We start from the raw sequence: 144,179 nt of genomic DNA, 5'->3' as shown, positions 1-144,179 counted from the left end.
ATTCATTTAATATTTTAATAATAATAATATTTTAATTATGTCCTCTGCCTCCATATAAAAGATTTCCTTTAGGGTTCTAATTTAGCCAGGTCTTTCCACTTTACCTGATATAAAGTGTTTTCCATTTCAATTTAATGTTGCCTACTAATCTTTTCCCAAAGCTTGTTCTTGCCTCTTGCATTAACTTATTCAATGCCCTCCTGCACTCTTTATAATCTTCCCAGTTATTAACTGAACCTTGCACCTGATGTTTGTCCTAACCATCCCTTTGCTGTTCTATTTTAACTTCATTACCATTGTCATCCAGTGTACATGGAAACCATGCTGTTGCAAAGTAGGAAGCAGTGGTAATCTGAGGTGTAATACACCTTTAAGAGAATGTGAGAAGATTGAGCACACATCATGTTAGTGCTCTGTTGTTTGTGTAAATAAATAGCATGTGATTCATTTCATATTTGTCTCAGCATCTGTGGTATATTGTAATTGACTTACCTGCCGACAGATAAGTGCGCAACCCGTTCATGAGCAAAGCGACCCCGAAGTAGAACGTAACAACTGGCGACGAGGCAAAACACGACCAGCCGACAACACCAAGGAAAGCCACGAAAACTCAACTGAAGTGAATCAGCCGTGCCTTGCAGGTCGATTGTAAGTACAGCCTTCACCACAGTCGTCGAAGTTATCTCCCTCCAGTATGCCACAATTTGGCCGCATTGACGCGTTTGATCAAACCACCGAAGGCTGGTCAGGTTATATTGAACACCTCACGTTTTTCTTTTTGGCCAACAACGTATCAAGACAGGAGAAGAGGTGAGTGATCCTCTACTGACATGTGGCAGTAAAACATATGGCCTAATTCACAGTCTAATGGCACCCAATGCCCCAGATTCCAAGAGCTTTAATGAGCTGGTGAATCTAGTGGAAAGCCACATTCAGCTGAAATCCTCGGTAACAACGTAACATTTTAAATTCACTTCAAGGTGTCATACCCCTGAGGAGATGCTTGCTTGCTATGTAGCAGCCTTAAAACAACTGACAGAGCACTCTGAGTTTGGGATGTCGACTGATGACATGTTAAGAGACCAATTCGTGTGTGGGGTTAACAAAGACACCACTCAGAAACCGTTGTTGTCAGAAACAAATTTAGACTTCAGCAAGACGTTGGAGTTGGTGCTCACAATGGAGAGCGCAGTCAGGGATTCAGAAACAATCATGGGAGCACAAAATGATGCCATTCTTCACGTCAGGAGGGAGGCACCAGCTAGAAATGGCACGGAAGCGCAGGGCTCCAGGGAAAGGTGGGACAGAACAATAAAAAACAATGGCTTAGTGAATAAAAACCACATTAATAATAGCAGAATTGGAAGCAGAGAGCCTACAAGCAAACAACTACTTAGAAAAACCAAGTGTTTTTACTGTGTATAAAATTATGAGGGGAATAGATAGAGTGGACAGGATAGAATTGTTTTCCTTGATGAAGAATTCTAGAACTAGGGGACATAGATTCAAGATAAGTGGCAGAAGGTGTAGGGGGGACATGAGGAAGAACTTTTTTTATGCAGAGGGTAGTGGGTGTCTGGAATTTGCTGCCCAAGTTGGTGGATGAGGCAGAAACTTTAAACTCTTTTAAAAAGTAACTGGATCTGCACCTAAACTGCTGTAAGCTGCAGGGCTATGGGCCAGCTGCAGGAAGGTGGGATTAGAAAGGGCACCTGGGTGTCCTCAGGCTGGCATAGACAAGATAGGCCGAATGGCCTCCTTCTGTGCTGTAACTTTTCTATGGTTCTATGTTTCATCGCAATGGGCGCATTATGTGATTTTGTTACGAGAGATTGAGGCAAAATTGTAAACACAAAGATAGAAGATGTGAAATTTATATAATGGGAGAACCAGGAGAAACAGGGTCAGATGTTTACTTGCTACACAACTTAAAAATAGGTACAAAAATAGTATTTGAATGGAGGAGGCCACTCACTAAAGCTGGAAAACTCAGATGCCAGATTAAAGACATATACTGGTGAAGACATACGAGTAAGAGGTATATGCAAGGTCCCAGTACAATATGGAAGCCAGTCTGTTAAATTTACACCTAATGGTGATAGCAGACAGAGGACTGAGTCTCCTCGGAAGAAACTGGTTAAGAGAGATCAATCTTGAGAGATTACTGAGATCTCAATCAGATAGAGGAAATGTTGCTGTTTGGAAAAAGGTGTACATAAAGACTCAACAAAAGGAACTCGTAGATCTAATGCTTCAGGATACAGTTCGAATTGAAGTCAGTAACTTCCAAAAAGAAAAAGGAAACCTGCTGAAGGATTTTCATACGTTGCACGATTCCCTCAGGTCTCAATTCGTACCACTAAAAAGGTATTAGGAAGAACAGGAAGAATTCAGCATTTCTCTGGCCGAGATGAAGATTCAATTAGTCAAGAAAGCACAATACTCAATTCCCCAGGAAACAACGAATAAATATAAAAAAGAAATGGAAGAGATGAAGAACCAGCTACATGGAAGCCAAGAAACTTTAAAAATAGAGAACCCTGAGTTTTCAAAGGAGCTGACAGATGAGGAAATGCTGGAAGACTCAACCACTGAGTTCACTCAAATTGAGCTCATACCTGAGCCTAGTCTGGCCAATGGGGAAGCTGAAGAGGAAGCCGAGATTAAAGTCAGCGCTGCCAAAAAGAAAACCTATCAAAAGAAGACATGTAGGAAGAGAAAGTGAAATTACTAAGAAGGCCTCAAATGTTTTTTTTACACAGCAGGAAGCTGATCATTTCGTGTTGCATTTAGCCTTACCCAGCATCCTGATTCTCAGAAACTGCCTGACGGTTGCCTTTCATATTTTGAACTTGGAGGGGAGGGGCAGCAGGAGTGCAAGCAATGGGGCCCGAAAGAGAGTGCTAACATTCCTGTTGGAGTCTACATCACAGGTAGAAGAAACTCCTCTAGGTTTGGAGGTACCTGTAGGATCCATACAGCCTGGGAGAGTTGAAGAGGCAAACTTACAGGTTGCTACTGAGGAGCCTAGTGGACACATAACTCCTGAGAGGGAGGCCTCAGATAAACCATCCAAAGTCGTAGAACTACAACGGTCGACATGTTTGAAGAGACCTCCTGAGAGACTGAATTTGTAAGTAGTTTATTTATGTAAATAGTTAATATATTGTAAAATGTACTTTCAAGTAAAGGGGGAGGGATGTGTTAATCTGAGGTGTAATATACCTTTAAGAGAATGTGAGCAGATTGGCCACGTGACTGTAAGACCCAATAGCTGTGTAGCACAGGCTACCATGTTCATGTTAGTCTACAGTAGGGTCTGGTTGGAGAAGCACACGTCTTGTTAGTGCTCTGTTGTCTGTGTAAATAAATAGCATGTGCTTCATTTCATATTGGTCTCTGCGCCTGCCGTATATTGTAATCAATTCACCTGCCAATAGATAAGTTTACGACTTGTTCTTGAGCAAAGCAACCCTGTAGTAGAACATAACAGGAACATTTATTGGCTATTTACAAAGACAGGCTTTAGCAGGGGTTCCATTAGAACCTTCTTCCCTCAGGTTCCAGTCACATGTGATCTGACATCACTGATGATGCACACTAGCTATTAGCATAACAGCAATTAATCCTTTATACTACAGAAAGGATGGGGTGAGGTGATATTAACGTGCAGTTGGGGATGTGAAGAAAGTTTTCCTGCTTTCAGGTCCAGGCTATACAATAAGCGGATAATTAATCAATTTTCCAGTGCTGATATTCGACTGCTGTTGACATAAACAGACATTGTTCCCTGTATAAGCTCCATGTATAATCGATATTGGTTTTAGTACATATAATCCAATGTTCTTACCCCCACACTGCAAGTTCCTTACATTAGCAGACTAGAACACTGAAGCTGATATTAATTCCATTACATAGAATGTACAGCACAGAAAGAGACCATTCAGCCCAACCAGTGTTTGTGCTTATTATGAGCTTCGTCCCACCAATTTTAATCTCACCCTGTCAGCATATCCTTCCGTTCCTTTCTCCCTAATGTGCTTATCCAGCTGTCCCTTCTATTGCTTCTATACTCTACACCTCAACTACTCCCTGGGGCAGTGATTTTCACAATCTCACAACAAAGACTGCTTCCTATAAGCTGGTTAAGATAATGGTTGTGGTAATCAAATCAGTAAATGCTGGAAACACTCGGCATCTGTGGAGATCGAGAGAAACAGAGTTAACAATTCAGATTGATGACCTTTCATCACAGATGATAGGAATTAAGTTTTTAAGGGAAAAGGGGAGGAGGTAAGTCTGTGATAGGTTAGGGAAAAGAGTTTGGTCATTGTGATAGAATTCATGTTTCAAATAAAAAGTAGCCTTGAAACTGAGAAAGATCCATGTAGATTTGGGCAACTTTCATTTTCAGGATAAACTAGAGTCACAGAATTATACAGCACAGAGGGAGGTCATCTGGCCACTCACACCTGTGCTCCTTGCTATCAAACTAGTCCTGCCCCCACTGTTTCCCATAAACCTATAAATCTTTCCCCTCAGAGAGTTCAGCCCAGCAGCCTTTTTCTGTGGTGGCCAAAGTGGGGGTTCTCACTTTTATAGGCCCTCTGGGCTCCCACTGCCCCACCCCCTCAACCTCCTCACTGGCAATTACCAGCCTAGCCCCAGTGAGACCCCTGACTTACCTTGCACCCCAGCTCTCACGCATCTTACCTTCCTGCAGGCTTTGCTGCAGTCCCGGCAGTGGCCACCACTCCCAGTGGAGCTGCCAATACTGGAGGGATGCCAGCCAATCTGTCCTGTTGTTGAGGGGCAGAAGTCCCACCTCAAGCCGATTAATGGCTAATTAGCCATTAAATGGCTGTCGGGCAGCCGTTCAGAGCAAAAATGGGCTCCTCTCTGACTTTTTAGGCAGAGGGTGGGGTCAGGAGCCATGGCACCCTGTTAATCTAGTCCATTCTTTTGAATCTTCTTCCACCACGCTTTGAGTTAGTGCATTCCAGATTGCAACTCATTGTGTAAAAGAATTATTCCTCATTTGAGGAGCTGATGGAATAATGGTAATGTCACTGGAATAGTAATCCAAGGGCCCTTGGCAGCTGGTGGAATTTAAATTCACTTAGTAAATCTGGAATTAAAAGCTCGTCTAATGGTGACCATGAATCCATTGTTGATTGTTGGTAAAACCTTAATTAATGTCCTTTAGGGAAGGAAATTTGCTGTCTTTACCTTGTCTGACCTACTTGTGACTCTGGGCCCATAGCACTGGGTCTGAAATGGCCTAGCAAGCCACTCAGTTGTGCCAAACCGCGACAAAATCTAAAAGGAATGAAATCCTGGCGGACCACTGTTACAGCCGGTCCCCAGGCAAGGTTCCCACAATTTGTTATGATCCCAGACGAGGTACCAAAAATAGTTATGTTCCCAGGTGAGGAGGGGTAAACTGGCTCCCCTTCTTTATTCAACCCCCTTGGTTGGTCGCAACAAGGTTAATTTAAAAAGGATCCCTTCCCTCATGGATATCTTTTCCCAGTCCAAATGTATTTATGTTTTAAAGGGAGCCAAATTAATAATTCTTTCTTTGACTCAAGAAAGGCTCGTGAAATTGGCTCCTTTTAAAACATAAATACATATGGGCAGGGAAAAAGTATCCATGAGGGAAGGGATCCTTTTCAAATTAAACTTGTTGGGTCCAAACGAGGGGGTTGAATAAAGAAGGGGAGCCAGTTCACCCATCCTCACCTAGGAGCATGAGTGAGGCTATTAGTTACTAAACTGTGAGAAAAAAAATAATAAAAATGCAATACACATACACTCAGATTAGAAATGAGAAGTGAGTCCAGAAGTAAAAGTTTTAAAAGCTATACGAATCAGTCTTTGGCTTGTCTATGAAGAGTAGATGGCGAAATGTTGCGGCTGTTAAGTTGGGTGATTCCAGTAGAGCTGACTTTGGCAGTTGAGCAGTTAGAGATTCTTGGTTCTGTAGGTTAGCTGAAAGGATTTGTCCTATTTCCCTTACGACATTGGATTTGTTGACTTGTGACGGGCTTCCAAAGACAGACTTTTTATCTGCAAGCACAGGGATGCCTAGTTGATATTCTTCAGCTATAACTTTCACAGCACTCGCTTGCACACCAGGCCTGGGACACCAAAATTAGTACACAGAGACCAGGGTTGCAGTTGGCTTTTAACCTCTTTTCTTGTGTATTCCTGGAAGGGAAAAACAAATGTTTTTCGCCCAGAAACTGCTTTCTTTTCAACTCAGTTCATGTCCACAGTCTGGGATATCACTCAACAGGAGATGATTTCCGCTGAGATGGTAATCAGCTTTCATTGTCTCTGCCACCACAGGAGATTACAGTTCAGTTTTTGCATTGCATCTTTCCCTTTGAAGCGGCTTTGTCTGAAGTAGGCCTTGACACCTTTTTAGATGCGACATCCTGTTCTGTCTAGACTAGTTGGTCAAGTGTAATCCACATAGACATTTTACAGCAAGTTACTTTACACTCTCAGCTAGCTTTTGCTTGCATGTCCTTCTTTAAAAGTTCAATATGTCCGTAAGTAATCGGGCTATGATCCATGGTCATGACACCACCCAGCATTGATCCAAGCACTGGAAAATCCAACTTCACTGTCACTGGGTCAAAACCCTGGAACTCCCTCCCTAACAGCACTGCGGGTGTACCTACAGCACATGGACTACAACAGTTCAAGAAGGCAGCTCACCACCACCTTCTCAAGGGCAATTAGGGATGGGCAATAAATGCTGGCCTAGCCAGTTACGTTCACATCCCATGAATGATTAAAAAGAAGTCACCCCCCAATTCCTTTGCCAATTCCCTTAAATCTATGTCCTTTGGTAATGCACCCTCCTGCCAGAATCATTTTTCCTTCTTTACTCTTTCAAAACCCCCTCATGAATGGCATAGTGGAACTCTTACTGGGCTGGTGTTCCAGAGGCCTGGATTAATGCTCCAGAGACATAAGTTCAAATTCCATCACAGCAGCTGGGGAATTTAAATTCAATTAATTTAAAAATCTGGAATTAAAAAGCTAGCATCATTAATGAAGACCATGAAACTGTCAGATGGCCATACATAAAAAAAAACATCTGGTTCACTGACAATCTTTAGGGAAAGAAATCTGCCAGTCTGGCTCATATCTAATTCCAAAGCCACAGGATTGTGATTGACTCTTAACTGTCCTCTGAAATGACCTGGCAAGCCAGTCAGTTGTATCAAACCACTACAAAATGATTGGATAAAACAATAAGAATAAAGCCTGGTGGACTACACTGAATCGACCTTTGCATCGGACAGAACAAATGCACACCCATCCCAGCCAATTTTTCCTTAATTTTCCTTACTAACATCTAAGGGCTTGTGCCAAAATTGTGAGATCTGTCGCACAGACTAGTCAAGCCACAGCTGGGCATAGTCATACTCACCAAAACATACGTTACAGTCAATGTCCCAGACACCACTATCACCATTGCTGACCCACTGGCAGGACAAACCCACCAGAGGTAGCAGCAGAGTGGTATATAGTCAGCAGGGAGTTGCCCTGGATGTCCTCAGCTTTGACTGTAGACCCTCCTGAAGCTTCAAGACATCTGGTAAAACATGGGCAAGGAAACCTCCTGCTAATTATCATGTACTGCCCTCTCTGAGCTGATAAATCAGTACTCCTCCAAGTTGAACACGACTTGGAAAAAGCAATGATGATTGCAAGGGCACACAATATACTTTGGGTGGGGGACTTCAATGCCCGTCATCAACAATTGCTCAAATAGCACGACTACTTATTGAGCTGGCTGAGTGCTGAGCAGCACATCTATCAGTGTGGGCCTGCAGCAGTTGAGTGAATCAACATGAAGGCAAAACCTACTTGGCCTCATCCTCACCAATCTGCCTGTCACAGATGCATCTGTCCATGACAGTATTAGTCGGAACAACCGCTGCACAGTCCTCATGGAGAAGAAGTCCCATCTTCACACCGAGGATACTGTCCACCATTTGTCTGAGATTGCCGCTGTGCTAAATGAGATAGATTCAGGTTAGATATAGCAGCTCAAAACTTGGCATGCATTAACTTTGTCCCCAACACTAGCATTAGAGCGCCATTAGTGGGTTTATCCCTCTCCCTTTTCAAACACACCGTATGTAAAGAAAACTGATCATTACAGTCGCTGTGGTGATAGCAATAACAATCAGATGCTCCTGAAAGTCTCTCTGATGAGATTGTCTCACAGCTTTCTCCCAACATCTGTCTCCTTACTGTGTCCTCCTCATGTCTGAGCTGCTGTGTTACAGGAGGTTCAGCTTTTGTCCGTCTCCTTCTCAACAAGCTCAATAACCGTAACAAGTCAATGAAGTAACACTGGGAGCATGCTGAATGGAGTCTCCAGACTCATCTGGGTATTTGGATTTTCACTTCAATATGGCGATGGTCTGTTCAGTTTTAATTCGAATGTGGCTGTGAGCCTCACTGTAAGATTCCTTTATTTTATTGGCAGTACTTCTCAGTGACATTATAAGGCATAGTAATATAAAAATAAGTAATTTCCAAAAAGCCAGCCAACACCTTGCCCTCACTTTGGAGAGTGCCAGGAAAATGAACCGTTGAAGGATGAATGAATCATAGTAGCTCCTTGTGTACTGGGTATTGTCATGCAGAAATCTGTAGTGCACAATGATTGGAATTCAGGGAAATTAAATCCTTTTCATAATGGTGCGGGCTAATTCTTTTGTGGCCACAAATACAATCATTAGCTCCAAGCATACACGGAAACCAAGCAATTTGATGAAAATGATTGACCTGCTGGTACAGTTGTCATGCTCCAGCGTCAAATGCCATGAATAGGACTACTTTGGAATACAAAATTATTCAAGGAATGACAGCAAAGTGACTGACCCAGCAGAAGTTTCCTCAAGTCTTTTGAAATGAGCCAATGGCCAAGCACAATGGGTTCTATCTTGTTTCTCGAGGAAGTTTGCAAATCTCCCTCTAGAGGGTTTCTCAAGTGGACCACACAGTCCTAACACTTAACTCCAGGGACAATTTCAATTAAGATCTTCTGGGTTTTTCATACTCCGGTGTGCAGGAGGGTATGGATCTCCTATGGTCCTGTACGAAAAGCCAGCATGTGTAATGTTCACCATGAAACGGCCTATTGTTGTAAAAACACATCTGGTTCATTATTGCCTTTTAGCGAATTAAATCTGCCATCCATACCCGGTCTGGCCTACATGTGACTCCAGATTCACAGCAATCTGATCGACTATTACCTGCATTCTGAAATGGCTCAGCAAGCCAACCAGTTCTATTTAAGAAAGTGGCTCAGCACCACCTTCTCAAGGGCAATTAGGGATGGGCAACAAATGCTGGCTTTGCCAAAAACGCACATAACCCACGAACGAATATATGAATCATGTTGTGTAATTTGTTCAATTATGTATCTGACTGACAGTTTCTTTTGAATTTAGTTTCAGTAACTATTTCAGGATTTTTTTTCCTGAGCTGTTCAAATATTCAGTTTGGAATTTTTGAAGGGACTGTTATAATTCAGATATAGGAAGCTCCCATTGTCAGTCAGTGTGTAAGATAATGAGAAAAACAAAGAGCTGTAACTTCCAGTGGAGTGGCAATTAAGTCAGATTGCCACTCTGCTCGTAGTTACTTACCTGGAAATCCAGCTGCTCCTATTTCACCCTACCTTGCAACTCAGGCCTTATGTCCAGGGCTGTGGTGTTGGAAGGAAGGACGACACACCAATTTTTTTTTTACAGCACTAGCTGTCGTAAAGCAGGTAAGCATAAAGGTCCAGCGACATAAGGCAGGGAGAGGGCAATGGGGGGATGGGGTGGGCAGTCGGGGGGGTGGGGGTGTAGTCAATAGGTCCATGGAGGGTCTGGGGGTCCTTTGGGGCTGTCAGGGTTTGGGGGTGTACTTGGTGGGGGGTGGAGGCTGGTTACTCAGGTGGTCGGGGGTTTCCCAGGGGAGGTCGGGGAGGATCAGTGTAGTATGTGGTGGGGCGGGGGGGGGGGGGGGGTGGGGGGGGTTGTCTGGGGCTAGTGGTGGGGTGGGATATAGTGTGGGAAGTCCCATGGCCCTTGAGGGAGTCCAGGGGGGTTAAGTCCTGTAGGGGTGAGGGGGTGAGTCATTGCGAGAGTTAGCCAGAAACTAGAAGTGGTTTTAATTCTTCTAACTTTTTCTGGGCAACTGTTAGTGTAACACAATCAGAACCTATAGTGATTGTAGGTAAAACGTTTCCTACTACTTTTAGGGGTCATGTGATTGTATTGACAAATCAGCCCTATGCGCAGGTAACCTTAGGGGTGGAGAGATATTCTGACAACTAGCTATTCCACCTGTAATTGGTGTTGAACCTTTAATCCCTAAGATGACAGATTGACCTTTAATAGAATTCTTGATGTCTCCAATTAATTACATAATCCTGAACAGCCATTGTCTAAGGATGCTGCAGTTCCTGATCATGTCGATCCAGTGGGAAAATTGCAAGCTGTAGAGCTATGCCGCTCTAACTGAATCAGAAAACCACCTCAGAGACATAATCTATCGCATGACCTGTGTATCAGAGCTTCATTGGGTCAGTCATGTTTCTCAAATCTTGCTTCAGCCAGGCGATGGTTGATTTTGTCATCCAGCATAGTGTTGATTGAAGAGCACAATCCCAAGATAGGAAAACCTCTGTACTGAAAGGAGGGGTGTGCTGTTGATAGCACCTGTAGCATCTTGAATTACGTGGCCAGGGCAGATTGATGCAAGATCTCTATCTTCTTCAGACTTATTGTCAAGCCGAAGTGTTCTGAGGCTAGGGCAGAGCGATCAACGAGTAGTTGAATGTCCCCCAGAGTATGTGGTATGAGACCGCAGTCGTTGTGAACACAGTCACTGTTCAGTCGCTCTTCAGTAACTTTTATGCAAAGCTTGAGCCTTTACAAGTTTGCCATCTGTCTAGTAGTGTTCTGACATTCCATGAATTGAGTTTCATACGATGATCAGTATTTTTCTTTCTCACATTTCAACCATGTGAATGGATGACTCACCAGGAGTGGTAACCTGGCAGGTGCAGGGAAAGCAGGCTGTGTTTACGGTTCCATTTTTTTCCCTTCCCTGGAAAGGGGAGAACTGCACTGAAAAGGTCTGCTCTTTCACCTCAGGAGGATATGAACATTACATCTGCTCTGGTCTGTGGAGAGAGACCATCACCCTGAGGCACTTGTGTGCAGGGTGATGACTGAGGACTTCCAGTAGCATCCTCTGCCTGTTCCTGTCATCCCTTCCCCATCAGCACAGAGCTTAGTATGGCTAATGTTTTGGTTGATGACGACTTGCTGAACAATCTACATGTTGAGTATATTTAAGTGGATGGGGTTATGCAGAGCCTCTCCCAAACCCTTGTTCCAGGCAGCTAATACTTCACCGGTGCAATGTGCGCCACAAGCATAGCAGCGGAAAGGTTGCACGTTTGATTTTGGAGTTGTCCCTCTAGTTGAGCTGCTGAGCTGAAGAGCCTTATCAACCCTTGACATCGATGTCCAGTCCACTGGCACTGTTTGTGATCTTCTGCACTGTCAGCCATAGTATACATTACTGGTTAACCCATAACTGGGGGTCTTAAAATCAGAGTTACCTTGTCCTAGGTAGACTGCCAATTACGGCTGATGAGCCCTACTAACCCAGAGCTATCTGGTTTAGAGGTGCCAAAAACCTGCCTTCACACCTCTGCCCACAGTTCTAAACAGTAGAAGTTTGATTAGGAGTGGCTGTTTGAGATACTGACCATCTGGGACTTTTAGTGGGTGAAGAGCATCCCAACTTTCTTCACCATCCCGGTCCTCCTTAATCCTTTGACCCCTAGTTAAAGCTAAAAAGAAGGTAATAATCTGCTGTTGGAACACCCAGCCTCACCTCAAAGTCATGAGGATAATATTTGTCGATGCACATCTAGCAGATAAAGCTCCAGAAAGAAAGGTATTCTGTCTGTTATTCCTCACTGCTTATCAATGTTACATAGATATAAATGCTCAAAGATGTGTCAAGCAAGACAAGTATGGTCTGAGACACAGAGAGCAAAAAATATATGTGGAGAAAAAAAGGCCAGAAGGTGCACAAATGTAACAACCTGCCGATCTCTTCATCCAACCTTTTACGCTCATTATTCTGCTCTGAGTTCATCAACTACCATTAAGGACCCCTGACCCAATGCTTACAAATTCCAGCTCTCGGTGCACTGGCCGAATCATAATGCTTTTATCTTTCTTTTATCAAAATTCTTGAGTTCATATCTTGGTATAAAATGGAATTCCTGAAACTCCCATGGTAAAAGTTGGCTTCAAGCAATTTTTTATTTTTTTAAGCCAAATGTCTTTCTAGTCCTCAATAATGTTCAACTCATTATAAAAGCTGAAGTCTTCCAAGACTTGAATATTATTCTCATATCTGGCGTCTGGACAGAAAAAGTTTCTTCTGATAGCTAATTCCTCTCTCACTTCAACTTTTTTCATTGTCACAGCCCTTCAAATGTGTGTGTCCATTTTATTGATATTGTCTTCACTGTTCCTCTGAATCTTCAAGTCTCAATGCTCCTCTCTAAATGCTTCTCTTGCCTTTTTGTATTAAAGGCAGCAGTCATCATGCAGTCTTCTTTTCTAATTCAATCTTTTCCAAGTCCTCAAAATTCCTGGTCTTCTTTATTTTCTTTGCTTCCTGCTGTTGCAATATGCCTTTAATGGATAACAGCATGCCATCACTAGAAGGAAAGTGTGTCATGTAATCCAGTCTCAGTTTCACTTTTGCCCGTGAGCAGAACACAACACACACAGCTCTGCTGCTGATGTCTTCAACTTTCTATCTATGTATATCTGTTCTCATGTGTCCAGTTTTAAAACAAATTAACCCACAACATGTTTACACAATCCCATATGATTGATTTGTGCCTTTATATCATTATAAAAACACAACATAACATTCAGCGGTGATCTAACAGCATGGCAGCAAGATTAAGTACAGGTATGACATGATGAACAGCCTTAGATCGTGCTACATGGCATGAGATGACCCTCAATGTGTTGGTCAGGCCTCAATGAGCTCGCAGCATCTTAGAATGTTGAAGTCACAGCATGGTGACTGCACAGAAAATCTTTGAAGGCATAGTGCTCAAATAAAGAACGGATAAGAAGAAGGATCCCTCGTGGTGAGATGGCAGGACATAGCCTGTCAGTTCAATGAGTGGGACAGCACTTCAAGAGGACCAGCACTGAGTTAGCTTAGTCGGGAAAGCAGTGTGCCCAGGAAGTAGGCCGGATAGATAGCAAGAGAGGGAGATTCAGACAGAAAAAGAACAAAACAAAGCCATGATAAAAATCAGGCCACAAAAGGTAGTGATTATAACTGGTGGCTTCAGGAGTTGCTGAACAATAAATCGCATAAAACAAGGAGGAGGATCAAAAGGATATTGTAAAAATGTCCACAAAATTCCCCAGTTTGAATTGGGATGCAGCTGACCTATGATTCAAATTCAAAATGTTTAAACAACATACAGAGCTATGGTTTCTTGATTCTTATGTATCTGAACCAGACAAGCAAGCCATAAAAATTTGCCAATCAATTGGGAATGAAGGCCTACACAGGCTGAACACATCAGGATTAACAGTCGAAGAGCTAAAGGATCCCCAAAAGATATGAGCTATATTGGAAGACCAGTTCAGAATCAGGTTAAACTTCTGTTTTCATCGACTAGAGTTCATGTCATTTAGACAACAGTCTACAGGATCCATAGACTACTTCATCAGCAGATGCAGAGAAAAGGGTACCTAATGTGATTTTTCAAAGACAGCAAATAGACAGAATTGTTAAATTGGTGGTCATCTTTACTCCCACGGAAGCATTTGAGCAAGATTTGCTAGACAAGCCAAAAACATATAGCATAGAAGAACTACTCAAGGATGGACATGAGTACAAAGTGATCCTCACAGGTTGATGAAGCTTACAGGTTCTAATTACCACCCCAATTGTTGACACACCCACTAGAACACCCAAACCTAGCAAGACATGTGGAAGGTGTGACCTTTTGCATGCACCATGGAAACGCCCAGCTTTCCATCAAGGTATGTGGCAGAAAAGGCCATTGGCAGCAGCAATGCACTAGAGCAAAGGCTGATGCGGCTGCAAAGAACCATGCACTGACTCAAACAGACCATACACAATGGATACCTTCAAGCAATAAGAATGACCACCTGTATCCTGTCAGAGACGACATACATGAGGGGGTTGAGAAACCAGAAAATTATGATGATGTGCATGATGAGACGAAGAGCGGTGAACATGTTTCACACCGTCAATCTTGTGGAAGACCTAGATGCCATTACATCATCCGAAGTATTTGCCAAGATTCAAATTATCTTCCCTAAGAAAGTTAGCAAATATTCATTATTGACCAAGTTTGACACAGGAGCAAGTATCAATATACAACCCCAGCAGATTCTAAAAGACACATATCCACAGACATGGAAGGCCAGGGCGAAACCTACTGCTGTGAAACTTTCAGCATGCAATGGTTCACTAATTCCTTGTGCAGGATCTATAGTCCTGGAGTGCAAGTGCAATCAATCCTCCTGGGTGTCATAGATGTTCTACATTATTTTTATTCATTCATGGGACATAGGCATAGCTGGCTAGGCCAGCATTTTAATTACCTATCCCTAACTGCCCTTGAGAAGATGGTTGGGAGCTGCCTTCTTGAACCACTGCAGTTCATGTGGTGTAGGCATACCCACAGTGCTATTAGGAAGGGAGTTCCAGGATTTTGACCCAGCAACAGTGAAGGAACAGCAATATATTCCCAAGTCAGGATGGTGAGTGGCTTGAGGGGAACTCCCAGGTGGTGGTGTTCCCATCTATCTGCTGCCCTTGTCCTTCTAGATGGTAGAGGTCGCGGGTTTGGAAGGTGCTATCAAAGGAGCCTTGGTGAGTTGCTGCAGTGCATCTTGTAGATGGTACACATAGCTGCCACTGTGCGTCGGTGGTGGAGGAAGCGAATGTTGGAGGTGGTGGATGGGGTGCCAATCAAGCGGGCTGCTTTGTCTTGGATGGTGTCAAGCTTCTTGAGTGTTGTGGGAGCTGCACTCATCCAGGCAAGTGGACAGTACTCCATCACACTTCTGACCTGTGCCTTGCAGATGGTGGACAGGCTCTGGGGAGTCAGGAGATGAGTTACTCGCTGCAGATTTCCGAGCCTTTGACCTGCTCTTGTAGCAGATAATATTTATGTGGTTAGTCCAGTTCAGTCTCTGGTCAATGCTAACATCCAGGGTGTTGATAGTGGGGGATTCAGCGATGTTATTGCCATTGAATGTCAAGAGGAGATTGTTGGATTCTCTCTTATTGGAGGTGGTCATTGCCTGGCACTTGTGTGACGTGAATCTTCCATGCCACTTATCAGCCCAAGCTTCCACATTATGTAGACAAAAAGCCCAGTGATCATAGGTCTACCAGCATGCTGTGGCCACACACAATAACAATTCATGGAATTAGACTTCATAAGGCAGATCAACTTCAGAAACTACTCCTATCACCTCAGTTCATGACCTAACATCAAAATACCCAGAATGTTTTGGCAAAATTAGCAGTTTCAAGGGAGCTGCATCATTATGTCTGAGAATTGGTCTGGTACAACTCAGGCAATGGTGAAAGATTCCACATTACAGAAACTGTGGAAAACCATCATTGAAGGATGGTCTGATTCAATTCAGCATTTCCACGACATGTGAGGCCACTTTGGCCTTATTGGGATGAGCTAGGCATTTCCAAGGGACTCATTTTTAAAGGCAGGCAGGTCATCATACCAGAATCTTTGCTACCTGATATTCTTCACATATTCATCGCTCATACATGGGCATAGATCGGACCAGAAGAATCACAAAAGAGACAGTCTATTGGCAGGGTATGAACACTGACATTGAAGTCGTCGTGAAGACATGTGAGGCATGTCAAGAACATATGCCAAGTCAGCACAAAGCGCCAGTGATTCCACATGAAGTTCCTATCCATCCTCGGTCAATATGGATAGGGTCCGCAATTTATTGGTAAATCATTTCAGGATATATGTGAGAAGTGGAATATCGATCAAAGTGCTTCTTCTCCTTATTATCCTCGATCCAACAGCCTAGCTAAGTGAATGATTTGCATGGTGAAATCCATAATTTTCAAATGTAGACACACCAAGCAAGATATGTACATTGCAATGTTACATCTGAGAGCAACACCTTTAAGTACAACTATTCCATCACAGTAGAGCTCATGTTTGACAGACCGGTGTGTACTAATTTACCTACTCTTACCCATTCTACTCTCTCAGCAACTAGACAGCAACTTTTAAAACTACAAGCGAAGATGACCAATCTGCATGATAAAAATGCAAATACAGATCTGCCAAGTTTAGAGTTGCTACAACAAGTTCACATCCAGAATCCCACAGAAGGTACATGGCAACCAGCCAAAGTGACAAGGATTTGTTTAGAACCAACATCCTAAGGAGTCACTGCACATAGAGGCACAATGGTCAGGCTTAACTGAGGGCAAATCAGATCCATTCCAGCTTCTCAGCCATCATACATTCCTATTGCATCAAGGATAAGATACCAAATGCAACCAGGGATGACAATCCCACAGATATCACTGTGATCAATTAAAGAAGCCTCCAGACAAGGCCACCATTGCAAGACCTGGCTGTAACAGCAGATTACCTTTTCGCTTTAGAGACTCATAGATTCATCAGTCCTATGCACTTATGTAATGGTAACTAAACACAAACATGTATATAGTATAGTAACCCCAAACAGTTATACTTCTTTAGAAAGGGGGAAAGTATCTTTAAAAAGAAAGGGGGATGTTGTAATATGTCTTCAAAGGAAAACAGCATGCCATCACTAGAAGGGAACTGTGTCATGTGATCCAGTCTCAGTTTCACTTTGGCCTGTGAGCAGAACACAGCACACACAACTCTGCTTCTGATGTCTTCAAGTGTTCTACTTTAGTATAAATGTTCTTATGTGCTGAGTCTAAACAAATGAACCCACAATCTTTTTGCACAATCCCTTATGAGTGAATGGTACCTTTATAATAATTATGAAAACACAACACTTGCTAGAACTGGCAGGATTTCAAAGCCCTGCAAAAATCATTACTTTGTGATTCACCCAGCCACATGCTATTCATTAAAAACAGGACAAACCTAACCTGGCCAGTTTTGCTCTTTCACCCATCTCCCAGATATCAGGAAATTGACAGGAGTGATCAATGTTGTCCCCAAGCAGTAACTTTTTAACAATTTATTCATGGGGTGTGGGTTTCACTGGCTGGGCCAGCATTTATTGCCCATTCCAAACGGTCCTCGAGAAGGTGGCGGTGAGCTGCCTTCTTGAACCGCTGCATTGTATGTGGTGTAGGTACATCCACAGTGCTGTTAGGGAAGGAGTTCCAGGATTTTGACCCAGCAACAGCGAAGGAACTGTGATATATTTCAGGATATATAAGTCAGGATGGTGAGTGGCTTGGAGGGGAACTTCCAGGTGGTGCTGTTCCCATGGCCTAAATTTTACATCTTGCGGACGAGCACACGCCTGTCCCGAACGGACATGAAATAGCGCAAGATGACATTGAGCGAGCATCCCAACATCATCCCGCACACGAGTAATCTTCAGGTCAGTGGGCACAGACGAATGTCGGAGCCGCACCTGCCGACAATTAAAGTGCCACTTAAGGCCATTAAAAAACCAATTGTACTCAATTTTACATTGCCTGTGTGATTTCGCGCTTATCGCACGGGCAAAATGAGCAGGCGGCAGCCCATTTTTAACAAGACCTGATCCAAGCACGGGATAAAATGGGTCTGGGGCATTGCCGTTGTGAGCAGTGAGGAGTTTAGGAGATAGTTTTCTGCTGGTTGTTTATTTTTGAGCTTCATTCTTAACAGTTCCAGGCTTCATTTCAAGACTTATTGGTGTCTCCAAGGCCCCCGGAGGATTTTGACCGTGTGGACCCTTCCAGGCACCAGGTGCTTTCTGTTATCCTGGTAATGAGCTCTCTGCTGAAGGCACCTCCTCCTCTGAGGAAGAAAGGGGCAGAAGGGAGAGGTGGCCAGATGTCCCTAAACATCTTCCAGGGCAGTGACCTGTGGGAGGAGAGGCGCAGGTACAAGGGGTGCAGGGCCAGCAGACAGTCCAAGGTGGAAGGGGCTGCAGAAGACAGCACTATCGTGCTGCCAGAGTGTCCAGGCAGCGATGCAGCTACCTCAACATCCTCAAGGTGCAATTCCAAAGGAGGTTCCGCCACACCAGGGAGGCTGTGACCGCCATTGTCAGATGATTGGGTCTGATACCAGCTCTGACTGTATGGGTGGCCACCCCATGCCAATAGCTCTGAAGGTCACAATCGCCCTCAACTTCTATGCCTCTGGCTCTTTCCAGGGGTCACGGAGAATCTGTGTGAAGTCTCTCAATCAATTGTCCACAGTCACGTCAAGCTGGTGACAGACACTCTGTTTGGATGGGTATTGACATTTATTCATTTCCTTATGGACGAGGCCAGCCAGGCTGAGGGACCCAGAGGCTTTGTAGCAATTGCTGGCTTCCCCTGCATCCAGGGTGCAATCGACTGCACACATGTGGCCATCAAGATGCCAATGGGTCAGCCGGGTGTCTTTGTTAACAGGAAGGGTGTGTAATGATAGTGTGTGACCACAGGATGCAGATTCTGCAAGTCTGTGCAAGGTACCCAAGCAGCTCCCATAACGCTTACATCCTGAGGCACTCCCAGGTGGTGAGACTCTTCAGTTCTCCAGCCTGACTGGATGGATGGCTGCTGGGTGACAAGGGCTATCCATTGAAAAGGTGGCTTCTGATGGATATTTGCCACCCAGGAACAGAAGCAGAGCAGCGTTATAATAGGAGTCATGCCTCCACAAGGGTGGTGATGGAGAGGACCATAGGTCTTCTGAAGATGCGCCTCCGATGCCTGGACCATTCAGGGGGTGCATGACAATACCCCCCAGAGCGGGTGTCACTGATAGTGGTTTCATGATGTGCTCTCCACAATCTGGCTCAAGCAAGTCGGGATGCACTGGAGGAAGAGGATCTTGGGGCAGCTCCACAGGCCACAGAGGATAAATCCAGTGGTGAGTCAGAAGAGGAGCCCAGTGAGGAGCATGGTGAGGATGTGGGGGCAGATCTCTGTATCCTTCAGGGGGGCAGGGACACCAGGGATGCCTTGATTCAATGCTCCTTCAGCTAGGCTACCAATGATCTGCTTCCTGGATGTTTGAAATGACCCTTTCCTTTCAACTCAAAGTCCACTCAGTGCCTGTGCAACAAAGTTTAGAGTCACTCATGACCAGCATTAGATACTGAAGTGCCCTGCACCCACAAAATGAGTAAAACATACTCAGGCCATTAAGACAAAAGCAAAATTTCTATCATGTTGGCACTCACATCAACTGAACGTAACAATATCTAGTGTTAATGGTCACACCAGTAAACAGATTAACAAAACATGGCAGAACAGAAGCCTCCATACCTAACAAACAGATGGAACCAAACTCAGCATTTAATTCATCCTTAAGCTTCATGGGAAAAATATCTTGAGAGTAAAGGCATTTTCATTAGCTTTGCTTTATTAACCAATGGCTGAATGATTAAACCAAAGATTTAATTTCACCAGAGTTTAACATACTACAATAAGTCAACTGAGAAATTATTCAAATTTTCTGTTCTAACAAATAGAAGCTAGCCTGTACAAAAGTGACTTGTAATGTTTTGGTGGTAAAATGGAGAATATGGCAACTAAAGAAAAGACATGAAGAAGAAATTATTCAAAGAGAAAAAATAGAATTTCTGCCACACTTCAGCAAGAGGCAAGGCAGCAAAGTGAGAGCCACATGAGAAAATTCTTCAACTTTGCGATTCACCAAGGGTACAGTAATATTTTAGTAAGTTACTGGAGTAGTTATCCAGAGAAGATGTTTCCAGCCACTGGTAAGGTCATTGTTCCAGCCTCCCGGACAGATTCCAAAGATTCTTCCCTGGCAGCCTTCAAGTGTCTCTGCCAGTTTTAAAGTGCCCTCTGGGTCTCCATTGGACCCAGTGCCCAACAGGCTCCTGCTCCTGCCAGGCCCTTCCCACACATTGAGAGGGCACATTTCACGCTGGGTGGACCTTAATTGGCCATCCAGAGGGAAATCGCATTTGCAACGCGACCGCGGCCGGGAGCGGATTCCACATCCACTTCCGCTCCCATTGATTTGGTGCGCACACCCAGTGTGAAACTCAGGCCCATGTTTCTGCTATCCTAGTCCCTCTAGATGGTAGTAGTCATGGATTTGGAAGGTGAACTGCTGCAGCTCATCTTGTAGATGGTACACATTGCTGCCACCGTGCATCAGTGGTGGAGGGAGTGAATGTTTGTGGATAGGATACCAATCAAGCGGGATGCTTTGTCCTGGATGGTGTCAAGCTTCTTGAGACTGGGACTGCGCTCATCCAGGCAAGTGGAAAGTATTCCATCACACTCCTGACTTGTGCCTTGTAGATGGTGGACAGGCTTTAGGGATTCAGGAGATGAGTTACTCACCACAGGATTCCTAGCTTCTGACCTGCTCTTGTAGCCACCGTATTTATATGGCTAGCCCAGTTCAGTTTCTGGTCAATGGTAACCCCCCAGGATGTCGATAGTGGGGGATTCAGCAATGGTAATGCCATTGAACATCAAGGGACACTGGTTAGATTTTCTCTTGTTGGAGATGGTCATTGCCTGATACTCGTGTGGCTCAGTTGTTACTTGCCACTTGTCAGCTCAAGCCTGGATATTATCCAGGTCTTGCTGCATTTGGACATAGACTGCTTCAGTATCTAAGGAATCGCAAATGGTGCTGAACTTTGTGCAATCATCAGCGAACGTTCTCACTTCTGACCTTTGGAAGGAAGGTCATTGATGAAGCAGCTGAAAATGGTTGGGCCTAGGACCCTACCCTGAGGAACTCCTGCAGTGATGTCCTGGAACTGAGATGATTGGCCTCCAACAACCACAACCATCTTCCTTTGTGCTAGGTATGACTCCAACCAATGGAGAGTTCTCCCCCCGGATTCCTATTGACTCCTGTTTTGCTAGGGCTCCTTGATGCCACATTTGGTCAAATGCTGCCTTGATGCCAAGGGCAGTCACTCTCACCTCACCTCACCATCAAAGGCTCATTTGTGCCTTTTTTCAATTCTGCCACAACCACTCAGTCCCAACCTCACCACAGCCTTGATCCAGACATTGATAGAGCACTGAAGCGATCATAATTACCATCAACATCAAAGAGATATTCAGCAGAACATAGTACAAAGAAGCCCTACTGAGTTTAATGGAAGTTAAGGCAGATACAGCTTTAATTGCTGACACACAAAAGGTGATCATGGCTGTTAGGGACCAACTACTGTAGCCCCAAGACATTGATGTAGGAAAAAGAAAATGACTTGCGTTTTATGGTGCTTTTCATGACCACCAGATGTCTCAAAGCGCTTTACAGCCAATCAAGTACATTTGAAGTGTAATCACTGTTGTAATGTAGGAAATGCAGCAGCCAATTTGCACACAGCAAAATCCCACAAAGAGTGATGTGATAATGATCAGATAATCTGTTCTTGTGATGTTGATTGAGGGATAAATATTAGTCAGGAAGCCAGTGATAACTCCCATGCTCTTCTTCAAAATATTGCCTTGGGATCTTTTGCATCCACATGAGGAGGCAGACGGGGTTTCAGCTTAAGATCTCATCCAAAAGTCAACATGTCTGCTAATGCAATGCCCCCTCAGTACCGCACTGGAGTATCAGCCTTGAATTATATACTCAAACCCTGAAGTGCGACTTCAACCTGGAAACTTGTCATTCAGAGGCCCTCAGTTCCTTAGAATAGCATCTTCAGCACAAGTGCTTCATCAACCTCCCTCTCTTGGTCAGAGGTTCAGGTGTGGTGTGTTCAACAGGTGCCACAGATCCAGGTCTGTACACTGATAATTTCACAGTTTTGAATTCCATTCACAATCTCTCTGATATGAATCAGCCCATGTTAGCCTGGAGCAGGACCAGGATAACATCCAGATTTGGGCTGAATAATATCAGGTATCATTCATAAATGCTGGCCAAAAACAAGAGAAAGCCCAACACCTCTTCTTGGCTTTTAATTGCACTACCATCAACATATGGAATGTTATTGTTTATTGAAAGGGGAATGGAATATAAAAATATGGAAGTTTTACTGCAGCTGTATAGGACCTTGGTGGGACTACATCTGGAGTACTGTGTACAGTTTTGGCCTCCTTATTTGAAAAAGGATATAACTGCATTAGAAGCTGTTCAGAGAAGTTTCACTTGACTCATTCCTGGGATGAAGGACTTATCTTAGAAAGAAAGGTTGAGCAGGTTGGGCCAATACACCGTGAAGTTTAGAAGAATGAGAGGTTATCTTATTGAAACATATAAGATCCTGAGGGAACTAGGTAGGGTGGATACTGAAAGGATGTTTCCTCTTGTGGAGGAGAACTAAGGAACACAGTTTAAGATTAAGAGGCCTCCCATTTAAGTTGGGGAGGAGGGGAAATATTTTCTCCCAGAGTTTCATTAGTATGTGGAATTATCTTCCCCAGAGATCAGCAGAGGCTGGGTCATTAAATTTATTCAAGGCAGAGTTAGATAGATTTTTAATAGACAAGGGAGTCAAGGGTTTTGGGGGGCAGACAGGACAGTGGAACTGAGGCGACAATCAGATCAACTATGAACTTATCGAATGGCAGAGCAGACTCGAAGGGCCGAATGGCCTACTCCAGTTCCATAGCTCGATGTTCCTATGTTCCTATCTTGGGAGACACCATTGGTCAAAAGCCTGATCATTACCGTGGCTACTAGTGCAGGGCCAATGCTGACTGCACCATGAAAAGTAGCTCTCCTCCCGACACATCAAAGCCTCTCCAAACCTAAAGAGCATGAATAAAGTATGCGATGGAATACTCACCACTTTCCTGGGAGGGTGCAGCTGCAACAACATTTAATAAGCTCAGCGGTATCCAGGATAGAGCAATTAACTTGATTTATGCCCCTTTCACTGTACTGTGCCATGAGCACACTGTGGCTGCAGTATGCACTATCTAAAGGGTACACTGCAGCAACAGACCAATCTTACTTCAACAGCATCTCTCAGCGCTAAAAAAAGTCTACTATCAAGAAGAACAAGCACAGCAATGTCACGGGAACACACATCCCGAGAACAAAAAACAGACATCATCTTTAACTCTTATCATTTCTCAGAAAGCTTTCAATGAAGTTCCTTGGTATGCCATTGGGACACATGGAGCCAGATATGAGGTTGGTTTGAAAAAACTGGAAACAACATTCTAATGAAAGTTGAAATTTCATATGGAGAGAGGTGTAGCATAGAGTCATGGATCTGTGCTTGGAGCCCTGTTGTTCCTAATCTGCACTGCACAGAATTACAAAGAATCTACAGTACTGGAACTGGTCATTGGCCGCAACTGACCCACACTGGTTTTTATGCACCACATAAGCCTCCTCCCACCTTTCTTCATCTCACAATATCAGCATGGCCTTCTTTTCAGCTTCCCCTTCAACCATGTTATTCATCTCAACTCCTCCTTCTGGTAGTGAGTTCCACATTTTAACCACTCTCTGGGTAAAGAAGTTTCTTCTGAATTCCCTCTTGGATTTATTAGTGACTACATAAGGGAACCCGGAAAGCAAAACAAAAAGGAAACTGGTCAAATTGCTGATGGAGGATCAGTAGAGTAAAAATAATGCGGCAAAAGATTGTGCAGAAAGTTTTATGAAAAATACACAAAGGAGCAAAATCTAGAGAAAGAAATTTAATGTAAATGTGAATAAATGTGCAATGGTCCAGAAAATCACTTTTTAAAAACACGTTCATGGGAGGTGCATCACAGGCAAGGCCAGGTTTATTTCCCATCACTCATTGCCCTTGATTTGGACGGGGAGCCAAATGTAATATTTCCAAGTTTGCCAATGACACAAAATTCAATAGGAATGTGTGGCATGAGGAAGATGCAAGGACAGGGCTAAGTGAATGGGCAAGAACACAGCAGATGGAACATAATGTGGAAAAAAGTGAAGTTATCTGTTTTGGTAGGAAAAACAGAAATGCAGAGTATTTCTTAAATGGTAAGAGATTGAGACGTGTTGATGCCCAAAGGGACCTAAGTGTCCTTGTTCATGGTCTGAAGTGTTCGTTCGTTGTGCGAGTGCAATCGGCGGGCCTGGAAGTGAATGAGAAATGGGCTTCCGGCCGTGATCAGCCCCCAACTGCGATTTCTTGCTGGCTGCCTAATTAACGTTGCTGGGGCGGGGGGGTGGGGGGGAAAGAGGGCAAGCGCCAACCCAAATAAGGGTGCGGGTGAGTGCTACTAGAGAGTTCCCTAAAGGGAGACAGCAGCCCCAGGGAGCTGCAGACCTCCACAGAACAAAGGAAACAACAGAAATGCTGCAAAATATGTCCATGCAGCACAATCAAACACCTGAAAGCATACCTCATAAAAAAACAATCCCCGGATATCTCTTTTTATTTTGTTTCACCATGGAGATTTCATCCCGCCCTGGATTGAGGTTTGAGCAAAAATGTGAATGCCGCTTGGGAGAATGGCCCACCCGCCAACCGTAAATGTGGACTGGCCACTTAAAATCACTGTTGATTGCATCATTAATGGGCTTAATTGCCCATTTAATTGTTGGCAGGCACTTCCGATTGTTGTCCGTGCACAAAATATTGCACAAGTGCGCAGTGACGTTGGGACCCTCCACCAATGTCAGCTCGCTCTATTTCAAGTCCCTTCGGGTCAGGTGCCACCTGACCATGGGATGTAAAACTCCAGCCCATGAATTACTGAAAGCAAACATATAGGTGCAACAAGCAATTAGGAAGGAAAATGGTATGTTCTTTTTCATTCTTTCATGGGACGTTGGATGCACTGGCTAGGCCAACGTTTTTATTGCCCATCCCTAATTGCCCTTGAGGAGGTGGTGGTGAGCTGCCTTCTTGAACCGCTGCAGTCCATGTGGTGTAGGTACACCCACAGTCCTGTTAAGAAGGGAGTTCCAGGATTTTGACCCAGCAACAGTGAAGGAATGGTGAAAAATTTCCAAATCAGCATGGTGTATGGCTTGGAGGGGAAATTGCAGGTGGTGCTGTTCCCATGCATCTGCTGCCCTTGTTCCTCTTGGTTGTAGAGGTCGTGGTTTTGGAAGGTGCTGTTTAAGGAGTCTTGGTGAGTTGCTGTAGTGCATCTTGTAGATAGTACACACTGCTGCTACTATAGATTGGTGGTGGAGGGAGTGGATGTTGAAAGTGGTGGATGGGGTGTCAATCAAGTGGGCTGCTTTGTCCTGGATGGTGTCAAGCTTCTTGAGTGTTGTTGGAGCCGCACTCATCCAGGCAAGTGGAGAGTATTCCATCACACTCCTGACTTGTAGGCAGTGGACAGGCTTTGGGGAGTCAGGAGGTGAGTAACTCTTCACAGAATTCCCAGCCTCTGACCTGCTCTTTATATGGATAGTCCAGTTTAGTGTTGGCCTTTATTGCAAGAGGATTTGAGTAGATGAGTAAAGATGTCTTACTGCACTCATATAGAGAATTGTGAGATCGCACCTGAGTATTATGTACAGTTTTGGTCTTCTTACTGAAGAAAGGATAGACTTGCCATAGAGGGTGTGCAACAAAGGTTCAACAGACTGATTCCTGGGATGGCAGGTTTACCCTTGGAGGAGAGATTGAGGAGGCTGGGCCTGTGTCCTCTAAAGTTTAGAAAAATGAGAAGTGATCTCATTGAAGCATACAAAATTCTTACAGAGCTCAACAGAGTAGATGTAGGAAAGATGTTTCCCCTGGTTTTGGTGGGGGTGTGCTCTAGAACCAGGGGACAGAGTCTCAGATTAAGTTGTAGGCCATTCAAGACTGAAATGAGGAGGAATTTCTTCACTCAGAGGGCAGTGAACTTTTGGAAATTTCTACCCCAGAGGGCTGTGGAGGATCAATCATTGAGTAAATTTAAGACAGAGATTAACATATTTATAAATGTGAAAGATATCAAGGGATATGTGGATAGTGCAGGGAAATGACATCCAAGTAGAAGATCAGCTATGATCTAGTTAAATGGCAGAGCAAGCTCAAGGGTCTGAATGACCTACTCCTGCTCTTATTCCCTATGTTCCTATGTTGAGAAGGTAGTAATGAGCTGTCTTCTTGAACTGCTGAAGTCCCCGTAGTGAAGTACACCCTAACAGTATTGTTAGCTAGGGAGTTGCAGGATTTTGTTCCAGTTACGATGAATGGTCAGTGATGTATTTCCAAGTCGGAATAATGCATATTTTGAAGGAAAACTTGCAAGTGGTGTTGGTGGTAGTGTTCCCATGCTCCTGATATCATGGTCCTTCTGGCTGGTAAAGGCTGCGAGCTTGCGAAGTGACATCAAAGAAGCCTTGGCAAGTTACTGCAGTGTATTTAACGGATGGTACACACTGGAACAATATTTCACTGGTGGTGGAGGGAGTGAATGTTTAATGTGGTGGATGGGGGTGCTGCCAAGTGGGCTGCTCTGCCCTGAGATGCTATTCAGCTTCTTGAGTGTTGTTGGAGCTGCAATCCTCCAGTAAAATGGAGGGATTCCATCAAACCTTTCCCTTTTATGTGGTAGAAAGGCTTTGGAGAGTCAGGGGATGAGTCACTCTCTGCAGTCCCTGATCTATTTTTGTAGCTTCAGAATTTATGTAGCAGGTCCAGTTAAGTTTTGGGTCAAAGATGACCCCCAGAATGTTGATCTTGAGGGATTCTACAATGGCAAGGACATTGAGTGTCAAGGAGAGATGGTTAGATTCTCTCTTATGGGAGATGATCATTGCCTGGCACTTGTGTGGCATGAATGTTAACTGACACTTACCAGCCCAAGCCTAAATGTTGTCTAGGTCTTGCTGCTTACGGACACGGGCTGTTCCAGTATCTGAGGAGTTGTGAATGGAACTGACGGCATTAGCTAATCATCAGCAAACATCCCAATTCTGACCTTATGATGAAGGAAAGGTCATTGATGATGGTTAAGCCTAGGACACCTTGGGGAACTCCTGCAGCGATGTTCTGGGCTGAGATGATTGCCCTCCAATGACCATCTTCCTTTTGTGCTAGGTATGACTCCAACCAGTGGAGAGTTTTACCCAGATTCCCATTGACTTCAATATTACTGAGGCTCCTTGGTGCCACACTCCATCAAATGCTACCTTGATGTCAAGGAAAGTCACTCTCAACCTCACCTCTAGGATTCAGCTCTTTTGTCCATGTTTGAACCAAGGTTGTAATGAAGATTAGAGCTGCGTGATCCTGATAGAATCCAAACTGGGCACTGGTTCAGAGGTTATTGGTAAGCACTGCTCAATAACACTGTCAACAACATCTTCCATCACTTTGATGATGATTGAGAGTATACAAATGGGGCAGTAATTGGCTGGATTGGATTTGTCTTGCTTTTTGTGGACAGGACATACTTGGGCAATTTCCACTTTGTCAGATAGATGCCAGAGTCATAGATGCACTGGAATGATCTTGTTGGAGATGCAGCTAGTTCTGCTTGCACAAGTCTTCAGCATTACAGCCGAGATGTTGTTGCGGCCCATAGCATTTGCTGTATCCAGTGCATTCAACCATTTCTTGATCATGTGGAGCGAATCAAGTTGGCTGACAACTCGCATCTGTGATACTGGGAACTAAACAGGATGGATCATCCACTCGACACTTTTGGATGAAAATGGTTACAAACACTTCAACTTTCTCTCTTGCGTTCAGATGCTGGGTTCTGCCAGCAATGACAATGAGTATGTTCCTGGACCTCCTGGTGCCATTAGTTGTTTAATTGTTCACCACCATTCATGATTGGAGATGGTTTGGCTGCAGGGGTTTAACCTGCTCCGTTGGTTGTGGGAACACTTAGCTCTGATTATACCATGCTACTGGTACTGTTTAGCATGCATACAATCTTGTGTTGCAGCTTCACCGGATTGGCAGCACATTTTCACATGGACCTGTTGCTTTTCCTGGCTGACATTTGAATAAGGATTGGTTGCCTGGTTTGCTGATCATGATAATGCCTGGCCATAAGATTACAGATTGTGGTTGAATACAGCTCTGCTGCTACTGCTGGCCCACAGTGCCTCATGAATGCCCAGTTTTGAGTTGCTACATCTTCTCCGAATCTATCCCATTTAGCACAGTGGTAGTGCCACACAATTAGATGGATGGTATCCTCAGTGTGGAGATGGAACTTTGTCTTCACAAGGACTCTGTGGTGGTCACTCCTACCAGTATGGTTGCAGATGTATCTGCAACAGGTAGATTGGTGAGGGCAAGGTCTAGCTTTCCCTTGCGTAGCCTCTCTCACCACCTGCCACAGGCCCAGCCTGGCAGCTCTGTTTTTCAGGATTCAGCCAGCTCAGCATGTAGTGCTGCTACCAGACCACTCTTGGTGATGGACATTGAAGTCCCCCACCCAAGGTACATTCTGTACCCTTGCTATCCTTAATAGATCTTCCAAGTTTTTAAAAATTCTTTCACGGCATGTGGGCATGTGGGATGTGGTGAGCCACCTTCTTGAACCGCTGCAGTCCATGTGCTGTTCAACATGGGCAAGTTGGGGGAGGCTATGGTGTAGTGGTATTGTCACTGGACTGGTAATCCAGAGACTCAGGGAATTACTCTGGGGGACTAGCAGACGGTGGAATTTGAATTCAATAACATTCAGAAATTAAAAGCCTAATGATGACCATGAATCCATTGCTGATTGTTGTAAAAACCCATCTGGTTCACTAATATCCTTTAAGGAAGGAAATCTGCTTTCCTACCTGGTCTGGCCTACATGTGATTCCAGACCCACAGCAATGTGGTTGACTCTTAAATGCCCTCTGAGCAAGGGCAATTAGAGATGGGCAATAAATGCTGGCCTAGCCAGTGACACCCACACCCCATGAACGAATTTTTAAAAAGTTGCTGATTCATCAGCCAGGGAGGGTGGTAGGTAGTATATTAGCAGGAGATTTCCTTGCCCATCTATGACCCAATGCCATGAGTCTTCACTGGGGTCCAGAGTCAATGCTGAGAACTCCCAGGACCACACTTTCCTGACTGTATACCATGATGCCACACTTCTATTTGGTCTATCCTGCTGGTGGGGCACGATGGTGATGGGTGAGTCTGGACATTGGCTAAAAGTTATGATACCGTGCGTATACTTGACCAGTCTGTGGAGCAGCTCTCCCAACTTTGGCACAACTCTCCAAAAGTTAGTGAGAGGGGTCTTTGCAGTGTTGACTTGGCTGCATGTGCCTTTGTCATGTCCAAATCTGATGCCTAGGTTGATCCATCCAGTTTTATTATTTGACTTTAATGAAGCAGTTGTTTCAATCTGATGTCTTCATGGTCTTCATTAGATACTAGCTTTTTCTCCCGAAATTGTTAATTCTACAGAATCTAGGTTGATGCAGAACAATGGTTAAATCAAATTTAAAGTAAAATTTTGATCACACTATGAAATTGAACTTGTTTCCTACCACATCATATAGGACCGGAATTAAAAGTAGAACTGACTGGGGAGAGGTGACTTAAAATGGAGCTACCATCCACACATTAATGAAGCTGTTGGAATTTTAGCAAAACAGAAGGCTTCATGGTTATGTTGTCTGGTGCCAACCCACAAATCACTAGCTTTATTGAATTCCATTTAGAGTGGTGGTATTTGAATTCACAGCCTCCCGGTTCATAGTCCAGTACTTGACACTCACACCGATGGGTGAATTCAAGGTAAAGCTTCACAAAAATACAGAACAGAAAGTTAGCAATCACCACAGCAAAGTATATTTCAATGTTGGGAAACAGCATTTTGTTGACTTGTATCCTGTTCGTTCACAAGATGGTAGGAGTAAAGGATGTTTTATCAAATCCTTCTAAACTATGAGCTGTGATATCATCCCACTGCACTGTGCAGCTGTTTCTAAACTGGGTAAGCGTCCAGACCACAACACATTCCAGCTGTTGATAACCTTCTGTACATTACTTCTTAAATATTCTATTTAAATCAGTTTTAAACAACAGCATTCATTGGCTGAAAGCTAGCTTTAGAGAATGGCTCCAGGCAATGAGTAGCCCCAGATGTTAAATAGCTGGTGTGAAAGGAAAAAAACACATCCCCAGCCCAGCAATAAGTAAATGCAGCCGTAGTATTTGAAGGGTTAAACATCTCAGCAAACTCACGCTCTAACATTCATTTTTCACGGATTAACGTTGATCAATATCTAGATACTGAATTTACAGAGACACTAAATATGAAATTAACACACAATGTCAAAAATTACCATGCACAATGCATGTAAAGAACAGCACAGAATGCCTTGCATTCCTCCACACAAGGAAAAATACCTCCAGGCATTCTGTAATCAAATCTTAGCCCAAAAATGTTACATTTTTATTATTAATTTCCAATTTCTTCTTCTGATGAAAGTGCGATTAAATATGAGCTGGAAAATCTCCCTCTCAACTGTGACTTTTGAGAAGGGAAAGAAAAGAAAAGAATTGAAAATTGAATTCAAACACATTTTCATTAAACTTTTATTTATGCTGATATAATTATAATTCAGGAATGAAACATTTGTGTAACGAAGATTTCAGACTGTGATATTGGCTCTGCTTGTAGCCTATTCACTTGTCTGAATTAATCGTGTCAAAATCTCTGTCAAAGTTTAAAAAGTAAATGTAAATTACAGGGGGAGGAATCAATTCACCAAAAATACTTGGTTGAATATCTCATGAATAAAATATTACCAAGATGGAGTACAATATATTGTCACTTAATATTATTCTACTGAGGAAGATTCTTCTAGAATGTCTGTTGCTGCAAGTGTTCATCTTTTTTTTGTAGGCTGTGGAGTATGTTGTAAAACAAGTTCAAAATTTAGCTTAAAAGGCTGAAGTTCACAAAACTGCGGCATGTAGACAAATATCGAGGATATATTGTAATTTTTTAAAATTGTTTTATTGGTTTTGGAGTAATACTTAAAGATTGGGCTGGGATTTTCCTGCCTCACCACGGCAGATTTCCCCATAGCGGATGCAGCGAGCCATCCAAATCTCTACTGACTTCGGCAGGGCTGAAGATCCCACCGGTAGGTTTCCTGGACAGCTTAGAGCCTTAGAAGTACTGTTCAATCAGGATTTCGATTTAAAAAATAGTTCTTGACTCCCGAGGAAACGCTCAGGTGTAAAATTGATTTAGGAGTTGATTTAGCTCTTCTTTGCTTTTCTCCTTAGGATCAACTCTTGCTCAGGTTGGGTTCCATGGGTATCAGTAGCTCTCTGCTATCTCAGCCAGCAGCCACTTTTGTTATGTGTGAACTGAGGCAGTGGGTATAGGTAGATTCTTTATTTATGATGAACAACACATTTGGTGCTGATTCCAAGAATCCTGAATGATTAACAAGAGCTGCTTCCATAACACTGGCCCATTGACACTTTGGTCCCGGGCTGGGTATTCTGTTTCTGCGTTCAGCCTTTTAACCCACAACAGGGATGGGTATGGGAGCTGAGATATTCTAATGTTCTACAAAGGCTGTCCAATCTACTTCTACTGTCAGCTCCAGTTCTGATCATTTCACTGCATTTCTTCACTGTTGAATCTTTCCATTGCCTCTGGAGCCCTGACCATGTTCTTCCCATCCTGGAGCTCCGAGGTTTGATCCTCCACTGCCATCGTACATGGGAATAGAAGAATAAATGCGACAAGTAAAAGGACATTTGAGCTGTCTGGCTCATTTGTTCAGTGTGCTATATATCATCAATCCAATCAAAGGCTCCAACTCACTCACTATCTCTTGAGGGAAAGCACCTATATAGGATAAACTTGCCTTTAAATAGCGCCTTCAATGTAGTAAAATGCTGCAAGGTGCTTCGCAGGAGCGTTGTCAGGCAAAATTTGACAACAAGCCACGTAAGGAGATATCAGGGCAGGTGACCAAAAGCTTAGTCAAAGTGGTAGATTTTTAAAGAGTGTCTTAAAGACAAAGTGAGAAAAGTAGAGAACTCCACCTCTCAAGCAAAATTCCAAAACATGTACCAACGTCCATATCTCCGCTCTTGCAGAGACTCCCCACCCTACACAGCCCAATCACAGCATTTCCTGGAGCTTTTATGCAGCATTTCTTCAGTGCAATCTAAACATGCTCATATAATCTTCAACTCTTTATTCGCTTCAAATGTTTTGGAGATTAATGAGGCTCGAGATGTTTAAATCTGGTGTTTGTTTTTTGTGTGTATATATTTCCCAATGCTAAAGTATGAAGTGCCATTGTTTACTTAAGAACTTTCCAAATCTCTCAGCACCATATATCCAAGTATCTACATACTTACGTTATGCCTTCATCTGTAAAATATAATGTAAAAAGCACGATGGAAGGAGTAAAATTCTCCACTTGCTGCCAGCTATAATAGTTCTCCAGGAAATAACTGTGGGCAGGTTCAACCCAGTCCTTAATCGGCATGAGATTGCCCATAATTCAGAATTAATTGGCACTAAATTGGCAACCATTGAATATCCATAACTGATATGGAAAATGAAAAAGAAAACTGTCATACAGATGTGAGTAGGCGGTGCCCTTTGGAGGTTCACAATAGGGGAGTTTAACTCTGCAGCCAGTTGTAGTATTGTTCATCTAGAAATGCTTCATGTAGGCACAGGGTGACAAGTCCAAAATATGTTTCATTCAACAGTAGCTTCCCTCGACATGAAAATTCAGGAATTAACGACAAAGCCAGTGACTTTTATCATTTATTTGTTGCTGTTGGTAAGTAGCCTCTTCTACAATGGGGGTGAATGGATGCCTTTATAAAGTAGTCCATCTTAGATTCACACTCCAGACACATTTATTGAACTAGGCATCCTCTTTCTTTGAGGGCATACAATACTAGTGGTTTGGCAACACTTTCCTGCATACACACAGAAAAGATTAAACTGACTATGTTACAGATATCACGCTGGACAATTATTATTTTATTCTCGGAATATGGGCATCACAAGTAAGGCCAGCGCTTATGGCCCATCTTCTGCTGCCATTGACAAGATATTGGTGGTTTGTTCTCTTGAACCTCAGCAATCCATGTGGTGAAGGTGCTCCTACACAATACTGTCATGTAGAGTGTGCCAGGATTTTGACCTAGTGATGATGAGTAAACACTGATATATGACCACATCGGGATGGTCTATGACTTGGATGGGATGACTTGGGGATGATAGGGTTGCCATTCAGTTGCTGCCCTTGGTTTTCAAGATGGTAGGTGTCACAGGTTTAGGATCTCCATCAACTTGAATGAATCAGCTCTTAGCTGTTTCTTATGCATTTATAGGGACAATTTTTCCAGTCATTTACATCTCAATAAGAGATGGTTGAATCAGAAAGTATGTGGGGGTGGGGGGAGTGGTGGGTGGAAATTAATTTTTTTTTCTAAATATTAGGAAAAAACTTGTTTTAACAAATTTGTATGCACATAATGAAAGTCTGAGGATTAGTTCTCAAGAATATATGACATTTGTCACACAATTGGCTCAGGTATTCCAAAAACAATGATTAATCACAACTAAACTGATAAATAAATGAGCCAATTAACAAGCAGTATCCTAAAAATTGCTGCAAATTTTTAAAATAGATAAACTTCTTTGAAGAATAGCAATACCCTCTAATCAATGTGCCTATTTCACCATGTGTTTCTCCATTCTCCCTCCGACATGCACAGAGCTGATTCAGCACAAGATACTAAACTTCTGCTTCGCTCAGTATTACAAGTTTATGGCTCTACCTTAATGTTAATTAAAGTTCAGAGGCACTAGTCACTCCCATAAGCAGCTTGACCAACATTTACTTGGCCCAATATCTAAATGTTCAACAGTGTAACGCAGGAGAAGCAACAATTGGATCTCCTTGAATTAGTGGTGATTTTTGCATGTGCCCTCATATGTGCTTCTTTGATCTTTTTGAAGTGGATTGAGAAAAAAACAGGTGGAATGAGGCCATATATAAATTGCTAAGCTTTACCGCACAGCAAGCAAATGTACAGAGTTACAATTCTAATCAAACTCACTGAGTTTAATCAGCACAACTTATCTTCCAGTGATAATGCAAAATAATCAATGAGCTATGTTTCCCCACATCAGTGCGTCATCTTGTTTAACTTAAATTAATTTCTAACTGTAGTCTTACTTCTCCCGAGCTCAATGAAAATACAGCCTTATGGGTTTCTCTGACTGCCTGTGCCCCAGGCTCTGTTGTTCCTTTTAAGCTGTCTGCTCACAGCCCAAGAAAGGGGCTTATGCCAGACAACTCCTGTTGATTTCCCAAGACTTGTGACCCCTCAACATAATCAGAGTGATTTACCAAGCACTGAGAAAATCTAACAAAATCTTTAGGGCAGAATTTAATGCCCTCCCCAATGTCGAGTTTGGTGATGGGGGTCACTTCATCAGTGGGGGGAGGGTAGCAAGTGGGGAACCACAACCCCCCCAACCTGGTGCTTTCCCTCCTCCACCATAATTGAGCCTATGGTGAAAATCCTTGTGTTGAGCCCCCCCTTCCTCCTGGGCGACCCCCATCCTGTGAACCCTTCCCCTTTTCCTCCAGTGTTTACCTGTGGCCTGGGATCCAGTGACAATACTAGGCCTCAGGTGAGTGTCGTACCAACAGCAGCCTCCCTGGTGGCACTGCAGTTCAAAGAGCTGCCTGCCTCTGAATGGCCTGCTGCTTTTAGTGGATGGGACTTTCACCCATGGGGTCCTTGATCCCAGAGAAGGCCCACCGCTGTCCAGTTAAGTGCCTGATTGGCAGTTAGTACGATGGGCTTTCCCAAAAAGAGACGACACGGAACTCTTGCCATCTCTCCAGTTGGAGGGGCGCGAGATCCTTCTCGCTTTCATTTCATACCACCCTCAGTGTTCATTGCTTCTGGAGAAACAACACCATCTTTTGTTTTGTCATTATCAAACAGTATTAGCATCTGCCTTACCCCAAGGAACATCATGTGAAATAAAAACAGAAAATGCTGGAAAAACTCAGCAGGTCTGGCAGCATCTGTCGAGAGAGAAACAGAATTAATGTTTCAAGTCTGATATGACTGTTCTTTGGAACACTATGGGGATAATTTTCCCCCAGTCAGGCAGGTTGTGTGGGGTGGGTGGGGGCAGGTGCCATTTTATGCGGGCCAATTAAGGCCCCCCCAGCATGATGTGCGCCCAGAAGTGCTGAGCGCTCCCTGTGCGGGCGCTGGGGGGGAGGGGGGCGGTGTTGCCTAAGTCAGGGCCTGCGCTTTTTCACGCATGCGCACAAAAGAGCTCAGAAATCTTCCTGAGGCACAGAGCTGCCTCAGGGAGATTAGTTTAAGTTCCCAAAATTTTAATAAAGAAAAGAAAAATTTTAAGACATGTCCCCTCATGTGACAGTGTCACATGACCTGCGACATGTCAATGAACATTAATGAAAAAAATTATTTAATTTATAAACCCTTCATGAAACTTCATCCTGCCCATGCATGAGGTTCCATGAAAAATGCGAAGGCTGCCTGGGCTCTTCACCTCCCTGCCACCCTTAAGGTTGGACAGGCAGCCCAGTTTATTAGTTTGATATTTAAATGGCCTTAATAGGCCTTTCACAGTTCAGCGGGCACGCAGCCAACTCGAGTGTGAGCCCACCGAACTGAAAATCTAAATGACACGCAGTGATGTCGGGACACCTGCCCAACATCACCCTGTGTCATTTTACACCTCGGCAAGCGAGCCTTGCCCATGCTCGCCGAGCCGAAGATTCAGGCTTATGTGAAACCTGATTATTAAAATTCAAGCTTAAATAAATAAACTGATCAAAATAGAATGGGGGAGGACAAAGTGCATTGGCAGAATTTAAGAACTTGCAAATGTTCATTTTATTTAGAAATATGTTTGAATTATTGGATTTTATCACTCCACTTATAAACTAATAACGGATATTATTGCTTTATTACTTCGATATTGTTTGAATGTCGTAGTATAAAATCCAAAATTTGCAAAACCAGCTGGCCTAGGAAGGCAGAAATGTCCATGGATATTCTGAGGAGCAAAGATAACAACCTGCAACCCATCACCAATTGATTGCTGTCTATTACTGACAACTTCAATAAGCTCTCTTTCAGCCTCCAAGTCATAGTCATGCAATTACTTTCAACCATATTCTTCTGTAGTTCAGTTGCAATTGCCCTTATTTAAACATTATTTCTTTCATACTGATGCAAACAATTGGGAAAAAAGGTTAAACATAAGAATGTGAAATAGGAGCAGAAGTAGACCATTTGACCCCTCAAACCTGCTCCATCATTCAATTAGGCCATGGCTGATCTGATTGTGGTCTCAACTTTCCTGCCTGCAACCGCCCAACACCCTCCATTGAAGGTCAAAAATCTGTCTAACTCAGCCTCAGCCTAATCAATGACTTAGCCTCCACTGCTATCTTAGGTAGAGAATATTCCAAAGATTAACAAAGCGAATTTTTGAAAATTGAAAATTTTTAAGTTTTAAAAAATATATTTTTATCTGAACTTGAAGACAAAGTCATTTGTGAAGAGAATGAACAACTTTCCAATGATCATGAGATAATTTGAGTTGCAGGATCACAGTGCAGTAAAACAAGACCTCATTGTGCTGGGTATGCTTGTCACTACGATGATAAAAACTAGGAAGTGAGCTTTCCCGGATTCGGCATTCTGTACATAGCGCCGCTGCCCCCTTTAAGAAACGTTCAGACAAGAATTTTCAAGAAAGACCCAGAATTGTTATTTTGGTCATTTCAAAACCAGCACAAAACTGATACTGATCTTGGGCTGTTAGATAAGCAACATCAGACAGAAAAAAACTACTGCCTTTGACCTACTGCAGTGGCATGAGATTAATTTAAAACAAAAAATAGAATTCCAATAACCTGCTCGCATTCACCAGGGACAAAAGACAAAACTTTTACAAACCACCGAACACTTACGATGCAAATTAAAGAGAAATGGAATGGAGAAAGATAACTGTATATCCCATCAACCTACAAGGTGTCAGCCTTGGGCTCAGTTGGTAACAATCTTTTTTTGGAAGATTGCGGGTTCAAGCCCCACTCCAGAGACTTGAGCACGTTAACTGGGCTAATGCTATGCTGTATAGTTCTGAGGGAGTGCTGCACTATCGGAGATGTCGTCTTTCAAGTGAGATGCTAAGCCAAGGTCTGATTGGTCCTCTCAGGTGGACATAAAGGATCCCATGGCAATATGCAAAGAACAGCATGGGAGCTCCCCCTTGGTATCCTGGCCAATATTTATTCCCCCATGAACATCACTCAAACATCTTGGTTAGCTATCTCATTGCAGTTTGTGGAAATTTCCTGTGTGCAGATCGGCTGCTGCGTTATCTCCATTTCAAAAGTATCTCATTGGCTGGAATGGGCTTTGGGATGTCCCGAGGTATGATTTTGAGTTCTTTCTCTCACTGAGACAGGCATCTTGCCTTCAACCATCAACAATATTCCAAATAGTTAAAACTCATAGGTTCCCCAGTAATGTAACACATCTCTGGCATAGCCTTACAGATCTGAAGGCACCAGATTCAATCAATGGTGAGTTAGCTACACTGAGTGAACGCATCAGATAGAATACAACTGGTTTCAGCACTGCAGACCTAGTGGCAGGTGAGGAGAGGGGGATGTTAGTGGGGGGTTGATTCCCTCTGGAATGGGGTTGGGGTTTACATATAGTTTACTAGTGCCTGCTAACTAGTCAGTGAATGGCCATTTAGGCGTGGTCTATGGGGGGGTTGGGGGTGGTGGGGGCGGGTGGTGGCCGCAATATCCGAGGAAACCATATCCCACCAGGAGGTGACAGCTGCAAGAGAGATGGGGAGACAACTGGAGTGGGCTGGAGAGGTTATTGACTCAACTATTGATTCACTGAGATTCTTTAAAATCTGTTATCTGCATTTCATATTTGTTTTACCATTTCCCCCACCACCTGCACCCCCTCCCATCCAAACCACCCATTTGAAACCTACTCCAAGTTAAAGTTAACCCCTTAATACCTTGTTCATTGTTTGGGGGTGCAGACAGATTTCCAGGAGGAAAATCTTTCATGTTGGGAATTGTAAGAAGGGTGAGTTCCAATACATGATATACATTGTGAGCAATGATGAGTCACTCATACACAAGAAACTAAGTTCCCTCCCTGGGAGAATGGCTACCATGAAGCTGATGGAAGGGATTGAGTGAAGGAGCTAGGACAGAGTGACGGCAACAATGTAGCCTAGAAAAAGCAATAGACTAAAGATGTGTTGTACATTTCTGCAGCTGGCTGGAGAATAAGGAGGCAAACCTCATGCAAAATCTTATATATTCTCAAAGAAAGCTGCCAATTACAAAAGAAGCGAAGGCAGGGAACTGCTTCCTGTAGTAAGCACCCCTAACTCCAACCCTGTATTTTTAAAAGAGAATATATCTTCTCACTGTTGTAAAGCAGCTTTGATTGAATGTTATGTTTCCAGACTTACTTTGGCCCAATATTTCAGTGTCCCCGAGTGACTTTGTCTATACAGAACAGGATTAGCTGAACAGGACAAGCCTCCCTTCTCAGCACTGTTTAATGTAATGGTCACTTTTCTGATTATTCAATGGCACACCCTGTGGTTTGTGATTTTTGCATGACTTCTGGCCTGTGGACGGTGCTGGCTCAGGCGAACCATTCATGGATTTACACCTGCTGTCTCACAACCTACACTACAAAAATAACTCAAGACTGGATTGAAGAGACTGAGGTGGTGGAACATTCTCTGCTAAAATAAGAATACTTCCTAACTGGTGAAATCAAGAGGAGTGCCTTCATTTTTCCCTCCTCTAAGTCTTACAACTTTATAAGTGCTCTCCCTCATATTCAGCCTTATTCATAGGTCCTCTATCCCTTCTTTCCTGAAGCTAAAGTTTGAGATTTTGGGCGTGTATAATTTACAGTATGAGGATTCAAAATAGCTTGGGCAATATTAGTAACAATGGCAATTCTTATTTTCAACTGGTTAATGCCAACAAATGCAGGACTTCCAAGTTTGTTATCATTCCTCCATTTTAATTCTTGTATGTTAGTGTGTGAAGAGAATGGCACGATGCTTGTGTATAGAATATTATATCTCATAGAAATGCACCAAGATGCTGATAAAATAATCAGCATTTGAAATATGAAACAAGGTTTGTCCGGTTGTAATATAATGCTATATTAACCAAAGAAACGTTTGACATCTTAGTCTCGTGTCATCAGATTGTGTATCGATGGAATGATTAAGCGTTTTGGATCCTTGAACTCATGGCAGCATGGCATGTTGCAACCTTGGGTTTCCAGTTGGTGTTTTTGTTTCATTTTTAATGAGGTTTTTGCTTCTCTGAGCTTTCCTCTCTTGCTATCTAGAAGCTTCAGACATGCTAGGAGACATACTGTCCTTCCTACCCACATTACTGAAATTAGGATCCATCACGTCATCTGCTCTTAACCCATTCTTCCCTAAGATTTGAAAATGGTGAAATGTCTCAGCTCTCTTGTCCCTTTCTCCCAAAAACTTCAGGCTTAAAAAAAAGTTGTGTCACTTAAATGTTACTTTTTAATTCATTTCAGCCTCTAATCTTTGCAATTTTAGCAGCGTCTTAGCACTTCACTTAAGTTCCTCAAGGAAATAAAAATGTTTTTTTAAGTAGTCCATCCAAGGGAGTAGGGGACAAATGGTTCCCAGATGTGCAATGAAAACCCGCCTACTGGATGAAAAACAATCCCATTAGCAAGAAGTCAATAGACACCTGGAAAATTATTCCAAAAGACAGGAATATCTCCTAGCAGTTCAAAATGTGCTCCCAAACTGATAGAAAAAACATCACAAACATTTCATCAGCCTCACTGGAACCCGAGCTCTACCCTCCGATACCATCATTTCATTTTGAGGACAAAAGCATTATAGGACACCGTTTGGGTTTTGGAAATGCAATGCTGTACTGACTAACTGGCTTACCGTAGTCATGTGACTCTGCCATGAGGCAATCTGCCTTTGAGGGCAGACATCTTAAGATCAATTCCACAAAGGCTCTCACTGAGTACACTTTGAAGAAGCACAGCTATCTTTATACTTGAAACACACCATGTGTGGATGGACAAGGAAAGAAGGTCCTGAGCAGCAATGCATAGCATCATACCAATAACAGTAAAAGTAAGAGAGAGATTAAGAGTGAAAGAGAGAGTGAGAAGAGAGAAAGAAAGAGAGAGAAACAGAAAAAAAGAGCAATGGAAAGAAAATAGAGAAAGATGACAAGAGAGGGAAAGAGAGAAAGAAGAGAGAGAAAGTAAGAGAAGGTGAGAAAGAGAGAATGAGCAAAGGAGAGAGTGAGAGAGAGCAGGTTGGTTAGAGGTGAAAAGATTCCTCATCAGAATGTTTTTTTTCCAAGTTGGAGAAATTGAGTGGAGATTGACACAAAATCAAATTTGTGTGTTTGCTGAAACTGAAGAAATTTAAGATGTTATTTTTATTTTTTCTGTTTTGTTTGATCTAGGCCATATTCATGGTGGGATTTATGCCAGAAAATAAGCCTGTATTGGTTAGCAACACTATTATGAATATTAAAATCCTAGATCAAGCATATTATTTTATGGTGCCAAAGTCAAGTTATAAAGTTTGTTGACCCAGGTCATGTCTAAATCGATGCATGTCCTTACTTTCAGGCCTTCAACCTACTGCTTTCTTCTGACCTCCAAGTCCTGCAACAATCTCAGCATGCCAAGTTTAAACCATTGCTGCTCCCCATGCAGTACTTTGATTGATGTCAGCATTTGATTAAGCTTTCAACCGCAGCTCCTATTTATAAGAAAGTAGGTATACATAAAAGAAATGTGCACGTACCCAACAGGATCACAGAAGTTCAGCTAGTGAGGCTTCTGTCTAGGAGTAGGCCCATTTTTTCTCACAAATCAGAAATCACCTGTGCCTTTACACTGGTTCCACACGAAGGGCTAAAAGAAGTAAACACCTCAGCAGGCTTTTTTTCTATGCTATGCATTGACAACTCAGTAGGAACTAAGGATTCAGAACACCCAACCTCATTGCCTGTGGGTCTTTTAAAGCCAGCAGGCAAAAAAAAGAGACTTGGAATATAAACTGAAAGTGCTGGAAACATTCAACAGGCCAGGCAACATTAGTGGAGAGAGGAAAGTAGGGTCAAGTGTCCAGTTCGATGACCTTTTGTCAGCAAAGGCTCTTCTCCCTTGACTGCAGGCTGGATTTGAATCCAGTTTCTCAAGGTATTGGAGGCTTCTTAACCATCCCACACCTTATTACCATCTAATTGACATTTATACTTTAATAAAAATTTAATGTCTATTCTGATTAGTTTGCATAAAATACCACTGGCACAATTCATTGCCAAACTAGAATGGAAATTAGCAATGCACCAATAATGGAAATTCTGAACAAATTAGTGTTGGCACCAAGGGAAGGGACCATCAGGGGCTATGTGCTTAGTTGCTGTCTAAAAAGATTCAGTGTGAAGAAGGAAAGGCACAGGAATCCAATTTTAAAAGGGTGTTGTCCTTGTGAAATGTCTGAAAATCCCTTTACTGTAATGAGATCACTTGTGATTGAGGTGCAATGTATTTTGATGTAATTTATGTGAGTAAATAAGGGAAGAAAGCTTTAGCCAACATGTTGAAGAAGGTTTTCCCTTTGAGAGTAAGCAGGAGTGGCATAATGGTTTGGTTCGGATCAGGTTATGGACTCTGCTAGCCCAGTCTATTTCTATCTGGACAAATTCACTACTTGCTCCAAAAGCCACACTCTCAATTCCTGTACTTAATTGTTGGGAAGGTGATGTGATATTGCTGCAGAAACTGATCAAATGAAAACAAACTCATTCTGACAGATATGGACAGCACTTCTGGAGTTGTCCAACCCACAGCTTACCTATCTTACATTATCAATAAGCCATTACAAACATTGAAATATGTGCCTGAATAACAGCTATTGTGGGAGAGATGGTGATGTAGTCGCTAGACTAGTAATCCAGAGGTCCAGGCTAATGCTTTGGTGACACAGGTTCAAACCCCATCATGGCAGCTGGTGGAGTTTAAATTCAATTAACAAATATGGAATTGAAAGCTAGTCTCAGTTTTGGTGAAATTATCATTGCTTGTTGTAAAAACCCATTTGGTTCACCATTGTCCTTTGGAGAAGGAAATCTGCTGTCTTTACCTGGTCCGGCCTACATGTGACAGCAATGTGGTTGGCTCTCAACAGCCCTCTGAAATGGCTTAGCAAACCACTCACTTCAAGGGCAATTAGGGATGGGCAACAAATGCTGGCCTTGCCAGTGAGCCCACATCCCATTAAAGAATTTTAAAAATTATTCTGGTATAAGCTATCATTAAAATCAGCCAATGTTCTCCCTTCTGAATAGAACTCCCTTAGGGTGTCCACCATCTTTTGCTAGCCAATATCATTAACAGAGGAGTGGAGAAAATGGCCTGTACTTCAATGTAGGAGATGGTAAATATCAAAATAAATACTCTACCTGAGTCACTTGTGTGAATCTTTTAACATCTCGCATTCCTTGCATTAAGAATAATTAGAGATCACAAAATACTAGAATGTTACAACAGGGACTAAGGCCATTCAGCCCATCACACCTGTGCTGGCTCTTTGAAAGTACTATCCAATTATTCTCATTCTCCTCCCTTTTCCCAGTAGTCTTGCAATTCCTTTCCCTTCAAATATGCATCCAATTCGCTTTTGCAAGTTATTATTGAATCTGCTTCCACCACCCTTTCAGGCAGCACATTCCAGATTAAAAAAACTTGCTGCATTAAAAATAATTCTCCTGATCTCGCCAATTCCCTAAAATGTGTCACCTCTGGTTATTGACTCTTCTGCCCCTGGAGATAGGTTAGTGGTACAAGTTTTTGTACAAAATAAATTACTTAAAAATAAGAATGAAAAGTAAACTTTGGAATGAATCCTAGACCACTAAATCAAAAGGTTCAGAAACTGAAGCTTAATACCAGCCATGAGTGTTACAGAGTCATTTATAGCACATGTGGCGGCCATTTGGCCCAGCTTTCCAGGCAGCAATCTAGTCAGTCCTATTCCCCCACTCTATTCCCATAGCCCTGCAACTTCATTTCATTCAAGTGCCCATTCAATTTTGTATTGAAATCAATCATTGTCTCCACTTCCATCATGCTCATGGGGAGTGAGTTCTAGGACATTTTCACTCACGACCTTAAAATGTTCTTCCTCACATTCCCTGAAACCTTAAGTCTGTGAGCCCTAGTCCTTGTACCATCAGATAACAGGAACAGTTTTTACTTGTCTACCTTACCCAAACCTGTCATAATCTCTGTGGATCATGACCTTGATGTGATGGAGAGGCTTGAGGGCTCTGATGATCCCTTGAGTGATGCTGTCAGGAGCCCCTTGCTCCTGTTAGGGCCACCCATGGTGGCAAAGTTGAGAGATGGTGCCTGACAAAGCGTGGTCCAAAAAGTCCTCAATGGCAGAACAGATGAAGGAAGACTGTGGGCTCACCAGTTGCAATGGTGGAAGAAGGCTGCAACAGCAAGGTGGTCTCGGTCATCGTGGTTTTACACGCACCAAAATCTGACCACCAACCCACCAAAATCATGTGGGCAGTGATGGCACCTCAAGTTCCCCACATTAAAAGAAGTCACGCGCAAATTTCTACCAGGATCCTTCATCATTTAGAACGGCGATAACTTGTCCATCAAGCTGTATCACGCTTTGAAACCTAACATCTTAATGGCGAGGCAGAGCAGTGGCAGAGAAGGACAGGAAAAGAAGCACATCCTACACTCCAGATCCCATTACCTTGTTGGACATCCTGCCCCAGGTGCCCAGAGATATAGGGATCAAGAATCGGTCACATGAAGGCCCATTCGGAGAAGCTCATAAACCTGAGTAGATAGCACCCTCAAATCGAGGGACAGCCATCACTGAAAATCTTGTCCACCTCTTCAAAGCTCCCATCAAATTCCTTTGCTCCAAGGAGAACAATCCCAGCTTGTCCAATCTAACCTTTTGGTTAAAATCCCCCATCCTTGGACTAATCCCTGTAAACTAATATTCAACATTTCAACTCATGTCAGCCGATAATTATTTTGCGAATTGCCAATCTTTTCCACTGGGGTTGGAAGTTGCTGGGAGTTGGAGGGTGTAGCTAAGGATTGTCAGAAAGTATCGTATCAGATGGAGGGTGGAAGTGAATCTGTCAGAACCAATCAAGTAGTACTTTCTCCTACCACTGACCATACATGAACTTTGAGGAAGTTTTAAGATAAGCTGACGGTTTATGAAAGGGACAATTGTAGATTTATTTAATGTTTGTCTCCAAATTTATGTATAAACAAATATCATTATTGAACAAAACATCTTCCTCGAAGGAACTTCCTGGTGCATTCCTCACTATTTTTTACCTTAAGATTTATTTTCATCAAGACTAGTGACAACTAACTTTTTTTAATTAAGGGGGATACTCCCTGGTGTGAGTGCTTGATTCAAACCAGCACTTGCAGATTTTACAAATAATATTAGTCTTATTTATTCATTTTTTAACTAATTGGACAGTTTCCCATATTGAGATAATTACTAAAATGCAGGCCCTTGGCATGTTTCCATTTGAGTGTAAGGCAAGATTCTGCTCAATAAGTTTGATATGTATTTTCAGCTTATTAACATGCCTGCCAAAGGTGGTCCTTTCTTCAACCATGCAGTAAAGAATGGCAGCTCCTATACCATCCACATTCAATATTTATATGATAATATATGAGGAGTGACTAATAATAATAATACATCGAAAATCTGAGACCACTGTGTGGTCAGTCAGGCCCACAAATTTTACTCTCTAAGCTGGATTTTTCATCTGCGGTTGGGAAGCCAACTCCTGGATGATTTCTGGACCCGACATCACGTCAGCCATGACTTGGTTTGCTGTTCATTGATGAGATGGCACAGCGTGGTGCTCAGAGGCCCAGCATTGGCACTAGCCAGGGGTACACAGGAGGCACCAAGGAACTCCAATGCCTCTCTTGTGGCCTTAACTAAGGCAGTTGTTGATAGGCCCCAGGGACATTATTTGTTGCCTATCAGAAGAAATCCATCTGAAAACACCAAGAAGATCTTGAAGGAGGTGGCGATAGAAGTCAGCAGTAGAGGAGTAAGCAGGAGGATGTGGGCCCAGTGTTGGAAAAGACTCAATAGCCTGATAAGGTCTGGAGAGGTGAGTGACAAGCGACACCCAGGTGACAGGCCTCTAACTCTGTATAAACCAGCATGCACACAAGCTGAGGAAACTGATGCTCATATTCTCCTAAACATTGTCAGATCAACTGGCCAGTTGCATCACTGAGATGTCGGCAACCATCACACATGGAGCCCAATTGAGCAGGGAGAATTAGTGAGGAACACAGCATCTCATGTGGATGTCATGCTGGAATAGGTGAGGGAGGGCAGACTTCACTTACATCATTCTCCTCATTCTGCAGGATAACTCTCGCTAAATGCCTCGAATGAGTAGTGATGTGACAGACTTGCACAATTTGACTCCAATGGAGGAGCCGGTGCTGGACATTGCAAGGGTGCCACCATGCCACCAGGCTGTCGGAGATGGGGGGATGGGAGGTCATGAAGAGCAGTGTTGTCTGGTAGTTTAACGTTCAGGCAAAGGACAAGGAGGAAACTCCTGTCCAGTGCGGGCTATGGCTCTTTGACTGCTGTCATCTATGGGGTTGGTTGTGGCGAAGCATCTGCTGAGTTGCTCAAGTTTTCATCAACACCTTCCTATGTTTCCCAGCCACGGAGGGGGAGCTGAGTGACCCTGCACTGTTGTCAGCAGCCTCCTCGGGGAGAGATGTTACTGAGACAGCACCATCGCATCATTTCCCCACACTCACCTTGGCTGGGACACAATATAACTCAGAACTGGGACCACTGAGGATTCACAGGTGAGCAGAAGGAGGAGGGTGAGGGGGAGACAGCTGTGGGCAGTCCCCAGAGGACAGGAGACAGACACAGCTATTTTCCGCAGGGTGAAGATTCTGGACCTCGGGTGTCACACACAAGGAGGGTCTTCCTGGAGCATCAGAGGCAGATGAGTTCCAGAATTCTGGAGCTCCCTGGGGCATTGCGGAGCAATGGGCAGACAATGAGGGAGTCCATGCAGCACACATGCTCTGTGATGATTCAGGGTATTGAATATGAGTTCCTCCGTTGAGAGAGTAGCCAACCTGTTGGAGAACCATATGCAGAACCACTCCGAGTGGGTGCAGGAGCAGCATGCTGACAGGCACAGAGTGAGACTCTCTGTAGCATTGACTGATGGTGTTGCTGATGGTGCAGAGATGACTGGAGTGGATGCATCCCAGCCAATGACATTGCCAATCATTGAAGGGCACCATGAGAGGGCTGAGGCAGTCAGAGGCTTATGGCGTTGGGGGGGGGGGCCCTCAGACATCATTGTCCACCTCCTCAGTCCCTCCAACTGCGGAACCAATGCCACCCAAAGGCCCTGTGGCAGAGGCTGCCTATTGTATTGGTGCAAGTGCAGCAGCATCCATGATGGGCACCTCCATGATGAGGACAGAAGCCATTGGCATCTCAACTGTGATGGGTGACAATAAAATTCTTCAGCTGGGTGTGCTTGCTGAATGATTTCTCTCTGTGATGGAAGGTGAATTACAGTCTGTTGTAAGGGCTGGGAGTCACTCCAGTGAAATATTGCTGAATTAGCATGGGCCTTGCAGCCATGCCAGCCTGCCAATCGCCGTAAGCATTAGAACAGCCACGAGGCTCCTTTGCCCCCCTCTTCCTCTTCTTCCTCCTTCCTGTTTCCCTTTGAGGAAGGGTGACATTCCAGGTCCTGCTCTTCATCCAGTTCCAGGCCTCTTTGAATTGTCATGTTGTGCAGTGTGCAATAAGTGAACACAATACAAGACTCCCTGGTTGAGTTGTACTGGAGGACATAACCCAAGGTCAGGGCAATGGAAGTGTGTCTTCAAGACACCAATGAACTGTCTTTTTGATGCAGACTCGTTACGGAATGACTGTGCTTGTCATGCCTCTCTGCACCCATGGCTGGGGACTGGACAGGCCACCTCATCAGAGGATAGCCCTTACTCCCCCAGCAGCCACCCACAGAGTCTGGATGTTGGCTTGCAGAGGTGTGACACCTGAGAATCTCGAAGATTAAAGGAATCATGGCAGTTTTCCGGAACCAAGTGCAAACCTGCAAAATGTGTTTCCTGTGTTTCACAGACCAGCTGGAAATTCAGTGAATGGAACCTTTTCTGTTCAGGAGTCTGGTTGGCTGGTCCTTCGGTACCTTGATGGCCACATGGGTGCAATCGATGACCCTCTGGACCTGAGGGAACCCATCAATGGTGGCAAACCCTAAAACCCTCTGTGCCTGCACTGGCCCCATATGTCTCAAAACAGATCAAGTCCCTCATCTTTGGGAATGGGGCATTCATCACCTGCCTGATGGCTTGCTGATAAGCCAACTGAAAGATGCCACCTAGGTTTACAGCTGATCCCTGGAACGACCTGGATGCATAAAAATTCAGGGTGACAATGACCTTGATGACCACAGTTAGGGACTGCCATGAGTGCCACGTGGCAGGTCATTGTGGATCAGAGCACAAACGTCCGAGACCAGCTTTCTGGATAGATACAGGCTCCTCTGGCACTGGTGATCTATCATTTGCATGTAGCTGACTCATGGGTGGTTACACCTGATGGCTTAGGTAGCGCCTTCTTCCCCTTGCAGCTCCTCATTGTGCTCCTCTGACCTTCTCTTGACCAGGACAATGAATCTGCTGAAGCACCTCCTCACGATTCTGTTCAATGTTAGAATGGTCTGCTCCCATCTCAACTCCCTCATCTAGTTTATCACAGCTTCCTCTGGCAATCTCAGCTGCCCAAGTGATGGCAGCAGCCTGACATCCCTCTCAATGGTCCTACCACTCGCCATTAACAAATCCAATCCTTTCACCATCAGCGATGCCATCTCTGTGCCACCGGTTGAGCAGCTGAGCATTATTCTCCGCTGAAGCATGTTCACCGTAGCCCTCATGGTTTCATGCTGTGTTCATGCCAGCTGCATCCTTACTTGACCCAGTCACCCATTTCTTCTGACTGCAAATTCCAAACTGCTGTGCTGAGGCCTGTTAATGAGGAATGAGGGTTTCTCTGTTCCCCCACTCCGGCCATTCCAATATTACATTCCAGAGGCATTGAGATCCAGGGATGTCTACTGGGAACACCATTTTCAATGAGCATCCCCTCTGGCAATTGAAAATCCAGCCCTCCCGTGTCCGTTCCTGAAAACCAACTCCTTTTTTTTCAAAAATGATTACGGTGTCTGTAGTATTCAGTTGTTTGGTGTTTGGTTATGTTTGTCTGTTGACTCTGTTCTGTGTGTTATTCATCAAGCCTAGATGTTGTGACTGAGAAAGAGAAACTAAAAGCAAACAGTAAGCTTGTGGTTGCAGACATTTTAAAGCATTGACTAAAACTCCTATTTAGACATAGGCCTGAATTTTACGCTTGGTGCGGGAGCGTGATCGGTGGGCCCGGAAACGGATGTGATATCTGCTTCCACCTGCAATCGACTCCCAACCCCCATTTCACGCTGTCTGGCCAATTAACGGCTGAGACTGGCTCGGCGTTGCTGGCGGGGATGGGAGCAGGGCAGACGCTGGGTCCATTGGGGTTCCAGGGAGTGTGGGGGGGGGTGGGGAGGAGCAATTTAAATGTGGACACGGAGCTCCCTGAAGGTTGCTAAAAGGCAGTCAGAAGCCTCAGGGAGCTATATGCAAGCATGTCAGTGCCTGGAAAGATATTTTCTGCTGGAGCAGTAATCATGGCCTCTGGACCTGCATCCTGTGCCAGTTGGAAAGACAGTGTCTGCAGGCACTCTGCTCCCCATTTTACCAATGAATGCATACGTGTTCTTCTGGAGGCAGTGAGTGTCCAGTGGGATATGTTGATCTTGCGGGACAGTAAGGGGAAGCCACCTCACTAAACCAAGAAGGTGTGAACGGAGGTGGCTGTCCAGGTGAATGGCCATGATGTCATGAGCTGCATTTAGCCCGCACAGCAGGAAAAGGTTCATTCTGCCACAGTGAGTACCGAGTCCATTTGGAACGGTGTACTTAGTGGGTGGCAGGACACGTTGGTGCTCACGGGTATGAAATGCTTAGTGCCAAATGGAACATAACCCTGTGCCTTGAGAGACTGAAAAATGTGCCCAGTTGGCTTAGATGTATGCAAGGGTGAGGTGTGCAATGTGATGAGCACCTGCATCTCTTGGTTGGGTGGTGAGGGGTGGGGTTGCTGGTATGGCCTGGCATGCAGAAGGGGATCTCCTGAAAGCACTTTCGTCCTTACAGGAGAAACGGAGTCATAATGCTCAGGAGTGAGGACGAACGAGTGGAGGTGTGCCCAGCCTTCTGAGTTTGACGTAGGCTGAGGAAGAAGCTCTGGAGATGGCATATGAACATGGAGCCTGTTCCATAGCTTACAGACAGGCAGGTATCTCAGAGGAAAATAAGGGTCCAGTGGACAGGGAAGAGACTGGGGGAGGGTATAAGAGATGTAGGGCAATGGCATTTGGAATGAGATATTTGAACCATTAGTCCCTGTTGATTGTCCATTCACAATGCACCTGCGATGTAGTTGTCCATTGTGAGAAGCAACCAGAGTGCATGCATTGTGACTTTGTAAAAATGTTGCTGCTGACATTTTCCCTTCTCCTCCCAGATGTGCCATCCTCATGACACCAGGCAGACCCCAAGGACTTTTCCTTGACCCGGGGATAAGCTGCTCACAGATGCAGCTGCGTCACATCCTCCCTCTGTACCAAGCACTAGTGCAAACACAGGCACATTGGTGGGCATTAGTGTGTTGGCTCAGATGGAAGTGCACAGTGGTGAGGGCATACTACACTTGCTTGAGGATTTGGCAGAGGCAGGGTGCCCAGGGCACCAGCATTCAGAGGACTGTTGGAGACCAGGACCATGCTGAGTCCAAGGCAGATGAGTCTGGAGTCGCCTATCAGATGGCAGATGCAGGATGTCCATTGGGATGAGCAGTACAATCTGGCGGAGATCCCTGAGGATCTGCGTGCCACAGTCTCTGTCTTGGAGGAGCCCATGCAGAACATGAGCACTGCATTAGCCCAGAACCCTGAAAATACTGCCCCTCCACAGAGAGAGTGGTGATTCGCATGGAGAGGCAGCTCCAGGAACTCAATCAGGAGTTCCTGGGGCTCTGCTCAGACCTGCAAGCCCATACACTGGCATTGCCAGTGTGATATATGGATGAGACACCTAGTAAATCTGCAAGTGCCCATCCATCAATGGTGAGTAGGGGGGTTAAAACCAACTTCATGACGGCAGATGAGCTGCAACTCACATCTGCAATCTCCTCTCAGGTTGATGTAAATGATAGCAGCAGCTCCTCTGCCCCTCTGCCAGTGCCCAGGGCATCTCATGAGACCGCAATCACTGAGGAGTGCCCAGCCATGATGCTGGGCTCTCCTGCCCAGACGGGGCTTGCACAGCCTCCATTGGCCAGAGGACAGCCACAATGGTCATCAAGGCTGGCAGGGTATTAGGCCTGGGTTTGGCTACAGAGAGAAACTGAAACTAAATTGAAAGCAAACAGCTGGAAGCATGAAAGTGCAGAGATTTTAAAAGGGTTGTAAATAAAACACCTGTTCAGACATAGAAACGGTGTCATCTTCGCATGTCTCCGAGGCATAAAACACAACAGTGTTTAATTTAATGAATGATTATGCTGACCTGGGTTGGCTTCCAGTCTGGCAATGCTTCAACTTTAAAATTCTCATCTTTCTTTTCAAATTCCTCCATGAACCTCACCCCTCCTAACCTCTGCAACCTCCTCTAGACTTACAACCACCCGAGATCTCTGCACTCCTCCAATTCAGGTCCAAATTGCGTCTCTGATTATTATTGTTCCACCCTTGGTGGCTGTGCCTTCAAAAGTCTATGGCTTAAGCTCAGGAATTCCATACTTAAACCTCCCTGTCCCTTTCTTCTCTTTGAAGATGCTCTTTAAAACCTATTTCTTTGACCCCACCTTTTGGCTACATGTCCTAATAGCTTCCTAATTGGGAGCCAATCTAAAATTCTATTTGACAACACCCTGTGATGTGCCTTGAGGTGCTGTATTACATAAAAGTGCTACAAGAATGTAATTTATTGTTGTTTTTGTCACAACTTCAATTCTTGTACAAAAGATTTTTTTTTCAATGTCCAAAGAGGAATATAGGCTGCAAATTACTATTGGTGATAATAGGAGACAGATGCTTAATGTGCTCACATGATATTCCTCTGTCCGCTATTTTATTGAAGAAATTAACTTGTCTAATTTGAATACACTATTGCCTCAGTTAAATCTGCACACAGGGGGATGTTACAGAGATGCATTAAGTGTTTGTCTGCGATATCATCATTTGTAGCTTATGTACCATGAGATTTTGAAAACAGAAATTTTCAAAAATTCACAGCAGGCAGATGGGAATCTAAAAGAGGAAAAGGCTGGAACTTCAAGTCATTTCAATAATGTTGATTCAGCCCTATCCTTCCTGACGCTATTTTAAAAAAAAGTAAAATGATTTACATCGGAGTCTCCTCAATCCGGGTGACCTCAGCCTGGCTCTCAGCTCCCATGTACTGCAGGACACAGGGAGACAGGAACAGGAGGAGGTCATTCAGCCTGTTGAACCTGTTCCACCATTCTGCAGGGACCGATGCACGTAAACCACAGAGAATGCATGGGTGATTAGAATTATTGTAGATGTGTGATGTTCACAAATTAACAGGATGTACCTGGGGTTCGATTCCAATCAAAGGAACTGGACTTTGTAAAGTTGTGTTGAGATCGCGACAGCTACTTTTCTTTTCATGTTTCGAATTACACTAACCCTTTCAGCAGGAATAAATTTTAACTCGAAAAGCAGAATTTTAAAAAATTCATTTATGGGATGTGGGTGTCACTAGTCAGGCCAGCATTTATTGCCCATTCCTAGCTGCCCTTGAGAAGGTGGTGGTGAGCTGCCTTCTTGAATCGCTGCAGTCCATGTGGTGTAGGTACACCCACAGTGATGTTAGGGAGGGAGTTCCAGGGTTTTGATCCAGTGACAGTGAAGGAACGGCGATATATTTCCAATTCAGGATGATGAGTGACTTGGAGGGGAACTTCTAGGTGGTGGTGTTCGCATCTATCTGCTGCCCTTGTCCTTCTAGATGGTAGTGGTTGTGCATTTGGAAGGTGCTGCCTAAGGGTCCTTGGTGAAATCCTGCAATGCATCTTGTAGATGGTACACACTGCTACCATTGTGCATTGGTGGTGGCGGGAGTGAATGTTTCTGGATGTGGTGCCAATCCTGGACAATGTTAAGTTTCCTGAGTGCTGTGGAAGCTGCACTCATCCAGGCAAGTGGAGAGTATTCCATCACACTCCTGACCTGTGACAGTAGCATTCCAAAATGCACCAAAGGAAGAATCTAAAATGAAAATTTTGACCTTACTGCGCTCATTCCCTGCTTCATTCTTCCAATAATTATCAAAACCGCCACTCTGTAGATGTTTCCACCAAAGTGAAAGCATACAATGAAGGCACGCCTGCAGCTCTACCTATATACTTGACTTCAAGTGACATTTGTCATTGTTAGGATAGTAGTTGGTGGTGGTAATGTTACTGAACCAGTAATTCAGAGGCCTGTACTAATGCCCCAGAAACACAAGTTCAAATCCCACCAGGGGTGGCATAGTCGTATTGCCACTAGACTAGTACTCCAGATACCTAGGGAAATGCTCTTGGGCCCTGGGTTTGAATCCCACCACGGCAGATGGTGAAACTTGAATTCAATAACAAATCTGGAATTGAAAGTCTAATGCTGACTATAAAACCATTGTCAATTGTCGTGAAAACCCATCTTGTTCACTAATATCCTTTAGGAAAGGAAATCTGCTGTCCTTACCTGGCCTGGCCTACATATGACTCCAGACCCACAGCAATGTGGTTGACTCTTCAATGCCCTCTAAAATGGCCTAGCAAGCCATTCAGTTCTCAAAGCAATTAGGGATGGACAATAAATGCTGGCCCAGTCAGCGATGCCCACATCCCATGAATTAATAAAAAAATTGACAGCTGGTGGAATTTAAATTCAATTAATTAATAAGTCTGGAATAAAAAGCTAGCCTCAGTAATGGTGACCATGAAATTATCAGATTGTTGTAAAACCCCATCTGGTTCACTAAGGTCCTTATGGCAGGAAACCTGCCATCCTTACCCAGTCTGGCCTACATGTGGTCAGAGACACAGCAATGTGGTTGAATCTTAACTGCCCTCTGAATTAGCCTTGTAAGCCACTCAGTTATATCAAAACCCGCTACAGAAAAGTAAAAAAAAACCTGACTGACTGACCATCTGGCATCGACCTAGGCACCAGAAATGACAAAGGCATACCCAGCCCACTTGACTCTGCAAAGTTCTTCTCACTTACATCTGGGGACTTGTGCCAAAATTGGCTGAGCAGCCCCACAGACCAGTCAAGAAACAGTCTGACAGAGTCATACTCCCTGAATCATTACAGCCAATGTCCCAGACTCCTCCACACTACCTCTGACCTACCGGCAGGTCAGACCCACCAGAGGTGGTGGCACAGTGGTGTATAGTCGGGAGAGTGTTGCCCTCGGAGTCCTCAACATTGACTCTGGACCCTATGACGTCTCATGGCATCAGGACAAACATGATTACTAAGTACCACCCTCCCTCAGCTGACGAATCACTACTCCACCATGTTGAACAACACTTAGAGGAAGCACTGAGGGTAGCAAGGGCACGGGATGTACCCAGGGTGGGGGATTTCAATGTCCATCATTAAGAAAGAGACATTAGCATGACTACTGAGTCCTTAAGAACAGATCTGCCAGACTGGGTCTGTGACAGGTGGTGAGAGAGCTAAGAAGAGGGAATGATCTATTTTCCATCACCATTCTACCTGTTGCAGATGCATCTATCAATGATAGGAATGACCTTGTGGGGGCAAAGTCCCATCTTCACACTAAGGATACCCTCCGTCATACTATGCTAAATATTACCATGCTAAATGGGATAGATTCAGAACAGGTCAGGCAGCTCACAATTCTGGGACATCAGAAACAGCAGAATTGCATTCAATCACAGTCTGTAATCTCATGGCCCGGCATATCCCGCACACTACCATTACCATAAAGCCGGGGAATTAACCCTGGTTCCAAGAGAACAGCATGCTAGGAGCAGCACCAGACATACCTAAAAATGAAGTGCCACCCTGATGAAGCAACAACACAGGACTACATGCATGAGAAACAGCATTAGAGCACGTAATAGACAGAGCTAAGCAATTCCACAATCAAAAGATCAGTTCAGTTGTGAAAGGTGGTGGACAATTAAACAACTAACCAGAGGAGGAAGCTCCATAAATGTCTCCATCTTCAAGGACAGAGCAAAAGACAAGTGTTTGTGACCACCTTCAGCCAGAAGTGCCGAGTGGATGATCCATGTCAGTCTCCTCCACTGATATTCACTGATATGGTATTTACTCCAAGTGATGTCAAGAAATAGCTGAAGGCTCCGAATACTGCAAAGGCTATGGGCCCTGATAACATTCCAGCAATAGTACTGAAAACTTGTGCTCCAGAAATAGCTGCACCCCTAGCCAAGCTGTTCCAGTACACCTACAAAACTGGCATCTACCTGGCAATGTGGAAAATTGCCCAGGTATGTCCTGTCCATATAAAACAGGAAAAGTCCATCCGGCCAATTACCACCCCATCAGTCCACTTTCGATCATCAAAGTGATGGAAGTAGTTGTCGACAGTGCTAGCAAAGCAGTATTCATTTAGCAATAATTTGCCCACTGACTTTCAGTTTGGGTACTGCCAGGGTGACTCAACTCCTGACCTCATTACAACCTTGCCCAAACATGGACAAAAGAGCTGAACTCCTGAGGTGAGGTGAGACTGACTGTCCTTGACATCAAGGCAGCATTTGCCTGAATGATGGAGGGAAGGTCATTGATGAAACAGTTGAAGATGGTTGGGCCTTGGACATTAATCTGAGGACCTCCTGTCCTGGTATGACATGATTGACCTTCAACGACCATACCCATCTAACTTTGTGCCAGATAGCTTTGCGGTATCAAGGAGCCCCAGCAAACCTGGAGTCAATGGGAATTGGAGGAAAACTCTCCGCTGGTTGGAGTCATACCTAGCACAAAGGAAGATAGTTGTGGTTGTTGGAGGTCAATCATCTCAGTTCCAGGACATTACTGCACACGAGTTCCTCAGGGTAGAGTCCTCGGCCCTACCATCTTCAGCTCCTTCATCAATATCCTTCCTTCCTTAAGGTCAGAAGTGGGGATGTTTGCTGATCACAATGTTCAGCACCATCTGTGACTCCTGATATGCTGCAAGACTTGGATAATATTCAGGTTTGGGCTGATAAGTAGCAAGTAACACTCATGTCACACAAGTACCAGGCAATGACCATCTCCAACAAGAATCTAATCATGTTCATTACCATCACTGAATCCCTCACTATCAACATCCTTGGAGTTACCATTGACCAGAAACTGAACTGGACTAGCCATATAAATATTGTGGCTACAAGAGCAGATCAGAAGCTGGGAATTCTGTGGTGAGTAACTCATCTCCTGACTCCTGAAAGCCTGTCCAACTGCTACATTTCTGGATCCTTTATGAAAACTCACCAGTCACGCACACTGAATTGGTGAACTATAAATAGGTTAAATTTATTTGAAGACTCTAACTGATGTATGTACACATTATAGGATAGTTCTACAGATAGGTCTGCCATAGGGATTCAGCAACCATTATTACTGCCACCAAAAGGTGCAACCACTCAGACTCACCACAACTGTCTGCTGGCCACATGCTGCTTTACATCCTGGTCTTTAATCATTTACATATTTTCTTAAAGTGATATCACAACATCGACAAAGCACAAGTCAGGAGTGTGATGGAATACTCTCCACTTGCCTGGATGACTGCAGTTCCCACAACACTCAAATAGCTGAAAGACAAAGCAGGTGAGCTTCCAGGACAAAGCAGCCTGCTTGATTAGCACCACATCCACCACCTTCAACATTCACTCCGTCCAGCATTGACACACAGTGGCAACAGAGTGTACCATCTACCAAGATGCATTGCAACAGCTCATCAAGCCTCCTTTAACAGCACTTTCCAAATCCATGACCTCAGTCATCGAGAAGGACAAGGGCAGCAGATAGATGGGAACACCACCACCTAGAAGTTCCCCTCCAAGTCACTCACCATCCTGACTTGGAAATATATCACCGTTCCTTCACTGTTGCGGGATCAAAATCCTGGAATTCCCTCCCTAACAGCACCGTGGATGTACCTACACCACATGGACTGCAGTGTTTCAAGAAGGCAGCTAAACCATCTCAAGGGCAATTAAGGATGGACAAAAATGCTGGCTTAGCAACCATGAAAGAATAAATAAAATAAAAGACTAAATGAGTTCAAGAAGGTGGCTTACCACTACTTTATCAAGATTAATTAGAGATGGGCAATAAATGTTAGCTGTACCAGCAATGCTCACATTTTTGGAATGAGTGAAAAAGAAAGTTGAGAATTTTTTTGGGATGGGGTCAGCTTTTGTTTGTTTTATGTGTTGGCAAGTTTGATCTCAGTGCATCCTCACCCTACCAAGCAACAAACTAGGATATCTTTCATCTGTAATGAACCATTCACTTCTACAACAAATGCCTTAGAGGTACAGCATGTAATGAATAGATAATACCTCTCTGCAATTATACACTGGCATAAAGACTCCATCATCAAAGCATCATATGTCAATTTTTTTCTTAATTCTGATTTTCTTCCGTCCTCTCAAGATGCTGAAGCATGTGGAGATACAGCTATGCAGGCTCAGTGCACCCTCTGGTATCTCACCAAGTGGTCATTTTTAATGTGTGCGGGCAGTAAGTATAGGAAGACCTTTTGGTCTTTGGAGACATCAACAATGATGGAGTGCCCCATCAGCCACTAATTCTGAGATGATCTAACAGACCAGAGGCAGGGAGTGGAACTCAAAAACCTTCTGGTCTCTGTGGATCAGTCCCATGCACTGGTTAACTGGGCCCTTGTGGTCTGCCTTGATGGAATGGGATGAAGCCTCCTCTTGTTGATCACTATCAGGAAAGGTGCCATGAATACAAAATGGGAATCAGGCTTTGTATTTGCTTCGACTTTTCCAGTTCAATTTCGTGACAGGAGAAATTTCAGCACGCTGGTTTCGTAACAAAAATCCAAATTATACATCTTTCAAGCTCAAGCAATGAGTCCTTTTTTCTTGCTTGATAATTCTTAGCATAAGTTTCTCATCAGCCTTTTTCCTTATTAGTGCAAAATGACTTATATAAAAGGAAATCTTTGAGGTTTCTACTGCCTGTGATCTCTGGAGTGATCATGTCACAGTTGACGAGCGTACACCACAACGATCTGACTTTTAGATTTTTTACGTTGTTTAATAATTAATGGAGATAGAGTCCCCTGTGCCTTATTTATATCCATAATATTAAGAACAAGGCTAACCTCACTATTACTGGAGGTGAGCTGCAGCATGAAATTGAGGGCTTCTCGAGGGGCTGTGCTATGTGGTTTCTGCAGGTTAGTTCACCATGTGAGGCTGAGATGGAGGAAAACGCTGTAACTCAAGTGGAGCACACCAGGTTTCAACACTTTGAAATTGAGCTTGTGGTTATCTGTAAGACTGTGTTACCAATCCAATTGCATAATTACAATGTCCCTTTCACTGCCAGTCTAACTTTTAATACGTTGATACCTTTTCCAATTTATTAATGCTAACATTGTATAGAATGATTTGCCACAAAGAGTATTGCTTTGTTCTTTTGTTTCTAAACACATTTCAAAAATGTTATTAAATGCATTATTAATTTTAATGACATCATTAGGACCTTCTTAAATGTTAAGTGCCCCGTCCACCCCCATGTAAAATTGATCTGAAATAATTTTTTGAAAGCTACAATCTGGGGGCAATGGGACCTGGGATTCATCTAGTCCAGAGATTTCTGCTGATTATTAAGGGTGATGTGATGAGTTTGGGCAGGTTGAGCCCAGTTTCCAGTGGGAATGTATGCACATCAGCAACTGCCCCAAATTAATTGGCACAAATTGGTAATGTTGCTCAGACGGGCTGCTCAGTGATGTGGCAAGTGGAGAAATATCACATTGGTGGAGTGGGAAGTGGCAAGTGGAAGTGGGAGTTGGTGGGGTGTGGGGGCGGGGGGGGGGGGGGGGTTGTCGGTACAGTGCTCTTCTGGGTCTGGGCCACATGCTTGAGGCAGAGTAGGGAGAGCATTACTTTGCATTGCTCTATCATATTCATAACAAATGGGATCTGTGTAGGACAGTGACACTTTTTTATGGGATGTGGGTAGTAATCAAAGAACCATATAGTTTGAGCATGCCTTCTTCCAACTTTTACATGACTGCTTTAACTGTAAAATTCAGCAGCCCAGCTGGCCCAGTTATGGCAGGAGTCCTCACCCAGTTCAACGGATCCTTTTACCCATCTCCAATATTCTCCCTCCACCTGGACCCCTCCCTCTGGATTCTTACCTTCTCTCGATCTTTTCATTGAGAACTGTCGGCGCGACATTAGTCGTCTCAATTTCTCTGCTCCTCTCACCCATTCTAACCTGTCTCTCTCTGAACTTACTGCACTCCATTCTCTCAGGTTCAACCCTGACATTGTCATCAAACCCGCTGACAAGGGTGGTGCTGTTGTTGTCTGGCGCACTGACCTCTACCTCACGGAGGCTGAGTGTCAACTCGCAGACACTTCCTCCTACCTCTCCCTGGACCATGACCCCACCACTGAACATCAAGCCATTGTTTCCAGGACTGTCACTGACCTCATCTCCTCTGGGGATCTCCCTCCCACAGCTTCCAACCTGATAGTCGCCCAACCTCGGACGGCCCGCTTCTATCTCCTACCCAAAATCCACAAACAGAACTGCCCCGATAGACCGATCGTCTCAGCTTGCTCCTGCCCCACAGAACTAATTTCTCATTATCTTGACTCTCTTCTCTCACCCCTTCCCACCTACATCCGTGATTCCTTTGACACCTTACGTCACATCAACAATTTCCAGTTCCCTGGCCCCAACCGCTTCCTCTTCACCATGGACGTCCAATCCCTCTACACCTCCATCCCCCACCAGGATGGTCTGAGGGCCCTTAGCTTCTTCCTCGAACAGAGGCCCGAACAATCCCCATCCACCACTACTCTCCTCCGTCTGGCTGAACTTGTTCTCACGCTGAACAATTTCTCCTTCAACTCCTCTCACTTCCTCCAAATAAAAGGTGTGGCTATGGGTACCTGCATGGGCCCCAGCTATGCCTGTCTCTTTATGAGGTATGTGGAACATTCCTTGTTGCAGTCCTACTCCGGCCCCCTTCCACAACTCTTTCTCCGGTACATCGATTACTTCGGTGCCGCTTCATGCTCTCATCGGGACTTGGAAAAATTTATTAATTTTGCTTCCAATCTCCACCCCTCCATCATTTTCACGTGGTCCATCTCTGACACTTCCCTTCCCTTCCTTGACCTCTCTGTCTCAATCTCTGGTGATAGACTGTCCACCAATATCCATTACAAACCCACCGACTCCCACAGCTGTCTCGACTACAGCTCCTCACACCCCGCTTCCTGTAAGGACTCCATCCCATTCTCTCAGTTCCTTCACCTCCGTCGCATCTGTTCCGATGATGCTACGTTCAAAAACAGTTCCTCTGACATGTCCTCCTTCTTCCTTAACCGAGGTTTTCCACCCACGGTCGTTGACAGGGACCTCAACCGTGTCCGGCCCATCTCCCGCGCATCCGCCCTCAAGCCTTCTCCTCCCTCCCAGAAACATGATAGGGTCCCCTTTGTCCTCACTTATCACCCCACCAGCCTCCGCATTCAAAGGATCATCCTCCGCCATTTCCGCCAACTCCAGCATGATGCCACCACCAAACACATCTTCCCTTCACCCCCCTTATCGGCATTCCGTAGGGATCGCTCCCTCCGGGACACCCTGGTCCACTCCTCCATCACCCCCTACTCCTCAACACCCTCTTATGACACCACCCCATGCCCACGCAAAAGATGCAACACCTGCCCCTTCACTTCCTCTCTCCTCACCGTCCAAGGACCCAAACACTCCTTTCAAGTGAAGCAGCATTTCACTTGCATTTCCCCCAACTTAGTTTACTGCATTCGTTGCTCCCAATGTGGTCTCCTCTACATTGGAGAGACCAAACGTAAACTGGGCGACCACTTTGCAGAACACCTGCGGTCTGTCCGCAAGAATGACCCAAACCTCCCTGTCGCTTGCCATTTTAACACTCCACCCTGCTCTCTTGCCCACATGTCTGTCCTTGGCTTGCTGCATTGTTCCAGTGAAGCCCAACGTAAACTGGAGGAACAACACCTCATCTTCCGACTAGGGACTTTACAGCCTTCCGGACTGAATATTGAATTCAACAACTTTAGGTCGTGAGCTCCCTCCCCCATCCCCACCCCCTTTCTGTTTCCCCCTTCCTTTTTTTTTCCAATAAATTATAAAGATTTTCCTTTTCCCACCTATTTCCACTGTATATAAAAAAAAACCCCACTAGAGCTATACCTTGAGTGCCCTACCATCCATTCTTAATTAATTAATTAATTAATTAGATAATATCACCAACTTTAACTTTAACACCTATGTGTTCTATTGTACTATTGTCATTGACATCTTTTGATGATCTGCTTCTATCACTGCTTGTTTGTCCCTACAACCACACCCCCACCTCTCTCTCTCTCTCCCTATCTCTCCGCCCCCCACACACACACCTTAAACCAGCTAATATTTCAACTCTTTCTTGGACTCAAACTCAAGTTCTGTCGAAGGGTCATGAGGACTCGAAACGTCAACTCTTTTCTTCTCCCCCGATGCTGCCAGACCTGCTGAGTTTTTCCAGGTAATTCTGTTTTTGTTCCAGTTATTTGCTGCTCTGCTATTGTTGATCATGTTGTGAATCGAGACCACCAAAACCTATACACCTCTCACACTGTTCTATCCCGACATTTTACCAACCAGAGATCCCAAGAATATTCATACATTGCCAGCTCCTCGATTGACAATTCAGTTTATCGTCCTCATAAAGGAAATCGTTATGAAACAGCACTTGGTAATTTCTTTCCCCAATTTAAAAACACATAAACAATGATGCAAGATAATTCAAAAAATTTACATTAGATGTCATTATCATGCAGAAACTCTTTTCGGCTCGCTCCCTTCCCAAATAAATAAAATATGATTAAGTTGTCTTCCCATGGAGTTGGTTTCCCTGTAAATATCAGCAACTTGGCTGTGGGAGGCACAGTCTTGTACCTAATCATCTACAGACATGAATAGAAGTGGAAGATCTGACATGCATGAGTCATACCGTGGGAATGGCCTAGCAATGAGGGAGTAGTGATATAGTAAGCACACTAAATTCTGTACATATATACCCCTACATCAAATTAAGTTTGACCAACTCAGCAAGATGCCCTTCAAAGAGCTACAATTAGACAAATAACTTGCTTTTCAAAACTTATCCCAGGCAAAGGAGAGATCCAAAAAACAGCCAGACTTATTACTTTTGATCGCGATGCCTGTTAGGAAGTGCATGTTATGTAACTAAAGGATGAAGACAGGATAAGACTCAGCTGTGATGACCCCTGCGGTGAAATACTCAGCCAGCCTTGACTGTTTGGACTCACATACGAAGAATGTCCACTTGGGCAGGATTGTTAAGACATGTGATGGTGTAGTAATGAACTTTATGCCAGCAGAAATTGGATTCAGGAGAGAAGATTGACAAATGAGCAAAAATAACTTTTGTTTTTCAAAATTTATCCAGTGAAATGAGGTCCTTGTCGAATGAGTTGAGAGTAAATTGTGTAAACTGTTTTCATCCAAAGACAGGATCACCCTGGGGCTAAAATATCTAACCGTTTATAAAAATTTTATTTTTGGCACATTCTTCCCTTTTTTGCCTTGTGAGTTTCATGCAGCTTTCACATGTGTGGACTCACAAAGATGAAGATTAGCAGTTTATGGGGAATGAAACCTATAGTGACAGCACCAGGCATTTCCAATTCAGTAATTAGGTTCGGATGCAGCGAAGGACTCCCTCGACACTACCATCACAACCGTTTCATTTAAGTGAGGTGTGTACTGACAAATTTGCTGCCAATGTAGTTGTTAGGTTGTTTTGGCATTTTGCATGTTATTGACTGGATTATCAACTCAATAGCTAATTTAATTCTGGCACTGCTTGCAAAATTGGAAAATTTATCAACACATTCTTAAACAACTAGTCAATAATGGTTTGCTAATGACTTGCCAAACAAAATAGAACTTAGTTGCTAAATATTTTACTTGCATAGATTCTCACTTATGTTTACAGGTCCATTTATTAAAGGGAAGTTGAGAAAGTCTAGAATTAATCAATGGCACGAAATTTGTTGATGGATATGAAATATCATTTGAATGTGGTAGAATAGCTTTATTCCTATTTATTAAAAGATGCCCACAAAAAAACAATGCTATCAACTTAATGTGAATGTAATTAATGTGTTTCAGTGTCACATCCAAAAGAATATTCCCCATTGCACCAGTGTAACACCTTCCTTTCTGAAATTGTCCCTCCAAACGTGATTTCAAAATGCTATTAGCAACAATGCCTGGGAGTGTGACAGGCAAAGAAGTGGCACTGCAATTTGGCATTGACCAAGGACAGTTTCTTGGGGCAGGGTTTTGAGGTTGTCAGGCAGGAGCGGTAGGTGGACCCAGGAGCGGCTGGGAAACGGTTTGCCGCTTGCGATCGGGCCACGCCCGCGATTTCACGCTGGCAGGCCAATGAAGGCCCACCCAGCATGAAATGCGGCTTTGCACTGGCCGGGGTGGGCTGAGTGGGGGCGGGGGCGAGGGCCTGTCAGCTGCTGAGTCCAACAGCCACCCAGCGGCCAGTTTGAAAGCGGCCCAGGAAGCCCCTGGAAGGCTGCCATGGAAGGACGTCTCCTGTACTTTCACTATGGAGTCGAATCCAGTTAGACATGGCAAGGGGGAGTGCAGGCCGGGTGGGCACTCGCACCCCTGATTTTCTGATGAGTGCCTTGCCATCCTCCTGGAGGAGGTGGCTGCCAGGAGGGACACCCTTGACCCCAGCAGTGGGAAGAGGAGGCCGCTGCAACTCACCAAGAGAGCATGGGAGGAGGTGGCAGCAATGGTGATCAGCCATGATGTGGTGCAGCGCACTTGGGTGCAGTTGTGGAAGTGCTTCAATGACCTGCTGCATTCAGGAAGGGTGAGTACCATGTTGGCATGGGCATGGGTCAGTGCGCAGAAGTGTTGAAGTGTGGCTGTCCCCCCATGGACCTCAGGGTTGCTACATTCTGAATGCCAACTGTCAATCACGCTGGAGCTGGCCAAGGGGTGAGCCCTGGCTGCTTGGACTGGTTGCCTTGCGGCTCGAGGGCCACGACTCAGAAGTGCCCTGCCAGTTGTTCCTCAGCTGGTGTTGGCCAGGATGCAATGGGGCTGCAGGTAGAGAGTGGACTAATCAATGCTTCTCTCTTTTTTCAGGAGAAGACAAGCAATAACAATATTGAAAGGTCGCAGACTGGCAGAGGTCCCATTAGCATCTTATTCCTGTCCAGATGCGAGCAAGACATCCTAGAGCTCAAGGTCCGGCATGCCCCATTTGCAACCGGGTGTGGAGAGGCAGGAGTGCACAGAGGTGAGACTTTCAGCTTGTGCAATCATTCTGGTGTAGTCTCTTCAGTGGTGTGAGCCTGGAACCTGGAGTCCCCATTGATTACTGAGAGACAAGGGCACCTTGATGCAGATCTCCAGGGTCTCAGCAGGGTGCCTGGCATGCACAATGACAGTGTGATGACTTTAACTAATGACATGTCCTTGTTCTTCCTTTTAGTTTTGCCCAGCAGACGTTCGCTCTGCGGACCCCAGAGGACCACCGAGCTTCTGTTGCACCTGCGTCACAACTGCTCTCTGAAGCAGGCACCAGTGCAGATACCAGCACCTCGGTGGGCATTAGATTGGCGGCTAGTATCTCGGTGCACATTGGTGAAGGCACTTCACACTTCCATGAGGTACAAGCGAAGGCAGAGAGTGCCCAGGGCGTCGGCAGTCGGAGGACTGCTGCGGACCAAGACGATACTCAGTCAAAGGCTGGTGAGGAGCCTCTGGAGTCGCCCATTAGGTGGCAGATGCTGGATGTCCAGCAGGATGTGTGGGAGGATCTGACGGAGATCCATAGGGTGTGCGTGCCATGGTCTCCACGATGGAGGAGTCCATGTGGAGCATAAGCATTGCATTGACCCTCATTTCCAAGTGCACTGCCTCCTCCATGGAGAGAGTGGCGACTCTCATGGAGAGGCAGCTCCAGGAACAGAATGAGGGGTTCCTGGGGTTGCGCTCAGACCTGCAAGCCCTCACACAGGCTATGACCTCAGGTGGTCAGTGTCCGTGTGGGCGATGGATGAGACACCCAGTATCCTAGCTAGGTGCCCATCTATCAATGGTGAACAAGGAGGTCCAGAGCGACCTCACACTGGTGCATGAGCTGCATGTCATCCCTGCGGGCTCCTCTCAGGGTGCTCTGGATGATAGAAGCAGCTCCTCTGCCTCTCTGCCAGTGACCGTGGCATCTGATGAGGCTGCAACAACTGGAGAGGTGCCAGCCGTGCCACTGGGCGCTCCCTCTCTTCACGGGCTCCACTGGCCTGAGGACAACTTCCAAGTTTATCAAGGCCAACAGGATAGCAGAGTCAACAGGCTGTCTTCAATGCCACTGCCAGCGAGGGGGGCGCACCAAGACGTAGCACTCGCAAACATAAGTTAACAGGCCACAGCAGTGAGTCTGAAGATGAGCACAGTGAGGAGAATGCTAACATTCAAAAAAGCAAACAAGAAAGCAAACATAAGCAACATGAGCACATGAGGGACAAGTCACAGGTGATTTTATGTTCACTTATGTTTACTTTATGTATACTGGTCTGGTGTTGAAGACCAGAAACGTTTATGTAAATATTATTGAATTGTCAGAATGACACAAATTGTATTTTTGTCTTCATGGCCTGAGTGTGCTTCACCTTTTTATTTTATTGGTGCAGGGTACACCAGTATGTAATGCTGGACGTGAGTGGCTCTGAACTTTATTGCACAGGCACAGAGTATCCTTTGTGTTCAAAGGAAAGGGTCCTTTCAGACACCAGGGATGGTGGCGGCAGCCCTGGCATGTGGCTAAAGCTGATTTTTGGTAGCCTAGCTGAAGCAGCATTGGATAAAGGAGTCCCTGGTGGCCCTGCCTCCCTGAAGGTTACTATGATCTGGCTCCATGCCCTTAGCATGCTCCTCACTGTGCTCATCTTCAGACTCACAACTGTGGCCTGTGCAGCTGTGTCAAGATCCTCTTCCTCCAGCGAGTCCCACCTTGTCAGTGCCAGATTGTGAAGACTGCAACGTGCAACTATGATCAGTGACACCTACTCTGGGGGGCACTGTAGTGCACTCCCTGAATGGTCCAGGCATCGGAAGAGCATCTTGAGAAGACCTATGGTCCTCTCTACCACCTCCCTTGTCGAGGCATGACTCATATTGTAACACTTCCCTGCTTCTGTTCTTGGGTAGCAGAGAGGTGCCATGAGCCACCTCTTCAACAGATAGCCCTTGTCACCCAGCAGCCATCCATCCAGTCGGGCTGGAGCACTTTACAGCCTTGGAACCTGGGAGTGTCTCAGGATGTACACATCATGGGAGCAACCTGGGTACCTTGCACAGACTTGCAGAATATGCATCCTGTGGTCACACACTTTCTGCACGTTCCTGGAGTGGCATCTCTTCCTGTTGATGAAGGCACCCACTGGCGCCTTGATGGCCACAGGTGTGCAGTCGATTGCACTCCGGACCCGGGGCAACCCAGCAATCGCTGCAAATCCTCTGGCCCACTCAGCCTGGCTGGCCTCATCCATACAGTAAATAATAAAGTTCAGTAACCACCTGAACAAAGCTTCTGTCACCAGCTCAAGGCAACCATAGACAGCTGATTGGGAGACTGCACACACATCTCTTACTGACTCCTGGAAAGAGCCGGAAGCATAGAGGTTGAGGGCCGCTGTGAACTTCAGAGCCACTGGCATGGGGTGTCCACCCACACAGTCGGTGCTGATCTCAGGGCCGATCATTTGGCAAATAGAGTTCATGGTCTCCCTTGAGACACAGAGCCTCCTTCAGCATTGCAACTTGGACATATAGAGGTAGCTGCATCGATGCCTGTAAACCCTGGCAGCAGGATAGTGGCATCTTCTTCAGCCCCTTTCACCTTGGACTGCCTGTTGGTCCTGTGCCCCTTGTGCCTGCGCCTCTCCTCCCACAGGTCCCTCCAATTGAAGCTGCATTGGGACACCTGGCCTCCTCTCCCTTCTGCCCCTCTCTTCCTCCTCAGAGGAGGTGCCTCCAGCAGAGACCACAATCCCCATTACCAAGGGTACAGAAGACTGTCTGATACCTGGAAGAGTCCATATTGTCTGAATCCTCCGGGGGCCTTGCAGACAACAATAAGTCCTGAGACGAAGCCTGGAAATGCTAAGAGTGAAGCCCTGAACAGCGATGAAGCTGCCAAGTACCAAATAAGCAACCAATGGCAAGCTATCTCCAAAACTCCTCACTACTCACACTGGCAATGCTGCTGACCCTGTGTAACCTCCAGATTAGAGTGATGATCCAGCTTCACACTCCCTGGAAACATTACTGATGGCTTCACCTCGATAGTGCTGGTCATTGCTGCCAGAATGTCTTGGGCAGGCATCACAGAGTTCCATCATTCTTTCTGTGTGCTCTCAGCACCTTTGAGGGCTGGCCCCCATCTCTTCAGCATCTGTAGCCAGTGATGCTGTGCTCCAGAAGGGCTCAGGTGCTGAGGGCTGACAAAGATGCATTTAAAGTTTCATGGCTTTGCTTCCATGATCCGAGACATTCACAGACGGTATGTGAAGATTTATGGAGTGTCCTCACTGCATGTTGTCATCATCCTCCTGGAATCTGACAATTATTAGGGCCTCCACTGTATCTCCGTGACAGGAGCCTTATCATAGAGGATATGTGCGCTGTCATAAGCCAGACTGGAGTCAAACGTTCACAGATGCAAATGAGGATCTATGGTGTGTCCTCACTGCATGTCATCATCATCCGTCATAAATCTAGCAGCTATGAGGACCTCCTGAGTGTGCCTGCCTCATCTGGCCAGTGCGGTGGCCTCGTAACTGGCATTTTCATCTTCGAGGACCTCCTTATCCTCAACCCCGTTGACCTCCTCATCGGAGAAGATCTCCAGCTCCTCCACCTCCTCCTCAAGCAGCTCCTCATCCTACTGCAGTGCCAGATTGTAAAGGGTACAGCAGGCGATGACGATGTTTGACACCCTCTGCAGACTGTATTGCGGGATTCCACCAGACCGGTCCAGGCACCAGAACCTAATTTTCAGCATTTCAATGGTTTGCTCCACCAAGGTGCAAGCTGCAGCATGAGCATCATTGTACTTTCGCTCTGCTGCAGTCTGAGGCCGCCGCATGGGTGTCATCAGCCTCATCCTCTGTGAGTAGCCCTTGTCCCTGAGGAGCTAAACCTGCAGCTTCTGTGGAACCTGGAAGATACCAGGGTTCTGTGACCAACTGAGTATGTAGGAGTCATGGACACTCCCTGGGAACCATGTGCAGACCTGCAGGATGCATTTGTGGTGGCCACACACCAGCTGCATATTCAGCGAGTGGAAGACCTTGCAGTGGTTCTCGGTGATCATCAGGAATGAAAGGCAGCGTCTATACACCTGGGTCTAGCTAGGCACCAACCAGTGATGGCTCACTGCGACTCTTCAGTAGTGTGTGCAGGAGCCCCAGCCGCTCCTTCTTCCAGAGGCTACTGCTCCTCCTTCTGCTCAGCTAGCTCCCCCTATCACTCCCTTTTCCTTTGTCTCCACTCTCTGTAAGCCATGAGGCACACAGCTAGGTTATCACGCTCCATGTTCTTGAAGTACTCCTCCTTCAGGGTACAAGAGAGAGATATGCGGATTACTTTGGATTCTCTAAGAACCTCTCTTGGTTAAGCCTGAAGGCCCCTTATCGCATCCCAGAGAGTGCTGGCCACCACTTGGATGGCCAGTGTTTAGTGCGCTGTATGGCTGCCTGAAACCCCACCCACCTTCACCCCACTTCACCTGACCAATTTGCTGCAGCCTTGCCCATTGGACTGCATGCTGTGCTCTCAGCTCAGGTGCAGGCATTCTCCTAGCCCACACTGCAAGGCTGCACTGTTAGCTTGAACCTTGGAGAAGACTGGTCCAAACCGGGATGATGACATTGCAAGGGGCTGTGAGCGCCTCCAACCGTGACTGCTCCATGGCCAGCTTTAGCAAGGAGATTGTCCAATATGTGCAGTCGTCCAACTGTTCTACACTAAAGTGCTCATTATTTTGCAGTCTGGGCCCAAGGAGTGAAAATCATTGGAGCAATCTGTGGCATTTTGATGCCTCTGTGTTGGTTGAGTGGGCAGATAAGCTAGAGGCCCAACTCCAAGCATGTCAATGTGGCTGCGCCTGAACTGTCTCAGCTGCAGAGGAATGTTCACTTTATACAACGTTTCCCTAATGCATGGCTGCTTTCCTCCCTCCAACCCCCACCCCTGTTCCCCACACATGCTTGTGCACAACCATCAACCACAGTTCCCCACACATGCTTGTGCACAACCATCAACCACAGTGCAGCCCTTGCCTGCACCCCCCAGTTCACCTTAGCCACAGAGGCACGCCTTGCCCCCCACCCACCCCTCCTGCCCCACCCTAACTCGCCTCAATCACAGGACAGCCCTTATCCTGGCACCGGACTGTCAGCCAGCTGGGAAAAAGCGACTTGCCTGTGCCCTCCTCTGAATGCACAGCGCCTCAACCTTGAGGTCCAAGAGGCAACCCTTGTGAGTGCTGTGCGACGTTACTGTGCATTCAGCTCTGATTTCCCCTTGAAGTGTAGCTTGCCGGCCTTATACAAGCTGTTGTGAAACATGTTGGCGTGCGATCACGTTGACGTGCTCTGGTGATCCAGCGTGGGGGGATGATTCAGCTGAGCTGGGCTTATAATGAGATGCAGATGTATTACAGTGAATTTCCCGATGTCCGGCGGCAGGAAACATGGCCCACCATTGACAGGCAGAGCAGATGGTTGCAAATGTGTTTCACAACGGCCTGAAACTGATTTTTGGCCTTCCTGGCATATCGTCAGCTCACGCCCGCCATGACACCCGATGCCAGCAGGCACAGAAAATTCCACCCAATATAGTCAAACAGTAATGCAAGTCAGAAGTCATGATCAAACTATTTAGTGTTCTGACCACACCTTGAACAGTTTCTATGTTTGATCATTGGTAGGCAAGATCTACTTGTAGGTCAGATCATATTGAAGGTGGCAAGCTAAAGGACTTTGATGAACCAGTTGCATTTTTGCACAAATTCATCAGCTTTCATAAGCATCTTTTCTAGGGAAAGCCAACAAATGGCTAAATATCATGTCATAACTTGCCACATTAGGGTTGGTGCTCACAAGCTTTGAGTTGATTATCTCACACCACAATCAACTCACTAACATACTTGTCAAGGTGATTGTTACAAGGTAACTAATGATATGCAAGGGATAAATCTTCAACGTGGACTTCAAACAAAATTGTGTTTTATTGTTCGTAGCAGTAAAATGTAAATTTAGGACAATATCCAAGCAGCTCTTTTCCACACAGAGTGATAAATACATGGAACGAACTCTTGGAAAGAATGGTGAAGTTTAGAATCATTTAAAAATGACAGAATGCTCCAATGGGGTTTTCCAGGGCAGATGAAATAGGCTGAATGGCGTTACTCATCCATAATTATCTCATGAAGAAAAACTTCACTGAAGTCGCAATTTTACTGTACTGGGGGAAGTCTGCAATGCCGGCTTGGGTGCTAGTACTGTAGAAACCAGTCTGGTCTTATTGTGGCCTAATTCCTACAGCAGCTGGAACATAAATAGGATTGCACACAAGGGGTTGTTAGATCCCAGCTAATTATGCCTGCCATAGGGGTGGGGGTGGAGCAGAAAATGCAAAGCCACTTATTTACTTTAAGTTAACCTCTGCTAACTTCTGGTTCATTTGGTTCATGTTGTGGCACTGGAACTAAACATAAAGCTTTACCATAAAAGCTGAGACAAGGAAAAAGTCCAATAAGTTTAAAATACCTGGAACAGATGATGTGTGAACAAATGAAGACCTTTGGGCTCCCATTCATAGGGAAATACATTGAGCCCTGTCCTTTTCCAAGCCTGGCTGCCCTGAAGAATGGGGCCACTAAAAATAGTCTCTTTCAATGGAAAAACATCCCCTCTTTCAGAGAGAAAGAAATAATTGCTATGCCCGGGAAAGTGTGCCTCCTACTGGCAGACATAGAGTGCCAATGTGACCATTTATATCCTTGGCCTATGCCAATCTCCTGGCAGGGGAGTAAGATGAGTTATAAGTACTGAAACATAGGACTAACGTGAGAGTGAAGAGGAAAAAATTACACCCCTCCCAAAAAAGGTAGACTCTATGGTAGATTTACAAATGACATACTTATGATTATTCAAATATTTATGAGCTAATTTATTAAGTGAAATGAGGTTTTTGATTTGTTATATTTTTCATCAGAATATTATTTGAACAACTGACATTGTAATTATTATTGTGACATGCAAGAAAACACAAAAGGAGCTGAATTTAATTCACTACGTTAAATCATTAAATACCAAAGAAGGCCTCCCTGTTTAATTTGCAATAATATGCTGCTGTTTCTTGTGAGTTCTCAAGACTTTCAAACAGATATATTAAATAGTCAAAGAACATTAACAAAATGGATTTATAAATTATTTGTTCAGTGTACTTATGTAAAACGGTTGTCAATCATGGTGTACAGTAAAGCCCTCAGAAGACATGCTACTCAAATTCCACTTCATGGACATCTTATCGCCCAGGTCACCTGGGGCAATGGAATGTGAAAATCATTATTTTCTGTAATAAATAAATTAGTGGCCTATATTCCATGTATCATTCAAACGTGCTGGTATCAAGGGTTTGAATAATATATCACAAATAGCCCCATTCATTTATTAATAAAGCATTTTTTCACCAATTGTAGGCAATAAATTGGTTGGTAGTCATTCAGAAGGACAAATGTTCCTGCCTCTGGGAACTTTTAAATGTGTCCAGATCCAAATATATATGAAGAAAGACTGTGAAGGTTGACAGCCCCTTTTGACAGCTGTCAAATGAACAATTGTGTTTGCAGCAGGGAAAAAAAGGACCCAGAGCAGGTAGCAGCAGGGAATAATAGTGTTTGGTAGCTTGAAACATCCACCATTTCAATGCTGAAATCAAACAACTTGCTTTTTTTTCTCTCATTTCTAATTTTTTCTATCCTTCCTGGTTCCTTGTGGCCTCATGCATTCCATCAGCCAGAAGGGGAACTGAGGGATGCACCGTCAATCTTAAGCTGAAAATTCAAGCTTGCCCAGACTTGAACCCAGAAGTAAATTGTGGTGGGGTTTGGGCTTGGGTAAAACTAGTTTCTGAAATTGGATTGTGATTTATAAGTGTGAGCCTGAGCCTAATGCTTCTTTTGCTCTCATGCTGGATGTGAGTTTAGCAAATTAGTAGGTTTAGAGAGGTAGTTGGATCATTTAGGGAGGGGTAGACAAGTCGGGGGCTAGTCAGGTTGGAGGTGTAGTGGGAGAGTGGGGATAGGAAGGTCTGGTCAATGGGGGTAGTTGGGTGGTCGGGTGGGGGTTGTCGGGTCAGGTTGAGGGTAATTGGGAGGTCGGATGGGTCGTCAGATGGTCAGGCTGGGTCTGGGGTAGTCGGGGTGGCTAAAGGGGTAGTCAGGGGGTTGGGGTTGTAGGTGGGTTGGGGGGAGCCGATGGGAAGGTGGGTGTGGGGGTCAGTGTGAGTGACTGGGGAGGGGGGCTCAGTTCTGTGGTCACCCAAGAGTTAGACTAGGGGTTGCATCTTCCGGTCGGCGAGCAGGGGGCGTTGCCTGCTTGCCAACGTGTAAAATGACGCGGGGTGATGTCGGGCAGGCAGGCCAGGAGGCCTAGTGGGCTCCTGAAAAAACATGAAACCTCATCCACGGGCGGTATGAGGTTTCTTGAGGGTATTAAAATTTGTATGAAATCTATAAATAAAAGAAATTGACACGTTCCACCTCATGTGACAGTGGCACATGAGGGGACATGTCAGTATTTTTTTTTCTCATCTTTATTTAATGTTTCAAACCTGAGCCGATCTCCCTGAGGCAGCACTTTGCCTCAGGGAGATCTATGCGCTCTTTCACGCGTATGGACGAAAGAACGCACTCCTGGCTCAGGGAATACCCTCCGCCCGCGCAGGGAGAGTACAGCGCTTCCTGGTGGACGTCACGCTGGGCAGGCCTTAATTGGCCTACCCACGTTAAACCCCCAACTTGGGGCGCTGATTGGGAACCTGCCCGCTCGCGCTCAATCCCGCAAAACCCTCCCCGACGGGGGGAAGATTCTGCCCTAGGATTTTTCTATCTAACATTTCCTGTGTAACTATTCAGGCAGGTCCCACAAAACTAACTCAGGGCCGGAGTCTTTCATAGAAGGTCCCAGGGAGCAGGGGAATTGCCCATCAGAAGTTGAAACTTCCCAGGAAATTCCCATGGAGGTTAGCAATTCGGGACTTCCATGGGGTCTTGACACACACCTAGGATCGTACATCTGGTCTCTGATGATCCAGACTGGAAGATCTTGGCCAATTTGTTTATCCCAGTGACCTAACGTATTTTCCAAAATACTTTTAAAAAAATCCAGTTTGGTATTTTCTTTACCTCCTTCCCAAAGTGGATTTGTCTTAGATGATGATCTAGCCAAAAATTATTGAAAGTCATTACACATGTCCAGGGACTCAATACCAGTACTAACAAGCTGGTACAAAAAGCACCTCAACTGCTCTGCTATCGCACGAATGAAATATATGCCACATTTATACAAACTTCATTTTGCATCGCAGGTCCTGTTAACATGACCAACTTGCCAATGCACTGAGTCATTTAGGGTTGGTGTTTTGCCTAAATTTAGTACAACTTGGGTTTGAGTTGGCCTATCCCTTTAGACAAATTGCACAGTGCAATTGCAGGGGAGATGAATTGCCTTTTCTGAATGTCCAAAACTATTGTACCTATCCTTCTATCAGCTTCCTGCTGTTGTGATTAGTTTCTGTGGAGGAAAGGATAGCAACAAAGATTAAATATTTTCATTTATGCCGTGCACAAGGGAGTTGCCGAGTTTCCTACATCACAACAGTGACTCACTTCAAGCGTGCTTTGCTGGCTGTAAAACGTTAAAGTCCAGCGGTTGTGAAAAGCACAATATAAATGCAAGTCTTTTCTGAGGCTCTTTTTTTAATTACCTCTACCACTGTAGGTGGGCAGAGATAATGTTTTCGCCCCTGTTAATCTGTAAACAATATATCTCAAAAACTAATGACAGATTTCAACGAAACTTGGTGCACAGATAAGGTATGGCCCGAGGAAGAATGGATTAGTTTTGGACCAAGATGCGGATCCGGATCCTGCAATTTTTTTTTAAAGCATTGGTTAAAATTGGGAGATAGGGCAAATTGACTTTTTTTAATGTTGTGGATTGTTTCATTTAGAATGCTGTTGATTGTTCTAGAATGCTGTGGATTGGCTCAGCTGCTGTGGCAGAATTTGTCACCGTTGTCAAAATGTCAGCAGAGTTTTCAGAGCAGGTTGTTGGATGTGGATTGGCATGAATCCTCTTCAGTGAGATGGAAGCTTTTAATAAAGTGATTCCTTTTCTCGGCTGTGTAGATACAGAGCTTCAGCTGGGTAGGAAAAAAGCTTCAAGGAAGAGACGTATACTTGTAATAACATTGAGTTAGCACAGCCCTCTTCACTTGTTAATTTTGTAATCAAATGTTCTTTTGGAAGCAGGTATCTGATTCCTGGTAGTCTACTGGGCCAAAATTCTTAGTGCCATCATCCACACTAAGAAAGGAAGGGGTTGGATAGTGGTATTGTCACTGGACTGGTAATTCAGAGACCAGGGTAATGCCCTGGGGACCTGGGTTCAAATTCCACCATGGCAGCTGGTGGAATTTGAGATCAGTAAAAAAATAAGTCTGGAATTAAAAGTCTGACGATGGCCATGAAACCATTGCTGATTGTTGTAAAAACCCATACGGTTCATTAGGGAAGGAAACCAATTGTCCCTACCTGGTCTGGCCTACATGTGACTCCAGACCCATAGCAATGTGGTTGATTCTTAGATGCCCTCTGAACAAGGGCAATTAGGGATGACCAATAAACGCTGGCCTAGCTATTGATGCCCGCATCCCATGAAAGAATAAAAAAAACTACTCATGATAACTGTTTCTAATTTCCGATCTGTTTCAATTCCATTTTAATCACTGACTTGCTCCACATGCTAACCTTGTCCCCTACACCATGACATCCAATATTGCAACCCAAAGCCATTCTTTCCAGCTATGAGAATGGCTTCCATCCTCCCAGTCAGGGCAAGAAAATGGACCAACAATCTTCTCATAGTCGTCTACCATAGCGAGTCTGTTAATCATGACTCAGTTCATTGTCTTCCTCCACCACTTCTTCTTCCCATCTTTAGGACGAATGTTAGGCCCCATTTTCCTCTCAGGTGGATGTAAAAGATGCTATGGCACTATTTTGATGAAGAGCAGGGGAGATCGCCCGAGTGTCCTAGCCAATGTTTATCGCTCAATGAACATCATTAAAATGGACTACTTAGTTGTTTACTCACACTGCGGTTGTGGGATCTTGCTATGCACAAGTTAATTGCTGTGCTTCCTACATTACAGTAGTGACTACAGTGGAGCCTGAGTGGCTCACTTGTTAGCACTCCTGACTCTAAACAGGAAGGCCCAGGGCTCAAGTCCTGCTCCAGGGCTTTCCTGGCCACAGAAGGAGCATTTGTGTGGCTCAAAGCAGGTTGTTACATCAGCTTGCAAAATCCTTCCAACATTCCTCTTCTCAGGGGAGGAAAAAAGTGTGAAGATATGCAAAACAAATGAACAGTGGCTATGTTTCAAAATTACTTCAGTGGCTATAAAGTGCTTTAAGGTAGACCTGAGATTATGAAAGGTACTATATAAATGCAAATGATTCTTGCTTTCTTTCTAGCAGAACACAGCTAACACTTTTAAAGAGTTGACGTTTCGAGTCCTCATGATTGTCGAAGGGTCATGAGGACTCGAAACGTCAACTCTTTTCTTCTCCGCCGATGCTGCCAGACCTGCTGAGTTTTTCCAGGTAATTCTGTTTTTGTTTTGGATTTCCAGCATCCGCAGTTTTTTTGTTTTTAACACTTTTAAAGTTGCTGTTGATCGGAAAACAGTCTTGCTAAAATAATGGTCTTCAATTATGTGGCTCTATCTTTTGTCAATTTTCTCCCTTCCCCTCTTGAAGATGCTGGCACACGCTGAACCATGGTTCCACTTGCACCATCTGCATTTCAGTACTTCACCATGTCACTGTTCCTTAAGTGTGAGCCTGAACGAGTGCTGCTACATAATTCAACTTGAGGGTCATCATGGCTAACAGTGAGTACTTGTAGCTGTTCAACTCCAAGGGCTCATCACAGAGTACAGTGTAGTGGCTATGTTAATAGGAATAGTAATCCAAATAAACAATCCAAAGAACGTAAAATCAAATTCTGCCGTGGTCATTCGAAAACTGAAGTTCAGTTTTTTTTCTGGAAACAAAAAAGCTGGGGTAGAATTTTGCCCTTGGCATGCAGGATTGGCGGGGGATGGGTGGGAGCAATCGGGAAGCTGGCCGCCGCCTGCGGTCAGCAGCTCACCGCAATTTATTTTACGTGGGTGGGCCAATTAAGGCCCGCCCAACACGATACACGGCCTGGGAATGAGCACGAAGAGGTGGGCGGGGCCGGGGGGCATGGTGCCCGCTGGGGCCAATGGCGACCCAGTGGAAGATTCAAATGCGATCTCGGCAGCTCCTGGAAGGCTGCCATGGAAGGATGCTGAAGTGTTGCGAATGTAAACCGTTATGGGTGGACTGGTCAGGCGGGAGGGTGGCCCGGCGGGGCAATCAGCCCTGCCTTTTTTGGATGAGTGCCTCTCTGCCCTCCTGGAGGAGGCAGCAGTGTGGAGAGAAACATTTGGCCCCGGGGATGGGAGGAGGAGGCCCCCCCCACCTCACCAAAAGGCCTGGGAGGAGGTGGCATCCAGGGTCAGCAGCCACGACATGGTGAGACGCACATGGGTCCAGTGCCGAAAGCGCTTCAACAAGCTCCTGTGATCAGGAAGGGTGAGTGCCGTGTTGGTATTAGTCACTTTAAAGAACAGTTAGCAGCTGCCCATCCCCCCCATGGACCTCAGAGGTGTTAGTGTGAGTGGCAGATGTCACTGAGGCAGGAGCTGGCCAAGGGGGTGAGCCCTGGCTGCTTGGACTGAGTGCCTTGCGGCTCCAGGGTCACAAATCGCTGAGCCCTGCAAGGTGTTCCTCAGGTGGGATTGGCCGGGCTGCAAAGGTGCTGCAGGTAGAGAGTGGACTCATCAATGCTCCTCTGTCCTTTCAGGAGGAAACATTCCATAACAATGCCGAGATGTCGTGGACTGGTGGGGGACCCCCACACCTCCTCATACTCACACGCTACGAGCAGGAGGCCCTGGAGCTGGAGAGGCTCCATGCATCTCAGTCCACGGAGAGGTTGGGCTGCCAGAGAGAGGTAAGAGTGCAGTGCATTGAGGTGAGAATGTCAGTTATTGCTGCCATTCCAGTGTAGTCTCTATATTGTTGTGAGCCTCAAACCTGGAATCCCCATTGATAATGGAAAGGCGAGGCCACCATGATGCAGATCTCTGTCTGATCGGGGTGCCAGGCATGCACAGTGACAGTTTCATGACTTAAACCAATGACATCTCCTTCTTCTCTCTTTTAGGCTCACCAACAGGTGGTGGTCAGAGGAGCATGAAGACCCATCCCTGACCCCTGAGGACCAGCATGCTCAGCAGGCACCTGCGTCACACCCTCTCTGTCAAGCAGGCACCCGCACAGATACCAGAACCTCAGTGGGCAAACATCACCGTGTAATCAATCGGTGAACAATGGTGAGGGCGCTTCACACTCACGTGAGGTGCAGGAGGAGGCAGAGAGTGCCCAGAGCGCCGGCAGTCGGATGGCTGCTGGGGATCAAGATGATGCTCAGTCGATGGCTGATGATGGGTCTCTGGAGTCTCCCATTAGGCAGCAGCTGCTGGAAGTCCAGTGGGGTGTGCGGGAGGATCCGGCCGAGATCCATGAGGGATTGCGTGCCATGGTGTCCATTGTGGAGGAGTCCCTACGGAACATAAGCACTGCATTGACCCTCGTGGCTGAGCACAATGCCTCCTCCATGGAGACAGTGGTGACTCTCATGGAGAGGCTCCTCCAGGGGCTCAATCAGGGGTTCCTGAGGATGCACTCGGACCTGCAAGCCCACACTCTGGCAATGGCCTTAGGTGGTCAGTGTCAGTATGGGAGATGGATTGGGCACCCAGTATCCCAGCTAGATGCACATCCATCAATGGTAAGCAGGGAAGTCCAAAGCAACCTCACGTTGGTGCACAAGCTGCCTGTCGTCTCTGCGGGGTCCTCTCAAGGCACTCCGGATGACAACAGCAGCTCCTCCGCCTCTCTCCCAGTGACCATGGCATCTGATGAGGCTGCGGTGACTGGGGAGATGCCAGCCGTGGCACTGGCCGCTCCCTCCCAGACGAGACAAGCACAGGCTCCACAGGCCAGAGGATGCCTGCCAAGGTCATCAAGGCCAACAGAGTGAGCAGGCTGTCTCCAATGCCGGTGCCAGCGAGGAGGGAGCACCTAGACATAGCACCTGTAAGCAAAAACTTAAAGCACCTTAAGCACAACACAGGCTTATCACGGGTGATATTTGGTTCCCCATTTCTCTTTACATTTTTTAATGGTGTGATTGAAAATACCAGTTGATGTTAATTTCTGCAATGTTTCACATTCACAAGTAAATGAGATGTTATTTTGTGCAACTGGCCTCTGTTACGCTTCATTTGTTCTGTAGGTGCAGGTAGGCCATGATATTATGATAGACGTTTGTCTCCTGAAATTTTATTGCACAGGCACACCGTGTATGTTGTTGACCAAGGGAATGCTCCTGTCATGGGTCAAGTATGGACCCTGCAGCCCTGGTATGTGGTGATGGTTCTTATTTGATAGTCTAGCTGACAGAGCATTGGATCAAAGCATCCCAGGCGTCCCTGCCTCCCTGGAGGTTACCCAGGTTAGTGTCTATGCCCTTAGCGTTCTCCTGAGTGTGCTCGTCCTTGGACTCACTACTGGACTCATCATCTGTTGCCTGTGCAGCTGCATCAAGATCCTCTTCCTCCGTTGTGACCCCCTTGCCAATGCCAGATTGTGGAGAGCGCAGCATGCAACCACTATCAGTGACCAGCATGCAACCACAATCTGGAGTACTGGAGTGCGCCCCCTGAATGATCCAAGCATAGCAGTGCATCTAGAGAAGGTCTATGGTTCTCTCTACCACCGCCCTTGTGGAGGCATGGCTCCTGTTGTACTGCTGCTCCATCTCTGTTCTTGGATGGCGGAGAGGTGTCATAAGCCACCTTTTGAGGGGATAGCCCTTGTCACCCAGCAGCCAGCCATCCATCCGGGCTGGACCACTGATGAGCTCGGCACCTGGGGATGTCTCAGGATGTAAGCGTCATGGGAGCTGCCAGGACACGTTGCAAAGACTTGCAGAATCTGCATCCTGTGGTCACACGCTATCTGCACATTCATGGAGTGGAATCCCTTCCTGTTGACGAAGGATCCCAGCTCACCTACTGGCGCCTTGATGGCCACGTGTGCAGTCGATGGCACCCTGGAAACGGGGGAACCCAGCAATCGCTGCAAAGCCTCTGGCTCCTTCAGCCTGGCTGGCCTTGTCTGTATGGTAGTGAATAAAAGTCAATACCGACCTGAACAGAGCTCCTGTCACTAGCTTGATTCAACTGCAGAAAGCTGATTGGGAGACTCCACACAGATCCCCCACTGAGCCCTGGAAAGAGCAGGTGGCATAGAAGTTGAGGGCCACTGTGTCCTTCAGAGCCACTGGCATGGGGTGCCCACCCACACTGTTGGAGCTGATCTCAGGGCCGATTATCTGACAGATGAAGGTGACTGTCTCCAGTGAAAGACAGAGCCTCTTTCAGCATTGCACCTCAGACATATCGAGGTAGCTGCATCGCTGCCTGTAAACCCTGGCAGCAGGATATTGGCGTCTTCTGCGGCCCCTTCCACCTTGGGTAAAGGAGATGTTTGGCTGAGGAATCTATCAAAGACATTTGAGAGAATGCCTCATCACCTGAACTTTCAAAGATGTAGCTTGTCTAGTGGTGAGAAAAGCCCTCTCTGTTATATCCTCCCTGTATGCCTAGAGTCTCACCCCCTCCACAGACTGTCCCCGAGGCTGTGGTGGGAAGAGACTGTCCACCTACTTCTGGAATGTGTCTTTGCAAAGCAGGTGGAAACATATGCAGTGGTTTTTGCCAGGATTCATCCTGAGGAGATATAGAACACAGGGCTCTGTTGTACGGGGCTGGTCTCAGAGATGCCCACCATGATAGATATCAACAGCTGCTGGAGGACCATCAACTCGGTAAAAGATGTTCTTTGCTCTGCCCGAAACTTGTTGGTCTTCCAATGCAAAGAACTGTCAATGAACGAGTGTTGCAGACTGGCACAATCCCAGGTCCGCACTACGTGCTGAGGGATGTGACAAAGCTTGGAGCAGCTGCCACAAAGGCTGAACAGAGAAAGGCCACAATCTAAGCCCATACACCTTAATACACTGAGGGTTTAGGAACTGTGTAAAAACCCCTTGGGCTGTATGTTTGACATGAAATGAATATTGTAATTATTAACTGTAATTGTAAGTGTAGTGAGACAACTCTGAGTGCCACATGCTGTATGGAAAGAAATCAATCTGTTTTGCACTTTATTGGCAGAATATTACCCTTGGTGGGTGGGCTCAGCAGGGGTGGGTAGGGCATTGCAGGAAGCTGACCACCGCCCGCGATCAGCACCGCACTGTGATTTCACACTGGCAGGCCAATCAAGGCTCGCCAAGCGTGAAATGCAAGCGGCAGCGCTGAATGCTGACTGTGCAGGAGTGGGGGGGAGTGCAAGTGGGCTGAGTGCAAACTTCGCACATGTGCGCAAGTGAGCTCTGCACAGAGCTGCCTCAGGGAGATGAAGAGATATAACAAAAAATAATAAAGAAAATAAAAATGTAATATAACATACCCCCTCATGTGACTCTGTTTTATTTTTATTTGCTTTTGGAAACCTTATCCTGCCCATGGATGAGGCTTCTAAAAAAATACAAAGGCCGCTTGGCCTTTTCGCCTGCCCGCCAAGCGAAAGATTTAGCTTAATTGATTATTGAATGGCCTTAACGGGCCTTATAATTGTCTAAGTGAACTATCGCCCGACTGCACAGTGACACTGGCACACTCTGCCGACGTCATCGTGCGTCATTTCACGCTCGAGCTGGTCAGGCACGCGCCCACCGGCCGAGAGGAAATTTCTGCTCTATGTAATGTTAAAGTTGAACTGTTATGTAATGTAGCTTTACAAATTTTACGAGAAAAGCCTATTTGTGGAAAATAAAACATTAGCGACACAGACTTAATTGGGGCTACAACGGGCAACACCTTTGCTAGCGAGTTAAGTGTTCAATATTGAATAGTGGGAACAAGGCTATAGGTCACATTGCAATGTTTATGTGTTATTACTATTGGATGAGTTTAAGGAAGAAAATATACTATCTGTACGTAGCAGGAGCTCACCAAGCCTTAGACAGCATCTTCCAAACCCACGACCACTACCATCTAGAAGGACAAGGGCAGCAGATAGATGGGAACACCACCACCTGGAAGTTCTCCTTCAACACCATCCTGACTTGGAAATATATTGCCATTCCTTCACTGTCACTGGGTCAAAATCCTGGAACTCCCTCCCTCACAGCACTGTGAGTGTACCTACACCACATGGACTGCAGCAGTTCAAGAGGGCAGCTCGCCAGCACCTTCTCAAGGGCAATTTGGGATGGGCAATAAATGCCTGCCCAGTCAGTGATGTCCACATCCCATGAATGAATTTTTACTGATTTACTGAATGAGCTTTTACTGATCTATGTTTCTCTTTAACTCTAATTTTAGTGAAAACACTAAGAATTATTAAAAAGCATTTTAAAGATTCAATTCACTGAGTTACCTAGACTTGCTCCTTGGCTCATGATGCCTGGATACTGGAAAGTGCTCATATATGGATCTCTGGAGAGTGACATGGTTGATCTGCCGATGATGCTGCTTGTAGCTCAATAACCTGCTGATCCAGTCCAAGAACACTAGTGAAATAGTAAAGGGTGCCCTGGACATAAGGAACTGTAGCTCAACAGGAATTAGCACTTTTAGGAGGGGAGAGGAGCAAAGAGGCGGAAACCAAGAAAAAGAAAATGAAAGAACAAAATAAACTGCAGGTAAAATAACGGAAGCACCTGCCACAGTACAAACTCCACATCAGATAAAGGGACAATGCATTACTGGAGCAGAAACTGAGGCTGCCTGGGGTCTCTCCACAGAGGCAATAACTCAACTTCAACAAAGAGAATTGAAAAAGCAGCCTTTAAAGAATTTAAAAACTTGGAAACTATAAGGTAATGAAGTATGATGTATTGCAATCTGTGATTGGCCTGGACAGAACTGTGAGTCATTAGGAGTAATCTTGACATTGGGTGATGATGTAAACCTGGATCAGCTATCCATTATACAAGGGTCAGTCTTCTGAAATGCATTTCCAGGATGGAGCCTCTCGTACTGGCATTGGGCACAGTGGGCAATGGCAGATGCACGTCACATTGTGCATTTCCAGTGGCTATATCTTTGCATCGAGAGTATGTGTTCTGAAAATGGGCCCTATAATGTACCAGTGTTCATTAATCAAATGTCGTTCAAGCTTGTTTTAATGAGGGTAAGTCCTCAAGGCCCAGCCCACATGAAATCAAACCCAATTTGTTAAAGATGAACAAATGTGATTTTCCCTGTAGAGATATGTATTATAGACAACCAAGATTAAATATCTATGAATTGATGATTTTTTGCCACTAATGTGGCCATTGTCTGTACAAATACAACAAAGAAAAGATTAATCCACACTATTTAATCCATGGCAGTAGGACAAGGGGCTGGAGACAAACTGGTAAAAAGCAGTTCGACATTGTTGGAGCAGATTGTAGATTTATTTGGAAGGGGAAGAACTGGATTCATCTTTATGAATCTTGTACAGTTCAGGTCAAGATCCGGTTAGTTAGCTTGATGTTTAGATTTGGACATCCAGTTAAATAAAAAATTAAATTTAAATAAAAATTTATTGGGCATTTTGAATTTGAAAGGGAAGAGTTTGACCACCAACATTTAACAGGGGTACTCCTTAGATCCAGTTGATCAATGCTGGTAAAGTTCACAGTTTCAACAGGTTATTCCAGAAATGTCCCTGTGCAAACTTAATGGACAGGATTTTTAGCTCAGTGGGTGGGCGCGTACCCGACCCAACCAAGTGTGAAATGACGCGCGCGACATTTTGGTCGGTGGGTATGCACCGGAGCCGGCAGTGCTCTCGCCAACAATTAGAAGGCCTATTAAGGCCATTAAGTTATCAATTTACTTTAATTTTTCACTGCCCGTTCAACCTAACATTTGGCGGGCAGGTGAAAAGGCCAAGCGGCCTTTGCATTTTTTGGGAACCTCATCCACAGGCTTGATGAGGTTTCCAAAAGCAAATACAAACAAAATAAAAATGTTATTTTTAAATTAAAAACATGTCCACAAGAGCAGGGACATGTTTCATTACATTTTTCTGCTCTATTATTTTTAAAAATATCTCGTCATCTCCCTGAGGCACGGAGCTGTGTCAGGAAGATTATTCAGCACTCTCTCGTGCACATGCACAAAGTTCTCACTAGGCCTGCTTGCACCCTCTCTCCCTGCCCACATAGGCAGTGCTCACTGCTGCTGCTCACATATCATGCTGGGCTGGCCTTAATTAGCCTGCCAACGTGAAATCGCTGTAGATCACGGGTGGCTTCCGGAACATCGTGCCAACCCCCGCCAATCCCGCATGCCAAGGGCAAAATTCTGCCCAATGTTCTTATGCGTTAGCTTTTACCAACCTATAATTAAGTTCCCTGGATTTCTCAATCCTATTGGAAAAGTGTGTGAACTACATGTATATCTGTCAAAATGAGTGGTTTGGTTGGAGACTCAAATGTATATCCACATGTCAGTGACCCAAATGATTAAAATAATATGAAATTTGAATACCTCTCATGTATATCACAGGTGTTCATGATTTGATCTGCAACCATTATCATTGCATTGTAGAATGAAACAAGCAGAAAATGAGCTGCAAGTTAACCTAGAGTGAAGCTGTAGTCTCAAAATGAGATTGTCAACAGGTTTTAATCTCATGCATACTAAATTATACACGATGAACTAGAATGATCATGCACAGGAAGAATTGGGCTTTAATTAAAATTTGGCTTGTCAGGCTTAGAACACAGGAACAGGAGTAGGCCACTCAGCCCCTTAAGCCTGTTCTTCCAAACAATTAGATCAAGACTGATCTCTGTCTTAACTCTATCTACCCACCTTGGGTTCCATAACCCTTAATATACTTGCCTAGCAAATATCTATCAATCTCAGTTTTGTAATTTTCAATCACAAGTCTCAACAGGTTTTCGCAGGACAGAGTTTCGGATTTGCACTATCCTTTGTGTGAGGAAGTGCTTCCTGAACTGCCTAGCTCTAATTTTAAGTTTATTTTCTGCACTCCCCCATCAGAGGAAATAATTTTTTTCTCTATCCAAATTGATCTTTTTGAACAAGTAACTAAAATAGCAGACAGGAGAATGTCTAGGGATGTAGTATGTATGGATTTCCAGAAGGCATTTGATGAAGTTCCATATTTATTTACTTTTTATTTATTCATGGGATGTGGGCATCACTAGCTGGGCCAGCATTATTGCCCATTCCTCATTGCCATTGAGAAGCTGGTGGTGAGCTGCCATCTTGAACCGCTGCGGTCCCCGTGGTGTAGGTACACCCAAAGTGCTGTCAAGAGAGGGAGTTCCAGAGTTTTGACCCAGAAACAGTGAAGGAATGGGGATATATTTCCAAATCAGGATGGAGAGTGGCTTGGAGGGTAACTTCCAGGTGGTGGTGTTTCCATGTGTCTGCTGCCCTTGTCCTTCTAGATGGTAGTGGTTGTGGGTTTGGAAGGTACTGCCTAAGGAGCCTTGGTGAGTTCTGCAGTGCATCTTATAGATAGTACACATGTTGCCACTGTGTGTTGGTGGTGGAAGGAGTGAATGTTTGTTGTTGGGGTGCCAATCAAGTGGCTGCTTTGTCCTGGATGGTGTCATGTTTCCTGAGTGCTGTTGGAGAAGCACTCATCCAGGCAAGTGTAGAGTATTCCATCACACTCCTAACTTGTGCCTTGTAGATGGTGGACAGGCTTTGGGGTGTCAGGAGATAAGTTACTCACCGCAGGATTCCTAGCCTCTGACCTACGCTTGTAACCATAGTATTTATGTGGCTGGTCTAGTTCAGTTTCTGGTCAAAGGTAACGCCTAGGATGTTGATAATGGGGGATTCAGTGATGGTAATGCCATTGAACATAAAGGGGTGATGGTAACATACTTTCTTGTTGGAGAAGGTCATTGCCTGGCACTTGAGTGGTTTGAATGTTATTTGCCACTTGTCAGCCCAAGCCTGGATATTGTCCAGGTCTTGCTGCATTTGGACACGGACTGCTTCAGTATCTGAGGAGTCGTGAGTGGTGCTGAACATTGTGTAATCATCAGCGAACATCCCCACTTCTGACCTTATGATGGAAGGAAGGTCATTGATGATGCAGTTGGACTTTGCTGGGCCTAGGACACTAGTCTGAGGAACTCCTGCAGTGATATGTAGTGATAAGAGACTGTTGGTTAAAATTAAATTTCATGGGACAGAAATTTTCGCTCGGTGGGCGGGCACTGCCAGACCCGCTCAAGCCTGAATTGATGCACGTTGACGTCAGCCGAATGTATCGCCATCAACACACAGTCGTGCGATAGTTCAGTCAGCAGGTGCATGCGGAGCTGGCAACGCATCTGCCGACAATTAAAAGGCCTGTTAATGCCATTAAGTTATCAATTAACATGAATGTTTCGCTGCCCGTTCAACCTAATGGTTGGTGGGCAGGAGTAAAAGCCAAGCAGCCATGGCATTTGTTTGAAAACCTCATCCACAGGTGGGATGAGGTTTCCAAAAGCAAATAAAAATAAAATTAAAACTTTAATTTTTCATTAATAACATGTCCCTGCTCATGTGATAGAGTCATATGAGGGGACATGTTTTATTGCATTTTCATTTTCTTTATTAATTTTTGTTTATATCTTCATCTCCCTGCAGCAGCTCTGTGCCTCAAAGAGATTATGCAGAGCTCACTTGCGGTTCATGCGTGAAGTTCGCGCTCGGCCCACTTGCACTTCCCCCCCCCCACCGCTTGCATTTCACCCTGGGCAAGCCTTAATTGGCCCGCCAGCATGAAATCACAGTGCTGTGCCAATCGTGGTCGGCTTCCTGACCGCCCCACCCACCCGTGCCAAGCCCGCCGACCAAGGAAAAAATTCTGCAGATGGAATTTAAGGCAAATTATTGACTTGGTTAGGAGATTGGTTAGACTGTAGGGTACAAAGAGTAGTGATATTGGACATGTACTTGAATTGGAATACAGTGACGAGGGATATACCCACCATAATCTGTGTTGAGGCCTCAACAATTTATAACATTACTATAATAATTATAGTTTTGATAAACGTAGGACTGTAGCTTTAAGAAAAACTCTGTGTTGTAAAGATCACTTGATCTGTGTAAACCAATAACTTAGCAGCACAGGGAACCTCAAAAGGAATTGTAAGGGAAATTAAAGGAATCTCAGTGACTAGACCATTGTCATACCATGTGAAAGTGGAGGGCCGAATCACCTGTAAGCATGTGGATCATTTAAGAAGAAGGGATATACCCCAACAAAATGATTTTCCACCTGTAACCATTGCTGAACCTGTGGTTCCTGTTGAAGTTGCTCAACCAAGGGCAGACATGCACGATGTTTCTGTCAGAGTGGACGGCACTGAACTGCCTGTGCCTAATGAGGTACCTGATGTTAATAGAGTTCCAGAGAATGTTGTTCCTGCCAAAGAATCTGAAGTCATGGAGCTGCGACGTTCTACATGGATCAGGAAACCACCTGAAAGACTGAACTTGTAATTTCATGACCTGTGTAAATATTGTAATGTCATGTATAAATATCCTTGTAAATACAAAATGTACAGAAAACGTAAACAGGGAGGAATGTAGTAATTATAGTTTTGGTAAACATAGGACTGTAGCTTTAAGAATAATCTTGTGTTGTAAGATCACATGATCTATGTAAACCAATGGGTTAGCAGCACAGGGAACCTATACGAGGGAGTTCTTCTTTGGTTAGAGTTAGATGCACGCATGTAGTTGCTGCTGCTGTCTTGTAAGTAAAGTTCAGTGGTTCCATCAAGAAAAGCAGCCTGGAAAATCAACTCTATAACAAACTGGCAATGAGGATGAGATTCAAATCTACATTTGCAAAGCACAATGGATTAGAACAGGCTTCCAGGCAACAAACGAAGTCCAATGAAGTATATAGAGTGGAAGAGCCAGAAACAACCAATTCTGACATTTATTCATTATTCAACATCAAAGTTGGGAAGACAGAGTCAATTATCGTCACAGTGCAAGAGAATGGTAAACCCTTAAAAATGGAAGTAGACACGGGCGCTTCTACCACTGTAATAGGAAAACACACGTTCAGATATTTAAATAAAGGTGCTCAACAATTAAATTTGGAACAAAAATCTGCCAAGTTGAGAACATACACAGGTGAAGAAATACATGTAAAAAGTATCACCAGAGTAACTGTCCATTATAGACACCAATTGGCACAACTACCAGTGATGGTATTAGAAGGTAAAGGACCAAGCTTTCTGGGTCAAAATTTGTTGAACGAAATTAAGTTTGATTGGCCAGTGAGATTTAAAAAGGAAGCAGGAAGAATTCCTGAGGTGGAAAAGGAACAAGGCAAGGCACTTCAGAAAGAGCCTGGAGAGTCCAAGGACTGCAACAGGATGAGAAAGGTGTGTGCAACCATTCAGCAACCTGAAGAAATGAAGACTGTCTTAAAAAAACAACATGGAAGAACAGCAGAAGAAACCCTAAGAGACTCTGCTGAATGACAGAGTTCAAGGTGAAGCGAGTGAGTTTTGCAAAGAAAAGGAAAACTTGCTGAAAGACCTTCCTACATGATAAGGATCCCTCAGGTCAAAGATTGTACCTCTGGAAAATTATGAAGAGAAACAGGAAGAATTTAATGCCTCTCTGAACAAGCTGAAGAACCAGCTGGCAGAGAAGATGCAGCAATGTTTAAGGTTCCAGGAGGAAGCCAACAGATACAAAAGGGAGGAAGAAGAACTGAAGAATCAGCTGAATGAAGCTAAAAAAGTTTTGAAAGCATAAGTCATAGAACTTTCCAAGATGCGAATAGATAATGAACTAAGACATGTTGAGGTTTCACCTGAGTGAAGTCAAAAAGAAGGCTGAGGCTAAATTCTGTGATAAAAAGAAGACACATAGGAAGAGGATGCAGAATTACCGATAAGGTGCTGTCTGCATACAAGACTAAGTTCCCAATTTGGAGGGGAATATAGAGAAAAGTCAAGGGAACCAAAATGCAACTCATGATTTGCATAATCGTGAGTGACAATTTACTACTGGAGAAGCAGTATATGTAAAGAACTTGGGTGGAGGATTGAAGTGGTTACCTGGTAAAGGAATCTCAGTGACTAGACCATTGTCATACCATGTGGAATCACGCATATGCATGTGGATCATTTAAGAAGAAGGGATATACCCCAGCAAAATGATGTTCCATCTGTAACCTTTGCTGAACCTGTTGTTCCTGTTGAAGTTGCTCAACCAAGGGCAGACATGCACGATGTCTCTGCCAGAGTGGACAAGACTGAACTGCCTGTGCCTAATGAGGTACCTGATGTTAATAGAGTTCCAGAGAATGTGGTTCCTGCCAAAGAATCTGAGGTCATGGAATTGCGACGTTCTACATAGATCAGGAAACCACCTGAAAGACTGAACTTGTAATTTCATGACCTGTGTAAATATTGTAATGTCATTCAAAATGTACAGAAAACATAAACGGGGAGGAATGTAGTAATTACAGTTTTGGTAGACCATAAGACCATAAGACATAGGAGCAGAAATTAGGCCATTCGGCCCATCAAGTCTGATAAGTTTCTCAACTCCATTCTCCCGCCTTCTCCCCGTAATCTTTGATCCCCTTACCAATCAAGATCCTATCTATCTCAGTCTTAAATACACTCAATGACCTGGCCTCCAAAGCCTTCTGTGGCAATGAATTCCATAGATTCACCACTCTCTGGCTAAAGAAGTTTCTCCTCATCTCTGTTCTAAAAGGTCTTCCCTTTACTCTGAGGCTGTGCCCTCGGGTCCTAGTCTCTCCTACTAATGGAACCATCTTCCCCATGTCCACTCTATCCAGGCCTTTCAGTATTCTGTAAGTTTCAATCAGATCCCCCCTCATCCTTCTAAACTCCATCGAGTATAGACTCAGAGTCTTCAAACGTTCCTCATATGTTAAGCCTTTCATTCCTGGGATTATTCTCGTGAACCTCCTCTGGACCCTCTCCAGGGCCAGCACATCCTTCCTGAGATACGGGGCCCAAAATTGTTCACAATATTCTAAATGTGGTCTGACCAGAGCCTTATAAAGCCTCAGCAGCACATCCCTGCTTTTATATTCTAGTCCTCTCGAATGTAGGACTGTAGCTTTAAGAATAATCTTGTGTTGTAAGATCATACATGATCTGTGTAACTAATGGGTTAGCAGCGCAGGGAACCTCTACGAGGGAGTTCTTCTTTAGTTATTGATGCACGAATGTAGTTCTGCTGCTGTCTTGTAAATAAAGTTCAATGTATCCACCAAGCAAAGTTGTCTGGAAAATCAACACTATAATAATCATGAAATCATGGGATGGAATCTTACCATCTTAGTCCCTGCAGGTATGGTGGCACCATTTTCAGGTTTGGAACTTGGTTCTCTAAACAGTGTGCCCACCAGTTTCTATTTACCACAGAAAACCAATCGTTATCCCACCTCCGGTCTCCCTGACCAATTAGGTGCATCCATCTGTCAATGGAAAGATTCTTAATTAAAGGGACTATGGCGTGGGTTACAAGGATACACCAGCACTTGGATTTTTGAAGCTGCAAGACCACAAGAATAGAGAGGACACCTGGGAAGGCTGCTCCCTGGGCCTTTCACTTGTATCTGGAAGCCCTGCTGTGGGATCTGAGGGACTGAAGTGAAGAGATGTTCCCAAGGACAGGAGGAAGAGGCCAGCCACTTAATCTAAGCAGATGTTGATAGAAATGGCTAAGGATGTGAGCAGCAGGCGTGTGGCTATTTCAAACTGGATTTAGTTCTGCAAGAGATTTAAGGACCTCAGGAGGGCTTGACAGGTGAGTGGCATAACCCTTTCAGGTGCCATGCCCCTCACTGCGACTCGCCCAACAGTCTCCTACAGAGCACATCTCAGGTCAACACACCTTGCAGATCCATCTATTTCTATTTATCCAGGCACCTCAGATCCCCATCTGAGCAGCCAACATACATGTTCACCCTATAAATACAGCAGCTATACATACAGGCCGGGGATTTGAGTGAGGCCTACCTTACTGGGAATCAGAGCAGAGCTGAGCAGCAGACTGTCTCATTGTTTCAGCTGCTGTGCGCCAGCAGTCAGGGAAAAATAAAGCAACTGTGTTGTCACAGGAAGCTAGTAAGTTGATTGGCCAGTAAGTGCTCAGTCCAAGGGTCAGTGTGTGAGAAACCAGCTTAGGAGAGGCAAGTTCAGGTAGATCTATAAATAAAAAGAACTAAAACTTTAAAATAATAAATCAAAATTTGAAAACTTTAAAATTAAAATCAAACAATAAAGATAAAGCAATAAAAATAAAGTAATTTAAGCCAACATCTAAAACACATACCTTTTCAGTTAAGAAGCATATCACCTTTAGTTGTCAGTGGTTCTAGCATTCAATAAACACAGTAAATTGTAGCATACACAGGAAGAAATTAATTAAAGTAAATTAACTAAATAACAAACGTTAGAATAGCGGGACAGGTGTTATGTTGCAGCTGTGGGACGTGGGTACATTTGGACACCAAGGAGATCCATGACAAACACGTCTGCACAAAGCGTAAGAAGCTTGAGGAATTCCGGATCAGGATTATTAATCTGGAAGCCAAAATGCAGACACTGCGCAACATAAGGAAGGGGGAGAAATACCTAGATACTTTGTTCCAGAAGACAGTCACACCTCTTGGAAGAGGGTCATCTGTTTTGAGCAGCAGTGAGGGACATGAGGATGAGACTGTCAGTGAGGCAGGTAATGGTACCAAGCAGATAGTGGTAGAGGAGCCTCAGTCTTTGCAATTGTCAAACAGTTTTGAGGTTCTCACGTTAAAGCAAAGTCTGCAAGATGGATGAGCTGGTTGGCCATGGCACTGTGGTACAGGAAGCCGTTCAAGTGGGGGTAGCAAACAGGAATGCAGTGGTAGTAGGGGATAGTAGAAGGAGGGGGATTGACACTGTTCTCTGCAGCAAAGAACGTTAGTGCAGGTGGCTATGTTGCCCACCCGGTGCCAGGGTTTGGGACATCTGCTCAGGGCTGGAGAGGAACTTGCAGTGGGAGGGGGAGGATCCAGTTGTTGTGATCCAGGGAGGTACCAATGAAATAGGTAGAACTAGGAAAGAGGTTCTGCAAAGTCAGCATGAGGAGCTAGGTACTAAATTAAGAAGCAGAACTTCAAAGGTAATAATCTCTGGATTATTACCTGAGCCACGTGCAAATTGGTATAGGGCAAATAAGATTAGGGAGATGAATGCTTGGCTTAAAGACTGGTGTGGGAGAAGTGGGTTCCGGTTTGTGGGGCACTGGCATCAGTACTGGGGAAAGTGGGGGCTGTACCATTAGGATGGTTTATACCTGAACCGCACTGGGATGAGTGTCCTCGCAAATCGCATAACTAGGGACGTAGAGAGGCCTTTAAGCTAAACAAGACTGTTGAGGGATCAAGCATGGGTAGAGGTAGCAATTCAAAGTGTAGAGTCAAGACAGGAGAGCAAAATAGTAATACAAGATATGAGGGTCAGAGAATGGCAGGAAGGGAAGAGAGAAAAAAAAACCTAAGAATACATCAACAGCCAAGACTGTTACAAAGGTAACAAAAAGACAAAACTGAAGGCTCTCTATCTGAATGTGCGTAGCATTCATAACAAAGTAAATGAATTGCTGGCCCACATTAAAGTAAATAAATATGATCTGATAGCAATTACGGAGATGGGGCTGCAGGACAACAAAGATTGGGTCCTGAATATTGAGGGGTACATGACATCAAGAAGAATAGGAAGCTACATAAAGGTGGAGGGGTAGCACTGTTAATTAAAGAGAGCATTGGTGCAATAGTTACAGATGACCTTGGTTTAGGAGATCAGGATGTAGAATCGGTTTGGGTAGAGATGAGGAATAGTAGGGGAAAAAAGTCATTAGTGGGAGTGGTCTACATACTTCCTAACAGTAGCTGCAGTATAAGACAGTATTCAAGAGAAAATATTGTGTGCTTGTGATCAAGGGATGGCAGTGATCATGGGTGATTTTAATTTACATATAAACTGAAAAAATCAGACTGGCAGTAGTAGCCTGGATGAAGAGTCCTTAGAATGCTTTTGAGATGGTTTCTTGGGGCAGCATGTTCTGGAACCAAACAGAGAGCAGGTCATATTAGACTTGGTATTGTGTAATGTGACAGGATTAATTAATGGCCTCAGAGTAAATGCACCCCTAGGTAGCAGCGTCTACGATATTATTGGATTTTACATCCAGTTTGAAAGGGAGAAGAGTGGGTCTAAGACTAGTACCTTAAACTCAAATAAGGGCGCCTACGTGGGGATGAAAGCTGAGCTGCCTATGGTGAATTGGGAAACTAGGCTAGAGGATAAATCAATAGAGAAGCAGCGGAAGACATTTAAGGGATTATTTCAGAGTATTCAAAATAAGTCCATTTCTATTATAAAGAAAAATTCTAAGGGGAGGACCCACCATCTGTGGTTAATTAAAAAGTTAAGGAAGGCATCAAACTTAAGGAAAAAGCATACAAAACCAAAAGATGAGTGGCAAGATAGATGATCGATCAAAATATAAAGAACAGCAGAGAATGACTAAAAGGTTATACAGGAGAAAGAAATTAGAGTATGAGAGGAAGCTAGCTAGAAATGTAAAACCGGATAGCAAGAGCTTCAACAGGTATTTAAAAAGGAAAAGAGCAAGTAAAGTGAGTGTTGGCTCGCTACAGAGTGACAGTGGGGAATTAATAGTAGATAATAAGGAAATGGCAGATGAAATGAACAAATATTTTGCCTCTGTGTTCACTGTAGAGGATACAAAAAACATTTCAGTAATAGCGGCAAATCAGGAGGTGAAAGGGAGAAAGGAACTTGGTGAAATTGAAATCACTAAGGAAACAGTACTGAGCAAATTGATGGAGCTGCAGGCTGGCAAGTCTCCGGGTCTCGACGGGCTACATCCTAAGGTCTTAAAAGAGGGGGCTAATGACGTAGTTGATGTGCTGGCGTTAATTTTCCAAAATTTGCTACATTCTGGGAAGGTTCCATCAGATTGGAAAGTAGCAAATATAACCCTTCTATTCAAGAAGGGAGGGAGGCAGAAAACAGGAAACTATAGGCTAGTTGGCTTGACTGCTGTTGTGGGGAAGTTATTAGAATCAATCATTAAGGAGATTATGGCTGGACACTTAGAAAAACTCAAGGCAATTGGGAAGAGTCAGCATGGTTTTGTGAAAGGAAAATCATGTTTAACCAATTTATTGGAGTTCTTTGAAGGAGTAACATGCGCAGTGGATAAAAGGGAACCTGTAGATGCACTGTACTTGGGCTTCCAGAAAGCATTTGATAAGGTGCCATATCAAAGGTTATTATGGAAAACAAAAGTGCATGGTGTAGGGGGTAACATATTAACATGGATAAAAGATTGGTTGGCTGGCAGAAAGCAGAGTATGCATAAATGGGTCTTTTTCAGATTAGCAGGATGTGACGAGCGGAGTCCCAAAGGAATCTGTGCTGGGACCTCAGATTTTTATGATTTACATCAATGGCTTAGATAAGGGGAGTGAAGACCTGAGAGCTAAATTTGCAGATGACACAAAGATATGTAGGAAAGTATGTTGTGAAGATGAAATGAGGAGGTTGCAGATGGATATAGATAGATTGAGATATATATAGAAAGCTTGGGCAAGGATCTGATAAATGGAGTTTAATGTGGGAAAGTGTGAAGTTGTTCATTTTGGCAGGAAGAACAAAAAAGCAGAATATTACTTAAATGGAGAATGGCTGCATAATTCTGGGGTGTAGAGAGGTCTAGGTATTCTAGTACATGAGTCACAAAATGTTAGTATGCAGGTACAGCAAGTAATTAAGAAGGCTAATGGAATGCTATCCTTTATTACGAGAGGAATTGAATAATAATGTTATGCTGCAGTTATACAGAGCATTGGTGAGACAGCACTTCGAATACTGTGTGCAGTTTTGGTGTCCTTATTTAAGGTAGGAGGTAAATGCATTGGAGCGATTCAGAGGAGCTTTACTAGATTGATACCTGGAATGAGTGGGCTGTCTTATGTGGAAAGGTTGGACAGACTGGGCTTGTTTCCACTGGAGTTTAGAAGAGTGAGGGGCAATTTGATTGAAGTATACAAGATCCTGAACGGCCTTGACAAGGTGGATATCAAAAGGATGTTTCCTCTTGTGAGTGAGTCCAGAACTAGGGGGCACTGTTTTAAAATTAGGGATCACCCTCTTAGGACAGAGATGGGGAGGATTTTTTTCTCTCAGATGGTTGTGCAACTTTGGAACTCTCTGCCACCAAAGGTGGTGGAGGCGGGGTCATTGAATATTTTTAAGTCAGAGGTATGTATATTCTTGTTAGACAAGGGAATCAAAGGTTATCGGGGGTAGATGGGAATGTGGAAATTGAAACACAAGAAGATCAGCTATGATCTTGTTGAATGGCGGAATAGGCTCAAGGGGCCAAATGGTCTACTCCTGTTCCTATTTCTTATGTTCGTATGTTCAGCCTATTGCACTCCTGCACCTACGTCTCACAGTCACCCACCACAAATGATGTGCTTCCCTCCTCTCCACACAAGCCATACGACCACTGAGTCTTCTCTGAATGCACTCTGTGCGTTGAGTATGCCTGGAACTACCTGGGAGTCAGAGATATGGCGGACCTGCGAGGAACCAGCCCCAAGCGGGAATATATAAATTGGGGCCAAGGCCTCGAGACCTACTCCTTACCTGAGAGTCAAACAAGCAGCAGACCTGTGAGGAACCAGCCTGAGGAAGGATGATATAAATTAGGACTGAGTCTCGAGGCCTACACATACCTAGGCATTGGAGAGGCACACCAGTCAGCTGCTGAGGACCGGCCCACGCTGAGTTTGAAAGGAAAGTGAAAAAAAAGTGACCTCACAGCAAAGAAGCAATTCGATTAGTTGGTGAGTATCTGTGTGAAGGACTTGTGTGCAAATAGCTGGATTAATTCACTGCTTTTAAAAAAGGTGTGTAAATAGCTGGCTTATAGAAAAACATAAAGGTTTTACACAACCGTTAAGTAACTAACTTATTGGCACAGGAGAAGGAGCTGATTGGTGAGTAAGTCTACTTTACTCTCTAGTCTCCAGCTTATAGTCAAAAGTAAGCTTAAGGTATGGCAGGGCAGCTCGGCCGTGTGGAATGCCCACCCTGTGGTATGTGGGGTGTTGTGGACATTCACATACCTTAGATGAGCACGTGTGTAGGAAGTGTCAACAGCTGCAGAAGCTTGAGCTCCAGGTTTTGGAACTCAAGTTGTGGCTGGAGTCACTGTGGCACATCCTCAATGCTGAGGACTACTGGATAGCACATTTAGGGACGTGGTCATACCACAGGTTAGGTCTGTGCAAGCAGTGAGGGAATGGGTGATCACCAGAAAGTCTAGGAGGACCAGGCAGATAGAGCAGGAGCCCTCTGACTCCATCTCACTCAAGAACCAGTTTTCCATTTTGGACACCAGTGAAGACAATGGTTCCTCAGACAAGTGCAGCAAAAAGAGCCAAGTTCAGGTCACCTTGGGTGGCTCAGATACACGGACGTAAGGAAGACAAGTGGAAGGGGAATAGTGGTAGAGGATTCAATAGTTAGGGGAACACATATGCGTTTCTGTGGCTGTAGATGTGACTCCAGGATGGCATGTTGCCTCCCTGGTGCCAGGGGCAAGGATGTCACAGAGCGGCTGCAGGACATTCTTAAGGGGGAGGGTGAACAGCCAGAAGTCATGGTTTCACCTTAGTACTGATGACATCGGTAAAAAGAGGGATGAGTTCCTGAAAGCAGAAATAAGGGAGCTAGGTAAGACATTAAAAAACAGGACCTTAGAGGTAATAATCTCTGGATTACTACCAGTGCCATGTGCTAGTGAGCATCAAAATAGGGCAGTAAAGTTGATGAATGTGTGTCTGGAGAACTGGTGTAGGAGGGAGGGGTTTCAGATTCGTGGAGCATTGGGGCCGGTTCTGGGGCAGGTGGGACCTGTACAAGCCGGATGGTTTCACCTCAATGGGGCCAGGAACAATATCCTTGCTATGAGGTTTGCTAGTGTTGTTGGGGAGGGTATAAACTAGTTTAACAGGGGGGTGGGAACCCAGGGAAAAATTCTGCCCCCTTTTGGGGGGGAAGTGCGGGAGCGGGCGCAAGCAGGCTTGCCTCCGATCGGGGGTGTGCCGCCATTTTACATAGGTGGGCCAATTAAGGTCCGCCCAGCGTGCCATCCGCCAGGAAGCACTATGCGCTCCCTATGTGGGTGGGGGGAGATTCCCTCAGCCAGGAGTGCACTCTTTCGCGCATGCGCATGAAAGATTGCACAGATCTCCCTGAGGCGAAGTGCTGCCTCAGGGAGATCGGCTCAGAATTAAAATTTTTAATAGAAATTATTTTAAAAATTTCCCTGACATGTCCCCTCATGTGACACTTTCACATGAGCTGGGATATGTCAATTTCCTTCATTTAGACATTTCATACAAATTTTAATACCCTCATTAAACCTTATCCCGCCTGTGGATGAGATTCCATGTATTTCCTGAAGGCCGCCAGGGCTCCCGGCCTGCTCGCCAACCTTAATGTTGGGCGGGCAGATCCATTAATGACCTTAATTAGTTTTTCAATGGCCTCAATAGGCCATTGACAGGTCGGCGAGTGCATAGCTGGCTCAGCTGCGCCCCCGCCGACCTGAAAATGGAATGACGGGGGATGACATCGGGAGTTCCACCCGACATCATCCCATTTTACGCATCAGCGAGCCCCTGCCCCCGTTCACTGATGCAAAGATCCTGCCCCTGAGTGTAGACTCCGTTGGGGCAAAATCAGAAATGGTAACGGAAGGCAGGAAATCAGTGAGTGAGTCTGAAAGGCAGAGGAAACAAAAGATAGAAAATAAAAAAGAGTTTGGCAGCGCTCAAGGATGTATACTTTATTGTGAGGCGTATAGCAAATAAAGCAAATGAGCTGAGGGCATAGTTAGAAATATGACGGTATGATATTATAGTTATTACGGAAACATGCCTTAAAGAGGGATAGCAATTGGCAGCTCACCATTCCTGGTGACAAGGTTTTCAGACAAGATAGAGAGGGAGATAAAAAGGGAGGTGGTGTTGGCAATTTTGGTTCAAGAAGCAGTTACAGCTATGAGGAGAGGTGATATGTTAGTAGGATCATCAATTGAGACCATATGGATCGAACTTAGAGACAAAAAAGGGGCAGTCGCACTACTGGGAGTATACTATTGACTCTCAAACAGTCAGGGGGAGATAGAACAGCAAACATGTACACAAATCTGAGAAGTGCAAAAATAATAGGCCAGTAATAGTAGGAGACTTTAACTACCTCATTATTAACTGGGATAGAATCACAGAATCGCAGGATCTTAATGGCACAGAAGGAGGCCATTCAGACCATCATGTCAGCACTGGCTCTCCAAATGAGCATTATGACCCAGTACCATTGCCCTGCCTTTTCCCTGTACCCTGCACATTATTTCTATTCAAATAATCATCTAATGCCCTCTTGAATGCCTCAATTGTACCTGTCCCCACAGCACTTCTAGGCAGTGCATTCCAGACCTACACCATTCGTGTGAAAAAGCTTTTTCTCATGTCACACCTACTACTTTTGAAAATCACTTTAAATCTGTGCCCTCTCATTCTGGATCCTTTTACGAACAGTTTCTGCCTATCTACTCCGTCCAGACTCCTCATGACTTTGAACATCTCTATCAAATCTCCTCTCAGCTTTCTTCTCTCCAAAGAGAACAGACCCAGCCTTTCCAATCTATCCTCATAGCTGAAGTTTCTCATCCCTGGAACCATTCTTGTAAACCTCTTCTGCACCCTCTCCAATGTGTTCACATCCTTCCTATAATATGGCACCCAGAACTGTACACAAGATTCCAGCTGAGGTCTAATGAGTGTCTTATATAAATTCAGCATCACATCCCTGCTCTTGTACTCTATGCCCCTATTAATAAAGCCCAGGATATTATATGCTGTGTTAACCGCACTCTCCACCTGTCCTGCCACCTTCAACGATCTATGCACAACAATCTATGCACATATACACCAAGTCCTGCACCCCCTTCAAAATTTCACTTCTTATTTTATATTGTCTGTCCATGTTCTCCCTACCAAAATGCATCACCTCACACTTCTCCACACTATACTTCATCTGCCACCAATCTGCCCACTCCACCAACTTGTCTATGTCCTTTTGAAGTTCCACACTGTCCTCCTCACAGTTCACAACACTCCCAAGCTTTGTATCATCCATAAACTTTGAATTTGACCCCTGCACACCAAGATCTAGATCATTAATATATATCAGGTACAGCGAAGGTCCCAATACCAACTCCTGGGGAACTCTACTACAAATTTTCCTCCAGCCCGAAAAATATTCATTGACCATTATTTTCTGCTTCCTATTTTTCAGCTAATTTTGTATCCAGATTGCTACTGTCCCTTTTTATTCCATGAACAATAACTTTTCTCACAAGTCTGTTGTGTGGCATTGTACTAAATGCCTTTTGAAAGTCCATATACACCACATCAACAGAATTACCCTTATCGACCTTTTCTGTTACCTCTTCAAAAAACTCCAGCAAGTTAGTTAAACATGATTTCTCCTTTAGAAATCCATGCTGGCTCTTCCTTTTCAACCCATATTTTTCCATGTGACTACTAATTCTATCCCGAATAATTGTTTCTAGAATCTTGCCCACCACTGAAGTTAAACTGACTGGTTTGTAATTGCTGGGCTTATCCTTACAACCTTTTTTGAACAAGGGCATAATACTTGCAATTCTCCAGTCCTCTGACACCACCCCTGAGTCTAGGGAAGACTGAAACATTATGGCCATAATGCAATTTCCTGCAATTTCTACTCTCATTTCTTTCAATATCCTTGGATACATCTCATTCAGTCCCAGTGTCTTGTCAACTTTAAGTACCAACTACCTATTCAACCCTTGCTCCTTATCAATTTTGAACCATTCTAATGACAGAGTTTCCTCGTCTGTCACCATGGCCTGGGTAGCATCTACCTCCTTGGTAAAGACAGATGCAAAATATTCTTTTAATACCTCAGCCATGGCTACTTCGTCCATGTGTAAATTACCTTTTAGGTCCCTAATCGACCCTACTCCTCCTTTTACCACCCTTTATATTATTTATATATCTATAAAAGACTTTAGGATTCCCCTTTATGTTGGCTGCTAGTCTTTTCTCATAATCCCTCTTCAATTCTCTAATATGCTTTTTCACCTTCCCTCTGGACCTTCTTTATTCCACTTGGTTCTCAATTGTATTTTCTACATGACACCTGTCATAAGCGCACTTTTTCCTCTTTATCTTAATTTCAATCTTCTTTTTCATCCAGGGAGCTCTGGATTTGTTTGTCCTACCTTTCCCCTTCAATGGAATATACCTTGACTGTGCCTGAACCAATTCTTTTCTGAAGGTAGCCCATTGTTCAGTTGCAGTTTTTCCTGCCAATCTTTTGTTCCAGTCTATTTGGCCCAGCTCCGTTCCTGCCCCATCAAAGTCGGCTCTTGTCCATTTAAATATTTTTACCCTGGATTGCCTATCGCCCTTTTCTATAATCATCCTAAAATGTACTATACAATGATCACTGTCTCCTAAATGCTCCCCCACTGACACTTAATCTCTTTGGCCCGCCTCATTTCCAAGAACCAGGTCCAACAGTGCATCTTTTCTTGTTGGATAGTTTTAGAGTGAAAGGAATGGAGGGAATAGAATTCTTAAGGTGCATTCAGGAGAACTTTTTTGGCCAGTATGTAGCAAGTCCACCAAAAGAGGGTGCAGTTCTCGACTTAGTTTTAGGAAATGAAGCTGGGCAAATGGAAGGAGTGACAGTGGGAGAGCATTTTGGTGGTAGCGATCATAATTCAGTTAGCTTTAACATAATTATGGAAAGGACAAAGATAAAACAGGATTTAAAGTTCTAAATTGGGACAAGGCCAATTTCACTAAGCTGAGGAGTGATTCAGCAAAAATGAACTGGAAACAGTGACTTGAGTGTCAAAGACTTCAGTGTCAAAGCAGTGGGAGGCATTCTAAGGGGAGATTCAAGGGGTTCAGTGTAAACATGGTCCCACAAAAAAAGGGTAGAATGGCCAAATCCAGAGCCCCCTGGATGTCAAGGGGCTTACAGGGTAAGATAAGGCAGATAAGGAAAGCTTATATCAGGCACTGAGAACTCACCACTACAGAAAACCATGAGGACTATAGAAAGTGGAAGGGTGAAATCAAAAAAGAAATTAGGAAAACAAAGAGAGGCCATGAAAGAATATTGACAAGCAAAATCAAAGAGAATTCAGTCGTAGTTTATTGATACATTAAGAGTGAGAGGATAACTAAGGAAATAGTAGGGCCTATAAAAGACCAAAAAAGTAACCACTGTTGGACCTGGTTCTTGGAAATGAGGCGGGCCAAAGAGATCAAGTGTCAGTGGGGGAGCATTTAGGAGACAGTGATCACTGTATAGTACATTTTAGGATGATTATAGAAAAGGGCGATAGGCAATCCAGGGTAAAAATATTTAAATGGACAAAAGACGGAGGATGTAGGTATGGTTCTTAATGAATACTTTGTCTCTTTCTTCACAAAAGAGGGGGACAGTGCAGACAGTGTAGTTAAGTAGGAGTGTGAAGTATTGGATACGATAAACATAGGGAGAGAGAGCAAGTATTAAGGGGATTAGCATTGAAAGTGAATTAATCACCGGGGCCAAATGAAATATACCCCAGACTGTTAAAAGAAGGCAAGCAGAGGTCTGACTATCATTTTCCGATCCTCACTGGATACAGTTGTAGTACCAGAGGATTGGAGGTCTGCTAACATTGTACTTTTGTTTAAAAAGGGAGCAAGGGATAGACCAAATAATTACAGGGCAGTCAGTCTGACCTCAGTGGTGGGCAAATTATTGGAATCAATTCTGAGGGACAGGATAAACTGGCACTTAGAAAAGCTCAGATTAATCAAGAACAGACAGCATGGATTTGTTGAAGGAAAGTTGTGTCTGACTAATTTGATTTACTTTTTTTGAGGAAGTAACAAAGAGGATTGTAGTGCAGTTGATGTAGACTGCATGGATTTCAACAAGACTTTTGACATGGTCCCACATAGCAGACTGATCAGAAAAATAAAATCCCATGGGATCCATGTGAATGTAGCAAGCTGGATACAAAATTGGCTCAGTGGCAGGAAACAAAGAGTAATTGTTGATGAGCGTTTTTGCGACTGGAAGGCTGATTCCAGTGGGGCCCTGCAGGGCTCAATACTAGATCACCTCCTTTTTGTGATATATATTAAAGATTTGGACATAAATGTAGGGGGAATGATCAAGACGTTTGCAGATTACGTAAAAATTGGCCAAATGGTTGAAAGTGAAGAGGATAGCTGCATAGTGGTATTGTTGCTAGACTAGTAATCTAGAGACCCAAGGTAATGCTCTAGGGACCCGGGTTTGAATCCGCCACGGCAGATGGTGGAATTTGAATTCAATAAAAAAAAAATCTAGAATTAAAATCTACTGATGACCATGAATCCATTGTCGATTGTTGTAAAAAACCATCTGGTTCACTAATGCCCTTTGGGGAAGGAAACCTGTCGTCCTTACCTGGTCTGGCCTACATGTGACTCCAGATCTACAGCAATGTGGTTGACTCTTAAATGTGCTCTGAAATGGCCTAGCAAGCCACTCAGTTGTATCAAACCGCTACAAGTCTCAAAAAAGGAATGAAACCAGCCAGACCAACTGGCATTGACCTCGGCAACAGAAACGACAACTGTAACCTCAGCCCTGTCAATCCTGCAAAGTCCTCCTTATGAACATCTGGGGGCTAGTGCCAAAATTGGGGGAGCTGTCTCACAAACTAGTCAAGCATCAGCCTGACATAGTCACCCTCACAGAATCATATCTTACAGATAATGTCCCAGACACCTCTGTCCCTGGGTATGTCCTGTTCCACTGGCAGGACAGGCCCAGCAGAAGTGGTGGCACAGTGGATAACAGTCAGGAGGAAGTTGCCCTGGGGGTCCTCAACATCAACTCAACAGGCCAAACATGGGTAAGGAAACCTCCTGCTGATTACCACGTACCACCCTCCCTCAGCTGATGAGTCAGTGCTCCTTCATGTTGAACACCACTTGGAGGAAGCACTGAGAGTGGCAAGGGTGCAGAATGTACTCTGGGTGGGGAACTTCAATGTCCATCACCAAGAATGGCTCACTAGCACCATTACTGTCCGAGCTGGCCAGTCTGTGGCAGGTGGTGAGGGAACCAACAAAAGGGAAAAACATACTTGACCTCATCCTCTCCAACCTGCCTGCTGCAGTTGCAATTGTCAATGACAGTATCGCACAGTTGTTGTGGAGATGAAGTCCTGCCTTCACATTGAGGATACATTCCATTGTGTTGTGTGGCACTGCCACCATGCTAAATGGGATAGATTTCGAACAGATTTAGCATCTCAAGACTGGGCATCCATGAGGCGCTGTGGGCCATCAGCAGCAGCAGAATTGTACTTGAACACAATTTGTAACTTCAATGGCCTGGCATATCCCCCACTCTACCATAACCATCAAGCCAGGGGATCAAACCTGATTCAACGAAGAGTGCAGGAGGGCATGCAAGGAGCAGCACCAGGCATACCTAACAACGAGGTGTCAACCTGCTGAAGCTATAACACAGTAAAACTTGCATGCCAGACAGCGTAAGCAGCAGGTGATAGACAGGACTAAGTGATCCCACAACCAATGAATCAGTTCTAAGCCCTGCAGTCCTGCCACGCCCAGTCGTGAATGGTGGTCCCCAGCATCACAGATGCCAGTCTTCAGCTCCACGTGATATCAAGAAGCGGCTGAAGGCACTAGGTACTGCAAAGGCTATGGGCCCTGACAACATTCCGACAATAGTACTGAAATAGTGTGCTCCAGAACTTGCCGTGCCCTAGCCAAGCTGTTCCAGTACAGCTACAACACTGGCATCTACATGGCTATGTGGAAAATTGCCCAGGCATGTCCTGTACACAAAAAGCAACACAATACAACCCGGCCAATTACCGCCTCATCAGTCTACTCTCGATCATCAGTAAAGTAATGGAACAACACTCAAGAAGCTTGACACCGTCCAGACCAAAGCAGCCCACTCGATTGGCACCACACCCACAAACATTCACTCCATCCACCACCAAGGCACAGTAGCAGCAGTGTGTACCATCTACAAGATGCACTACAGGAATTCATCATGGCTCCTTAGACAGCACCCTCCAAGCCCACGAACACTACCATCTAGCAGGACAAGGACAGCAGATAGATGGGAATACCACCAACTGGAAGTTCCCCTCCAAGTCACTCACCATCCTGACTTGGAAATATATCACCATTCCTTCACTGTCGCTGGGTCAAAATCCTGGAACTCCCTCCCTAGCAGCACTGTGGGTGTACCTATACCACATGGACTGCAAAGGTTCAAGAAGGCAGCTCACCACCACCTTCTCAAGGGAAACTAGGGATGGCCAATAAATGCTGGCCCAGCCAGCGAAGCCCACATCCTATGAATGAATAAAAAAAAAACTGCAGGAAGATATCAATGGACTGGTCAGGTGGGCGGAGATGTGGTAAATGGAGTTCAACCCAGAGAATTGTGAGTGATGCATTTGAGGAGGTCAAACAAGGCAAAGGAATAAAAATAATTGAGAGGATACTGAGAGGTGTAGAGGAAGTGAGGGACCTTGGAGTGAATGTCCACAAATTCAGGAAAGTAGCAGGGCAGATCGATAAAGTGGTCAAGAAAGCACATGGAATCCTTTCATTTAAAGTGAGGCACAGAATATGAAAGCTGGAAGGTTATGCTGGAACTATATAAAATATTAATTAGGCCACAACTTGAATGCAGTGTGCAGTTCTGGTCACCTCATTACAGAAAGGATGTAATTGAACCAGCAAGGATTCAGAGGAGATTTACGAGGGAGTTGCCAGGACTGGAAAATTGCAGCTATGAGGAAAGATTCGATTGGCTCTGGTTGCTCTCCTTGGAACAGAGGAGGCTGACGGGAGATTTGATTGAGATGTACAAAATTGTGAGGGGCCTGGATAGACTGGGAAGGACCTGTTCACTTTAGCAGAGAGGTCAGTGACTCATAGATTTAAATTGATTAGTAGAAGGATCGCGGGGAGATGAGAAAAAATGTTTTCACCCAGAGGGTTGTGAGGGTCGGGAACTCACTGAAAGGCAGAAACCCTCAACTCATTTACAAGGTGTCTGGATATGCACCTGAAGGGCTACGGACCAAATACTGGAAAGTGGGATTAGGCTGGGTGGTCCATTTTTCAGCTGGCACAGACACGATGGGCCAAGTGGCCTCTTTTTGCCCTGCAAACTTCCCATGATTCACTGCTTTCTTTCTTTGAGGAGGAGAGAGCACTCAACTTGGTGAGAGGTGGAGATCTGGGGGGAGGGCAATTGCCCTCTACTGGCAGGCACCCGGTCAGCCATTAGCAACGCATGTCCACGTATATCACTGGGAAGAACATCTTGTTCCAGAAGGTTGCAGATGTCAGCAGTGACCTGACAACCTGGACCTCCTGAGGCACTGGTGCTTAGTCATGTCAATCAAGCTGATTCTCTGCCAGTAGACTCTGTCTGGGAGTCTTGACTCCTTCCAAAGAATCTTGGTACCATTCAAATTGCCCTCCGGAGGGGTATGTGACTGAGGATGCTGTTGTAAGTGTTGCTCTTTTTGCTGCTGTAGCTGTCGGTGGCAGTATGGCTTTTGCTCTTGTATCTCAGCAGATGGTGCAGATCTGCTCCCATGTCATGGTGAAGGCTGGCAACAGGGAAGAGCAGCTGAGGGTTGGTGAAGTGCAAGGTCAGTGAAATGCTTTCCAAGGAGTTGACAATTACCTGTCAAGATGTGAAAGTACTCTCTCAGAGAAGAAGTGTTTTGAACAGCAATCTCTAAAAGGCCATGTCTGGAATCTTCATTGTAACTATCAAAGTTTTCCCAGCTTGTCAGTTTTTCAAAAAAAGCTGTTCCATTATGCACTCACCTCAGGGACCCTGATGAGATGTGGACAGGTTCAGAAACAGATTCAATGGCTGGGAAATCCAGATTCAGAGCTGAGCAGCTCATACTTGACTTAACATTAACATTAAGAGGTTCTTAATTGTTGCTTAGTAGTACAGAATTTGAATATTACTGAAATGAGAGATATATTGCCGAATCTTTCTGTCTTGCAAGAATGCAAGAATGCTAAATTTCAAATGATCATGATTTATACCACAGGAGAAAAGGGAGCTGATTGGTTGGTAAGTTGACTCTGATTAGATGAAGCATTGCCTTGGAGAAAGGAACAGTGAATTAATTATAGGCTCCCCAAGCTCACAGGTAATTCAAAAAATGTGCAAAGCTTGAACATATTCTTTTTATTTGCAGAGAACTACAAATGTATGTCACTTCTAGCAAGCAGAGATAATCCACATTACAAGCTTGATTGATTATCTTAAATTGGTTGGTAGTGTTGCTATTAGAAATTTGCTGATGGCTTTTGTACCACTGTCTACCATAAACTTACCTTCACTGGTCAATATACACATTAGGATTCATATAGCTGCATGCGTTCTTAAATCGGCCTTATCAGCAACTTTGTAAATAGGACCTTAGCTATTTACTCACCTTACAACTTTGATGTATAAATAGTGTGTGTCAAAGCTAATTGAGTGTGACGATGTCTATCATGACCAGATCACTGTTTGCTATGCTTTACACAGCCTCACAAATGGGCCAAAGACATCCACTTTCAGACTGCACTTACAAAACCCAGAACAAAAAGTCTACTGTTATACACATTTCCGTGATGGTCCACATGTGCTGAACAATCCTGAGTGTGCTAATAGCTACACTAACAACCAATTTATGATAATCAGTCGAGTTTATAATATGGCTCATTTATACTTGCTAGAAGCAACATACAATCATACAGAGAGATCCGTTCTGTACAAACGTAAGGAATATGTTCAAGCCTTGTGCCTTTTTTGAATTGCCCAGGAGCATGGGGAGCCTATAGTTCCTCATTGCTTTCTCCATGGGAATGCCTTGGCCAATGAGAGTTGACTTGAAAACAAATCAACACCCTTTTCTCCTATAATATGTTGTGATCATTTGAAATCTGGCATTCTTCCATTTGTCCTGATGAATGCAATGCAAAAAGCTTTCACAACATATCCCTCTTTTCAGCAATATTCAACCTCTTAAGTACTTACCTGACAGATCCAAGTGGGTTCTCTGTTCGCCTTTAATGCCCATTCAGGAAAAGCCGGAAGCCAGAGGGATCACATTGAAATCTTAACCCAACATTAATTTCTGGGACTTTCCCACCCACAAACCTGCTTCCAATGGCCTAGGAAAATTCTGTCTATAGAATCAATTAATATTTACAGTACAGAAGGAGACTATTTTGCCCTGTGTGGCTGTACGGGCTCTTTGCAAGAGCAACTCGGCTATTCCCAATTTCCTGCCCTTTTCCTTTAGCTGGTTCTCAACCCTTCCACCAATGGGAGAGTTCCTCTCTATCAACTCTATCTAAACTGCTCATGATTTTGAACACCTCTATCACATCTCTCTTAACCTTCTCTTCTCTAAGAAGAATGACCCAGCTTCTGTAATCTATCCACATAACTGAAGCCCCTCATCCCTGTAATGCTTCTCATGAATCTTTCCTAGACTCTCTCTAAAGCCTTCACATCCTTCCTAAAGTAGCAAGGTGCCCAAAAATGGAATACTATACTGCAGTTTGAGGCAGAAGCAGTGTTTCATAAAGGTTCATCGTAAGTTCCTTGCTTTTGTACTCAACGCTTCTACATTTAAAGCCCAGGATCCCACCTGCCTTTTTAACCACTTCGTCAACCTATCCTGCTGCATTCAACGATTAATGGACTAATACCCCTAGGTGCCGCTGTTTCTGCACCCCCTTTAGAAATGTACCTTTATTACACATTGTCTCTCCTCATTCTTCCCACCAAAATATTATCACTTCTCTGAATTTATTAATGACTTTGATAACAATAGAAATCCACATAGATAAGTCTGTCGGTATATTAAGTTTAATCAGAGATTCAAGAGTAACTTAACTTTCCCTTCTTTGCATCCTAGTCTCTTTTAGATAAAAAGGCTAATGGGATGTTGGCCTTTAATTATTGTGTTGTACCCGCCCATTAGCTTTTAGTGATTTCTGCACAAGGTCTCCTAAATTTCTTTACTCTGCCACAGTTCCTAGCTTCTCCCCATTTAGAAAATATTCGATCGATCTTTCTTAAAGTGGATAAACTCACACTTCCCCACATTCAAATCCTTCTGCCACTGTTTTTCCCACTCTCCTAATCCATCAATGTCCCTTTGCTACTTTCTGCTCCATCTACATTATTTATTGTACCAGCTGGCTTAGTGGCAACAGCAAACTTTATTCCTTCACCGAAGTAATTTATAAATAGAGCAAAAAGTTGACACAGCAGAGAAAAGGGTTAACATCAGAAGCACCTGATGCTGATGTAACTATGGTGTAATGATACATGACTAAATAACAGAAATCCGGGGGGAGAAGTCCAACTCGTACAGCATTCCTAAGATGCACATAGAACTGTAAATAAATAATAATGATTTTAACAAATTACAGTCTAGAGTAGCCTACTTAGAGAAAATAGACAAATGCCACCCATCTAGACCCCAAACACAATGAAGCAGAGACCCCTGTGCAGATCCATGGGGCAAACCACTAGTCACATCCTGCCAATTACAGACCCATTATCCCTAGCTGATTTCAGATGATTCCTACTTTACTCTTTAAAGTCTCTATCTGGTTCAGGAGAGGGAAGTGGAGGATCACTTTGTAGATTCATTGCTTCACAATTATGCAGTTAGTTAAATATTGCTAGGTTCCATCTCCAACTTTTGAGGGAAGCAGTGTAGCTGCTGGACAGGAATCACTGCTGCCATTAGTATTTTCTATTTTGACATGGAGTCACCGATGCAGTTTGTAGCTTTGGGCATTTGGAGATGCAACATTAGAGAGTTTGTCTCACCATTCACGAAATTAGCAGCAATCTCCTCTTCATGCTATGAAAGGGAAAATTAGAAGTAGGGGCACAACGCTTTCAAGGATTCTCTGAACGCAGTTAAGTGTGGGATTTTCTGGTCCCACCAGCAGCAGACAGCATCAGTGCCAAAATGGCCACTCTCCAAATTTTCCTGTCCTGCCTGCGTCAATGCCCGCTGCTTTTGGGACCGGAAAATCCTGGCCTAAGACTAATTACTCTCATTGGCAATGCAATGCAATGCTATATATGCATCATACACGTATTAATCTGATTGATTTGGTAATGCTGTCATGACCACTGTGAGTCACAATTAATGGTTGACGTTGTCATGGTAACACTTGCGATTCTTACTTTCTCCAGAGATGGGGCTGCAATCTCTCATCTCCTGTTACAACAAATAGTTAAAATAAGCCATTTCACAAGACAAACTGCAAGCATTAATGCAGAAAATTTGCTGGTTTGTTTTAAAAGTACATTGATTCCCGTCCAATTATATGCAAATCCTTAGTAGCCTTTACTTCCTAGTGTTTTTTCTCTCCAACTGTGTCTCCAAGGTATGTGTTGTAAGTCTGATTTTGTATTGGCCCTGCTTTCAATAATGGCCCATCTATACCTCACAAGCTGCTCATGAAGGTAGAAGTCCATTTTAATTTATCCATTTAGAAATATCAAATAGTCCTTCAGGGTTTTTGTCTCCATTACTATATTTGGATGTTTATTCTGCACACTCATCAGTTTGTATGAAAAAGAATTTCCTGATATCACTCTTAAGTTTACCTAGTACTTGATTCAGTATCCCCTATCCTACTCTCATAGTTTAATTTGAAGTAATATTGTGGATTTACATTCTCTATTCCCTGACCTATCGTAAGTGCATCTATAAAAGCATCGATGAGACATTTCCTTTCCAGGTTGAAAAGATTTTCCCTTTTTTTATCTCATGGATCCTTTGACACGAGTGTCCACTTGCTGGCTCTTCTCTGCATTGTCTTTAGTGCTTGAATGACACCTTATGTCGAAACTAGGCAGATTACTTAAAGTACTGCAAGTCTAACCGCAGCACTGCATAGGATGGTCATGACTTCCTCTGACTTGTATGTCACGGTGTTGGCTATGCAGTGCGGCATTCCCTTGGTTTAGTTGGATGTTACTGTGCATTGGTTGGATATGTTTGGATTGAGTCCATTGAGATTCCTATTTCTTTGCCAGTTTCTTCCTGAAGTATTTTAATACAGAGTGTAAAATAAGTATGTCATTTACACTTTCTTCCTATGCACTGTACTATACACTAAACTTCACCTGTCTCTCATATATTTTATCAAAGTCATCCTCTAAATCCACTGCACTCCTAGTTTGGATTTCTGACCACTCTGTGTCGAGTTTTATGTAAATTAGAAACAGCAGCGGTGCCCTAGACTTAACTCCCCTCACGAGTGCATGTCGTTTACAGTTCACCCAGTTTTTAAAACCAGGGCTTAAACCCAGGGTTTTCCATGACTCCCCATAGTTTCGAGGTTTTGAGGTCTTTTGTTTGGAATCTTTCAGGGTATTGGAGGTCCAGGTACAGCAAACCAGACAACTTTACACAGATTCTGAAGAAGAGTCATGTTCGACTTGAAATGTTAACTCTTGTATCCCTCTCCACAGATGTTGCCAGAACTGCTGAATGTGTTTCCAGCACTTTCTGGCTTTATTTCAGCTTTCCTCAATCCTGTTGCATTGCCACTTCCTTAAAGAAACCAAGGAATTTGGTCAGACAAGAAGTTTCCCCTCTGAATCCACATTGATGCAGCTCTCTCAGTTACTCTTTTGTAGATGATTCTCACAATTATTGCTGATAATCATTTGGTTATTTTACATGAAATGGAAGTAGGATCTATAATTGCTGTTCTGACTCTGATTTTGAATATGGGTAACATTTAGCATGTCTCGATTTTACTAGTACTTGATTAGTTTCAAATAACTCACTTAAATTGAGGGTTAGCCCTCACAGGTTTCTTTAATCTTTCTCAGCACCCTGCTGCGGTATTTGGATTTGTACAAAATGGCAGCGTGCACCAAGTGTTATCATTTGCTTTGTAGTAAAACTCTCCAGGTCTCCAAATTCATTGGTATATGAATGTCTAACGCTGCAGCAGAAGAAAGTGAATTTGTGCCTGTCATTCTGCAGAAACCGAGTTTTCAAATGCATAAGATGAGCCACAAGCGTTTGTCTGAGATCAGAAGCATCCCTGCTGAAAGGAAGTCTGAATCAGAGGGAGTGTCATTGCAGGTTGCCTGCTAGTTCATAGCAGCCAACTGAAAACCAGCAATGGTAAAGGTCCAATGACAAGCTGCTGCTGCCCTTACCACACAAAAATGGCATAAAGTTGCTGCAGACTTAGAATATAAGCTTTAGAAAGGTTTTTTCATGAAAAACTTATTCTTTTCCTTCTGTTAGTTCTGTGCTCATGTGTGCTGGGAAATGGGACACGCTCCACTTCAGCCACCTAGTGTCAAGTATCCTCAGCTCACGTATTTCAAGCTCCCTCTATCTTGCCCCAAAATCTGTAGCACAGTGGCAATTTCTTTTTGTGTTTCCCACCCCAGCCATCCCAAGAGTGCCAACTTACTACCAGGCCCATGTCACAAGCAACTGGATTGAGATTACCAAACGCATTTCAAAGAAGTTCTTCCAGTCAGTGCTAATCATTTAAAACATTTTTTAAAAACTCATGTTTTTCCACATTCTGTTTATTCATGTACATCAAGTAAATTAAGGTTTGTCCATTTGAGTTATTGATTTTTTTTGGACAAATTACACACTAATAGAGTCCTTTGGCATAAAGAAGTCTGCTGAAAACAGAGATTTCAAATTCGATACCATTGATTTACAGGGGTTTACATCAACAAATATATTCATTTACATGGGAATTACATCAACAGGTCCATTAACCTAGAAAAGGATTTTATCAACAGATCCATCAACAGATCCATCCGAAATCTGGCATCAGTTTCAACATGTATGCTGACAATACTGAGCTCTACCTCTTTTGATCCCTCCTCTGTCTACAAATTGTCTGCTTGCTTGCCCGACATCCATTGTTGGATGAACAGAAGCCATTGTCTTCGGTCCCCATCACAAACTCTGTTCAGTTACCATCGGCCCTTCCTAACAGCTCTCTGAGGTTGAATCAGACAGTTTGTGATTTGGTGCTATATTTAACCCTGAGGTGAGATTCCTCTCAGTCATGAGCACCATCATTAAGACTGTATATGTCCAATTCCACAACATCACTCAGCTTCAGTTCCCTCAACTTATCTGCTACTGAAACCCACATCTGTGTTGTTGTTAACTTGCGACTTGACTATTCCAACACACTCTTGCCTGGTCTCCCACCATCTATGCTCTGTAAACCTTTCAAAAATCTTTCAAAACTGTTGCCCTTGTCCTAACTTGCACCAAGACCGGCTCAGCCATTTCACTGATTTATATTGGCAAGCAACACCTCAATTTTAAAATTCTCATCCTTAATTTTTTTTAAATCATTCCATGGCTCACCCCTCCCTATCTCTGTAATCTCCTTCAGCCCTACAACCCTGACAGACTTCTGCAATCCTCAATTTTCATTGCTGCAACATTGGTGACTATGCCTTCAGTAGCCTAGACCCTAATCTTGGGAACTCCCCCCTAACTTGCTTTACCTCTTTTCCTTACTTTCCACCTTTAAGGTACTCCTTAAAACCCACCTCTTTGACCAAGCTTTTGGTCATCTGCCTAATATCTTATGTGGCTAATAGGTCCATTATGAGGTTACTGCATCAACTGATCCATTAACTTATGAGGGGACTACATCAACAAATCCACTGAATTACAAGGCAGTACAATGGGTAAAAAGGTCTGATTTACTCGTGCTAGAATAGCTTTTTCAGCTTTTTTGTTTGCTGTTCATCATTCTGCCGTTCTCACCTCTTCTGGGCACATCTTGTGTTTCTTTACTTTTCCAATTACCACTCCCTTTGGTCCTGCACCACCAACTCTTTTGTGATTTAATCTCTCCTGCCTTCTAATCTGTTGATCTTTTTCCATCTCCCCCATTTCACTGCTTATAAAGTCTGTTACATTTCTAACTTTTCCCGTTTCTGATGAAAGGTCACTGATCAGGAATGTTATTCCGGTTCTCTCTCCACAGATGCCGCCTGACCGGCTGAATATTTCCAGCATTTACTGCTTTTATTTCATTGTGCAGTCTGAAGCAGAAGCTCATTGGAAAAGTGATCAAGGGAAGGAAGCCTGGTCATTTTTTCCATCCTGGTCACAATGAAGTCAACTGTGTCACTCCTATTTCTGCCTCTGCTAAGGTCAACACAGCACAGACCAGCAATTAAGACTGACCTTCTAATCTGTATGACTCAGTCTACATATAAGCCATTCAGGGAAACCTGATTGTTCAACTTTATGAGCAAATGCATTTGTTCTTTACACTGCAATATATTTAGCCTCAACAGAGATAAGCATTTGGATACCAGCTGGGAAATTAACAGTTGTGACAAATATAGTATTTGAGCAGAGCAGATTTTTAACAAATATACAAGCAGCAATGATTGACTAGTTATTTATTAATGTGCCCTATTTATACACTGAAGGACAGCTGACTTGTTTCTACAGATCCCATCTTGATATTTTTAGCTGCCGGTCCCTTGACAATGCCCCAAGAATACAGAAAATGTTGTGTAGTGAGTAATCGACGGATGAAGTGTTTTTTTTCCTGCATCCCAGTTTGCTTGTTTTATTCTCCCCCTCCCTATTTTCCAAGCAAGTACCATTTTAAGCTCGTAGATTTGTCTTTAGTTTGACAGTTAACTCCCATTGAAAACAAGTGGGAGATGTACAGCCTGGGGCCAAGCATTGTGTTAGTGTTGGCTTGTACACACATCCATTGTCTTCACTGAAGAGATGGAGGTTGTATTTGTGTTGTTTACTAACAGGTCCTGTTGTGCAGGTTGCTTTTTATTTAGGAAATAAAAGGGGATCCATGCTATCAACACCCACTGTGGCTCAGTTGGTTAAGGCTGTAAATGTGTAAAGAAAGAACCTGCATTTATATAGCACCTTTCACAACCTCAGGATATCCCAAAGCAGCTTACAACTAATTAGGCACTTTGGAAGTGTAATCACTGATGTAATGTAAGAAATACAAAGGGCAGTTTGTGCACAGCAAGCTCCCACAAATAGCAATATGATAGTCAATTTTCGTGACACTCGTTGAAATGTAAATATTGGCCAGGACATTGGGGGAAAACTCTCTCGCTCTTCTTTGAATCGTGCCATGGGATGTTTTACATTCAGCTGAGAGAAAAAAGACAGTTCAGCATCACCTCAACTCCACATTCCCGCCACACCCAATAACCTTTCATCCCTTGCTTATGAAGAGTTTCTTTAGCTCTGCCTTTAAAATATTCAAAGACACTGCTTCCACTACCTTTTGAGGAAGAGAATTCAAAAGACTCATGAACCTGTGACAGAAAATATTTCTCCTCATCCCTGTCTTGAATGAGTGACCCCTTATTTTTAAACAGTGACTCCTAGCTATAGTTTCTCCCACAAGAGGCAACATCCTCCCCACGTCCACCCTGTCAAGACCCCTCAGGATCAGAAAGCTTTCAATTAAGTCACCTCCTACTCTTCTAAACTCCAGTGGATATAAGCCTAGCCTGACCAACCTTTCCTCATAAGACAACCTGCCCATTCCTGGTATTAGTCTAGTAAACCTTCTCTGAACTGCTTCTGATGCATTTACATCTTTCTTTAAATAAGGTGACCAATACTGTACATGATACTCCAGATGTTGTCTCACCAGTGTCCAGCACAACTGAAGCAAAACCTCCCTACTTTTGTATTCAATTCCCCTCACAATAACCAAGAATATTCTATTAGTTTTCCTAATTATCTGTTGTACCAGCATACTAGCCTTTTGTGATTCATGCACTAGGACACCTAGATCCGTCTGAATCTCAGAGCTCTACAATCTTTCACCATTTAGATAATATGCTTCTTTTTATTCTTCCTGCCAAAATGGACAATTTCAATTTTCTCACATTATATTCCATTTGCCAGATCTTTGCCCACTCATTTAACCTATCTATGTCCCTTTCTAGCCTCCTAATGTCCTCTTCACAACTTACTTTCCTATCTAGCTTTGTGTCAAATTTAGCAACCATACCTTCAGTCCCTTCATCCAAGTTATTAATATAAATTGTAAAAAGTTGAGGTCCCAGCACTGATCCCTTTGGCACACCACTCGTTACACCCCTCCAACCAGAAAAAGACCCATTTATGCCAAATCTCTGTTTCATGTTAGCTAGCCAATATTCTATCCATGCCAATATGGTTCCTGCTACAGCGTGAGCTTTTATTTTTTGATGTGGCACTTTATCAAATACCATTTGGAAATCTAAGTGCAGTACCTCCACCAGTTCCCCTTTATCCACAACACATGTAATTCCTTCAAAAAACTCCAATAAATTGGTTAAACATGATTTCCCCTTCACAAAAGCATGTCAACTCTGCCTGATTGCCTTGATTTTTTTCTAAGTGCCCTTTAATAATAGCTTATAACATTTTCTTTATGACAGATGTTTAGATAACTAGCCTGTAGTTTCCTGCTTTCTGTCTCCCTCCCTTTTTGAATAAAGGAGTTACATTCACTATTTTCCAATCTAAAGGAACCTTCCCCAAATTGAGGGAATTTGGGAAAATTAAAATCAACACATCAACTATCTCACTAGCCACTTCTTTTAGGACCCTAGGGTGAAGTCCATCAGGATCTGGGGACTTGTTAGTCTGCAGCACCAATAATTTGCTCAGTACCACTTCCCTGATCATTGTAATTTTTTCTGAGTTCCTCCCTCCTTTCCATTTCCTCATTTACAGCTATTTCTGGGATGTTACTTGTACCCTCTATAGTGAAGACCGATGCGAAATACCTGTTCAATTCATCTGCCATGTCCTTATTTTCCATTATTAATTCCCCAGACACATTTTCTATAGGGTCAATGCTCACCTTGTTAGCTCTTTTCTTATTTACGTATCTATAGAAATTCTTGGTATCCATCTTTATATTTCTGGCTAGCTTTCCCTCGTACTCTAATTTTTCCCTCCTTATTAATCGTTTTGTCATTCTTTGCTATTCTTTATATTCTGTCCTATCTTCTGACCTGCCACCTGTCTTTGAGCAATTATGTACTTTTTCTTTAAGTTTGATACTGTCTTTAACTTTTTTAACCAAAGATTGTGGGTTCTGTCCTTGGAACTTTTCTCTCTTGTTTGAAAAATCGTATCTATTTTGTGTATTCTGAAATATCCCTTTAAATGTCTGCCACTTCATCTCTATTGATCTATCCCTTAGCCTCATTTGCCAGTTCACTTTAGCTAGTTCTACTATCATGCCCTGATGATTGCTCTTATTTAAGTTTAAAATACTCATCTTGGACCCACTCAACTCCTCCTCAAACTGAATGTAAAATTCAATCATATTAAGATCGCTGCTATCTAGGGTGCCTTCATTATGACATTATCAATTAATCCCACCTTACTGCACAATACCAGGGCTACTATAGCCTGCTCCCTGGTTGGCTCCAGAACTTAATCTTCTAAGAAATTATCCTGAAAACATTCTATGAACTCTTTGGGCAGAATCATCTCAGATTTGCACTAAGTGCAGTAGTGGGCATGAAGAATTATGTTTTACCGCTGGCCACAATGGTGTGTTTTTGCACCATATCACCCCTTCCTGGTGCATCTTTATTAATAATACATTCACGGGAACCACTCTGGATCACTAGCGGGCAGCTCAGATTTGCCCGCCATGACAAGACCTCAGCATTTCCTCGCACCGTGTGCCACATTTAAAGCGTACCAGACTGCAGCCTACTTCATGACTACAGACCAGAACTGCTCCAGGCAACAGGTGGCCCTGAAAGCAAAGACAACAGCCCTCAAATTCAGTGATGCCTCTCTGGGGTGCCTGCTGGATACACTGGAAGGCTGTTACAATGTCCTCTACCCCTGCCCTGGCCGCAGGAGGTTCACCAGAGTCACCAATATGGCATGGGAGGCAATGGCAGTGGCGATCAGCGCCACCTGAGCACAGAGGAGGTCAAACATCTGGTGCAGGAAGAGGACGAATGGTCTCATCTGTTCCACTAGGGTGAGTCAACCACCTCATCACTCTTAACTCACACCCTCACAAACCCATCACATATCCACAGGGATCTCACAGCTCAAGGGGCAACACCACTAACTCTCGCACACACTCTCACATCTCCATCAGGATCAAATCATCAGGGGCTTGTGCCCTCATCCCATCCATGGCTCCGCTCACCACACAAACACTTCACGCAGAGCCATGTGTCCTGCTTACACTCTCTCCAAATATTTTCATGCAGGAGAAACTGGCTCACAGCAGCAGGGAGAGGTCCCAGTCTGGGGGTGGATTGGCCAACATTACTTTGGCTGACTGCTGAGGACTTATACCGTGCCTATGGTGACAGTGAGGTCAGCAGCGAACACCCTTGTGAGGATCCTGTGCCACATCATCCCTCTCTCAATGCAACTGTGAGAGCTTTTTGTCCTGATTATTACTCTGCTGACATGCACTAATTATCACTATTTTGGTTCACAGGGAGCTCTGCCAAGTGACCGACACGGTCAGCCAGCCAGCCCCTCAGCTCCATGCAGGTCCTCACCTCCAGCCAAGAGGACACTTCCTCCATTATTTCTTTTTATTCATTCATGAGATGTGGGCTTTGCTGGCTGGGCCAGCATTTATTGCCCATCCCTAGTTACCCTTGAGAAGGTGGTGGTGAGCTGCCTTCTTGAACTGCTACAGTCCATGGATACGCCCACAGTCCTGTTAGGATGGAAGCTCCAGGATTTTGATCCAGCAGCAGTGAAGGAACAGTGATATATTTCCAACTTAGGACGGTGAGTAGCTTGAAAGGGAACTTCCAGGTTGTGGTGTTCACATGTGTCTGCTGCCCTTGTCCTTCTAGAGGGCGGTGTTCATGGGTTTGGAAGGTGCTGTCTAAGGAGCTTTGGTGAATTCCTGCAGTGTATCTTGTAGATGATACACACTGCTTCTACTGTGCATTGCTAGTGAAGGGAGTTTGTGGATGTGGTGCCAATCAAGCAGGCTGCTTTGTCCTGGACAGTGTTAAGCTTCTTGAGTATTGTGGGAGCTGCACTCACTCAAGCAAGCGGGGAGCATTCCATCACACTCCTGATTTGTGTCTTGTAGATGGTGTACGGGCTTTGGGGAGTCAGGAGGTGAGTTACTCATCACAGGATTCCTAGCCTCTTGACTTGCTCTTGTAGCCACAGTATTTTTATGGTTAGTCCAGTTCAGTTTCTGGTCAATGGTCACCCCCAGGATGTTGATAGTGGGGGATTCAATGATGGGAGAATAAAACGAGTAAACTGGGATGGAGGGAAAAAGCATAAGTGGTCCTGTGTTGTAGCTTCACCAGGTTGACACCTCATTTTTAGCTATGCCTGGTGCTGCTCTTGGCATACCCTCCTGCACTCTTCATTGAACCAGGGTTGATCCCCTGGCTTGATGGTAATGGTAGAGTGGGGGATATTCCGGGCCATGAAGTTACAGATTGTGTTCAAGTTCAATTCTGCTGCTGCTGATCACCCACAGCATACATCTCATGAGGTCTAATCTTGAGATGCTGGATCTGTTCGAAATCTATACCATTTAGCGTGGTGGTAGTGCCATACAACACGATGGAGGGTATCCTCAACATGAAGGTGGGACTTCATTTCCACAATGACTGTGCGGTGATCATTCTTAACAACACTGTCATGGACAGATGCATCTGCAGCAGGCAGGTTGGTGAGGATGAGGTCAAGTATGTTTTTCCCTCTTGTTGGTTCCCTCACCACCTGCTGCAGACCCAGTCTAGCAGCTATGTCATTTAGGACCCAGCCAGCTTGGTCAGCATTGGTGCTATCGAGACACTCTTGGGATCCAGAATCAAAGCTGAGGACTCCCAGGACAACTCACTCCCGACTGTATACCACTGTACACTGTTGGGTCTGTCCTGCTTGTGGGAAAGGACATACTCAGGGATGTTGATGGTGGTGTCTGGGACATTACCTGTAAGATATGATTCCGTGAGAATGACTATGTCAGGCTGTTGCTCAGCTAATTGGTGAGCAACAATTTTGGCACTAGCCCCCAGATGTTAGTATGGGGGAATCTGCAGGGTCGACAGGACTGAGTTGGCCGTTGTTTCTGGTGCCTACGTCGATGCTGGGTGGTCCATCTGGTTTCATTCTTTTTTTGAGGCTTTGTAGTGGATTGATATGACTGAGTGGCTTGGGCCATTTCAGGGGGCATTTAAGGAGTCACATGCAGGTCAGACCAGTTAAGGATGGCAGATTTTCCTTCCCTAAGTGAACCAGATGGGTTTTCACAATAATCAACAATGGTTTCATGGTCGCCAATAGACTTTTATTGAGTTCAGATTCCACCATCTGCCGTGGTAGGATTCAAACCTGGGATTACCCTGGGTCTCTGGATTACTAGTTCAGCAACAATACCACTACACCATCACCTCCCATTGAAGAGCTGGAAATAAGCAGCCTGGAAGGCCCATCACAGCGCTTACCCACACCCTCCATCAGCGCAGAGACACACCTCAGTGGGGCCTTGATCAAGAGCAGACTCGGGTTCACAATCTGGTGGTCACCGCACGGACACATGTCTGCAGCTGGAGGAGGCAGGTTCAGCTGAGCTCCTTGGCACTTGGAGGAATGCTGGGGAAGAGGCACTTGTGAGGTCCGAGTCAGATGACGAGCCTCTAGATTTGGCCTTCCAACTCATCGTGGAGAGTCAGTAGAAGGTGGGGAACCCTCACACAGAGCTGTTGGAAGCCTTCAACAGAGTGGCACGCAAGCCAGAATAGTGCATCTACCTGCTCTCTGATGAAGTGATGCCCATATATGCGCATTTGGAGGTCTCCCTGGGGGGAATGGCAGATGCCATGGAGACCCTGATCCAGCAGAAAGCAGAGATGTGTGCAGACCAGCACTCCATCGCGGTAGCCATGGGTGAGTTCCTGCAGTGGAAATGCAAGAGTGAAATGAGACACCTCAACATCCCTCCAGGTGTTCCTTCCCATCAAGGAGTCAGGCCAGACCCTTGGGTACCTGAAGTGAGAAGGAGTGGTAGCTGGACACCCCTAGGTCATCCACTCAGTCATCGTAAAAGCTGTCTGCTCCTTCCGAGTCCCCTTTGCCTGTGACCCCCTCAACCTCATCCTCTGTCACTGCAGAGAGAGCAGCTGGCTCACAGGAGGACAGCCAAAGCAAGCGGGGGTCCTCAAGGCCTTGGCTGTTCTGAGGACACATTCCAAAGTCACCAGAGGCAACAGGGCCAACAATTGCACAGGCTGTCTCCACCCCTGCTGTGGATGTCTGGGCAGCACTTAGAAGAAGTGGTAGGCCTAGAGAAGTTAAGAAATTCTGATCAAAAGTGGTTGCACAGGTGAACGCATTTTATCACTTTATAATCTGAAAATATATTCACTTTCACTGAATAAAGTGTAATGTTGTCTTTCAGCTTCATTGACAATCTTCGCTAATACTCCCACTACATCCCTTCCCATTAGCAGTTCAGCACAATGCAGCTGGACCACGAGTGATTCTGGAGGGAGAAGTGTGTGTGTGGCAGGCCCTTTCAGAGCCTCATGCAAACTCTCTCCCATGCATACAGAGCCTTCCCCCATCACACTCATCTCAATGTCCCGAGCATTTTCAATGCTGCCTGCTGTGGTTCTCTTCCAGTTGTCCATCTGAGCTGACCTGTATCTCCGCCCGCCCACTGATCACACTCCCATGCAGCACCTGTGCCCATCCAACAGGAGGGTCCACTCACTTTCAATTTTAAAAACCATGGCCATGGTCAAGTACATCATCAGTTCCCCCTTATTTCCCCTCCTCCAGTCACCCATGTCCTTTCCCCATCACTGTTGAACCCCCCGGCATCACCTTTCACCTCCCCACCGTCACCTACCAACCCGAACTCTCTTCCTTCCAGGGTGTCCAGGCTTCCTGCCTCCCTGACAATCCCACCCCTTCCACATTGATCTCCCCGACATCCTCTTTCCCACCCCCAGGGTCCATGTTTGCCCTCGGGTCCCCACCAACCATCCTCACTGCCCCTTGTACTACTACCGATGCACTCTTACCCTCCCACCCTACCGGTTCCCTCTCCTCCCTCTCACACTCACCATTCCTGCCTACCACGCTGACCCTCAGTTAGCTTCCCAGGAGGCAGTCATTCCCTCCACAGACCCCTTCCTTGCACGTTCACTTGGACATCCCCCCATTTACTCCCTCCTCCACCCTTATTCCCTCCTCCCCCGAACACCTCCCCTCCAAACTCCGTCCTCCCCCCCAGACATCTTCCCCCTGTGAACGCTCTCCCTTACACCTTCCTCCCCTCTTCCACCTACCTCCATACTTGATGCACTTTCCCCCGTTACACCCTCCCCCCCATGTACTCCCAGCCACATCCCCCCCAACACCTTCGCCCCCTCCTCCCAACCTCATTCTCCTGACACCTTCATCTCACCCCCAACCTCACCCCCAACCAACACCTTCATATCCCCCGTCCTAACCTCACCCACCCCCCGCCAACATTTTCGACCCCACCTTCCAACCTCACCCCTCCTGGTACACCTTTCTCTCCCACTTACAGTTGCACCTTCTTCTCCCCACTCTTCACTGATCATCCATAGCAGCCCATGACCAAGACCATGATGTACTGAAGCAGACCCAAGACATCGATGGAGACCTTCCACCTTCCATGTGCTGCATCACAGGGGTGCCAAGTGCATGAGAATCCACCCAGCCTGCGATGCACGTGTTCTTCCAGGGTCCGGTAGCTGTAGGGCTCCAGCATCATCTTCTCGGATGTCCGCGATCTGAGCAAGGCCCTAATGGTGAATCTCAACTTCTGCACGTCACACTTGTCCAGATGTGTTCTGGGCTGGCGTATTTTCCTACGTAACGGTAAACCAGATGAGAGGGGACGATCCCAGTTGGGCCTTACTTGTATCCCATTAGCAGGATGCAAATCGGGTTCATGCTCGCCTCCAGCGGGATTTGTGTTCCGCCATGGTGGATACTATTGGATGATCCCACTATGCTTTCACGCCGGCATGAAACCGATTTCTACCTCTCATGCCAAATTGTACCCACCCGCCATGATGCCTGCTGCCAACGAGACCAGACGATTCTGCCCTTCACCTACGCGACCTTTGCCCATTGGATTTTTCCAGTCTGTATGATGATTAAAATCCCACATGATTATCGCTGTATCTTTCTGACAAGCTCCCATTATCTCTTCTTTTATACTCTGTCCTACTGTATAGTTACAATTAAGGGGCCTCTGCAACCACCCATAGGTGACTTCTTGCCATTATCATTTCTCATCTCAACCCAAACCGCTTCTACATATGGTTTCCTGAACTTAGGTCATTCCTCTCTAAGGTGGTAATACCATTATTAATTAACAGAGCCACCCCTCCACCTTTTCCAACTTCCTGTCCTTCCTAAATGGCACATACCCTTCGATATTCAGGTCCCAAACTGTAACTATGTCTCTTTGTTGGCTACCAGATTGCATTTATTTATTTCTATTTGGATCTGTTTTCTTTTGAATGCTACATGCATTCAGGTACATAGCCTTTAGTTTTGTCCTTTTATTATTTTTGTAACGTCTATCCTTATCTGTTAATTTATTCTTAGGGCTGAATCTTGCCCTTGTCGGGCAGGCTCGGCAGAGGCGGGCTGGGGCGATTGGGAAGTTGACCGCCACCCGAAATTGGGGCCGGACCGTGATTTCATCCAGTTAAGGCTTGCCAAGCATGAAACGCGAGCTTCAGCGCTCAGTGCTGCCCATGCAGGCGCTGGGGGGAGTGTGGGCGTGCACACAGGGCAAGCGCAAACTTCATGCATGCACACGAGGGCATGCTTACAAATCTCCGAGGCACAGAGCTGCCTCAGGGAGATGAACAGAGTTCAAAAAGAATAATAAAGGCTTTATAAATGTTATAAAACATGTCCAGAGTCACATGAGCAGGGACATTTTATTAATTAAATTTAAAAATTTTTATTTGCTTTTGGTAACCTTGTGCTGCCCGTGGATGAGGTTTCCAAAAATGTAAAGGCCGCTTGGCTTTTTGCCTGCCTGCCAATGTAAGGTTGGACAGGCAGCAAAAAATTTCTTTTAATTAACTTTTTAATGGCATTAATAGGCCTTTTAATTGTTGGCAGGTGCGCACAGAGTCAGCAGCTTCTACATCCGCAACTGAAATATCATGCGAGTGTGCGATGGCGTTGGGATGCGCACCTGATGACATTGCGCGTCATTTTACACTTGGGCAGGTTGGTCACACACCCGTCCACCGAGCTAAAAACTTTGCCCTTAGATTTATACCCTCTGTCCCTTCCTGTTAGTCTGTTTGTCATTTTCCATTTTAGTACCTTTCTGTCTTGCCTTGTCGCTATGCTTTGGTTTACCACATTTGATCCTTTGCCACCACTATTTAGTTTAAAGCCCTCTCTACTTCCCTAATTGTGCAGCTCGCTAAAACTCCGGTCTCAGCACGGTTTAGCTGTAGACTGTGCCAACAGTACAGCCCGCACTTTCGCAAGTACTGGTGCCAGTGCCCCATGATCCAGAACCCACTTCTCCAACATCAGTCTTTGAGCCATGGGTTCATTTCTCTAATCTGATTTGTACTATGCAAATTTGCCCCTGGCTCAGGTAACAATCCAGAAATTATTACTTTTGAGGTTCAGCTTTATTTGGTGCCTAACTCCTCATACTGACTATGCAGAACCTCTTTTCTTGTCCTGCCTATGTCATTGGTATCTACTTGGATCTCCCCCTCCCAATATAAGTTCCTCTCCTGTCCTGAGCTAGTTTCCTTCATTAACTATTCACAGCTGATGCCAGTGGATAGCTTCTATTTCCCAGCATAGGCCTCTGGATGAGACTGAGAATTTAAAAAGTACTTGCAGTTAAATGTTAATATGAACAATATTATATTTTAGGGAGAGATTTAAGATTCCCTTAACTCACCAAACTCTCAGCACCCTGTTGAGGTCACACTCCAGTGCCAGGAAGGTTAATTTTGGAGGGAGCAGAGTAAGGTTAATTCAGAGGGAGTGGGTGATGGTTAGTTTGGAGGGAATGGGTGACGGTTAGTTACGAGGGAGTGAGCAATGGTTAGTTCAGTGGGGGTGGGCAATGGTTAGTTCAGAGGGAGTGGGTGGTGGTTAGTTTGGAGGGAGTGGGTGATGGTTAGTTTGGAGGGAGTGGGCGACGGTTAGGTCGGAGGGATTGGGCAATGGTTAGTTTGGAGGGAGTGGGTGATGATTAGTTTGGAGGGAGTGGGTGATGATTAGTTTGGAGGGAGTGGGTGACGGTTAGTTCGGAGGGAGTGGGTGATGGTTAGTTTGGAGGGAGTGGGTGACGGTTATTCAGAGGGAGTGGGCAATGGTTATTCAGAGGGAGTGGGCAATGGTTATTCAGAGGGAGTGGGCAATGGTTAGTTTGCAGAGAGTGGACAATAGTTAGTTCAGTGGGGGTGGGCAATGGGTAGCTCAGAGCAAGTGTGCGATTTTTACTTCTGAGGGAGTGGGTGATGGATAGTTTGGAGGGAGTGGGTGATGGTTAGTTCGGAGGGAGTGGGCGATGGTTAGTTCAGAGGTCCCACCAAACCTTCGGCTACTATCTGGCCCTTTACCTAGCTCTTCTTGTCCCAACACCCTCACCCTCTGCCCTCCCTTAAACCAGAGTATATTTCACCTCTTTCCTATTTTTACTTAGTTCTGTTGAAGGGTCATGAGGACTCGAAACGTCAACTGTGCTCTTCTCCACCGATGCTGCCAGACCTGCTGAGTTTTTCCAGGTATTTTTGTTTTTGTTTTTGCTTTGGCTACTATCCTCTACTTTTCATTGATTATCTCATTATCAAGTCAGTCAATAAATTTTTGGATGTTAATGGTATGAAGAGATATGGAGGTGGGGTGGAAAAGTGAAGCTGAGATAGAAGATACGCTATGATGGGCTGAATGGCTTATTCCTGTCCCTATTTCTTACGCTTTTATGTTAATGATTCCTTCATAAATAGGGCCACTCACATCATATCTGTGCAACACACTGCCGCTTAGCCTGTGCAGATATGGTTCATGGTATTGCTTACTGAAGGTTCTACCATATGTTAATCTTCTATTACTGTAGTTTCCTAAGAGGAAGAGGTGGCCATGCCAATTGTGCAGGTGAAACCTAGAACTTCACAGCACTCCTATAGCAGCAGACATCACTATTGATAAAACTATTCCAGATGGGTCTACTAGTAAATTGCAGGAGGGAGCACTTAGGGTGAAGCAGTGAGCATGACCAAGAATGAAAAAACGCTGGAAGAATCACACGGCCAGTTCAAGTCCTCCCTCAGCTGCTGAGCCCAGAGGTTCAGGTCGGCGAACAAACAAATGTCTTTGGTAGCTCAACAACAGTACTTACAGATATTTGAGATGGTACCACACAGCTGGAACACTGTGGGATGTCTATGAAGCAGCACTACAGAGCACCCCAGCGCTTTGTGCAATGAAGCGGCCCTTGGCTAAGATTCATAGCTCAGGTTTGGTTTCTCCCATGAATTCTTTGGTGTATGGTGACCTGGAACTGCAATTGTCTTTCTATCTCATTTGGATTTATCATGTTGGAAAATCAGATTGAGACAACAATAATGCAAGGCTTCTATTATGACACCTCTGCCAGAGGTTGACCCCCCACAAGAGCCTGACCATTCTGAGGAGATCTTGAACATCAGGAAAATGGCAGGTGTTGGCACAGATGGTTGAAATATCTCTCAATGCAAAGCCTTATCTCAAACACCCTGCCAAATAACTAGAATTGAGTGGTGAATGATATGGGCCCAGGCTACCACTTCCTTACTAATCTTAGCAACTTCACTTGCAGGCTCATCTTTGGACTCAGCATAAGGGACTGGGTCACTTCCACCCCTAAATAAGTACTGCCACCCAGAAGCCAACAGCCTTACTTTCTCTCCCTGCTGCAGGAAGGATTAGAAGGGAACAGGGCTTGGAAGCAAAAGACGCCCGCCATACACATTGACTGGGGAGCAGCATCACGGCAAAGCACACTGAACATAGCAGCACCACGAGCTAGAACGCTTAACAAATGTTGCATTGTCTAATACTAGATAGTGTCCCGATTACTCTTTTGGAATGATGCTCGGTTTGTTGGACAGAGGTGAAGAAATAAAGCATACACTGGTGCTTATGTGGCCTAGTGAAGGAAAATCTTTGCTAGCACGGAAATGGGTGCATACGGGGAGGAATGCTGTTCTGTATCGACAGCAGGATTTGGGTAATTCAGTTTCTCTGGTAACTACAGCAATCAGAGCGGCTCGTTTAATGGGCATTTTTTCTCTTGTGATTGGCCTTGTCTTCTTTCCCAGTTTCATGCTGACTTTCTCCTCCCAGCTGCTCCACTGTAGGGCAGGGCAAAGTTATGCAGAGAACAGCTGACAACAGTATTCTGACAGGCCTTGACTTGGCTATTCTATGGCTTACAATCTGATTGGTCCATGCACTGGAAATATTGTTTCAGAATGCCAAAAATATGTTCCGCTACAATCCATGATGGATGGCAGCAATATACTTCCTCTGAGCCCTTGGTTTTGGGTACTGCACTGGTGTCATGAACTCCAGCTGTAGACTATTCCTTTATTCCTCAAAAACTTGCCTTCGACCTTTCTGGGACCTTCAAAAAGGGCTGGCACTCTTGACTACTGCAGGATGAATTCATCATGGAAGCTGCCAGAATAATGTGATTGACCTTTTTTTCCTGTGGCCACAGACAAACTGTACTTTGATGGGCTGGTGGCTCTTTCCATTCACAAATGATGTTGCATTCAGACTAGAATTAATGGTGCCCTGCATCTGTGGGAATCTTGACAACATGGGAGAAGCGCAGGGCTCTTTCTTGCTGCAAACTGCTCTACACAGGAAATGTAAGGAAATCTCTGGTCCTGATGAACAATGCTGAAGTCACCTGCCTGAAACAACAATAGGTTGAAGGATAAAAGATATGGCAGAAGATTTATCTCAAAGGAATAAAAAAGCAGCTATTCACTGACTGAACAGCCTGTGTGCAAGAAGCATCTCTGAGTTTTGTGGTCACTAGCTGTTGCTTTCTTGTGATAAGACCAGATAGGAGACACTGGCCTAGTATACAATAGTTAATATAAGAAATAAAAACAAAAAAACTGCGGATGCTGGAAATCCAAAACAAAAACAGAATTACCTGGAAAAACTCAGCAGGTCTGGCAGCATCGGCGGAGAAGAAAAGAGTTGACGTTTCGAGTCCTCATGACCCTTCGACAGAACTTGCCAAGTTCTGTCGAAGGGTCATGAGGACTCGAAACGTCAACTCTTTTCTTCTCCGCCGATGCTGCCAGACCTGCTGAGTTTTTCCAGGTAATTCTGTTTTTGTTGTAGTTAATATAAGAATGTGTCTGAAGGAGAGTGCAATCTCTCCTGTCTGTCATGCCTCTTTAGATCCTCTCCCATTAGCATCACATTAAAATAGCTAGGTGGCATTTTCTACTGAGATGGCAGGTGTATATTACCATTAAAGTTGCCTTAATGTCTGTTAATGGAGAAATAGGCACCATAACATATCAAGGATATGAGGCCAGCATCAGGCCCATACCTACTCGTACCCCACACGCATTCTGCTTCCACTCCCAACCACTAGGAGAAGGAAAGGGCAAGAGACTTTTAACCAATTTAGGTGATGGTCAAAAATGCATTTCTGACTTCCTGTAGATGATTGAGCAGACTCCATGCAGTCTCCGGCCCATTAGTTACTACGCAGAATTATTTACTCTTTCCTTCCATATGCTGAGATTGCTTCTTTTCCCAGACATCCATCTATTTCTTTCTTGAAGGACTGTAAAGAATCTTCACTACCACCTCCAGCATCCTCTTCCACAGATCCATCTCTCTCTAGGAAAAGTAACATTTTTGGGCATCTAGCCTCACTCACTGTTTCCTCAGTTTATAGGGATGCTCTGTGGTTCTGCCTAACCCCATCGCCTCAAGCACACTGTCATATTGCCTTTCCCTTGTCTGTGGATCAGATCTTCTTAAGCAAATCATGGATGCTTTTATTCATGTTGTGTTCATCAATGTCTTAGTGTTAGAAAACTTACTATTTTTGGAAAGCATCAAGACCTGTAGGTCATGTATAAGAAAGAAAGGAAATGGTTTGCATTTATATAGCTCCCTTTGCGACCTCAGGACATCCCAAAGTACTTTACAGCCACTAAGTACTTTTGAAGTGTAATGTCAGGAAACAATTTGCAGATAAAGCATAGTTTTGATGCAGATTAAGAGGACCAAGCAACCCGGACATCCTCACAAACTATGTATCTGAGTGTAAACTCTTGACACTCCAGTGCAGTAGTGAGGAAGAGCTGCACTGTTGGATGTGGCACCTTTCGGATAAAATATTAAATCAATAACCCCGCTCATGTGGATGTTAAAGATCTGTTAGAACAGGGATGCAAGGAATGCACAGGTAATCTTCCCCCACTACTCCACAGGTTCCACCATTGGTTTAAAAGTTTAATTCACTCACCAAAATGGTCAATTATTTATCTTCGCTACTGTTAGACCTGGACTAAAAGATATCTAATCAGGCTTCTTTCAATAAATTCAGAATGATTGATTTATTATAAACAAAATTTCTTTTTTGAAAACAGGTTGCAAGAACTGGTTAACACACAATTGAAATCTGGAATTGTAACTAGCTATCCCTTTTAAAATTCCCTAGTGCATACATACACAAACAAACGAACAAAAGGACAAACAGGTAGGGGTCACTAGCAGAGATGGGCAGTTGAAGAGAAGACTTTATAACAAAAAAGGATAAAGTTCGCAGAATTTCAACACTGTTGATCTGGAGCACTCTCGTGTGAAGACAAATCATTAGTCCCAGTAGTGGCATAGAGATTCTCACCAATGGAGGTTCGACCTGGATCAATCCTTCTCATCCCAGCCTCTCAGGTTTCCAAATGTAGACAGGTTCCACTGAGATGAGGATTCTTAGCCGGATACTGACAATCATATGGTTTCACACAAGACAAAGAGAATGCAAGCTGGGCAGCTTTTCCTCTTCTCAGTTCATTCCCAACTGAATTCAAAAAAACAAATTCAAAACTTAAAGCTCACCCTTGTCATATGACTTCCAGTAAATCACCAGCCTTTGCCTTTAAACCATCTTTTTTTCCCCATCCATTAAAATAATCACAGTGCAAACAAGCAAACAGTTCTTCATTCTCAGGCACCATGCTGGTCAGGTGATTTCTTGGAAAAGGCATGCTTGCTCCCAGTCCAAAGGTGAACCTTATGATCCTTTTCTAAAAAAACATCCAGGTCAGCTTCCCAGTGTCCAGATCTTGCAACGTCCTTCCACATTTTAAAATAAAATATTGCACTGGAAGATATGGTTCTAACCTATCCCATGGCAATATTTTGAAGAAGAGTAGGGATTTATCCCTAGTGTGCTGACCAATATTTATCCCACAACTGACACTGCAAGAAAACAAATTATCTGGCCATTATCACATTGTTGTTTGTGGGAGTTTGCTGAAAAGATTGGCTACCACATTTCAAACATTGCAACAGTGACCACACTTCCAAAGTGTATCAACTCCTTTCTTCCAATCCTACCTAATCCTTGCTTCCATTCCCTTCCTTCCTCAGTTAAAAAAATTAAGATCCCCTAATATAAAGCCTCTGTACCACTCCAAATTCAGAAATATGTTCCCATTACAATATAACTCAACACTATAGGAACATAGAAACAAGAGCAGGTAAATCAGCCACTCAAGCCTATTCTGCTATTGCTCTATAATCTTAACTCCATTCATCTGCTTTGGCTTCATATCTCTTCTAAAAACCCATGTAACACAAAAGTCTAACAATCTCAGGTTTAAAGTTAATAATTGAGCTAGCATCTACAGCTTTTTGTGGGAGGGAGTTCCATTCTTCTGCCATCCTTTGCATGTAGAACCATTTCCAAATGTCACTACTCAATGGCCCGGCTCGCAATTTATATCCCCTTGTCATAGGCTCCCCCTCAAGCAGGAACTGTTTCTATCTACCCTATCAATTCCTTTCAAAATCCTAAAAACCTCAATCAAATCACTACTTAGCCTTCTATATTCCAAGGAATGCAAGCCTAATTTCTGTAATAGTCTAACCTTGGAACCTTAGCAATGTTCTGGTGAGTCTCTGCCACACCCTTTCCAAAGTCAATATATCCCTTCCAATATGCAGTACCCAGAACTTTTTTTAATTCTTTCATGAGATGTGGATGTCACTGGCTAGGCCAGCATTTATTGCCCATTCCTAATTGCCTGTATTCAGAGGGCATTTAAGAGTCAACTACATTGTCAGACAAAGTAAATCCTGGGAACCAGAAGGATTTTTACGACCAGCGACAATGGTTTCCTGGTCATCAGCAGACTTTTTATTGAATTCAAATTTCACCATCTGCCATGGTGGGATTTGAAACCAGGTCCCCAGAAAATTGCCTTCAGTCTCTAGAAAGCTAGTTAAGTGACAATACAACTATGCCACCACCTCCACAATAATATTCCAGATGTGCTTCAACAGGGCTTTGTATAGCTGTAGCAAATCCTCTTTCCCTTTATATTCTGACTTTCCAGTTACAGGGACTAACAAATCATCCTCAGAGTGTACCAAGGTGGCACTTTTCCATTCATCTCACCAGCTATCCCAAGGCTTGTCTGAATAAAATTGCCTGCCAATTGGTTACAAGTTAGAGTTTGTGCTGTGGGCCCATGCCTATTAGAAATTGGTCTTATATAGAACAGTGAGTAGAAGATTTCAAGGAAGTGAGAAGCCATCTGGGAGAACAAGCATAAACAGATAAAAGCTAGACAAGTGCCAGGCCACAACTGGGCTTGAAGACGGCCACAATGAGTTATGTGCAGAGCTTAAACATAGAGACTGGATTAATGCTAATTAATTAAAAAGGTCACTCTTGTGTAAAGCTGTTATATGAGCTCTGAACTACAGGGTAGAGCTCAGACAACAAAGGCTACGGGTTGAATTTTCTGCCTGGATGTGGAGACACGTTTCAGTGTGTGAATGACCCACATTTTGAATTTTTTTGGAGGAAATTCCATTTTCTCCACCACCAGAAGTCGGGTTTCCCATTTTAAATCGGGATGAAAATCAGATTTCCTCCCATGCACCCTTTTCATCTGGCGGTGCAGGATTTCGGAAGCCCATTAAAAGCACACCAGGTTTGAGAGTTCTTGAAGAAAATGGAAAGCCTGTGGAGGAGTTTGGAACATTCTGAAAGATAAGTGTAAAGTGTTTTTACACCTTCAAATGTCACTATTAGGTGCTTCTTATACTGTAGACGCATTTGAATGCAATGCTTCATCATAGGGATCTGACCTCCAAAGGTGAGTTGACCTTATATAAAAATAAGTGCTCTTCTGTTCTTTCTGTATCAGATGGAAACAATTCTATTAGAGAGTACTCTATTATTTGGACAGGTGTGACGATTATGATTCCTTGGCTGAGTTTCAAATGCTAATGGATTTCAGCACAGTAGATGCTCCATTCATATGAAAATGAATGATAGTTTTAAGAAGTTGTAATAACAGATTGTGCCTTTGATGTGTTTTCTAGTATATTGACACAAGCTAATATGAATACAAGTATTACAAGTTTTTTTCATGTGGCAGAATGCAATTTTCTCAATATCAATGATAGTGTGTTTGATGGAGGCTTTTATTAGATGATAAGAGTTTATTTTATTCCCAAGAAATGTAAGATATTTCCATTGATATTGCATGAAATCTAAGGACTGTTCATAGTAGATACTGGGTGAGTGCCCATGGAGAGGGCATGGGGTGGTAGAGGTTGGGTAGGAAGACAGAGAGGGTGAGGGGTGAGGTTTTAGAGCCTTTAGACAATATTAGGAGCTGTCTCACTGTCACCAAGGGCTAAAGTGGGCCTTCTCACCAGCCCACCTCCACACCAGCAATCATCTCGCACTGGCTCGTGGCTCGCAAACTGCACTGAAATCCTAAACCCCCCCGGGAAAAGACAAAGATCCAGGGGAAAGTCACACATCAGTCAGGAGTGCAGTTTGTGAGCTGCAAAATGGTCTGCCTCGCAAAACACATTCCCAAGAGGAAAATGCAGCCCTATGTGTGCATTGTAAGTGCCAAACTGGACCAGTGCCAGATCATAGCAAGATTTAGATTGCTGTAATGCCCACTCGTACTGTAGGTAGATTTTAAATATGCAGCTCAATATATGCAAACTACAGTTCTTCAGAAAAAGAGTGTGCTTGTAGTATTAATTACTGAATTTGAAATGATAAAGGCAGCCTCTAATTGTGTTAGATGTACATGTAGGAGGATCCTATCTTATTTAAAACTGAATTTTCCAGAGTTTACAATTAGATACATATTTTGATTGCTTGGTGCTTGCAGAGAAAGAACATTGCAACAGGAAGGATATTTAACATGCCCAAAAGTACTAACTAATAGTATCAGGGGAAATGGCACTTCTGCAAGAAGCGAGACTGCAACTAAATCAAATGTACATTATTTCAGCTGAATGAATGAGTTTAAATGTGGAGAACAGCCACAAGGCTGGGTCACCAACATCAGAGATTTGAGTGATGAGAACTGCAGAAACCTTCAGCCTTGAAGGGAGATAACTGAGAGACTTAAAAAACTATGAAAGGTATTAAATCATATAGAAAAGGTAAATCAAGAGCAGCTATGGTGGTAAAACAAGTGAGCAAAACAAAACTAGTCTAAGGTCAAATTATGGCTTTTGTAAGAAAGAATTTCGTCAAGCAAAGTACCATCAATATTTGGAATGTCAAAGTAGTGGAAAAACTTTATATTCATTCAAGACCCAATTATATGGTGTGATAGACAGTCTTCTTGATGGATAAGCTAAAATGTACTGAATCTGGTGATCACTATCTACCATTCTAAATAGACCTCAAAAGGCCTTACTATGCTCAGATAAAAGCAAAAAACTGTGGATGCTGGAAATCCAAAACAAGAATAAAAATACCTGGAAAAACTCAGCAGGTCTGCCAGCATCTGCGAAGAGGAACACAGTTAACGTTTTGAGTCCTTATTATGCACATCTCTGTTCAACTATCTGAATAACAGCGTTCAAAATAAATGTGTACATTAAACAGACTATTACCAGGAAGAAAGAGCTTTTATTTCCGTAGCATCTTTGATACCTTCAGAGTAATGAAGTACTATAGAAGGGCAGCCACTGTTGTTCTGCAAACAACACGTCAGTCAATTTGTGCACTGTAAGGTCACACTAACTACAAATGAGAGAAATGGCCAGTTGGTCTGTTCTTTCAGGTGTTGGTCAAAGAGTAAATATTAAGCAGAACACCAAAAGAAACTAGTTTGCTCTTCCTCAAATAGTGCCATGGAAATTTTTGTATTCACATGAACAAGTAGACAGCCTTGGTTTAATATCTCATTGAGAGACAGCATCTCCTATAGTCCAGCACTCCCTCAGCACTGCACTAAAGAGATCTTTATCCATGCCACTCTGTAGTTAGTTATCAGAAGGTAATCGAGAATGATCCCTTTGATACTCCTCTCAGATAGGGAAACACCTTCTCTGTACTAAGTGCCTCCTAACACAGTAATACAGATGATAGGTGTGAACAAGCAACATAATGCACCATCGCACAATGCATTGGAGCCCCAGTATACTACTGAATAAAGAGACAAGTTTTAAACTGATGTATCAGGATTTGAACATTTCCACAGCTTCTGGGGAGATTCACACTTACATTAAGGGCTATATTAATTTACCTCCATTGCGCTGGGGCTCTGATTGTACACAAAATGGAGGATTTATTTCAGCAGTGTGATAGACCAATATGAAGCCATGTGTGTTTGACACACAAAGGGGAAGCTTTATCGAGTAAAAAAGAAACAGAAAGGCAGAGAAACGATGAAGAGACTGACAGAGGGAGAAAGCCAGAGAGATAGTAAGAAAACGGCTAAGGAAAGGATATTTGTAGAAAGTGATAGAAAAAATGTGAAAAATGAAAAGAGAAGTAACAGAAAGACTGTTAAAGAGAAAGACCAAATGAGAGATTTATAAAGGGTACACTGGTTTATTAATTCCATTCATGTTTTTTGCAATTTATTCCCCATTGCCAAACTGGTCTTTTGTCCTCTGAATTTGTACTATAGGGGAAATGGTACTGATTGGTTGGCAAGTTGGCTCTGATTGACCAAGATGTTATCATGGAGAAAACAACAGGGGAAATGTCAGGAAGATATAATAATTCTCATAATGTTATTGGAATTTATTGCAAAATAGTGGTATCTATATCTGTATATATGTGTGTGTGTGTGTGTGTGTGTGTGTTTGTGACTGAATTGGCAGCTGGTCTGAAGGCTTTGATGTAAACATGGTAAACATAGGGAAGGTTAGAATATAAGGGATAAAAGGACATTTGCATTTTCAAAGAAACCAGACAAGATTGTTTTCAAAGGAGAGGTGAAATGTGTCACCTAGCCAGGTGAAGTTTAGAAACTGTGTGTTTATTTTTCCCAAAGATTATTCATAAAACTTAGTGCTATGAGAGATTTTTATTATTAGAAAGATAAAGTCCAAAGACATAGTGAAACAGTGGGAATTTGCATTCAAAGGGGAAACTATGTGTGAAGACTATATGTAAGGTTAGGCCTCAAGCTGCTGTTTTCAAAGAACTGAAGTTAAGAAAACTCACTTTGAATTCGATTGGTTCAGGGTATTTTGTGTCACCTTGCCTGGGTCTTTTAAAATCTATGGGCAGGATTTCACAGTCGGTATGTGGGGGTGAAACCCGCATGCCGACGCATAAAATGACACGGGATGACATCGGGCGGACCTCCCGACATCACCCCAAGTCATTTCAATTTTCGGGCGGGCACACAGGTAATTCGGCTGCGCCCCTGCTGACTTGTCAACGGCCAATTGAGGCCATTTAAAAAGTAATTGCACTAGTTAAAGGACCTGCCCATCCAACCTTAAGGTTTTCCCAACGGGGGGAAAGTTCTGCCCTATGTCTCTTACTGTTGCCTTAACAAAAGTGTAACTGGGAGTCAGATTAAGTAGGGGACTTAAAAGTTATCATAGTAGTAACTTGTAGATTTAAAATATGTTTAAAATCTTTTCTCTTATTAATAAATGTTTAATTTAGTTTTGTATAAACCTATAAGACTTGGTGGTCTTATTACTACTGAATTCAAGGCACGCATCTTGAAATTTATACAAATTGCAAAACAAGTTGTTTCAAGTTTGCCTTTGGGATTTGAAAACTCAGCATTTACCATGGGCTGTGCCATAATAGGAAACTATAGGTTTCCCAAGCTCCTGAGCAATTCAAAGACGGCATGAGGCTTGAACGTATTCCTCTTTCCTGTAGTATAAATTGTTGTGATAATTTGAAAATTGGAATTCTTGCATTTGTCCTGATGAGAACAAGACTAAAAGCTTTGGTAACATGTCTCTCTTTTTCAGCAATATTCAAGCTCTGTACCACTAAATGACATTTTTTTTAAACTTTTTGTATTATTGAATAAAGTTACTCAAAAATGATTTAAAATTAAACACTTCAGAGAATTAGCAAGGGCCCGGTGAACCCCTGATAACTATCTGGATAGTACTTGCAAGCAAGTTGTTTTATACAATAACATTCCAAAGAATATTGTACTCATTAACAGTCTTGGGATAATGATTACTGTCCCAAAAGAAGAGCATTAGCAATCAGAACTCGCAGCTAATGAAGCAAAATGATGTTATCACTGTTTATTAACAATCATTCCTGTGTTTACATTTTCCATAATTTTCTTATCATTTTCTACGTCAGCACAATTGGACCCAATTCTCATTTTTTTTCTTTTCCCATTTTATTTCTGATCTTGTGTCGACGTTTCAGTTTCCTTATGATATTTTCAAGCTAGAAAAGGTTGCTACCTGCTTCAACCCATTTTTGTTTCTTCAAGGTAATTGTGTGACACCGCTACCATATCTCCAAACCTTCAATCCACATTGTATTAAACAGGTGACAGAAGCATTGAGAGTCGGGGCCAGAGGTGTCAGTGCATTTCCTGTGGTGAACAACCAACAGCAAGAGAGATGCTCTTGTACCATTCATCTCAAATTCCTGCCCCCGCTATTTTAAGACAAACATTAACCCCAGTTATTTTAATTAGGGTTGCATTAACAATTCACACAAAACCGTATGGCAATCAGAAAATATACCTATTTACTAATTAAACTAGTAATCTTTCTCTAAATCATTTTTGCTTGACCAACCAGATGCCCTATGAGTTATTAGAGGGATGCCTCTCTGGCGTCAGGGGAAGTGGAGACAGGAGGAGAATCTGTATAAATTATTTGGATATTAAAAACCAAGCATGAACTGGTCAAATTTGCTGAAAAAACAAAGAAGGGAAAAGTGGAGACAAAGGATGCTGCAAATGATTTACAAACGTTTTAGATTGGTTATGCAACTGGGCAGATAGATGGCAAATGAAATCTAACATTGGTATAAATGTAAAGTATTCCAGATAGGTCAAAAATATGGGTGTAAGTATTCAATCAATGGTATTAACTTAATATAGTGAGAGTTAAACATAGAGCTGAATTTCACGCCCCCACCCCGCCCCATGGGCGACGAAATTGAATGGCGGGAACGCACAGGCGCGCTTCCAATCAGCGCCCCCAATCGGGGGCGCAGTGCCATTTTACATGGGCGGGCCAGTTAAGGTCTGCCCAGCATGACGTCCACACAGAAGCATTATGCACTACTTGTGCGGGCAGGGGGGGGATCCCAAAATCAAGAGTGCACTCTTTCATGCATGCACATGAGAGAGCGCACTCATCTCCTTCAGGCTAAGTGCAGCCTCAGGGAGATCAGTTGTAAATGTAAAAAATTAAAAATCGAAAAATAATATTTCCCTAACATGTCCTCTCATGTGACAATGTCTGACATGTAAAATCCTGCCCATGTAGAGGGAGTAATAATGAATATATACGAACATACAAAATAGGAGCAGAGGTAAGCCATTCAGCCCCTCGAGCCTGCTCTGGCATTCAATAAGATCAAGGCTGATCTGTTTGTGTTTCAAGTTCTACATTTCCATCTATCTCCGATAACCTTTAATTCCCTTGCCAAACAAGCGTCTATCTACCTCTGCCTTAAAAATATTCAGTGACCCCCATCTCCACTGCATTCTAAGGCAGAGACTTCCAAAGTTGCACAACCATGCGATTTTAATATTAATCTTGTAATATTAACCATAACATGCCATTCGCAAGGCAGGAAAACATAAATTAATATAGCACTATGGGCATTCCAAGGTGTTTAACAGCCTATGAGGCATTTTTAAAGTGTAATCACTGTTGTTTTATGGGCAAATGAGACAACCAATTTTCACACAGAAAGATGCCAAACAGAATGAGGCTAATGACCTTTTCTGCTCAGAAATAAATATTGGCCATGCAGACCATTCTGGTCTTCTTCAAATAGTGCTATGGGATCTTCTACATCTAGTCAAGGTAGACAGGGCCTCAGTTCAAAATTCCATCAGAGAGATGGCATCTCTGGAACTGCAATACTACCTCGGTTTTACAGTGAAATGCCAGTCTCATGTGCTCAAGTCACTGTATAGGAAGTACTTGCTTAACGTCATCCTGCACATCGTTTTGTGTTAATGTCAATCTCCAGTTAATACGCTACATTCACATTACATTGCTGCTGTTTTGTGTTAATGTTACCATACACCTGGACCTTCTCACATAACTCCCAAATTGAGCTGAAGAAAGCTGGTCTCAGGTGAGGTGGGGAGCAGGTAATGGGAGGTGGTTATGAGTCTCAGATAAATTGGAAGCAGCCCTGATTTTTATTTGTGATGGGCCCAGGTTACAGTGTCCTGTAGTCTCCACTGGTCCTTTTAAAGATCACTGATTAAACACTCGCCCCCCCACCCTCTTGTACTGTATAAAAGTTGGAGTTTGCACAGCACCATTTTGTGAACTGCGCAAGCCATCAGTTCCCTCCTGTCGCCCATCTTGGCTGTCTTGACCTTTTTTTATTAGCTATTCTTTCAAGGGATGTGGGCATTACTGGTTAGGCCAACATTTATGGCCGATCCTGATTGGTCAATGCATTGCCATGGGAATGAACCAGAGCATGTGCCTTGACCGATCAGTGGTCACCTGCCTGGTTTGAATTTGAACTACAGCTTAGCAGTTAACTGTTCCCTGCTGCATTCTCCATGGCAATGCCTTTACCAATCAGAGTCTGCTTGCCAACTAATCAGCATTCTCCTCTCATGCAGTATAAATTGTTGTTCCCTTTACCGTTGGTAATCTTACGATGAATACAAGATGAAAAGCTTGGACACCATGCCTCTTTTTCAGCAAAAGTCAAGTTCTGTACTACCAAATGACTAAAAGGTTAAGAGTTTGTTTGATGATCTTAAAAAAGACTGGGGTGAAAGTTCAAATATCGAACCATTAAGTGTTAGTTGGGGGTGGCTTGCAAGACATAAAATACATGCTAATCTACAAAACATCATTGTAAGTGAGGATAAAAGCAAAAAACTGCGGATGCTAGAAATCCAAAACAAACATAAAAATACCTGGAAAAACTCAGCAGGTCTGACAGCACCTGCGAAGAGGAATACAGTTGATGTTTAGAGTCCGTATGACTCTTCAGCAGCACTAAGGAAAAATAGAAAAGAGGAAGTTGCCAGTGCTGATAAAGCAGCTGAATCCTTCCTTAAAACATTAAGTGAAATCATTGAGATATTCTCCTCAAAAAATGTTTAATGTGAATGAGACTGGCTGATCCTGGAAATAACTTCAGATGTCAGTCGAAAAATTCTTTAAAAGGCCCACTGTAAAGAACCATTCAAATGATATTGCAAAAGGTCCAGCTAATAGTCCTCAAAAAAGCCCTTCTGATAGCCTTCCAAACAGTCCTCCCACCGTCCTGTAAACCCACCTTCACCACCACTCATCCATTGCCAGAAGTGAGATGCTTCAAACCTCAATGAAATACCCAAACTTCTTAGCTTTATCACAGGAGTATGAATTTATTGTTGATGTTTTCTATGTTTTCTTAGCTAATTAATGTTAATGTATACGTTTTTAGGGAAACTTATATCCCAAAAATCTTCCCCCAGGAACCAAACCACCAGTTATAACATTGTGTCTATGTTTTGTGTAATGTAGCTTTGCAAAATGTCACTTTTTCTTGGAACCAATTAATGCCTTTAAGCAAGGACTTCCTGTATTGATGCTTGAACTCACAAACCATGGATGGCATAAATCTATCCAGAAAAATAATAGATCCTAAAACATTAGGCTTCTTCGAAACACAGTTAGATGTCATGGTGGAGAATGTACACTGGGTAGCGTTTGCAGCCTTGGTCATCACAAATGCCCTGAAGTCAATCCCTTGCCTCAGGACATTGAATTATGAGAAAAGGTTAGAAAACCTTTCAGCTTTGACAGAAGGTGCTCCAGAAAGGACCTAAATAAACTATGTCAGATAGCAAACAGTACAGAAGAGGTTTTACTGGTGTATCATCTCAAACGGAAATATACCAGTAGGACTGGAAGGTAATTCTTCAAGCTGGTATAAAATAAATTTAAGGGCCAGTATTAAAATTCTTCAGGCAAAGAATGATGGGCATAGAGAATGAATTTCTGCATAGTTTGGTGGAATCACAAAGGTAACATTGGTTCTTGATTTTGAGGCACCACAGGTTCTTTCCAATTAGATGGTCTGCAACTGGCTGACATCATAGTTACGTATCAGAAAAGCTCTTAGAATTCCCAATTATACAGACATGACTTAATTTAGTTGTCCTTGTAATTTGTGCCCAAACAGCTTTATGATTCTGCGGCCTTTGACCTGGACGTCATTCACTAATCGTGGGCCAATACCTTGATCTAACTAAACCTTAACAACTTCAACTGTAGCCTGTGAAGAAAGCCAACTCTTTCCAGGGGAGTTAAGGGCATGAAATTTGGACCTGGTTCCACAAGTTTCATGCAAAATATGTGCAATGAGGGCCACTTTCGGGAACCAATGTTCTACACTGTGAGGACACCCGAAAGACTGAAACTGTATTCCTGAGTAAAGGTTTCAGCTGCTCCTTCTACATGGTACTCAAGTTGAGACAAAGCACAAGTTGTATTAAAATGAATGCCAGGCTGTTCCAGTTAGCCCATCAGCAATCTGCACATACAATGTGTTGCTGACAGTGCATTGCACTCACAAGGTTAGCTTCATACCAATGTCAAAGCTGTAAGGCAGCTTTGAAGGCCTGAACTGATTTCAAGGTGAATAGGAGCCTCCAGAGAGTCTCACTCCATTGTCAGGACACTGAATTGAGAATGCATTTACACCGTAACTGCCGCATAAAGCACTTCCATCTTTTATATTCTGATCCATGCAGACCATAATGGCCCTAGGTCTGGTCCCTTGTCTCAGCCTAATGCAGCAATGATTACACTACAATTAGCCTTGTCGTCCTCAGGCTGAGGGGTAAGTCAATCCAGATCTGTTGCTGATGACTGGGGAAAGAGTAGTGTGGTAGTTATGTTACGGGCCTAGTAATTCAAAGGCTTAGATTAATAACCCAAAAAATTAATGCAAGGTCAAATCCCACCATGACCATTGGAGAACTTCTGCTTTTAAAAAATCTGAAAATATAAAGTTACTTTCAGTAAAAGTGTCTAATAAGCTGTTGAATCATTGAAAAATCCTAAATGATTCGCTAATGCTCTTTCGGGAAATCCAATCTAGCATAAGTGTGACTCCTGCCCTACACCAACATGATTAGCTCTTAACGAAGTGGCCTGGCTCTTACCTTCCTTCGGTGGCGGCCTACCAAGCTGTTAACTTGTATCGGACTGCCACAGCATTGTTTAAGCATCTTCAACATATGACTGCAGAGATCCAAATAAAAGGCACACCAGCACCTACTCAGCACTATGAGAGCCGAGCAATACATTTTGGTGTTGCTAACAATGCACACGTCCCGGGAATTTAAAAAAATTATCCAGTGACCCCCGTTGGAAAACAATGCACGGACATCCGGTGAGGTAGGAGGGCTTTTGGAGGTGACACTCTCCCCCAAGATCGATAATCATTGAGCTCACGGGTGAGGAGTAGTCACTCGAGGAAGTTAAGAGGGGCTCTTGAAATCATTTCCATGAGTCAAAGGGAAGGAAGCCTGAAGAAAAGTTGAAGCTTTTTCAAACAAGAATCAAAATCAACCTGAGCTCGTGAAAAAAAAAATCCACATTGAATTATTTTCATGCTGTATGGTGCTGTGACTTTAATCTGCAGCCCTTAGATCCATTTTTTTTAAAAAAGCCTATATGTTTCACTTTGTTTTAGAGAAGCACAGCATGTATAATGAAGTAGGTTCAAGACAAGGTCAGAGGTGTGTTTGTTTTCAGTTACCAATGGTTTCAGGGCAGCTCCATGATAAATCACAAGACATAATAAAAGAAAGAGGAAGTAAATAATCAAAGTCACTTTGAAATATGGTCTTTAGGAACTGCAGTCAGACAATAAACTAAAAATGACATCAACCTGCACTCCCGTTGTATATAGGTCAGAGAAACACCTGCAAATTTAAAAACAAATTCCGCAATATCATTTCCCACAGATGCATCTATAGACGGATAATTATACTGTGTGAAGTATCTAAAACAAATTCAGTGTGCACAGAAAATATGCCACTTTACATTTGAGTTTTCTTTTGTGAGGTTCACCTTATATTTTCCCATTACTAGCTGATCACCCATGGCATTGTTCACGACAGTCAGAGGATATGGTAAAGGCAAAAATGATATGGCGCATTTCAATGCATCGGCATCCAGCTAATGTATTTAATGTGGTCAATCCATTTAAACTACAAAATCTAATTTCTGCAAGGATCCATTTGGAGATTAATTTCTACCAGTACATGTAAATTCTTAGATCAGAAGAAACCAGTGTGAAATGATTGTCTTTCTCTTTATTAAGCTGGACACCCAAAGTATGATGGAGATGTCTCACAGTTTTATACACACTTAAAGAATAAAAGTAAAAATACTGTCCAGAACTCATCTGCTTTTCTTCAAATAGTGTCATGAGATCTTTTATGTCCACATAACAGGGCAAAGGGGACCTAGGTTTGATATCTCATCTGAATGATGACATCTCCAACAAAACTCCCTCAGTGCTGCACTGAAGTGTCAGTCTTGATCTTGTGCGCAAGTCTCCGGAGTGTGTCTTGAACCTACAACCTTCTCACTCACAGGCAAGAGTACTACACTATGCACTAGAGCTGTCACATCTATAAAATTCCCAGTTTGGATTCCATCAAGGCAACCCAGCTTCTTACCTCATTACAGCCTTGGTCCAAACATGGACAAGAGAGCTGAACTCCAGAAATGAGGTGAGAGTGACTGCCCTTGACAACAAGGCAGCATTTGACCAAGTGTGGCACCAAGGAGCCCTAGCAAAACTGAAGTTAATGGGAACTGGCAGTGGGTGTTGGTAGGGGGTGGTGTGGGGGGTGGTGTGGTGGGAAACTCCACTAGTTGGAGTCATACCTAGCACAAAGGGAGATGGTTGTGGTTGTTGGAGGTCAATCATTTCAGTTCCAGGATATCACTGCAGGAGTTCCTCGGGGTTGTGTCCTAGGCCCAACCATCTTCAGCTGCTTTATCAGTTCCCTCCATCATAAGGTCAGAAGTGGATTCACAATGTTCAACGCCATTAGATTCTGCAGCAGTCCATTCCCATATGTAGAAAGGCCTGGACAAAATTCAGGCTGATAAATAGCAAGCAACATTCATGCCACACAAGTGTCAGGCAATGACAAATCTCCAACAAGAGAGAATGTAACCATATCCCCTTGATGTTCCATGGCACTACCATCACTGAGTACCCCATCATCAATATCCTAGGCATTACCATTGACCAGAAACTTAACTGGACCAACCACATAAATACTGGCGGTCAGAGGCTGGGCTGCAAATTCTGCAGTGAGTAACTCACCTCTTGATTCTCTAAACTACCCACCATCTACAAGGCACAAGTCAGGAGTGTAATGGAATACTCTTCACTTGTCTGGATGAGTGCAGCTCCAACAACACTCAGGAAGCTTGACATAATCCAAGAAAAAGCAGCCCACTTGATCGGTAACCCATCCACCACCTTAAACAATCACTCCTCCATCACTGATGCACAGTTGGCAGCAACTTGTACTATATGCAAGATGCACTGCAGAAAGGCTCCTTCAACAGCACCTTTCAAACCTGCATACCACATAGGAGGATAAGGGCAGCAGACACATGAGAACACCACCACATTCAAGTTCCTCTCCAAGCCACATACCATCCTGACTTGGAAATATATTGCCTTTCCTTCACTGTTGCTGGGTCAAAATCCTATAACTCCCTTCCAAATAGTACAGTGGGTGTACCTACACCACGTGGACTACAGCGGTTCAAGAAGGCAGCTCACCACCACTTTCTCATGGGCAATTAGGAATGGGCAGCAAATGTTCAGTGACTCTCAGATCCCATGAAAGAAATTAAAAACATGGTATGAACTTTCTATAAAAGTTCCCACGTGGTAGTCACAAGTTCATGAGGTAATTACAGATAAGGAAGACCATTTGTCTCATCATGAATTATCCATTGAAAGAGATCCAAATTACACCAGTTAAATCATCCAAGTCTTTATTAATTGAACCCAGTTTCTTTACCTCTACTTCTCTATCTGCAAGTTATCCTGCATGAACAGCTCGATTCTGTTCAGTCTTTCCTTAGAACTCAGACCCTGGGAATCAGCCTGGTGGCTCTTCGCTGCTGGCCTCCAGCATTCATGTCTCTCTCATTTCATGTGAACCAGAACTGGATGCAGCACTCACTACAAAGTTCATACATGACACTAAATTCACTACAAAGTTCATACATCGCATAGCCACTATTTGCTATAGCTGATTTTGCTATACCTGGTTTGTACCTTAGTCAACATGTCTGTGTCACATAGATAAAAGCAAAAAACTGCGGATGCTGGAAATCCAAAACAAAAATAAAAATGAAAATACCTGGAAAAACTCAGCAGGTCTGACAGCATCTGCGGAGAGGAACACAGTTAACCAGTCTCCGAATGCGGTTTCCTCTACATTGGAGAGACAAATGCAGACTGGGTGACCGCTTTGTGGAACACCTTCGGTCTGTCTGCAAGCATGACCCAGACCTCCCTGTCGCTTGCCATTTCAACACACCACCCTGCTCTCATGCCCACATGTCCACCCTTGGCCTGCTGCAATGTTCCAGTGAAGCTCAATGCAAACTGGAGGAACAGCACCTCATCTTCCGATTAGGCACTTTACAGCCTTCCGGACTGAATATTGAGTTCAACAATTTTAGATCA

Source organism: Carcharodon carcharias, chromosome 8 (assembly GCF_017639515.1).
Source record: "Carcharodon carcharias isolate sCarCar2 chromosome 8, sCarCar2.pri, whole genome shotgun sequence".
Classification (NCBI taxonomy): Eukaryota; Metazoa; Chordata; class Chondrichthyes; order Lamniformes; family Lamnidae; genus Carcharodon; species Carcharodon carcharias.
The sequence above is the reverse complement of the archived record's forward strand: the minus strand, read 5'-3'. Positions refer to the sequence as shown.